The sequence below is a fragment of the Lemur catta genome, chromosome 1, assembly GCF_020740605.2.
Source record: "Lemur catta isolate mLemCat1 chromosome 1, mLemCat1.pri, whole genome shotgun sequence".
NCBI lineage: Eukaryota > Metazoa > Chordata > Mammalia > Primates > Lemuridae > Lemur > Lemur catta.
In genome coordinates, this window is record NC_059128.1 from 613540 (window position 1) to 716361 (window position 102822).

Genomic DNA, 102822 nt, shown 5'->3' on the forward strand with positions numbered 1-102822 from the left:
AAGTAAAGGCAACATGAAATAACAAAACATTAAGGAAAATCATAACCTAATGAAACAAGAAGCCGGATGTGAGTGGCTCCATCTTTGCCAATTTCAAAAGCTCATGCACCCAAGGAGCTTCTTGTCTCAGCGTTTCACACTGATATGCAGAAAACGTCCGCTTCATCCCCCAGACCCCTCTTGTGTGGATGGTGAGAGTGTTTTCAGGGTCACGCAGATAGGACAAGGGTGGAAGAGAGAGGACACCTTTCTGAACTTTCCCCTGAAGGATCAGCAAGGTCACAACAGAGAATCTCTCCTGCCTCCGTGACTAGAACTCTGTCACTCGCCCACATGCACATGAATTCCTGATGGGCATAAATGCTACAATGATGAGGCTGACCATTTTATCACACAAAATTACTGGAAACTGACATAAATATTTTCTTTTCCTTTTTCTGCGGGGAGTTAGCTACGCTCCCTGCAAAATTTCATGTCCCTCAGACAGGGGTTGTCTCAAAGGATAACATAATAGTAGGAAACAGAAATAAAAATAATACACAGAGCCAAAGATATAAAGTAAAGATTTATGGAGACAGATAAAGCAGAGTGCCCGGAAAGTTACATCTCTTCCCACAGAAATGCAACCCAGACTGAATTTTTACAGAGATACTTATAGGGCAGATACAGGTTGTCCTTCCAGTGAACCCCATGCTGAGTGTCTTTTACTGAGCAATGCAGCCCTTGGCCCCAGGAAATGTCAGGCTGCCACCATTAATTGAATTGGATGCACGGTAATCACACAGCTAGTGGTCCTGAGTGAGGACTTGGGTTTGGAAAGACACACACATGCGCTGGATCCAGTCAAGGTGAGTTGCTGCACCTTCCAGACTCAGAGTTCTTAAGGAATTTTGTCACCAAGTGACTCTGTGACTCAGTTCAGGAGCCATGTTGAGGTCACTGCTGGTCTCTTTTGCTCGCAGACCTCAGATCAGGCAGAGGACGATCTCAGTCTGCCTTGGTTGGTGAAAGCACATAAAGTTGGGTGATGCATGTCACCCAGCCTTGCCACTGTGGCCACTTAATTCATGGACCATTCGGGCGGCGCTGGAGTCGCTGGTTGCAGAGGATGACTGTTGTCCACTGGCTAATTCCAGGCGCGTGACTGTCAGTGTGACTGCACAGGGAGTGCACTCTGAAGATGCCGGGACGCAATGCAGAGGGCTTCTCACCAAGGCCCAGACAACACACTCATGAATAACCCACGTGGTGGTGACAGGTGCTGCCTGCAGGGAGAATGGACCAAGATGGTGAATTTTATTACCTGGTAACACACACCCAAATGTCACATGGCCCTTTAAGACTGAACAAGAAAGGTTCTACAGGTGGCCCAGGACCGAGCACAGGTGTCATCAGGACACTCTCAGTGGTGCCCACATGCAGGGCCCACCTCCCACGCAGGCTTCCGTCCAGTCCCTGCACCAGCCCTCACACAGGGGACTGGGGAACAGTCCTGTGTGAGTTCCTCTACCGTACTGGCTGCGGGAGACAAATTATGGTGTGGGCTAAGTCGGTTATCTGCCGTGAATTCACTTTTGTGAGTGGAGAGCAGAAGAATTATAGAAGAAAATGTTGGAAAACTCTTCTACATACAAGCTTATGCCACAAGTTATTAAGACCACAATGGTAATCACAGCAACAAGAAAAATTAATATGTTGGTCTTGATTAATCTACACCAAGGTCCCTTGCAGGGATTTCTTGGTCACAACAAATGCAGCATGTGCTGGGCACTACAGAGTGCTGTGGCACCTGGGTCTGCTAATTAGGGGTAGAGGTGAGATTAATCCCTATCCACACTCCATGGTGACAACTTGAGAAATCTTTCTTTTTATTGCCCCAATGTTAGGCTGTGATTGATTAGCAGTTCTGGTTCCCAGGAAGGATCACTCCTACTGGGTGCACAATGTGCTCCCCTGAACCTGAGACCTGGTCTGAGGCCCCTCAGTTGGGGTCCTCATGACTGTGGACCAGCCAACAATGAAAGGCCCTTTCCCACCGATAGACACTAACTCTGCGTTGGAGTCTAAGCTTGTGTGTTCCCATGGAGGCAGGGGCAGTTACTCGGGCCTAGGCAGTTTCTGTGGTTTCTCCACTGCATTCCACACTGGGGAGGTCAAGTGGATCAACCACCTGCCTAAGGGTGGCCAATGGCCCAAGGACAATGGCTCTGCAGGGCTCAGGCCTGAGTCACTCCATCAGGGAACAACACGCAGAAACCCTCACTACAAAGTGCTGCCGTGTGTTAGAAGAATGTGTTAGAAGGTTCCAGAGTTTAGGTGGGAGGGGACACTAGTGAATGTCAAGCATGACCACAGGGCCACATGCAGCCGTGGACAGTGGAGCCTGACCACTCACACTGACATTGTGACTTCCACAAAGATAAGGGCTGGCTACTGTCCCAAGCTTCTGTCAGCCCCATAGACTGAACCGGGGCCTGTGTGGACCTGCCTGGCAAGAGGGAAACGTAAGGACAAACTTCAGTGGATCTTTCTTGGTCCCACTCATGTGACCTGGGCCCAACACAGAGGAAGCACAGTTGCATTTGACAATTTGTGTGAACCTGAATCCCCTCTGCTAAGTAGACTCATGTCACAATTAATGCACAACAACGTCAAGGGCAGTGTGGGTTCCGTGGCCCACAGTTTGATGCAACCTTCAAGTTGTAAGACTAGAATGCAGCAAAATCCCATCACGTTCTCATTACAGAAAGAGGATGTCGCAACCCTATGAGGCAGGGTCACATTGATCCTGGAGTTGGTTCAGGGGAGCAGCAGGGTCTAGTGCTGGGGAGCAGAGGCCAGATACTGCAGGTGCCTCTTACCAGATATGTGCTTGCTCTTGCACACATTGTGCAACTCTTCTATGCTTCTCTTTTTACAATATCATCTTTGAAATATCATGACCCACAAACTCGCCCAGTACTCTCACATCTTCCCTGGCATGTGCCTTCTCTACCCCACCACTTGCTATATAGCAGGGGACATGCAAATGGGGCCCTCCCTCTGCTGATGAAAACCAGCCCAGCCCTCACCCTGCAGCTCTGGGACAGGAGCCCCAGCCCCGGCATTCCCAGGTGTCCCCATTCGGTGATCAGCACTGAACACAGACACTCACCATGGAATCTGTGCTGCACTGGGTTTTCCTTGTTGCTCTGTTACAAGGTAATTCATGGAGAACTAGAGATATTGGGTGTGGGAGTGGATGTGAGTGAGAGAAACAGGGGTGTGTGTGGCAGATTCTGACCAGGATGTGTCTGTGTTTGCAGGTGTCCAGTGTGAGGTGCAGCTGGTGGAGTCTGGGGGAGGCTTGGTCCAGCCTGGAGGGTCCCTGAGACTCTCCTGTGCAGCCTCCGGATTCACCTTCAGCAGTTATGGGATGCACTGGGTCCGCCAGGCTCCAGGGAAGGGGCTGGAGTGGGTGGCAGTTATATGGTATGATGGAAGTAAGCAATACTACGCAGACGCCGTGAAGGGCCGATTCACCATCTCCAGAGACAACGGCAAGAACACGCTGTCTCTGCAAATGAACAGTCTGAGAGCCGAGGACACGGCCCTGTACTACTGTGCGAGAGACACAGTGAGGGGACATCAGTGTGAGCCCAGACACAAACCTCCTGCGGGGCAGCGCGGGGCCGCCAGGGGGCGCCCAAGACACGGGAGCAGAGTCAGCCCAGGGCAGGTGCAAGTGACAATAATGGTTTATTTCCTGTCAGAGTTTGGGGCTTCCTCTCTAGAAGTTTCATCGTGGGAGCTTCCTTCCCTCATGGCTATGTGCTCGTCACTGTAGTGTCTGAATTAGTATCTTCTCGTAGTGAATGAACACATTCTCACCTGCACTAAGGCAGAACGTCACTCCCGTGTTCAGTGTACCCATGAGGTTGCTTTTGGCCCTTCCCCTCCTCTCCCTCCCATCTGCTTGATTTCCACTGAGTTTTACCTCCCTCTATGCACATTTGTGCTCATTGTTCAGTTCCAATTAATAGGAAGCACATGTGGTGGGTTTTTCCACTCTTGAGACACTTCACTTAGGAGAATGGTCTCCAGTTCCATCCAAATTGCTGTAACAGGCATTAATTCATCCCTTTCTGTGGCTGAGTGTTTATAGACCACACTTTGTCAATCCACTCATGAATTGATGGGCACGTAGGTTGATTCCACATCTTTTCGATTGTGAATAGTGCTCCAGTAAACATCCAAGTGCAGGAGTCTTTTTGGTAAAATGACTTCTCTCCCTGTGGGCAAATACCCAGCAGTAGGATTGCTGGATTGAATGGTAGGTCTACTTTCATTTCTTTGGAGATTCTCTATACTGTTTTCCACACGGATACTACTAATTTGCACTACCACCAACAGTGTATAAGTGCTCCTATCTCTCTGCATCCAGACCAGCATCTATTGGTGTTGGACTTTTTTAGAAAAACCCATTCTAACATGGTAAGGTGATATTGCATTGTGGTTTTAATTTGCATTTCCCTGATGATCAATGATGTTGAACATTTTTTCATATGTTGACTTGTCCTTTGCTTATCTTCTTTTGAAAATCTTCTGTTCATGTCTTTCTGAATAGAAATTTTTCAAAAGAAGATATAAGAATGGCTAACAAACATACGAAAGAATGCTCAACATCTCTAATCATCAGGGAAATGCAAATCAAAACCACAATGAGATATCACTTAACTCCAGTGAGAATGGCCTTTATCAAAAAGTCCCAAAACAATACATATTGGGGTGGATGAGGAGAGACAGGAACACTCATACACTGCTGGTGGGATTGCAAACTAGTGCAACTCCTGTGGAAAGCAATATGGAGATATCTTAAACAGATTCAAGTGGACTTACCATTCAATCCAGCAATCCCATTATTGGCCATCTACACAGAAGAACAAAAGTCATTCTATAAAAAGGACACCTGCACCCGAATGTTTATAGAAGCACAATTCACAATTGCAAAGATGTGGAAACAACCCAAATGCCCATCAATTCATGAATGGATTAATAAAATGTGGTATATGTATACCATGGAGTATTACTCAGCTATAAAAAATAATGGTGATATGGCATCTCTTTTGTTCTCCTGGAGAGAGTTGGAACCCATTCTATTAAGTGAAGTATCCGAAGAATGGAAAAATAAGCACCACATGTACTCACCATCAAATTGGTTTCCCTGATTATCACCTAAGTGCATTAGGGAATAACACCAATTGGGTATTGGACAGAGGTGTGGGAGGGGGGGAGGGGATGGGTGCATACCTACGTGATGAGTGTGATGTGCATTGTCTGGGGAATGGACACACTTGAAGCTCAGACTTGGGGGGATGGGGGGCATGGGCAATATATATAACCTGAACTATTGTACCGCCATAATAGGCTGAAATAAAAAAATAAAAAAATAAAATAAAATAAAATCTTCTGTTCATGTCTTTTGTCCACCTTTTAATGGGGTTGTTTTCGTTTTTCTTGCTGATTTGCTAGAGTTACTTGCAGACTCTGGTTCTTAGCTCTTTATCAGATGTACAGCTTGCAAATATTTCTCCCATCCTGTAGGATGTCTATTTGCTTTGTTGATTATTTTCTTAGCTGTATTGAAGCTCTTTAATTTAATCAAAACTCATTCATTTATTTTTGTTGTTGCTGTAATTGCCATTGGGTTTTTTTCAATAAAGTCTTTTCCTAGGTCAATACGTAGAAGAGTTTTTCTTATATTTCTTCTAGAATTATTATGGTTTCATACATTACATGAGACCCTATGTCCTCTATCCAACTTGAATTATCCATCTTGCATTATTTTTTTGTGAGTGGTGGGATATACGGATTTTGTTTCATTATTCTGCATGTGGCTATCTCATTTGCCCAGCACCATTTACTGAATAGGGATTCTTTTCCCAGCATATGCTGTTGTCTGCTACATCACAGATCATTTGCCTTATGTGAATGGTTACTTATGTGGGTCTCTGTACTGTTCCACTGGTCTAGGTCTGTATTTTTATGCCAGTACCATACTTTTTTGATGACTTTAGCCTTGTAGTAGTGTTTGAAATTGATGTGTGTGATATTATATGTGTGTCTATGTGGTGTGCTTCAGTATGTGCAGCTATGCATGTCTCTTTGTAAGGTTTTTAATATTATTTGTGCTGTTATAGCTTTATTAAGAATAAGGTCCTAGTGCCTGTCATCTAAGCTACTCTAGAGGCTGAGGTGGGAGGATTTATTGAGGCTACACTGGGCAACATTGTGAGACCACATCTCTAAAAATTAAAAAACAAAGAAGAAGAAAACAAGGCCTTAATTTTTCTTTACAGTATTTTCTAATTAAATAATTCTCCAATAAATCTGCCTCCTAAACTCTGTGGTTACAGCATTTTCCTCCATGTGTGTTTACTTCCACTGATAAATATCTAAATAGCGCAGGTTTGCTGCTGACTACTTTCAGGCACACGTGCATCTCTGTGTGCACCTTGCAGATCACTGCAGGGCTCCCCATCCACATTTGGTCCATTTGTCTCCTTCCTGTCCTTATTCCAGGATGCTCAGTGGGTCTTCCACCCCTGAAAATGGTGGTGGAGCTCAGGGCTGGGACCTCAGCCTGCCATCTCTGAGGGCCACTTGAACCTGCTGAGAACTGTCAGTCATTGCCCTGCTCCTGCCCTCTGGAGGAGCCTGGCCATCCTGGGGAAGCAGTCTGGCTCCACTGCTGGGGCACGTGGCTCTGAGTGCTGCGGTGTGTGTCCCCGAACCTCTCCTCCTCCTGCATTTGCTTCTGGACCAGCGGTTCTCAAGCTTCACTGGGCAAGACTCACTCCAGAGGGGCTGGGATGTAGGCACAGTCCACAGACACCAGCAGACTCCCTGAGACCTGATGTGGGGTCAGCGCCATGAGTGATCGTGGAGGTGAGACACGGTGTACACATTTGGACACATTTGCAAAATGTCTTCTAGAGTAAATAAATGCCTGCATTGTACAGCGTTAAATAAAATATTATTTTTAAATTCCTCAATAGACAATGATGAAATTTGCCACAGTGTTCACATATCTGCCAGTGTAAAGGGTGAGCAAGTTCCCGTGCTGTTCTTTTACGGCGAGGCAGCGCCCACACTCGCACGTAGTGAACCGTATGGGCCTCGTTGCTCTTGTGGTTGTGTTGTCAGGCCGGACTGGGAACCCCTTGACGACCCTGCTCCCACCTGTGCAGTGTCTTCATTCTCCATCACAGCCAGTGCTTATCCATGTTCCACAACACGCCTGTCACCAGGAGATAGTTTCATGCACAGATGATTTTAGGAGGAGAGGGTACATGCAGTTTGGGGGTGGATATTGCCCCATTTGGCAATTCTTGCTTTGGCTGCCTGTGCTCTTCATGTCATACCCATGAAATTATTGCCAAACCTAAAGCCTTGAAGATTCCCTGCTCTCTTGTTCTGCTGACTTACAGTTTGAGGCCTTATGTTTAGGTATTTTCCCCAACCCATTTGTTAAGGAGACTATCTTTAATTGCCAAGTGGTCAATCAAGTCAGGAAAAGCAATAAGCAAAATGCAATAACTCTTAATGATAGAACCACTCTCAACAAAAAACGAGGGGAAGAAGGAAACCACCTCAACATGATAACGACCGTGGATGATGAGCCCACAGCAAACAGCACAGAAATGGTGAAAGGCTCAACTTGTCTCCAAGACCTGGAACAAGAGTCGAGCTCTCATCCCTGCTCCTATTCAACATTGCGCTGCAAGTCCTGCTAGAGCAATTCTGCAAGAAAAGAAATAAAGTGTGTCCACGCTGGAAAGGAAGGGGTAAAAGAATTCCTATTCTCAGATCAATGAACAGAGACGTTTCCTGCCTGTGGATGCCCATTTGTCTCAGTAAATATATATTTTTTCCAATTTCCAGAAGAGCTGAAAATGTATGTTTGTAGGTTGTTGTTGTTGATGAGTCACTTGGATTTTCTTGGACAAAACATTTCAAAGCCAGATCTCGAAACATATATGTGTTTTCCTCTGCCTAAAAGGGTATGTGTGTGCATAACATTGTGTTGCTCTCTGCACAATTTTACATGGAAATGAGCACAATCAAGGATGGAGGAGTCTCCACAGCCCGATGAGCACGAACCATCCCCAGTGCAGGAGCAGAGTGAGGCTGGGTCAGAAGCTGCTGCCGGCTGTGCCCCTGAGAGTCCACTCCAGCTGCCCACAGTCTGCTCAGTCACGGGTGGATGAAGACGGACGTCAGAAGTGCCACCCTGTGTCCCGACAGGGCTGACGGTGCACAAGGACACAGTCTATTATCCGTGGACTGTTTCTACAGGAGTTCACACATGTGCACACTCACTGATGAGCATGCACTGATTACACAGTAAATGTAAATATATTTTACTTTAACAATTTTGTTCCTCTCACTGCTGATCGAAGACTCATTAGACCAGAGCTCTCCAGCATAGCACCTGCTCTTGCCAAACGCACACCTGTGTCTGGAAGGCAGGAGCCAGGGCACCTGCCTTGCTCTCTACTCCCCTCCTCCAGGACGAAGCCGCAAGGGTGAGGGGCTCCCGGATGAGTGTCCGAGGAGAAGACTGTCTGCAGGGATGGGGCCTCGCAGTCTTGGCGAGACCACAGGGCCCTCAGGGGACTTTGCGTCCTCATACTCCCAGGCCTGAAATGGGCAGGTGTCCCTGATGGAGGGCAGACACGAAAGCCCACACCTGAGGCCTCCTCCTCATCACAGACTCTCTCCTGTGGAGTCCTGAGACCTGAGTCCTCCCTAGAGGGTCAGGGCCCCGGTGAGGCCAATGCAAATCTCCACCAGCTCCACCCTCTCCTGGGTTGAAAAGCCCGGCACAGGGCCTCGGTGGGTGACTCCTGTGCCACGCCATGGATGTGCATTGCCCCACCCTCCTGCTGCTGCCCGTTCCCCCGGGAGTGCTCGGGTCAGGCCCTCAGACAGGGATGAAGTCTCCTCTTCTCTCCTGAACTGGCTACACCTTCCTCCTGGGCTTTCTCCACAGGGGTCCTGTCACAGGTGACCCCAAAGGAGGCTGGTCTGGGGCTGGGGACACCCACCCAGACCCTGAGGCTGACATGCACCTTCTCTGGGTTCTCACTGAGCCCCTCTGGCATGGTATGGGCTGGGTCCACCAGCCTGCAGGGATGGCCCTGGAGTGGCTTGCAGACATTTGGTGGGACAATGACAAGTACTGCAGCCCATCCCTGAAGAGCCAGCTCACAATCTCCAAGGACGCCTCCCAAAACCGGGTGGTCTTAACAATGACTGGCCTGTGCCCTGTGAGGTGTGCACACAAGTGACACGCTGTACCCTGTTTTACAAAGATTCAACGAGAACAGCTCCAGCTACATGTGCCAGATGAACAGTCCATGTAAGGCAGTCTGGTACTTGGACTTAGCGCCTGGTGGGGGAGGAACTGAGACACGTGACACACGCCGTGCCCAGGCTGAGGACGGCCGGGGTGGCATTCCATGCTTACAGATGGGCTCCCAGGGTTCCCAGTAAGAGTAATTCATAATTAAATAGTGGCATTAACAGTCTGGGAACTCCTTTCTTGCACACACACAAACCCTCGTGGTGTGAGCAGCTGGGTCACACAGCACCTTTGCACTAGGGGTGGCTCCTGCCAAAGACAGACAGAGAAGCAGCTGGTAGGAACACAAGCACACGAAGAGTCAGAAGATCCAGATCCAGGAAAGTTGAGGACAAAGGAATTAGCTGAAGGCTTTCATCTGGTTGACCAGAATTGGCTAAGCTTGAGGAGCAACATGGTAAGAGTGAGCAGTTTACAAAGGTTTGGTGTGAAGTTAGTGAGCCTGTCGGTGGCTACAAGGTCATTTGCGTTGGGAAAAAAAAAAAAGAAAAGAAAATGCCGTACAAACAACCCAGACAGATTCTTCAAGAAACTGGCTTCAGCGCCAAGCGCCCTCCTCCTGCAGGGGCGTGAGCGCTAAGGGGCTGCAGTCGGATCCCGGCCCAGGCGCGTGCGCTGGTGAGGAGACAGGACCAGACGCCACGGCTCGCGCTGACCAGGCCTGAGCCCCTGGAGACACAGCCCAGCCCCTCCACGCTGCTGGGTTCAGTTTTACATCTGACAGTGGAGGCAACTTGCACAACTACATCACATGACCCATGTCCATGGGTAAACATGAAATGAGAGGATACATGAGAAGTACTTATCAAAGCCTAATCTTATAATACTAAAAGACATTTCCTCTAAAACATTCATTGTCACCAACCTCCTCAGGAAACTCAGAGTATTCTGGGGACATTCCCTCTCCTTAGGTGTCCCCACCCAGGACTTGCTATATAGCAGGGGACATGCAAATAGGGCCCTCCCTCAGCTGATGAAAACCAGCCCAGCCCTCACCCTGCAGCTCTGGGACAGGAGCCCTAGCCCCGGCATTCCCAGGTGTCCCGGTTCGGTGATCAGGACTGAACACAGACACTCACCATGGAGTCTGGGCTCAGCTGGGTTTTCCTTGTTGCTCTGTTACAAGGTAATTCATGGAGAACTAGAGATATTGGGTATGAGAGGGGATGTGACCGAGAGAAACAGGGGTGTGTGTGGCAGTTTCTGACCAGGATGTGTCTGTGTTTGCAGGTGTCCAGTGTGAGGTGCAGCTGGTGGAGTCTGGGGGAGGCTTGGTCCAGCCTGGGGGGTCCCTGAGACTCTCCTGTGCAGCCTCCGGATTCACCTTTAGCAGCTACTGGATGTATTGGATCCGCCAGGCTCCAGGGAAGGGGCTGGAGTGGGTCTCATACATTAATGGTAACGGTGGTAGCACAAGCTACGCAGACGCTGTGAAGGGCCGATTCACCATCTCCAGAGACAACGCCAAGAACACGCTGTCTCTGCAAATGAACAGTCTGAGAGCCGAGGACACGGCCCTGTACTACTGTGCGAGAGACACAGTGAGGGGACATCAGTGTGAGCCCAGACACAAACCTCCTGCGGGGCAGCGCGGGGCCGCCAGGGGGCGCCCAAGACACGGGAGCAGAGTCAGCCCAGGGCAGGTGCAGGTGGAGGGTGAGGGCTAGTTTCCTCTCGGGGTCGTGGCTTCCTCTCCATAAAGCGGTTTCCTCTGGGGAACGTCTCTGAATTCACGATTTTGTGTTTCCCTCTGCAGTCTCTGCGTTAGATATGTTTGTGGTAATGAGAGAAAATATTGTCACCTGCACAAAAGGCAGACAGTGGCTTCCAGGGACTTTCTCTTTTCCCCAAATGGACATTAATTTTCAACACTTCTCAGTAAGTCCGAAAATCAGTAAAAGATTCTTTCCTGGACAGCACAATGCAGCAGAGCACACAGAGGGAAACGTCCCTTCCAGCCGGCAAGCAGGATAAAGCGCCTACGGGACGTCAGGGGCAGACGGAGTCAGCGTCCTAAGCAAGAGCAGGAGGACCCCGTGGGGCTCCGTGTCCCAGCACCAGGCTCCCAACATGGATTCTATCTGACAGGATTCAAGGGCAGAGGGACCCACCGACATGCAGTGCAGATGTTGGCTCTGATGGTGTTAGACACCTGAACACACAGGCAGGCACAGACACACACACACACACACACACAAACACACACTGAGTGGACACGGGAAGGGTTAGTCTCCCCACTACTGAGGTGTCTGCACAGCAGGGCGGGCCCCTCAACACAGTCCCAAGTGGCTTCATGGGACAGGAAGGGAGACGGGCTCAGGTTTTCACAACAGTTCCCTCGGGGGCAGGGAGGGTCTGGTGGGGTCTGGGCCTGTGACAGCCATCTCGTGAGAAAGCACCTGTGATTCCTCCCTGGGATTCCCATGAGTGGGACAAACAGGGAAGACGAAGGATGGGCCTTCAGATGGCGGGGGACAGACACCAGCTAGGAGAATCTGACTTTTTATTCCTCTCAACAACTAGGTTTAAAAAAGATTTTTAAAAAAAGATTAAATGATATTGTGTGTAGACAACAACCATGTTTGCAGAAAAATAGAAGATATTTTGTTAGTAAGAGATGATATTAATAATAATTAGGATGAGTAGGAGGAGTTAGACGAGGGTCTTGGTCACATTCCTTGGGTGGAATCTTTTCACTGTCCAATATGATGTGCTTACGGTAAAGGTGGTGCTGTGGGCTTCAAAATACCAGAAGGTTCACAGGTTCTATAGAAAGGCTCCCTCTGGCATCCTCCACTGCCATAGCCAGCAAGTACCCAGAGTTCTGCAGGGATACTGTAGTTGTGAAATATGAACCCAAAAATTGACTCCCTGTGATTTCAATACTGTATTTTTTTTTTTTTTTTTTTTTTGAGGCAGAGTCTCGCTCTGTTACCCGGGCTAGAGGGAGTGCTGTGGCGTCAGCCTAGCTCACAGCAACCTCAAACTCCTGGGCGTAAGTGATCCTACTGCCTCGGCTTCCCAAGTAGCTGGGACTACAGGCATGTGCCACCATGCCCGGCTAATATTTTTCGATATATATAATTTTAGTCCAAATCATTTCTTTCTATTTTTAGTAGAGACGGGGTCTTGCTCTTGCTCAGGCTGGTCTCAAACTCCTGACCTCAAGCGATCCTCCCACCTCGGCTTCCCAGAGTGCTAGGATTACAGGCATGAGCCACCGCACCCGGCCTCTATTTTCTTAAAACTCGTTAATGATATTAGTTCCAATATGGCCCAATTGCAGTGCTCTGATGTTTCTTCCAATACACACAATGTCCTGGTGAACTTCGTGGGAAACTTTTAAAAAGATGTAGTAAAAGACAGCCTGAATCTGTGGGTCAGAGGAGTGGCTATAACACATGAGTTACTTTCCAGGGTTTTTTTTTTTTTTTTTTTTTTTAATCCCAGCTGAACTGCCTTTATTTTTAACACTCACCACCACCTGGTAAGCAGATGACATTGTTTCTTTTTTTTTATTTCAGCATATTACGGGGGTACAAAAGTTTAGGATATGTATATTGCTCTTGTCCCCCTACCCCCCGGATCAGAGCTTCAAGAGTGTCCATCCCCTAGACAGTGCATATTGCACTCATCATATATGTATACACCCATGCCCTCCCCACCCACATCTGCCCAACACCCGATTAATGTTATTCCTAAATGTGCTCTTAGGTGACGATCAGTGAAACCAGTTTGATGGTGAGTACAGGTGGTGTCTATTTTTCCATTCTTGGGATACTTCACTTAGTAGGATGGGTTCCAGCTCAATCCAGGATAATACAACAGGTGCTATATCACCATTGCTTCTTATAGCTGAGTAGAACTCCATGGTATACATATACCACATTCTATTAATCCACTCATGTATTGATGGGCACTTGGGTTGTTTCTACAGCTTTGCAATTGTGAATTGTGCTGCTATAAACATGTGAGTGCAGATGTCTTTGCAGGAGGGAGAATGCTACTACCCGTGGTAAAATCAAAGTGTTTGATCTGTCCAGCTACCAAGCCATTGGGTAGTAACTGATGTGTCCTTGAGGGAGGGTCCGTAATGTCACAATGCTACTGGTAGAACCACTGGCCAAGGGAGTTCAAGAATCTCTTATAATTATGACATTGTGAACTTAATAATGTGAATTTGATCAACATTTTCAGAAGACTTTTAATGAATGGATGGTGTGTTTTATGAGTAGTGGAAATGCCTTACAATCTTAGGTGCCTTTATAAACGAGCTCTAGCTACTTTTTCTGTGTCATGTATTCTACAACACTTGTTTAGGTCTCATGCTACCATTTTTTTTTTTTTGCACTCTTCTTAGCTTCCAATGTGCTGCACTTCTCTGTCGATTAAGGCTTCTAATCCACACGATGGACAGGAACTGTGGTAGACCACACTTTCTGTATCGACCCATCTGTTGAGAGACATGTAGGCCTGTGGTGTTTCCAGGGCATGCAGGCACAGTGGGTGTGGAGGAGGAAAAAGGCCTGGGGAAATTCCTGGAGACTCTGTGGGGAGGGACCTGGCTGTGTCCGGATCTACATAAGAGAAGGAGGTTTCACGTGTGGGTTGGAAGCAGACGCCACTCAGCCCAGGTGGCCTCGTCGCCACGCAACATTCCCTGCAATGACCTCCTTTTGGATGGAGGGAAGGCAAGGTCAGCCTCTCACCTAACAGCGGTAACGTACCAGTCCCTCAGGGGAGACGGGAACCACAGTACATGGGAGGTTCAGGGAAGACAGCAGGAAGGACCAACACGAGCCAGATCTCAGTCCCTTCCCTGTGCGAGCACGAGGCTTTCCCAGGTGAAGGTTTCTCCTCAGTCTCTAGGACAGAGTAGATCTACTAATGGGCTGGGTACGGTCACAGCGCCCTGCTTAGACAGGGCCGGGGGTCTGGGGAAGGCGGCGCTGTGGTCGGGAAGAAAACGGGACTGCTGCGTCCCCTGCTTGGCTGCTGCCAGCTGCATGAGGCGTCTGGGAGGTCGGACGTGCACCCAGTGCGAGGCCTCTGCTGCACGTGGCTGGCGGAAACCCAGGTTTCGTGTCCTAAGGTGTCACTTCCAAGGTGCGGCCGCAGGAGTCGGGCTCAGGGCTGGTGACGCCATCTCAGACACTGTCCCTCCCCTGGGTCACCTCTGCACTGTCCATCCCACGCTGTGGGTACCGCTAGAGCTGCGTCTGCCAGCCCTGGGAACCAGGACGGGACCGCGTCAGGAACACACGCTCCGCAGGGAGCGCAAGTTACACCGTGTCCCGCAAGAGCTGAGCTGCCACGTCCTGATCACTGTCCAAGAACCAGCTGTCCCTGCAGCTGAGCTCTGTGCCCACGAAGGACAGGGCCGGATTCACCGTGGGACACACAGTGAGGGGACATCAGTGCGGGCCCAGACACAGACCTCCCTGCAGGGGCGCTCGTGGCCGCAAGGGGTCGCGCGGGACCCCCGAGCCCAGAGCTGGCCTGGGAGGGGCGGGGGGAGGGGAAGGGCCGGGTTCCCGTCGGGGTCGTGGCTTCCTCTCCATAGACCCGTCTCCTCTGGGGGCTTCGCCGACTTCCCTACCCTGAGCTTCCCGTGCAGTCTCAGATACGTTTGCGGTCACGAGAGAAAATACTCTCACCTGTTCAAAAGGCAGACAGTGGCTTCCAGGCACTTTCTCCTGTCCCCAAATGCACATTAACGACCAGCACTTTGGAATAAGTCTGTAAACGGATCAGAGACTTTCTCCTGGACGACACGATGCAGCACAGCACGCAGCAGCCGGCAGGCAGGACCCGGAGCCGGAGGGACATCAGGGGCAGACGGCTCCTCCCCCAGCTGGGGACCCCAGAGGGGCTCATTTCCCAGCTGAGGAGCAGGTGCGGAGGGAAACTAAGGTTTCCTTTCAGACACCGGAGTTTCCTGTCTCTGCCCGACACTCTTCTCCCTCAGAAGTCCAAGGTTTTCTCCTTGTAATGCCTTGGTCTCGTGCACCTGAAATGGGATGACTCGCGGCCTGAAGTCAGTGCAAATTTAAGCCTTAATTTTTTTCACTTTTCTGCTCTCCATAAACGTTCAGTACAATATTTGGAGTATGCAATCAGCCTCCCACAATCCACACCCTTGTGCCATGAAGGGTTTTCTGTGTCGTATGCTGTGTTGCTCACTCAGGAGCAAACACTTCTCTGCAGAGATGATTCTGTATGTGCTGGGGGTTTGTTTGGCCCCTGGAAAATTTAAACTGCAATCCCTTTAGCAAGTCCAGCTTCCAGCGATCCAGAGCCTACGTCCAGTGGAGTCTTGTCCCAGCCCACATGCCGCCTGGTGGGCTGTGCCTAATAAGCTAATGCTCTGGCCCTGTTTCTCCCGGCAAGTCCTGGTCTCTCCGCAGATATTAGGTTTGTTCTTGGTCAGATAACGTCTGCTATTTGAAATGTTAAATAAAATGTGCTACTCTAGAGCTTCTGCAGTCATGCTTTATAGATGACGATGATGCTGCTGTTGTTGTGGCTGATGTAAGAAGAAGAGCTTTTTCTCAGCTGTCTGCTTCTCCCAGGTAAGGATAAGCTTTATCGTTAATGTCAAGAAATTAGAAACAATCAAAATATTAACCAGTAGTTTAATACATAAGCATTTTGTACAAATGATGCATTAGGACGCTACATCATTAACAGCAATGACTCATGCACACTGCAGCGTGGCTGCGTCCACAGTCTGTGCTGTGAGTAAAATAAGAAAAACTCACCTGCTACGTGATTCCCCTATTATAAATTCTAGAGAGTGAAAACTGAAGTAATGTAAACTATATTAGCATCTGTCTGGGTAAAAGGAGGGAGAGGGAAGAGGAAAGAAGGAGGAATTTTAGAAGGATGAGTGTAAACAGTGAGATAAATTGATTTCCTCAATATTGCAGACAGGATGATGGTGATGTCAATACGTTTAATTAGTATAGTTAAAATACGTTAAGGAAACTGTACAACAATTATACATCATTAAATATGAACAATTAAATAGACTATTTGTTAGGGAAGGAGTGATGGACAAATAGGTAAAAACAAGTGAAACATTACATATTTGAAAGTGATTCTGCATTGACCCTGTGTGTTCCAAATATTTAACATATTACATAAGTAAAAACAGGAAGGAAAAAATTTGCTTTATAATTTTATTACAGAATCGAGGTTCCAGAAACCATCCTATGCATGTCCCAGTGGATTCCAGGGGTGGGATTATAGGCCGAGACACTGAGCCTAAATCTTCCAGGATATCTGTTCCTGGACATACCACACAACATTTATATGCATCTACGGTGACATTTACATCTGTAAAAAAATACATGAAACACTGACACCTACAGCATGTCGTTTGTGGGTGTTTATAAATTAGATAAGTGAAGAGGAGTTAATTATTTATCACAATACAGTCACACAGATTTTCTCTTGGCCCTGCCCTCCCTCAGCTGTGCCATGTAGGGCTTGCTATATAGCAGGGGACATGCAAATAGGGCCCTTCCTCTGCTGATGAAAACCAGCCCAGCCCTCACCCTGCAGCTCTGGGACAGGAGCCCCAGCCCCGGCATTCCCAAGTGTCCCCATTCGGTGCTCAGCACTGAACACAGACACTCACCATGGAGTCTGGGCTGCGCTGGCTTTTCCTTGTTGCTCTGTTACAAGGTTAATTCATGGAGAACTAGAGATATTGGGTGTGGGAGTGGATGTGAGTGAGAGAAACAGGGGTGTGTGTGGCAGTTTGTGACCAGGATGTGTCTGTGTTTGCAGGTGTCCAGTGTGAGGTGCAGCTGGTGGAGTCTGGGGGAGGCTTGGTCCAGCCTGGAGGGTCCCTGAGACTCTCCTGTGTAGCCTCCGGATTCTCCTTCAGTGACTACTGGATATACTGGGTCCGCCAGGCTCCAGGGAAGGGGCTGGAGTGGGTCTCAGGCATTTATAGTGATAGTTACAAATACTACGCAGACGCCGTGAAGGGCCGATTCACCATCTCCAGAGACAACGCCAAGAACACGGTGTCTCTGCAAATGAACAGTCTGAGAGCCGAGGACATGGCCCTGTACTACTGTGCAAGAGACACAGTGAGGGGACATCAGTGTGAGCCCAGACAAAAACCTCATGCAAGGGCGCTTGGGGGCTCCAGGGAGCACGTGGGACACAAGGAGCATAGTCAGCCCAGGGCAGGTGCAGGTGGAGGGTGAGGGCTGGTTTCCTCTCGGGGTCGTGGCTTCCTCTCCATAAAACGGTTTCCTCTGGGGAACTTCTCTGAATTCACGATTCTGTGCTTCCCTCTGCAGTCTCTGAGTTAGATATGTTTGTGGTAATGAGAGAAAATATTGTCACCTTCTCAAAAGGCAGAGGTTGGGTTCAAGTCACTTTCTCCTGTCCCCAAATTGACATTAATTGTCAACAATTCTGAATAGATCCACAAATACATAAAATATTTTGTCTTGGACAGCACAATGGGGCACAGCACACAGAACTGAACGTTCCTTCTAGCCAGCAAGCAGCATAAAGTGTCGTCAGGGGCAGAGGGAGTCAGCGTCCTAAGCAAGAGAAGGAAGACCTAACTCCTCAGTCACATGTCATGAGTGGAAGGTTTTCACTCTCCAAGATCATCAGCTTATCCTGAAGGTCGTGGGTCAAAATACCAGCAGCTTCACTGGTTCTATAAAAATTCTCACTTTGGCATCCTCCACTGCAGTAGCCAGCAAGTGCTCAGAGCTCTGAATTGATGCTGTAGTTGTGAAATATGAACCCAAGAATTGCCTCCCTGTAAATTCACTGCTGTATTTTCTTAAAAGCCCTTACTAATATTCGTTCCAATATGGCCCAAGTGCATTGCTCTGATATCTCTTCCAGTACCCACATTGTCCTGGTTGAACTGCATGAGGACTTTTACAAAGATGCAGTAAAAGGCAGCCTGAAGCTGTGAGTGACAGGAGTGGCTATAACACATGAATTACTTTCAAGAAGTTTTAACTCTTCCATGCAGTAGGGAGAATGCTAGTACTCATGGTATAATCTAAGCTTTTGATCTGTGCAGCTACCAAGCCATTGGGTAGTAACTGATGTGTCCTCCATGGAGGGGACCCTAATGCCACAGTGCTAATGGTAGAACCATTCGCCAAGGGAGTTCAGGAAACTTAACATTGTGTCATTTTGAACTTAATAATGTCAATTTGATCAACATTTTCAGAAGACTTTTAATGAATGGATGGTGTGTTTTATAAGTAGTGGTAATGCCTTACAAGCTTTGGTGCGTTTATAAATGAGCTCAAGGCTGCTTTTTCTGTGTAATGATATTCTACGAGACTTGTTTAACTCCCATGCTATTATTTTTTTTTGCATGATTTCCAGAGTTACATTTGTCAGATCTCTAGGGCTTAGAACTTTATCTAAAGTCCCATAGCTTGTTGTTCATTTTGATAGGGTCTCCAGAAGTTGTGAGAAACACTTTTCTTTGCAAAGTATCCCAATTTCATGCACTACTGCAAAAACATATGAATTTTATCCCAGTTTTGGCTAATCCACAAGCTCTAAAAAGTGCAATGACTTCTGTCATGAAAGCCAGTTTTACACCAGGCTGAGGACTATATTCTAATGAAAAGTTTACATTAGTAATATGAATTACTGGTTATCAACCTCCAGCTTTATTATTGACATGTGATTCATATTCCATAGAGGTTGCATTAATTTGCAGTCACACCAACAGCGTGTGAGTGTACCTTTCTCGCCACATTCATCCCAGCATATAATGGTTTGCGATTTCTTGGTAAAAGCCATTGGAGTTAGGTGATATCTCATTGTGGTTTTGATTTGCATTTCCCTGATGATTAGGGACATTGTGAATTTTTTCAAATATTTATGGGCCATTAGTTGTTGAGCGTAAGAAATATTGATTTATAGAAACACCCCCTATATTTTTAATAACAGAAACGATTTCAGGAGTGTTGCAAGGCTTTGCCCTAAAGGAAAATGTAAACATATTAGTTCGCATATCAAAAGCTGCCTGGCCTCAGGAGGGAGTCTCAATGGTCAGTAGCAGCTGCATTCCAAGGTGACCCTGCAGTCTCAAGCCTGTGGTTCTCACCTGCTTTGAAAGACAAAGCAGGTCTTGCATGGAGCCACAGGAAGCGGAGCTGATCAACAAAGACAGGCCCCAGGAGATGACAGCTGATCAGAGATAAAAGCTGATCAATAAGGTATGCTGCCCTAACAGGGCCCAGACTGAACCATGCAGGTAAAGTAAATAGCATAAGGGACAGCTCATGCTTGACTTCGAAAATCTCTCTTACACAATAACCAGAGCCAAGATGTCTCTGTTTTTCCTGAAGTAATAGCCTTATCATAAAACTTAGAGGTTTGCCCTAAGAAGATTTTATAACCCATTGTTCACCTAAACAGAGTTAGTTAAAAGATCTATAGAAGCCTTTTAGAAGACTTTGACCCTAAGCCAAACTACCTGTTACTATGTCAACCCTGCTACCCCTGGCAACCAAAACTCTGTACGTTATAAATATCTGTGTAAAACTTCAGTCTTGGTTGCATGTCTGCTGGGAGGGCAGGTAATCTTCTGGGCACCCTCCTTTGCCTATCTTCATAAATCTTTACTTTATAAACTATATCTTTGGCTCTGTGTCTTATTTTTATTTCTGATTCCTACTATTTTTTCATCCTTTGTGACGACCCCTGTCTGAGGGACCCCAACTTTTGCTGGGAGTGTAGCTAACGCCCCACAAACTGGCGTAGTCAGCAGGATGTTCAGATAGGGTCTTGAAGGCCAAAGGCTTTGCATCGAGCAAAGAACATTCCTGTATTTCATCACCAAGGACCAGGAAAAGGCTAAAAGTCGCACACGCATCTACCCAGAGAGAGGTAAGTTGGAAATCTCCAGGACATAAGTAAGAGTTAAGATTAACATTCTGCTCAGAGTAAAATAATGAGGAAGACTATCTCTTCCGAGTATCTGAAATTGTTCAGAGATTATTAAAGAGTACTAGAGTAGTTGCCAAAAAGAAAAATCTACAGGAATTGTTTCATTTAATTTCCAAACATTGTGATCGGTTCCCACCTCCAGATGATTTCAAGCTGCAGCACTAAAAACATTATGAAAAGCCTTCTCTAAAGGAATTGGACGCATGGTAATCACAGAGCTAGTGGTCCTGCGTGAGTCCTTGTGTTTGGAAAGACACACACATGTGCTGGATCCAGTCAGAGTTTCTGTACCTTCCAGAGTCAAAGGTCTTAGTGAATTTGCCATCAAGTGAATCCTTCACTCAGTTAAGGAGCCCTGTGACAACCATGGTAACAATCTCTGAAATCTTTTCTCTTACTGCAACAATAGTAGATGTGGTTGGTTAGAAATCGTTGTTCCCAGGTAGGATCATTCCTACTGGGGACACAATGTGCTCCCCTGAATCTGAGACCTGGTCTGGTGCCACTCAATTGGGGTCCTCATGACTGTGGACCAGCCAACAATGAAAGGCCCTTTCCCACCGATAGACACTAACTCTGTTTGGAGGCTAAGCTTGTGTGTTCCCATGGAGGCAGGGGCAGTCCCTTGGGCTGAGGCAGTTTCTGTGGTTTCTCCACTGCATTCCACACTGGGAAGCTCAATTGCATCAACCACATGGCTGCGGGTGGCCAAGGGACCGAGGACAATGGCTCTGCAGTGCTCAGGCCTGAGTCACTACATCAGGGAACAAGACACAGCAACCCTCACTGCAAAATGCTGCTGTGTGTTAGAAGGATCCATAGTTCAGGTGGGAGGGGACACTAGTGGATGTCAAGTATGACCACAGGGCCACCTGCAGCAGGGGAGAGTGGAGCCTGACCACTCACACTCACAGTGTGACTTCCACAGAGATCAGGGCTGGTTACTGTCCCAGGCACGTGGCAGCCCCATAGACTGAACCTGGGCCTGTGTGGACCTGCCTGGCAAGAGGGAAATGTAAGGACAAACTGCAGTGGATCCTTCTAGGCCCCACTCATGTGCCCTGGGCCCAACACAGAGGAAACCACAGTTGTATTAGACAGTTTGTGAAAACCTGAATCCCCTCAGCTGAGTGAGGCTCATGTCAAAGTTAATGCACAACAGTGTCAAGGGCAGTGTGGATTTAGGTGGCCCAAAGTTTGATACAGCCTTGAAGTTGTAACATTAGAATGTAGCAAACTGCCATCATGTTCTCATTACAGAAAGGGGATTTTGCAAAACCTATGAGGCATGTTCACATTGATCCTGGAGTTGGTTCAGGGCAGCAGTAGGATGTAGTGTTGGGGAGCTAAGGCAGATACTGCAGGTGCCTCTCACGAGATATGTGCTTCCCCTTGGGCACATTGCATAAGTCCTCTATGTTTCTGTTTGTACGGTTTCATCTATAAAATACCATGACCTATGAAGTCCCCCAGGATTGATTGTCACCTTACCTTTGGGCCCTGCACTCCCTCAGGTGTCACCACCCAGAGCTTGCTATATAGCAGCGGACATGCAAATAGGGTCCTCCCTCTGCTGATGAAAACCGGCCCAGCCCTCACCCTGCAGCTCTGGGACAGGAGCCCCAGCCCCGGCATTCCCAGGTGTCCCCATTCGGTGATCAGCACTGAACACAGACACTCACCATGGAGTCTGGGCTGCGCTGGCTTTTCCTTGTTGCTCTGCTACAAGGTAATTTATGGAGAACTAGAGACATTGGTTGTGGGAGTGGATGTGAGTGACAGAAACAGGGGTGTGTCTGGCAGTTTCTGACCAGGATGTGTCTGTGTTTGCAGGTGTCCACTGTGAGGTGCAGCTGGTGGAGTCTGGGGGAGGCTTGGTCCAGCATGGGGGGTCCCTGAGACTCTCCTGTGCAGCCTCCGGATTCACCTTCAGCAGCTATGGGATGCACTGGGTCCGCCAGGCTCCAGGGAAGGGGCTGGAGTGGGTCTCATACATTAATGGTAACGGTGGTAGCACAAGCTACGCAGACGCCGTGAAGGGCCGATTCACCATCTCCAGAGACAACGGCAAGAACACGCTGTCTCTGCAAATGAACAGTCTGAGAGCCGAGGACACGGCCCTGTACTACTGTGGGAGAGACACAGTGAGGGGACATCAGTGTGAGCCCAGACACAAACCTCCTGCGGGGACGCGCGGGGCCGCCAGGGGGCGCCCAAGACACAGGAGCAGAGTCAGCCCAGGGGACAACAATTGTTTCCTGTCAGAGTTTGTGGCCTCTTCTCTAGAAATTTCAACCTGAGACCTATATTCTTTTCTGGCTCTGTGCTCGTCCCTGTAGTGTGTGAATTAGAAGCGTCTTGCTGTAGTAAATGAACACGTTCTCACCTGCACACAAGGCAGAATGTCACTCACGTGGGTAGAAGTCACCCTGCGGTTGTCACAGGGGTCAGAGTCCTGAGGGAGCCCAGGGGAACCTGCTGCGCATTTTCCAACCAGACTCAGCACAGACCTCAGTGGGACTCCCTGAGTGGGACAGTCTTTGGGATTCAGATTGGGACATGCAGGGACCTGGGCAGGGTCAGTGTCTCATAAAACCTACTGTTTTCAACTTGTTCTCTCCTCCTTACAAGTAGTACATTCCTGGTGCAGAAATGATCCAGTTGTATCTGTTTCTGCAAGTCTATTTTACTTCTCTCTAGCTTCTATTTTCACATCTTCCTCTTCTCCTTCTTCCCCTAGAAAATGGAGGGTGTGGTCTCTGTGTCTAAATCCCGGGGCTCAGACCCTCTACTTGGAGCTCAGGTGTGGCCCAGGCTGTGGCTCCTGTGGGACCTGGGAAAGATTGATGGGACTGTGTCACCCACCACTGCTGGGACCCTCCTGCTGTCACCTGGGCCTGGACTCACGTTGGAAATGCAAGTGGCCATTAGTAGCTGAGAGAATGAGAGTGATTGGTCAGAGTGGGATGTGTCCACTGAGACTCTCACAGAGTCACCTTCAACACCTGTGGCATCCAGGTCCTTCTGAGTGGTGTCCTTGTGACCCCAGCATGATGACACAGCACCCTGCAGTCGAGTCCCTCCTGTGTCAGGTGCCTGCCCCAGATGGTCCTTTGTCCAGGAGCCTCCTCATCCTCCCCCCTCTGCTCCTCCTGACTGCCCTCTCCTGTGTCCCCCTCCTTCCTGTGGAGAGCAAACTCGTCCCCTGGTTTTACTCTCACACCCACCGTCATCAAGAGGGAACCAGGGTCATGTAGTGAACAAGGACTTGTGTCTAAACCACATGGGATTCACAAAAGATTTCTTCCATACATTAGTCTTCATCATGGGAGATACTTGTGGAAAATTATGCACAACATCCATCTTATGAAGAAATTCCATTTTTGAGTTATCACCATGTCTACCTTTAGACACAGATTTGTCCTCACTGTAAGTAGGAAACGGTTAACTCTGTGAGAGGCTTTGCCACCTTGTACAGTCCCTGCCTATGAAATGGCTATAGGGTCAGACAGGAAGGTGCTAACACCACACGGCACATCAGGGAGTGTGGAGGAAGGCACAGGACCAGCAGGACAGCTGTGACTACTGTCCTTTAGAGGTACTTTGTTGATTTTCGTTGTTTATATTATTTTTAAATCAAAATTCCTACAGCATAGAACATACTTGGTTTATGTAAAGTCCAAGAGAGCTGCAAGCTCGGGAGTTGGTGAGCACATATCATGGTGCAGGATGCTGTGGGTGGCCCTGAGGTGGCCACAGGAGAAGGGTCACTCGACATGAGGGTGAGGAACATGGACATTATGGCAAAGAAGGCTGGTGTCCTCCTGGGGAGAACAGGACACGGGGACTCTGTGGGCTGAGTCTGCAAGGGCTCGGGCAGGGGCCCCAGGGTCTGTCCTAGAGAAATGGCATCAGATGACAGGACCTGATGTTGAGCGATTCTGGAATAAAGTGAGGAGCAGGGAAATCAGCCTGGGGGGCTCCCCTGAGGCCTTGAGAGAGGTTGCTCTATGAATGTGACATCATGACATTTGGAGCAGAGGAGCAGAGAGCCGCAATGGAGCAGCCACCACCCCCGACCTGTTGGATGAGATCATGCGTGTGTGGAAGCAGCACAGCTGACGCACGGCAGGAACGGATGGCGTGGATGGGTGTGGCTGCACGTGTGTGTCGTGGGAAAGTGGGATCCGTGCAGGGCAACTCAGGTCAGAGCAGGATCCTCTCTTCACAGTATTGCAGCTTTGAATATTCATATCTAGAGTTAGCATCATGCTTATTTTCTTAGTTTATTTTCTGAAGGCTGTAGTATATGTTTCTAGTAATTCCTGATTATTTTATATTTACTGGTGTTTATGGATTCTTTTTTTCAAGAAATTTTCTAAACTGTAGCTGGTAGCCTGTTTAAATATGTCCCTATCAGAGCATAGCAATGAAATCCATAAGATAAAAACAGATTTACCAGTTGCTGATTGACAGGAATCAGCGATTTCAGTAAGATGCATGTGGTGACGGTGTGTAGAGCCACAAGATGACGTTTGCAGTCACCCTCCGTGAGATGCCTTCATTCTCTCCCAGTCAAACACAGCAAATGGGGACGGCTACAGCAGACACAGTTGGGATAATCACCTTTGCTCTAAACTGCTCTTGCATGATGGGTCTCTTCTTTGCAGGGTCTATTTTAACTCACATCAGCCTGTATTTACTATTTTAAGGAGATGATGCATGGGGTCTTGCTTTGTCATAACTAAGAGTAAGTCATAATGAAATAATTTAATTTTATCTTGCTACTCCGAGGCTCAGAGCATCCAAGCCCACAGTAGCATATTTTGGGACAATGTGGGCTATGACCATGGTGATTTAGGCAAGGAAATCCTTACAGTGTTTAAGGTGAGGTGTACCTCCTTGTACCTATTATATATGGCAAAACCCATAACAGTATAGGGATATTTTTCAAAAATTTTTTGTGGGATTCCTAGATACAATTGTGATCTGTGCTTCCGTGTTAAGGATATGCAATATTGTCAGTAGGTGAATATCTGCCGTGAGTAAAATACTTATAGCCTCTTTCAAAAGCACCAAAACCAGACGACACCCTGTTATGTTTTACCATATATTATTTTAGTATATTTTGGATTTCTAATTACATCAATCACAGACTGCTCTCTGTTCTATTGCACAGTATAAGTATAGTTAATAGTAATGTATTGCATATTTGAATATACCGGAAACTTAGGAATTTAACATTCTCACTACAAAGAAATAACCAATATTGGAGATGATGGACATGCTAATTATGTTGATTTTTTCATTCCAAAATGTATACATGTATTGACATCCTGTTGCATCCCTTCAATATATATAATTATTATTTGTAAATGAAAAATAAATAAAATTTTACCCAAGTGCCCAGCAATACCTGAGTGGGTTAATAAAATGTGGTATGTGTATCCCATGGAGTTCTACTCAGCCACAAAAAACAATGGTGATCTACCACCTCTTGTATTAACCTGGATAGAGCTGGAGCCCATTCTGCTAAGCGAGGTATCACAAGAATGGAAAAACAAGCACGGCATGTGGTCACCATCAAGTTGGTACTAACTGATCAACATTAAGGTGTTCACATGGCAGTGGGTGCCCAACAGGTGGGTGCACAGGGGGGTGAACTCACAACTAATGGATGGGGACCAAACTGTGCGGGGAAAGGGCACTCCTGGAGCCCTGGCTCAGGTGAGGCAAAGGCATATATGTAACCAAAATGTTTGTACCACCATAATATAGTGAAATAAAAAATAGAACTAAAAATGATTAATATTTTGGATGAGGAAAATGTGAGGTTTCTTAATTTGATCAATATGCAAGGTATACATATATGAAAACACATTTTATTTCTAACATTTATGCATTATTTGCCAATTAAAATAAAATAAAATTTTTAAATCTAGCAGTACAAAAAACCCACCCAGGTTTATTTCCTTTTATGCAAATTGTATAATTTTTTTATTTTTTATTTATTTTTTAATAAATCTTTTTTATTTCAGAATACTATGGGGCTACAAATGTTGAGGTTACAATAAAATATTGCCTTTGCCCCACCCATGTCAGAGCTACAAGCCTGTCCATCCTCCAGACCCCAAAGGCAATCACAGCAACAACAAAAATCAGTAAATGGGACCTGATCAAATTATAAACTTCTGCACAGCCACGGACACAATCAGGAGAGTCAACAGACAGCCTACGGAATGGGAGAGAATACTGGCATGCCACACATTTTATATTCTTTGTCTTTTCATCCGTGTCTATACGCAGATCATATGCAAACTGGTCCTTGCTGTGAAAATGTACAGAACTCTCTGGAAGCTCCATCTGATCTCTCATGGCCTCTGGGCACCTTCAATGTTCAGTCACAGGATAGTGTGAATATTTCAGTTCTTATTCTTTTTTTTAATTTTATTTCAGGATACTATGATGGTATCAATGTTTTGGTTACATTTTATGTCTTTGCCTCACCCGAGCGAGGATTAGAGGCATGCCCTTCCCGTCTACAATGCTCACCTCATCCATTAGTTGTGAGTTTACCCCCCTCACCACCTAATCCCTGGAAAATATTACTACCGTGTGAGCACCATAGTGTTGATCAGTTAGTGCCAATTTCATGGCGAGTACATGTGGAGGCTATTCCTTTGAACTTGTGATACCTCCTTGCAGATAATGGGCTCAAGCTCAATCCAGGAAAATATAAGAGGTGCTAGATCACTGTCGTTTCCTATAATTGAGTAATATTCCCCTGTATACATATACCAAAGTTGAATGATGCCCACATGAATTGAGAGACACTTGGGCTGTTTCCACATCCTTACAACACTGAATTGTGCTGCCATAAACATTCGGGTGCAGATGTCTTTATTATAGAATGTCTTTTGCTCTTTTGGGCAGATGCCTAATAGTGATATTGGTGGATCTAATGGTATTTCCATTTTCAGCTCTTTGAGGTATCTCCAAAATCTTTTCCACAGAGGTTGCATTAATTTGCAGTCCCACCAGCGGTATACGAGTCCTGCAAGTCCTGGTCTCTCTGCAGATTTCAAGTTTCTTCTTGGTCATATAACTTCCATTACCTGAAATATTAAATAAAATGTGCTAACGTATGGCTCGTGCAGGTGTGTTGACGTGAATGATGATGATGTTGCTGTTACTGTTGTTGATGTAAAAAGAAGAAGAGCTGTTTTCTCAGCTGCCTCCTTTTCCCACATAAAGAGAAGCTTTATCCACAATAGCAAGGAATTGGAAACAATGCCAACGTTAACCAGTAGGTTAATACGCAAGTGTATTTTGCAAATGATGCATTAGGACACTGCATCATTGACAGCAATGGCTGTGTCAGGCACACTGCAGCGTGGCTGGGTCCACAGTCTGTGCTGTGAGTAAAATAGGCAAAAAGCACCTGCTATGTGATTCCACTGTTACAAATTCGAGAGAGTGAAAACGGAAGTAACATAAACTATGTTAGCAGGTGCCTGGCTAAAGGGAGGGAGAGGAAAGGAGAAAGAAGGAGGAATTTTAGAAGGAGAAGTGGAAACATTGAGGGAAATCGATTTCCTCCATATGGCAGCCAGGGTGACGGTGCTGTCAGCATGTTTCACTTGTACACTTGAACTGTGTTGGGCCACTGTGTATGAACTATTCCTCATTAAAGTTAACACGAACAATTAATAGATGATTTGGTAGAGAAGGAGCAAATAGACAATAAGGGAAATTTTAGGGTCAGTTATCAGCATTAATCCTGTGTGCCAGGTTTTCTATATATTTTTAAGAAAAAAAAAGCACAGAGACAAGATATTGGCTTTATGTTATTATTACAGAATCAGCGCTCTAGAATCCACCCTAGGCATGTCCAGGTTTGGTCTCCAGTGGGTTCCAAGGACGGGATCATGGCCCAGACACTGAGATTCCCACATATGTGTTTCTGGACATATCACACAACTTCCATATGTGTCTAGGCTTACTTTTACCTCTGTAAAATACATGGAAACTTCACACCTACAGCACATGGTTTCTATGTGTCTATAAGTTAAATAAGTGAACATGAGCTATTAATCACAGTACAGTCACCCAGTTTTTTTCTGGTCTTGCCCTCCCTCAGCTGGCTACCCAGGGCTTGCTATATAGCAGGGGACATGCAAATAGGGCCCTCCCTCTGCTGATGAAAACCAGCCCAGCCCTCACCCTGCAGCTCTGGGACAGGAGCCCCAGCCCCGGCATTCCCAGGTGTCCCCATTCGGTGATCAGCACTGAACACAGACACTCACCATGGAGTCTGGGCTGTGCTGAGTTTTCCTTGTTGCTCTGCTACAAGGTAATTCATGGAGAACTAGAGATACTGGGTGTGGGAGGGGATGTGAGGGAGAGAAACAGGGGTGCGTGTGGCAGTTTGTGACCAGGATGTGTCTGTGTTTGCAGGTGTCCAGTGTGAGGTGCAGCTGGTGGAGTCTGGGGGAGGCTTGGTCCAGCCTGGGGGGTCCCTGCGACTCTCCTGTGCAGTCTCCGGATTCACCTTCAGTGACTACTACATGAGCTGGGTCCGCCAGGCTCCAGGGAAGGGGCTGGAGTGGGTTGCTCTTGTTAGAAACAAAGCTAATAGTTACACGACAGAATATGCTGCATCTGTGAAAGGCAGATTCACCATCTCAAGGGATGATTCCAAAAGCACTGTCTCTCTGCAAATGAACAGTCTGAGAGCCGAGGACACGGCCCTGTACTACTGTGCCAGAGACACAGTGAGGGGACATCAGTGTGAGCCCAGACACAAACCTCCTGCGGGGCAGCGCGGGGCCGCCAGGGGGCGCCCAAGACACGGGAGCAGAGTCAGCCCAGGGCAGGTGCAGGTGGAGGGTGAGGGCTGGTTTCCTCTCGGGGTCGTGGCTTCCTCTCCATAAATCGGTTTCCTCTGGGGAATTTCTCTGAATTCACGATTCTGTGCTTCCCTCTGCAGTCTCTGAGTTAGACATGTTTGTGGTAATGAGAGAAAATATTGTCACCTGCTCAAAAGGCAGAGGTTTGGTTCCAATCACTTTCTCCTGTCCCCAAATTGACATTAATTGTCAACACTTCTGAATAAATCCACAAATACATAAAATATTTTGTCTTGGACAGCACATGGAACACAGCACACAGAACTGAACGTTCCTTCTAGCCGGCAAGCAGCATAAAGTGTCGTCAGGGCCAGAGGGAGTCAGTGTCCTAAGCAAGAGAAGGAAGACCTAACTCCTCGGTCGCATGTCATGAGTGGAAGGTTTTCACTCTCCAAGATCATCAGCTTATCCTGAAGGTCGTGGGTCGCCCGTGAACTTCAAAATACCAGAAGCTTCACTGGTTCTATAAAAATGCTCACTTTGGCATCCTCCACTGCAGTAGCCAGCAAGTGCTCAGAGCTCTGATTTGATGCTGTAGTTGTGAAATATGAACCCAAGAATTGCCTCCCTGTAATTTCACTGCTGTATTTTCTTAAAAGTCCTTACTAATATTAGTTCCAATATGGCCCAAGTGCATTGCTCCAATATCTCTTCCAGTACCCACATTGTCCTGGTTGAACTTCATGAGGACTTTTACAAAGATGCAGTAAAAGGCAGCTGAAGCTGTGAGTGACAGGAGTGGCTATAACACATGAATTACTTTCAAGAATTTTTAACTCTTCCATGCAGTAGGGAGAATGCTCGTACTCACGGTATAATCTAAGTGTTTGAACTGTGCAGCTACCAAGCCATCGGGTAGTAACTGATGTGTCCTCCAGGGAGGGGACCCTAATGCCACAGTGCTCATGGTAGAACCATTGGCCAAGGGAGTTCAGGAAACTCTTAACATTGTGACATTTTGAACTTAATAATGTCAATTTGATCAACATTTTCAGAAGACTTTTAATGAATGGATGGTGTGTTTTATAAGTAGTGGTAATGCCTTACAAGCTTAGGTGCGTTTATAAACGAGCTCAAGGCTGCTTTTTCTGTGTAATGATATTCTATGAGACTTGTTTAACTCCCATGCTATTATTTTTTTTTGCATGATTTCCAAAGTTACATTTGTGAGATCTCTAGGGCTTAGAACTTTATCTAAATTGTCCCATAGCTTGTTGTTCATTTTGATAGGGTCTCCAGAAGTTGTGAGAAACACTTTTCTTTGCAAAGCATCCCAATTTCATGCACTACTGCAAAAACGTATGAATTTTATCCCAGTTTTGGCTAATCCACAAGCTCTAAAAAGTGCAATGACTTCTGTCATGAAAGCCAGTTTTACACCAGGCTGAGGACTATATTCTAACGAAAAGTTTACATTAGTAATATGAATTACTGGTTATCAACCTCCAGCTTTATTATTGAAATGTGATTCCTATTCCATAGAGGTTGCATTAATTTGCAGTCACACCAACAGCGTGTGAGTGTACCTTTCTCTCCACATTCATGCCAGCATATCATGGTTTGAGACTTCTTGGTAAAAGCCATTGGAGTTAGGTGATATCTCATTGTGGTTTTGATTTGCATTTCCCTGATGATTAGGGACATTGTGAATTTTTTCAAATATTTATTGGCCATTAGTTGTTCAGCGTAAGAAATATTGATTTATAGAAATGCCCCCTATATTTTTAATAACAGAAATGATTTCAGGAGTGTCGCAAGGCTTTGCCCTAAAGGAAAATGTAAACATATTAGTTCGCATATCAAAAGCTGCCTGGCCTCAGGAGGGAGTCTCAATGGTCAGTAGCAGCTGCATTCCAAGGTGACCCTGCAGTCTCAAGCCTGTGGTTCTCACCTGCTTTGAAAGACAAAGCAGGTCTTGCATGGAGCCACAGGAAGCGGAGCTGATCAACAAAGACAGGCCCCAGGAGATGACAGCTGATCAGAGATAAAAGCTGATCAATAAGATATGCTGCCCTAACAGGACCCAGACTGAACCATGCAGGTAAAGTAAATAGCATAAGGGACAGCTCATGCTTGACTTCAAAAATCTCTCTTACACAATAACCAGAGCCAAGATGTCTCTGTTTTTCTGAAGTAATAGCCTTATCATAAAACTTACAAGTTTGCCCTAAGAAGATTTTATAACCCATTGTTCACCTAAACAGAGTTAGTTAAAAGATCTATAGAAGCCTTTTAGAAGACTTTGACCCTAAGCCAAACTACCTGTTACTATGTCAAAACTCTGTACATTATAAATATCTGTGTAAAACTTCAGTCTTGGTTGCATGTCTGGCGGGAGGGCACGTAATCTTCCGGGCACCCTCCTTTGCCTATCTTCATAAATCTTTACTTTATAAACTATATCTTTGGCTCTGTGTCCTATTTTTATTTCTGATTCCTACTATTTTTTCATCCTTTGTGATTACCCTGTCTCAGGGACCCCAACTTTTGCTGGGAGTGTAGCTAACGCCCCACAAACTGGCGTAGTCAGCAGGATTTTCAGATAGGGTCTTGAAGGCCAAAGGCTTTGCATCGAGCAAAGAACATTCCTTTATTTCGTCACCAAGGACCTGGAGAATGCTAAAAGTCGCACACACATCTACCCAGAGAGAGGTAAGTTGGAAATCTCCAGGACATAAGTAAGAGTTAAGATTAACATTCTGCTCAGAGTAAAATAATGAGTAAGACTATCTGAGTATCTGAAATTGTTGAGAGCTTATTAAAGAGTACTAGAGTGGTTGCCAAAAAGAAATATCTATAGGAATTGTTTCATTTAATTTCCAAACATTGTGATTGGTTCCCACCTCCAGATGATTTCAAGCTGCAGCAACAGCAGTTGGCACTAAAAACATTATGAAAAGCCTTCTCTAAAGGAATTGGACGCATGCTAATCACAGAGCTAGTGGTCCTGAGTGAGTCCTTGTGTTTGGAAAGACATACTCATGTGCTGGATCCAGTCAAAGTGAGTTTCTGTACCTTCCAGAGTCAAAGGTCTTAGTGAATTTGCCATCAAGTGAATCCTTCACTCAGTTAAGGAGCCCTGTGACATCCATGGTAACAACCTCTGAAATCTTTCCTCTTACCGCCACAATGGTAGACTGTGGTTGGTTAGAAATCCTGGTTCCCAGGTAGGATCATTACTACTGGGGACAAAATGTGCTCCCCTGAATCTGAGAACTGTCTGGTGCCACTCAATTGGGGTCCTCATGACTGTGGACCAGCCAACAATGAAAGGCTCTTCCCCACCGATAGACACTAACTCTGCTTTGGAGGCTAAACTTGTGTGTTCCCATGGAGGCAGGGGCAGTCCCTTGGGCTGAGGCAGTTTCTGTGGTTTCTCCACTGCATTCCACACTGGGAAGGTCAATTGCATCAACCACATGGCTGCGGGTGGCCAAGGGACCAAGGACAATGGCTCTGCAGTGCTCAGGCCTGAGTCACTACATCAGGGAACAAGACACAGCAACCCTCACTGCAAAATGCTGCTGTGTGTTAGAAGGATCCATAGTTCAGGTGGGAGGGGACACTAGTGAATGTCAAGTATGACCACAGGGCCACCTGCAGCAGGGGAGAGTGGAGCCTGACCACTCACACTCACAGTGTGACTTCCACAGAGATCAGGGCTGGTTACTGTCCCAGGCACGTGGCAGCCCCATGGACTGAACCTGGGCCTGTGTGGACCTGCCTGGCAAGAGGGAAATGTAAGGACAAACTGCAGTGGATCCTTCTAGGCCCCACTCATGTGCCCTGGGCCCAACACAGAGGAAACCACAGTTGTATTAGACAGTTTGTGAAAACCTGAATCCCCTCAGCTGAGTGAGGCTCATGTCAAAGTTAATGCACAACAGTGTCAAGGGCAGTGTGGATTTAGGTGGCCCAAAGTTTGATACAGCCTTGAAGTTGTAACGTTAGAATATAGCAAACTGCCATCATGTTCTCATTACAGAAAGGGGATTTTGCAAAACCTATGAGGCATGTTCACATTGATCCTGGAGCTGGTTCAGGGCAGCAGTAGGATGCAGTGTTGGGGAGCTCAGGCCAGATACTGCAGGTGCCTCTCACCAGATATGTGCTTCGCCTTGAGCACATTGCATAACTCCTCTATGCTTCTGTTTGTACAATTTCATCTATAAAATATCATGACCTATGAAGTCCCCCTTATCTTTGGGTCCTGCACTCCCTCAGGTGTCCCCACCCAGGGCTCGCTATATAGCAGGGGACATGCAAATAGGGCCCTCCCTCTGCTGATGAAAACCAGCCCAGCCCTCACCCTGCAGCTCTGGGACAGGAGCCCCAGCCCCGGCATTCCCAGGTGTCCCCATTCGGTGATCAGCACTGAACACAGACACTCACCATGGACTCTGGGCTGCGCTGGCTTTTCCTTGTTGCTCTGTTACAAGGTAATTCATGGAGAACTAGAGACATTTGGTGTGTGAGGGGATGTGAGTGAGAGAAACAGGGGTGTGTGTGGCAGTTTCTGACCAGGATGTGTCTGTGTTTGCAGGTGTCCAGTGTGAGGTGCAGCTGGTGGAGTCTGGGGGAGGCTTGGTCCAGCCTGGGGGTTCCCTGAGACTCTCCTGTGCAGCCTCTGGATTCACCTTCAGCAGCTATGGGATGAACTGGGTCCGCCAGGCTCCAGGGAAGGGGCTGGAGTGGGTCTCATACATTAATGGTAACGGTGGTAGCACAGGCTACGCAGACGCCGTGAAGGGCCGATTCACCATCTCCAGAGACAACAGCAAGAACACGCTGTCTCTGCAAATGAACAGTCTGAGAGCCGAGGACACGGCCCTGTACTACTGTGCCAGTGACACAGTGAGGGGACATCAGTGTGAGCCCAGACACAAACCTCCTGCTGGTGCCCGTGGGGCCGCCAGGGGGCGCCCAAGGCACAGGAGCAGAGTCAGCCCGGGGCAGGTGCAGGTGGAGGAAAAAATAATAGTTCATTTCATGTCAGAGTTTGGGGCCTCCCCTCTAGAAATCTCATCCTGGGACCTATTTCATTTCGTGGCTGTGTGCTCGTCCCTGTAGTGTCTGAATTAGAAGCGTCTTGTTGTAGTAAATGAACACGTTGTCACCTGCACACAAGGCAGAACGTCACTCAGGTGGGCAGAAGTGACCCTGCGGTTGTCACAGGGGTCAGAGGCCTGAGGGAGCCCAGGTGAACCTGCTGCGCATTTTCCAACCAGACTCAGCACAGACCTCAGTGGGACCCCTGAGTGGGACAGTCTTTGGGATTCAGATTCGGACATGCAGGGACCTGGGCAGGGTCACTGTCTCATAAAACCTAATGGTTTTACATTTTTCTCTCCTCATTTAAAACTAAACATTCCTGATGCAGAACTAATTTAGTTCTATTTTTTTCTGCAAGTCTGTTTTCTTTCTCCCTAGGTTCTATTTTCCCATCTTCGTCTTCTCCTTCTTCTCCAAGAAAATGGAGGGTGTGGTCTCTGTGTCTAAATCCCAGGACTCAGGCCCTTTACCTGGAGCTCAGGTGTGGCTCCTGTGGGACTGGGGAAAGATTGATGGGACTGTGTCACCCACCACTGGTGGGACCCTCCTGCTGTCACTTGGGCCTGGACTCACGTTGGAAATGCAAGTGGCCATTAGTAGCTGAGAGAATGAGAGTGATTGGTCAAAGTGGGACGTGTCCACTGAGACTCTCACAGAGTCACCTTCAACACCTGTGGCATCGGGGAGACCTGCAGATGGAAACCTCAGTGTGCTGAGAGCTCTGTGGTGGCATCCAGGTCCTTGTGTGTGGTGTCCTTGTGGTACCACATGATGACACAGCACCCTGCAGTCGAGTCCCTCCTGTGTGAAGTGCCTGCCCCAGATGGTCCTTTGTCCAGGAGCCTCCTCATCCTCCCCCCTCTGCTCCTCCTGACTGCCCTCTCCTGTGTCCCCCTCCTTCCTGTGGAGAGCAAACTCGTCCCCTGGTTTTACTCTCACACCCACCGTCATCAAGAGGGAACCAGGGCCATGTAGTGAACTAGGATTTGTCTCTAGACAACATGGGCTTTGGAAAAGATTTCTTCCAAAATGTAGTTTGTCATCATGAGAGATTCTCATGGAAAATGAGGTGCACCATCCATCTTATGAGGAAATTTCCATTTTTGAGTTATTTCCATGTCTACCTGTACACACAGATATGTCGTCCTCATAAGTAGGAAACAGTTAACTGTGTGAGACGCTTTGCCACCTTGTACAGTCCCTGCCTATGAAATGGCTACAGTCACACAGGAAGGTGGTGACACCACGCTGCACATCAGGGAGTGTGGAGGAAGGGACAGAACCAGCAGGACAGATGTGACCACTGCTCCTTTAGAGTTATTCTGTTGAGTTTAGCTATTTATATAGTATTTCTAATTCTAAATTCCTATAGCATTAAAACACACTTGCTTTATGTAAAGTCCAAGAGAGCTGCAAGCTCGGGTGTTGCTGAGCACATATCGTGGTGCAGGACACTGTGGGTGGCCCCGAGGTGGCCACAGGTGAAGGGTCACAAAGCGTGTGGGTGAGGAACACGGACATTACGGCAAAGAAGGCTGGTGTCCTCCTGGGGAGAACAGGACACGGGGACTCTGTGGGCTGAGTCTGCAAGGGCTCGGGCAGGGGCCCCAGGGTCTGTCCTAGAGAAGTGGCATCAGATGACAGGACCTGATGTTGAGCGATTCTGGAATAAAGTGAGGAGCAGGGAAATCAGCCTCGGGGGCTCCCCTGAGGGCTTGAGAGAGGTTGCTCTATGAATGTGACATCATGACATTTGGAGCAGAGGAGCAGAGAGCCACAATGGAGCAGCCACCACCCCCGACCTGTTGGATGAGATCATGCGTGTGTGGAAGCAGCACAGCTGACGCACGGCAGGAACGGATGGCGTGGATGGGTGTGGCTGCACGTGTGTGTCGTGGGAAAGTGGGATCCGTGCAGGGCAACTCAGGTCAGCGCAGGATCCTCTCTTCACAGTATCGCAGCTCGGAATGTTCATATCTACAGTTGGCAACATGCTTATTTTCTTAGTTTATTTGCTCAAAGCAATGGTATATGTTTCAAGTAATTCATCATTATTTTATATTTTACTGATATTTATATTTATAGCTTATTTTTTTCAATAAATTTCCTAAACTGTGGCTGGGAGCCTGCGTAAATATGCCCCTATCAGAGCATAGCAACCGAATGTAAGAGAGAAAAATGTTTCCCAGTTGCTGATTGCCAGGAGTCAGCCATTTCAGTAAGGTGCATGTGGTGGCAGTGTCTGGAGCCACAACATGAGGTTTGCAGTAACCTGTCATGAGATGCCTTCATTCTCTCCCAGTCAAACACAGCAAATGGGGACGGCTACAGCAGACACAGCTGGGATAATCTCCTCTGCTCTAAACTGCTCTTGCATCATGGTTTTCACTTTTCAACAGTCTATCTTAACTCACATCAGCCTGTATTTTCTTTTTAAGGAGATGATACCTGGGGTCTTGTTTTCTCATACCTAAGAGTAAGTCATAATGAAATAATTTAATTTTAACTTACTACTCGGTGGGTCAGAGCATCCAAGCCCACAGTAGAGTATGTTTTATTGATGTGTTATGACCATGGTGATTTAGGCAAGGGAATCCTTACAGTGTCTAAGGTGAGGCGTACCTCTTTGTCCCTATTATATATGGCAAAAACCATAATGGTATAGGGATCCTTTTTAAATTTTTTATGGGATTCTTATGTATAATTGTAATCTGAGCTTCAGTGATAAGGATATGCAATATTGTCAATGGGTGAATTTCTGCAGTGAGTATGATACTTACACCCTTTGATGGGGAGGACCAAAAGGCAGGCAATATCCTTTCATATTTTACCATATACTATTTTCATATATTTTGGATTCTAATGGAGTCACTGACAGACTGTTCTCTGTTCTCTTGCACAGTATAAGTATAGTTAATAATAATGTATTGCATATTTTGAAATAGCTGAAACATAGGATTTTAAATATTCTCACTACAAAGAAAGAACAAATATTTGAGGTGATAGACATGCTAATTATGCTGATGTGATCATTCCACAGTTTATACAGGTATTGACATACCGTTGCATCCCTTGAACATATATTATTATTCTTTGTCAATCAAAAATAAATAAAATTTTACCCAAGTGCGCAGCAACACATGAGTGCATTAATAAAACGTGGTATCTGTAGACCATGGAGTTCTACTCAGCCACAGAAAACAATGGTGATCTAGCACCTGTTCCATTAACCTGGATGGAGCTGGAGCCCATTCTACTAAGCGAGGTATCACAAGAATGGAAAAACAAACACCACATGTGTTCACCATCAAGTTGGTCCTAACTGATCAACACCAAGGTGTTCAACGGTGGTACTATTCAGTGGGTGCCGGTCAGGTGGGTGCACAGGGGGGTGAACTGACAACTAATGGATTGGGAGTGAACTGTGTGGGGGAAGGGCACTCCTGGAGCCCTGGCTCAGGTGAGGCAAAGGCATATATGTAACCAAAATGCTTGTACCACCATAATATAGTGAAATGAAAAATAGAAATAAAAATGATTAATATTTTGGTTGAGGATAATGTTAGGTTTCTTAATTTGATCAGTGTGCATGGTACACATATATCAAAACACATGTTATGAGATTAAATATATGCATTATTTTTCAATTAAAATAAAATAAAATGTTTAAATGCAACGGTACAACAAAACCCACCCAGGTACATTTCCTTTTGTGCAAATTGTATAATTTTTTGTATTTTTATTTAATTTTTAACATATCTTTTTTTATTTCATAATATTACGGGGGTACAAATGTTTAGGCTACATATATTGCCTTCCTCCCACCCGAGTCAGAGCATCAACCATGTCCATCCTCCAGACCCGAAAGGCAATCACAGCAACAACAAAAATCAGTAAATGGGAGGTGATCAAATTATAAACTTCTGCACAACCAGGACACAATCAGGAGAGCGAGCAGACAGCCTACGGAATGGGAGAAAATACTGGCATGCCACACATTTTATATTCTTTGTCTTTTCATCCGTGTCTGTACGCAGATCCTATGCAAACTGGTCCTTGCTGTGAAAATGTACAGACCTCTGTGGAAGCTCCATCTGATTTCTCATGGCCTCTGGGCACCCTCAATGTTCAGTCACAGAAAGGACAGTGTGAATATTTCAGTTCTTTTTCTTTTTTTAAATTTTATTTCAGGATACTATGATGGTACAAATGTTTTGGTTACATTTTATGTCTTTGCCTCACCCAAGCGAGGATTAGAGGCATGCCCTTCCCGTCTACAATGCTCACCTCGTCCATTAGTTGTCAGTTTATCCCCCTCACCACCTAATCCCTGGAAAATATTACTACCGTGTGAGCACCATAGTGTTGATCAGTTAGTGCCAATTTCATGGCGAGTACATGTGGAGCCTATTCCTCCCATCTTGTGATACCTCGCTGCAGATAATGGGCTCAAGCTCAATCCAGGAAAACATAAGAGGTGCTAGATCACTGTCGTTTCCTATAATTGAGTAATATTCCCCTGTATACATATACCAAATCTGAACGATGCCCTCATGAATTGAGAGACATTTGGGTTGTTTCCACATCCTTGTAATACTGAATTGTGCTGCCATAAACATTCGGGTGCAGATGTCTTTGTTATAGAATGTCTTTTGCTCTTTTGGGTAGATGCCTAATAGTGCTACTGGTGGATCTAATGGTATTTCCATTTTTAGCTCTTTGAGGTATCTCTAAATTGTTTTCCACAGACGTTGCATCAATTTGCAGTCCCACCCGCGGGATAAGACTGCTGCAAGTCTTGGTCTCTCTGCAGATTTCAGGTTTGTTCTAGGTCATATAACTTCCATTTTCTGAAATATTAAACAAAATGTGCTAATGTATGGCCCGTGCAGGTGTGTTGATGTGAATGATGATGTTGCTGTTATTGTTGTTGACGTAAAAAGAAGAAGAGCTGTTTTCTCAGCTGCCTCCTTCTCCCAGGTGAAGAGAAGCTTTATCCATAATAGCCAGGAATTGGAAACAATCCCAACATTAATCAGTAGGTGAATAAACAAGTATTTTTTGCAAATAATGCATTAGAACACTACATCATTGACAGCAATGGCTGTGTCAGGCACACTGCAGCGTGGCTGCATCCACAGAATGTGCTGTGAGTAAAATAAGCAAAAAGCACCTGTTACGTGATTCCACTGTTACAAATTCTAGAGAGTGAAAACTGAAGTAACATAAACTATGTTAGCAGGTGCCTGGATAAAGGGAGGGAGACGGAAGAGGAAAGAAGGAGGAATTTTAGAAGGATAAGTATCAACAGTGAGATAAATCGATTTCCTTAATATTGCGGACAGGGTGGTGGTGACGACAATATGTTTAATTTGCACAGTTAAAATATGTTAAGGAAACTGTACATCACTTATACATCATTAAATATGAACAATTAAATAGACTATGTGTTAGGGAAGGAGTGATGGACAAATAGGTAAAAACAAGTGAAACATTAAGTACTTGAAAATGGTTTTGCATTGATCCTGTGTGTTCCAAATATTTTAATATATTATGTAAGTAAAAAGAGGAAGGAAAAATTTGCTTTATATTTTTATTACAGAATCGAGGTACCAGAAACTGTCCTACGCATCTCCCAGTGGATTGCAGGGGTGGGATTATAGGCCCAGACACTGAGCCTAAATCTTCCAGGATATCTGTTCCTGGAAATACCACACAACCTTTATATGCATCTAGGGTGACATTTACATCTGTAAAATACATGAAACACTGACACCTACAGCACGTGGTTTGTGGGTGTTTATAAATTAGATACTTGAAGAGGAGTTAATTATTTATCACAGTACAGTCACACAGATTTTCTCTCGGCTCTGGCCTCCCTCAGCTGTCCCACCCAGGGCTTGCTATATAGCAGGGGACATGCAAATAGGGCCCTCCCTCTGCTGATGAAAACCAGCCCAGCCCTCACCCTGCAGCTCTGGGACAGGAGCCCCAGCCCCGGCATTCCCAGGTGTCCCCATTCGGTGATCAGCACTGAACACAGACACTCACCATGGAGTCTGGGCTGCGCTGGGTTTTCCTTGTTGCTCTGTTACAAGGTAATTCATGGAGAACTAGAGATATTGGGTGTGGGAGTGGATGTGAGTGAGAGAAACAGGGGTGTGTGTGGCAGTTTCTGACCAGGATGTGTCTGTGTTTGCAGGTGTCCAGTGTGAGGTGCAGCTGGTGGAGTCTGGGGGAGGCTTGGTCCAGCCTGGGGCGTCCCTGAGACTCTCCTGTGCAGCCTCTGGATTCACCTTCAGCAGCTATGACATGAGCTGGGTCCGCCAGGCTCCAGGGAAGGGGCTCGAGTGGGTTGCATATATATGGAGTGATAGAAGTAACCAATACTATGCAGACGCCGTGAAGGGCCGATTCACCATCTCCAGAGACAACGCCAAGAACACGCTGTCTCTGCAAATGAACAGTCTGAGAGCCGAGGACACGGCCCTGTACTACTGTGCAAAAGACACAGTGAGGGGACATCAGTGTGAGCCCAGACACAAACCTCCTGCGGGGCAGCGCGGGGCCACCAGGGGGCGCCCAAGACACGGGAGCAGAGTCAGCCCAGGGCAGGTGCAGGTGGAGGGTGAGGGCTGGTTTCCTCTCGGGGTCGGGGCTTCCTCTCCATAAAGTGGTTTCCTCTGGGGAACGTCTCTGAATTCACGATTCTGTGTTTCCCTCTGCAGTCTCTGAGTTAGATATGTTTGTGGTAATGAGAGAAAATATTGTCACCTGCACAAAAGGCAGACAGTGGCTTCCAGTCACTTTCCTCTTTCCCCAAATGGACATTAATTATCAACACTTCTCAGTGAGTCCGAAAATTTATAAAAGACTTTTCCTGCACAGCACGATGCAGCACAGCACACAGAGGGAAACGTCCCTTCCAGCCGGCAAGCAGGATAAAGCGCCTACAGGACGTCAGGGTCAAACGGAGTCAGCGTCCTAAGCAAGAGCACGAGGACCCCGTGGGGCTCCGTGTCCCAGCACCAGGCTCCCAACATGGATTCTATCTGACAGGATTCGAGGGCAGCGCGACCCACCGACATGTAGTGCAGATGTTGGCTCTGATGGTGTTAGACACCTGCACACACAGGCAGGCACAGACACACACACACACACACACACACACACACACACACACATTGAGTGGACACGGGAAGGGTTAGTCTCTCCACTACTGAGGTGTCTGCAGAGCAGGGCAGGCCCCTCAACACAGTCCCAAGTGGCTTCCTAGGGCAGGAAGGGAGACAGGCTCAGGTTTCCACAACAGTTCCCTGGTGGGGCAGGGGGCTCTGGTGGGGTCTGGGCCTGTGACAGCCATCTGGTGAGAAAGCACCTGTGATTCCTCCCTGGGATTCCCATGAGTGGGGCAAACAGGGAAGACGAAGGATGGGCCTTCAGATGTCAGGGGACCGACACCAGCTAATAGATTTTGACTTTTTTTTCCACTCAACAACTAGGTTTAAAAACGATTAAAAAAAAAAAAGATTAAATGATATTGTGTGTAGACAACAACCAGGTTTCCAGAAAAATAGAAGATATTTTGTTAGGATGAGATGATATTAATAATAATTAGGATGAGTAGGAGGAGTTAGACTGGGGTCCTCGTCACATGTTTTGGAGGGAATCTCTTCACTGTCCAAGATCATGTGCACGGTGAAGGTGGTGCTGTGGGCTTCAAAATACCAGAAGGTTCACAGGTTCTATAAAAAAGCTCCCTCTGACATCCTCCACTGCCATAGCCAGCAAGTGCCCAGAGTTCTGCATGGATGCTGTAGTTGTGAAATATGAACCCAAAAATTGACTCCCTGTGATTTCAATACTGTATTATTATCATTATTATTTTTTTTTGAGGCAGAGTCTCGCTGTGTTGCCTGGGCTAGAGTGAGTGCCGTGGCGTCAGCCTAGCTCACAGCAACCTCAAACTCCTGGGCTTCAGCGATCCTACTGCCTCAGCCTCCCGAGTAGCTGGGACTACAGGCATGTGCCACCATGCCCGGCTAATTTTTTCTATATATATTTTTAGTTGGCCAGATAATTTATTTCTATTTTTAGTAGAGACAGGGTCTCACTCTGGCTGTTCTCGAACTCCTGACCTCGAGTGATCCACCTGCCTCGGCCTCCCAGAGGGCTAAGATTACAGGAGTGAGCCACCACGCCCGGCCTTCAGATATTCACCTATTGACAATATTGCATATCCTTAATACGGAAGCACAGATTACAATTATATCTAGGTATCCCATAAAAAAATTTTGAAAAGTATCCCTATATTGTTATGGGTTTTGCCATATATAATAGGGACAAGGAGGTCCACTTCACCTTAAACACTGAAAGGATTCGCTTGCCTAAATCACCATGGTATTAGCACACATTGTCCCAAAACACTATCCTGTGGGCTTGGATGCTCTGACTCACCGAGTAGTAAGTTAAAATTAAACTATTTCATTGTGAATTACTCTTAGGTATGACAAAACAAGACCCCAGGTATCATCTCCTTAAAATAGTAAATACAGGCTGACGTAAGTTAAATAGACTGTTCAAAAGTGAAACCCATTATGCAAGAGCAGTTTAGAACAGAGGAGATTATCCCAGCTGTGTCTGCTGTAGCCGTCCCCATTTGCTGTGTTTGCCTTGGAGAGAATGAAGGCATCTCACGGTAGGTGCCTGCAAACGTCATGTTGTGGCTCCACATGCTGTCACCAGATGCATCTTACTGAAATCGCTGACTTCTGTCAATCAGCAACTGGGAAACATTTTTCTCTTGTAGATTTGGTTGCTATGCTCTGATGGGGGCATATTTAAACAGGCTTCCAGCCACAGATTAGCAAATTTACTGAAAAAAAGAACCTATAAATAACAGGAAATATGAAATAATCATGAATTATTTGAAACATATACTACTGCCTTTAGCAAATAAACTGAGAAAATAAGCATGTTGCCAACTGTAGATATGAACATTCCGAGCTGCGCTACTGTGAAGAGAGGATCCTGCGCTGACCTGAGTTGCCCTGCACGGATCCCACTTTCCCACGATACACACGTGCAGCCACACCCATCCACGCCATCCGTTCCTGCCGTGCCTCAGCTGTGCTGCTTCCACACACACGTGATCTCATCCAACAGGTCCGGGGTGGCGGCTGCTCCATTGTGGCTCTCTGCTCCTCTGCTCCAAATGTCATGATGTCACATTCATAGAGCAACCTCTCTCAAGGCCTCAGGGGAGCCCCCCAGGCTGATTTCCCTGCTCCTCACTTTATTCCAGAATCGCTCAACATCAGGTCCTGTCATCTGATGCCACTTCTCTAGGACAGACCCTGGGGCCCCTGCCCGAGCCCTTGCAGACTCAGCCCACAGAGTCCCCGTGTCCTGTTCTCCCCAGGAGGACACCTGCCTTCTTTGCCATAAAGTATGTGTTTCTCACCCACACGCTTTGTGACCCTTCACCTGTGGCCACCTCAGGGCCACCCACAATGTCCTGCACCATGATATGTGCTCACCAAAACCTGAGCTTGCAGCTCTCTTGGGCTTTACATAAATCAAGTGTGTTTTAATGCTGTAGGAATTTAGAATTAAAAATACTATATAAATAGCTAAACTCAACAGAATAACTCTAAAGGAGCAGTTGGCACATTTGTCCTACTGGTCCTGTCCCTTCCTCCACACTCCCTGATGTGCAGTGTGGTGTTAGCACCTTCCTGTCTGATCCTGTGACCATTTCATAGGCAGGGACTGTACAAGGTGGCAAAGCCTCTCACACAGTCAACTGTTTCCTACTTATGAGGAAGACATATCTGTGTGTACAGGTAGACATGGAAATAACTCAAGAATGGAAATTTCTTCATAAGGTGGATGGTGCACCTCATTTTCCATGAGAATCTCTCATGACAAACTACATTTTGGAAGAAATCTTTTCCAAAGCCCTTGTTGTCTAGAAACAAATCCTTGTTGACTACATGACCCTGGTTCCCTCTTGATGACGGCGGGTGTGAGAGTAAAACCAGGGGACGAGTTTGCTCTCCACAGGAAGGAGGGGGACACAGGAGAGGGCAGTCAGGAGGAGCAGAGGGGGGAGGATGAGGAGGCTCCTGGACAAAGGACCATCTGGGGCAGGCACTTCACACAGGAGGGGTCGACTGCAGGCTGCTGTGTCATCATGTGGTACCACAAGGACACCACTCACAAGGACATGGATGTCACCACAGAGCACTCAGCACACTGAGGTTTCCACCTGCAGGTCTCCCCGATGCCACAGGTGTTGAAGGTGACTCTGTGAGAGTCTCAGTGGACACATCCCACTCTGACCAATCACTCTCATTCTCAGCTACTAATGGCCACTTGCATTTCCAACGTGAGTGCAGGCCCAGGTGACAGCAGGAGGGTCCCAGCAGTGGTGGGTGACACAGTCCCATGAATATTTCCCAGGTGCCACAGGAGCCACAGCCTGGGCCACACCTGAGCTGCAGGTAAAGGGCCTGAGCCCCGGGATTTAGACACAGAGACCACACCCTCCATTTTCTAGGGGGAAGAAGAAGAAGAGTAACTTTTTAAAAATATAACCTAGAGAGAAACAAAACAGACTTTCAGAAAAAATTGAATTCAATCAGTTCTGTATCAGGAATGTAGAGTTTTAAATGAGGAGAGGACAACTTGAAACCGTTAAGTTTTATGAGACACTGACCCTGCCCAGGTCCCTGCATGTCCCAATCTCAATCCCAAAGACTGTCCCACTCAGGGAGTCCCGCTGAGGTCTGTGCTGAGTCTGGTTGGAAAATGCGCAGCAGGGTCCCCTGGGCTCCCTCAGGCCTCTGACCCCTGTGACAACCGCAGGGTCACTTCTGCCCACGTGAGTGACGTGCTGCCTTGTGTGCAGGTGAGAACGTGTTCATTTACTACAACAAGATGCTTGTAATTCACACACTACAGGGACGAGCACAGAGCCACGAAAGAAAATAGGTCCCAAGATGAAATTTCTAGAGAGGAGGTCCCAAACCCTGACAGGAAATGAACCATTATTTTTTCCTCCACCTGCCCCTGCCCTGGGCTGACTCTGCTCCTTGTGTCCCCTCGCGCCCCCTGGCGGCCGCTCGGGCAACAGCAGGAGGTTTGTGTCTGGGCTCACACTGATGTCCCCTCACTGTGTCTCTCCCACAGTAGTACAGGGCCGTGTCCTCGGCTCTCAGACTGTTCATTTGCAGAGACAGCGTGTTCTTGCTGTTGTCTCTGGAGATGGTGAATCGGCCCTTCACGGCGTCTGCGTAGCTTGTGCTACCACCACTAGCATAAATGTATGAGACCCACTCCAGCCCCTTCCCTGGAGCCTGGCGGACCCAGCTTATGTCATAGCTGCTGAAGGTGAATCCGGAGGCTGCACAGGAGAGTCTCAGGGACCCCCCAGGCTGGACCAAGCCTCCCCCAGACTCCACCAGCTGCACCTCACACTGGACACCTGCAAACACAGACACATCCTGGTCAGAAACTGCCACACACACCCCTGTTTCTCTCACTCACATCCCCTCACACCCCCAATGTCTCTAGTTCTCCATGAATTACCTTGTAACAGATCAACAAGGAAAAGCCAGCGCAGCCCAGACTCCATGGTGAGTGTCTGTGTTCAGTGCTGATCACCGAATGGGGACACCTGGGAATGCTGTCTCTGCAAATGAACAGTCTGAGAGCCGAGGACACTGCCCTGTACTACTGTGTGAGAGACACAGTGAGGGGACATCAGTGTGAGCCCAGACACAAACCTCCTGCGTGGCGCGGGGGGCCGCCAGGGGGCGCCCAAGACGCGGGAGCACAGTCAGCCCAGGGGACAATAATGGTTCATTTCCTGTCAGAGTTTGGGGCCTCTTCTCTAGAAATTTCAACCTGAGACCTACATTCTTTTCTGGTTCAGTGCTCGTCCCTGTAGTGTGTGAATTAGAAGCGTCTTGTTGTAGTAAATGAACACGTTCTCACCTGCACACAAGGCAGAATGTCACTCACGTGGACAGAAGTGACCCTGCGGTTGTCACAGGGGTCAGAGGCCTGAGGAAGCCCAGGGGAACCTGCTGCGCATTTTCCAACCAGACTCAGCACAGACCTCAGTGGGACTCCCTGAGTGGGACAGTCTTTGGGCCTGAGATTGGGACATGCAGGGACCTGGGCAGGGTCAGCGTCTCGTAAAACCTAACGGTTTCCAATTTTACTCTACTCATTTAAAACTGTACATTCCTGATGCAGATACATTCCATTGTATCTGTTTGTGCAAGTCCGTTTTTTTCCTCCCTAGGTTCCATTTTCACATCTTCGTCTTCTCCTTCTTCCCCCTAGAAAACGGAGAGTGTGGTCTCCGTGTCTAAATCCCGGGGCTCAGGCCCTTTACCTGGAGCTCAGGTGTGGCCCAGGCTGTGGCTCCTCTGGGACCTGAGAAAATTGATGGGACTGTGTCACCCACCACTGCTGGGACCCTCCTGCTGTCACCTGGGCCTGCACTCACGTTGGAAATGCAAGTGGCCATTAGTAGCTGAGAGAATGAGAGTGATTGGTCAGAGTGGGATGTGTCCACTGAGACTCTCACAGAGTCACCTTCAACACCTGTGGCATCGGGGAGACCTGCAGGTGGAAACCTCAGTGTGCTGAGAGCTCTGCGGTGGCATCCAGGTCCTTGTGAGTGGTGTCCCTGTGACTCCACATGATGACACAGCACCCTGGATTGGAGTCCCTCCTGTGTGAAGTGCCTGCCCCAGATGGTCCTTTGTCCAGGAGCCTCCTCATCCTCCCCCCTCTGCTCCTCCTGAGTGCCCTCTCCTGTGTCCCCCTCCTTCCTGTGGAGAGCAAACTCGTCCCCTGGTTTTACTCTCACACCCACCGTCATCAAGAGGGAACCAGGGTCATGTAGTGAACAAGGATTTGTGTATAAACCACATTTGCTTTGGAAAAGATTTCTTCCAAAATGTAGTGTGTCTTCATGAGAGATCTTCGTGGAAAATGCGATGCTCTATCCTTCTAATGAAGAAATTTCCATTCTTGAGTTATCTCCATGCCTATCTCTAGACACAGTTGTGTCCTCATTGAAAGTAGGAAACGGTTAACTGTGTGAGAGGCTTTGCCACCTTGCACAGTCCCTGCCTGTGAAATGGCTACAGAGTCAGACAGGAAGGTGCTAACACCACACGGCACATCAGGGAGTGTGGAGGAAGGGACAGGACCAGCAGGACAGATGTGACTACTGCTCCCTTGGAGTAACTTTGTTGATTTTAGTCTTTCTGATTTCAGCATACTATGGGTGTACAAAACTTTAGCTAATGCATATTTCCCTTGCCCCACCTCCCCCTGTGTCAGAGCTTCAAGCGCGTCCATTCCCCAGACCCCAAAGGCAATCACAGCAACAACAAGAGTAAGTAAATGGGGCCTGATCAAATTAAAGAGCTTCTGCACAGCCACGGACACTGTCAGGAGAGCAAACAGAAAAACTGGGAGGAAAGACTCACATGCCACACATTTTATACACTTTACGTGTTTCCATCCATGTCTATATGCAGATCATATGCAAACTGGTCCTTGCTGTGAAAATGTACAGTCCTCTCCGGCAGCTCCAGCTGCTCTTTCATGGCTTCTGGGCATCTGCAACGTTCAGTGACAGAAAGTATGGTGTGAATGTTTTGGTTCTTTTTTCTTAACATCAGAAAGAGTAATAGAGGGTGGGCACCAGTATCCGTGTTTCCACTAAATCCACCTTAGAAGACATGCAACTGCCGGTCTCTTTCTCCAGGTGCATACTTTGTCCTCAGACCCTCATGCTCACCTACGTGGGGAAGATGAGAATGTCCACCCACTGACTGTCCCCCACTGCACACACATCCCAGTGTCTCCAGGCTATGGGAGGGTGGCATCTGTGTGTGGGAGCAAATGTCCTGGGGTGATGTCCTGTCTCTGCTTCCCCAGAATCCCACCATAGTGGGTGATGTGCTATGAAAATGCTGTTGGCCACCTGAGCAAAAGCTCATGTAGATGTGCAGAGGTGACATCTATTTTGAAATAAACTTTGGAATCTGGCTTGAAATGACAGATGATTGCAGCTTCCGATCATCTGGGAATGGGCTGGCGACAGGCAGAAGTGGGGCAACTGTGGCTTTCTCTAATAACAGCCTGGCGCACGGTCACTGCACTGAGTGCAGTGGGGACCCCAACACATACTCACATGTTGCAGCGACTGAGGTCCTATACTAATGCGTTTCATTATCATTGAGCCAATTATGCATTTAAGTTGCATCTGTGTACATGTTGTGAAAGCCTGGGAGTTCCAAAGAATACTCCAGTGGAATTACTGGGATCTAAACATATTCCTCCCTTACTCACTGTGTAAACGCAGCCACACCCTAATGCTATAGTCCCTGCCCTTGCAAAGACTGTGACTGTTTCCTGCCCTGCTAATCTTTTGTGTGAGAAGCTTAAATGTGTTGGGCAGCACCACGTGTTCCTCAGATGGGGCACTGGGAGTGAAGCCAGATAAAGTGCGGGGCTGGTGCTATGCCTACTCCTGCTCCTGTTATTCCCATGAAATGTCCATAGACTCGGATACAGCTGCATCCTGCTGGATTGCAGCCCTTCCCCGCAGTACAGGGAACTATGCACATGCATGCGGGAAGCCCCATTGCACTTGAGGCCCCAACACTTGTGCAACTGCAACAGCGAGAAGGGACGCTATTCGAGGTGCTTGGTAACCTCACCAAAATACCCCACTGGTTCCACTACGAGTTCCTGACGAGGCCGAAGGCAGTTCCCCTCGAGGCTTGGTTGGTGGAAGCAATCTTCGGCCAGGGCGGAGAGCATATTCCGGACATCGAGTGTGTGTCCCACGTCCTTCTTCACGTGAATCGGTGGGACCTGGAAGGCGAGGCTGAAATCTTGCTATTTGGGCGGCCCTATTACCAGAACGACACAGCCAAGTTGCTCATGAACTTGGCTGACCATTACCGCCAGCTCCGAGCGCAAGGCTCAGAGGAAGTCCCTAGTGAGGAAACCAAGGCTCAGCAGTTTCCGAAGGCCGTCCAGGAGGTCCGGACCCAGCGGTCTCCTGAAGCTAACGGGGAGGCTGGGACCCAGCGGTCTCCCGTCCAACCTGGGAAGTCGGGACCCAGCGGCCTCTGGTCTGGGTCCGGGAGGCGGGCACCCAGCAGTGTCTGGAGGCTGCGGGCGAGGCCGTGACACACAGGTCTCCCGAGGCCGCGGGGGACCCAGTTACCAGGTTATAAAGGCATCTCAGGTCCTGAGAACCCGATCCTTCTAGGCCCTATTTCTGCGTAGATGCTGGGGGGAGAATGGTGTGGATTGTCTTTGTTTTCCCCTTCTGTTAAATGTTTGCAAACACACACTTAGAGTTGTAATAAAGAATTGCATTGGGAAAAAAACATGAAAACGGTTTTCATGAAAATGAAAACCAAAATAAAGCAGGGGTAGTTAGACATATATGAAACACAATAGACTCCAAATCAGAAGTAGTAATTAGAGAAAAGAAGGACCTTCCATAATTATAACTTGTGAATTCATAAAAAGGATATCCCTTTTGTAAATAAATACCTCCTGTCGTCAGGGCACTGAAATATATAAAGCAATTATGTAAAAATCTGAAGGGATGAAAAGGCTGCAATATGATAGAGTAGGAGACTTCATTGCCCCATTTTCAGTAATGGGCAGGCAGATCATTAAAAGAGAAAAAAAAGAAAATATGAAGCTTCTTGATTTCAAACCAACCTCCCTGACAAATACATGTGGGGCACTCCATCCATCTATAGCACAGCAGGACGACTGTAGTTAACAAATTAATACGTACTATACATTTTCAAGTAGCTGAAAGACAGCACTTTGCATATTCCAAACACAAAGAAATGATAAATGTCTGAGGTTATAAATTTGCTATTTACCTGATTTGATCATTAGACATTTTATACACATGTAATACAAAAAATCTAAACTTATCAAGCAGAAATTAAAAATTTCAAAAGTCCTTTCTATTTAGATAGGATGCTATTGTCACACATTAAAAATAAACCAACACAGAGCTGAAAATGGATATTATTTTACCTTTTAATTGTACATTTCCTAAAAATGATACATGCATTCAGTTTTATCAAAATATATTTAATTGTATTTTATAATACTGGTTGAAATAGACACACTTTCACTTAGAAAAATATTATCTCCACTTTGGACAACTACTTCATGCCATGAACACAAATATTTTCAAATGAACCAAGTGGAAAGAGTAATATTGGGGCAGGGCACATGTGTGTGTGTGACGTGTGGGAGCCCTTGCAGGTGCACAGACCTACGTCCATGGTGGATGTGTTGTGTGTGTGTGTGTGTGTGTGTGTGTGTGTCTATGCGTGTTTATCCAGCTTCAAATTCTAGGAGATTCTTGTGTATGTTACTTCGGGTTTGTCATAATATTTGGAAAAGTGTTGCCTGTATAATTCTTCAAATATTTATTTTTTTTTGTCTCTTTGTTTTTAATTTTCCTTTTGTAATTTGAAACATATCCATATTACAATTTTCATAGGGATATTCTGTTTTCTTCACTCTTTTTGTCTTTGCAACTTATCTTGTGTAATTTCCAATGACACTTTTTTAAGTCCCTGGTTTCATTTTTGGGCTGAGCCCACTCTACTGACGAGTGCACCCAAGGCTTCTTCAATTCTCAAGCACATTGTTTGATTATTTCATGCTTTACATTTCATTATTGATGTTTCCATCTGTCAGTAGCAGGCACCTATCTGATCCTACAGTCTGCCTGTATTTTCCTGTAGAGATTTTTGTATAATAGTAATTGTGGTCATTTTAAATGTTCTATTGAATTAGATCTTTCTAACACTGTGTCATTTACAAATCACATTCTGATCATTTGTCAGTTATGACTTTGATCTTTGTCTTGAAAAAGTCTTACAACTTTTGTGGATAGCCAGACACATTGCATTGGACAGTTGTTGGGGCCTTCGTACCTATGCTGTATTTATGCATCTTCTGCCTGCAGTTTCTCATATCCTACCTTGACTAGGACTTCATTGTGGAGGTTTCTGACAACCTCCTCGGGGCCACATTTGGAATCAGTTTCTGCTGGGTCTACCACAGTTGAAGGCTGTTCCTTCTACATCCACCAGAGACTTCAGATTCCTCCAGTGACCCTGGTTTCTGTTTCCTGCTAGGCTTTATGTTTGCACCTTCTGCTGTCCTGCAGAGGTCTGTCTGTGTCAGCTCTGCCACACACAGTCCCCTGTGATATCCCCCTGACAATTGTCAATGGATGGGGGTTGGGCTGAGGTGGAATTCTCTGCCCTTCAGCAGAGCTGTACTTCTAGTGGGCTGGTGGCCCGGGGTCTGGGTGCTGCCTCCAGGTGTCTCCATCTCTGCTCCAGAGGAGCTGATGGTCCAGCATTCTTGCCCGTCCTCCTGGGGTACAGTGTCCCTGGTTGTCCCTCATTGTTCTCTCTCACAGCTGCAGGGGTTCTCCCTCGGTGTCCTTACCTTCCAGATGCGCTGCCCTTCCCTGCAGATCGAGGCTTTTCTTCCACAGGGAAGGGGGAGGTGGCTCTGGACATAACCTTGCTGGGGACGTCTGTTTCCCTCCCAGGTCCTACAGGGTCCATCTGTGCCCCCAGGATGCCAGTTTTGTGGGTTTTGCGGCAGATCAATTCTCAGTTGCACAGTGGTGATGGGGGTGGGTCTGGATGTACTTCCGAAGTGTGTGCATCCCTCTGTCCCAGAGAGAACCTTCCCAAAAGGGAGGTTTTGTGACTGTCCCTGTTATAGAGGACAGAGAGAAGAGGAGGGGAATCCCCTTAAACACGTGGCCCCTGAGAATTCCCCAGCAGGATGCCTTTGCCATGCTCAGCCTCCAGCAGTCCAGTGCACGCTGGTAGCTGCATCCTGCCGTAGCCTCCATTGCATATGGCAGCCCCTGCCCCGGAGCAGCTCGTTCCCTGGCTCAGTCACTTCCTGCAAAACTCATGTCTCCCCACCTCAGGTTAGTTTTTAGTCTTATAGTATCAGTTATACAAGGTATTAAATAATGTTTGCAAAATTGCAACTACTGCAGTTTATCTATTGTTGTCAAAGTTGTTCTAAGAATAAAATTTTAAAAAATATGTTTCTCACTTGTGTACACCTTCAAGCTGAGTAGCAGATTTAAAGACCCAGAAAATGTAAGTAATGTATATAGATCAACATCTTAACAGAAAAAATACTGTAACTTTGTTCATTGGAATACTACGCCTTGTTATCATCTATGAACGTATGATACACAACACAGCACCACTGTTACTCGCCTTTACACTGAGTTAATAAGAGTACAGGTTACATTATTCCATTTTTACTTATTCTAGAAAATGAAAGCTAAAGTAGTTTAACAAGATCAACATCTCTCCAGGGGATGGTGGAGGAAGGTTAGCAGACAGAAGGGAAGACAGAAGAAAAGATGAAAACATTACTGAGAACTGATTTGCTCACTGTCTTCATAACGATTATGGATGTATCAATATTTGTCAATTGCACACTTTAAATATATGAAGTTCTCCCCATGTCAATTATAACTCATTAAATTTATATCACATAAATAATAAAAATACTATTGGTAAGAAGTCTTACAAAGATAATACATTACGTGTCCAAACACCCAGAAAATTCACCAGCATCCACCTTGGCCTCTGCCTACGTTGGGGTAAAGTCCAGGTGTGGAAAATCACACATGTTCTCAGACAGAGTCCTTGAACCCGCACTAGGCGTGTTCACTCCGTGCGGGAGACGGTTCGTGGGTCAGGCGTGTGCAGTGCTGACGAGCACAGGCTCAGATCCGAGAGCTCACTCTCACCAGACGCGAGCTCCTGCCACATTACACAGGCCCTCGATGCCCGGGGGTGACTCTCACATTTGTAACATGGAACAGAGATGGACACTTACAGCACATGGTCCATGTCCATGTGCCAATAGGAAGTACGATGATGGATGCTCAGTATTTATCACATTACGATCTCATAGGAAGAATTTATAATGTATAATAAACTATTACAATTCTCATACAACTTCAACCAGACACTCACATCTAATCTGGACCCTGCCCTCCCTCAGCTGTCCCACCCTAGGGCTTGCTATATAGCAGGGGACATGCAAATAGGGCCCTCCCTCTGCTGATGAAAACCAGCCCAGCCCTCACCCTGCAGCTCTGGGACAGGAGCCCCAGCCCCGGCATTCCCAGGTGTCCCCATTCGGTGATCAGCACTGAACACAGACACTCACCATGGAGTCTGGGCTGCGCTGGGTTTTCCTTGTTGCTCTGTTACAAGGTAATTCATGGAGAACTAGAGATATTGGGTGTGGGAGTGGACGTGAGTGAGAGAAACAGGGGTGTGTGTGGCAGTTTCTGACCAGGATGTGTCTGTGTTTGCAGGTGTCCAGTGTGAGGTGCAGTTGGTGGAGTCTGGGGGAGGCTTGGTCCAGCCTGGGGGATCCCTGAGACTCTCCTGTGCAGCATCCGGATTCACCTTCAGCAGCTATGACATGAGCTGGGTCCGCCAGGCTCCAGGGAAGGGGCTGGAGTGGTTGGCAGACATTAATGGTAATGGTGGCAGCACAAGCTACGCAGACGCCGTGAAGGGCCGATTCACCATCTCCAGAGACAACGCCAAGAACACGTTGTCTCTGCAAATGCACAGCCTGAGAGCCGAGGACAGGGCCCTGTACTACTGTGCCAGTGACACAGTGAGGGGACATCAGTGTGAGCCCAGACACAAACCTCCTGCGGGGCAGCGCGGGGCCGCCAGGGGGCGCCCAAGACGCAGGAGCAGAGTCAGCCCAGGGCAGGTGCAGGTGGAGGGTGAGGGCTGGTTTCCTCTCGGGGTCGTGGCTTCCTCTCCATAAAGTGGTTTCCTCTGGGGAACTTCTCTGAATTCACGATTCTGTGCTTCCGTCTGCAGTCTCTGAGTTAGATATGTTCGTGGTAATGAGAGAAAATATTCTCACCTGCAAAAGGCAGAGGTTGGGTTCCAGTCACTTTTTCCTGTTCCTAAATGTGCATTAATTATCAATCCTTCTGAATACGTCTCAGGGACCTCAGGGGCAGACGGAGTCAGCGTCCTAAGCAAGAGCAGGAGGACCCCGTGGGGCTCCGTTTCCCAGCACCAGGCTCCCAACATGGATTCTATCTGACAGGATTCGAGGGCAGAGGGACCCACAGACATGTAGTGCAGATGTTGGCTCTGATGGTGTTAGACACCTGCACACACAGGCAGGCACAGACACACACACACACACACACACACACTGAGTGACACGGGAAGGGTTAGTCTCTCCACTACTGAGGTGTCTGCAGAGCAGGGCAGGCCCCTCAACACAGTCCCAAGTGGCTTCGTAGGGCAGGAAGGGAGACGGGCTCAGGTTTCCACAACAGTTCCCTGGTGGGGCAGGGGGGTCTGGTGGGGTCTGGGCCTGTGACAGCCATCTGGTGAGAAAGCACCTGTGATGCCTCCCTGGGATTCCCATGAGTGGCGCAAACAGGGAAGATGAAGGGTGGGCCTTCAGATGTCAGCGGACAGACAGCAGCTAGGAGAATCTGACTTCTTATTCCACTCAACAACTATTAAATGTTTTTAATTTTTCTTTGAAAAGCAGGCAAAGGCCATTATGGGTGGAAAACAATGAGGTCAGCAGGAAAAAAGAAGACATTTCATTAGTATGAACAAATCATAGTACTAATGAGGATGAGTAGGAGGAGGAGTTAGACAGGTCCAATGTCTTGGTCTTGGTCCAATGTCATGGGTGAAACCTTTTCACTGTCCAAGCTCATCAGCTTATCCTGAAGGCCCTGGGTCAGCTCTGGGTTTCAAAATACCAGAATGTTCACAGGTTCTACAGGGGTGCTCGGTTTGAAATTCTCTACCACAGTAGACTGCCAAGTGTCTAGAATTCTGAACGGATGGTGTCATTGTGAATTATGAACCCGAGGGTTTCCTCCCTGGAATGGCACTGCTGTGTTTCCCTTAAAGTCCTTCATAATATTTGTTCCAGTATGGCTCAAGGCCAGTATTTTCCTTATGTTTCCCCAACACACACTATGTCCTGGTGGAACATGATGAGAGACTGCTAAAAAGATGTAGTAAAAGGAGCCTGAATCTGTGGTGATAGGAGTGTCGATAATGCATGAACTGCTTTCAAAATTGTTTACTCTCGCAGGCAATAGGGAAAATGCTAGCAGGTGTCGTAAAATCTAAATGTTTGTTCAGTTGCTACCAAGTCATGGGGTAACAACTGATGTGTCCTTGAGGGACTGGACCACAATGCTGTAAGCTACTGCTAATGCTAGAGTGGTGAAAGAATTCAAGAATTGCTTAAAACTGTGACATTCAAATTTCATAATGCTAATTGGATCAACAATTTCAACATTATCTGAAGATTTCCCATGAGTGGACGGTGTGTTATGTGAGCAGTGGTGAAGCCTCACAAGCTTAGACGGCATCACAAACTAGGTTTAGGCTTCTTGGTCTCAGTAATGACACCCTACAACACTTGTTTAGCCCCCATGTTATTTTTTTGCATGATTCGTGTTTATTTTAGTTGGGGCTCTAGGATTTAGAAGTCTATCTCAAATTTTCTTACCTTTTGGTTAATTTTGATAGGTTTTCCAGAACTTTTGAGAAACCCTTTTGTTTGCAAAATATCCCAAGTTCATGTACTACTCTAAAAGCATACCAATTCAATCCAATTTTTTTTGATAATGGAGAAGCACTACAAAGGGAAATGACTTCTCCCAAATGGGCTGATTTTACCTCCAGTTGAGCACAACGTTGTAGTGAAAACTTTTCTTCCGTAATATGAATCTCTGTTTAATAACTTCCAGTTTTATTAGTGAGGTGTGATTGATGAACAAATAATATAGTCTCAAGGGTCTCCATGAGCATCTCATCCCAGGAATATACAGAACTTTTCGCTGATGCAGACAAAATAGCTCTGTGTCCACACTTAGCTTTCAGCCCCGTGTCCTAGCACACAGAGAACCGCACACCACTGTTCACCTCAGCTGGGGCTCCTGACTAGGAAATCAGGTACTTTTGGTTTTAATGCCTCTAGACCATCATATCTGGCTATTTTAGCAAAAAGTAAAGGCAACATGAAATAACCAAACAATAATGAAATTCATAACCGAATGAAACAAGAAGCCGGATGTGAGTGGCTCCATCTTTGCCAATTTCAAAAGCTCATGCTCCCAAGGAGCTTCTTGTCTCAACGTCTCACACTGATATGCAGAAAACGTCCGCTTCATCCCCCAGAACCCTCTTGTGTGGATGGTGAGAGTGTTTTCAGGGTCACGTAGATAGGACAAGGGTGGAAGAGAGAGGACACCTTTCTGAACTTTCCCCTGAAGGATCAGCAAGGTCACAACAGAGACTCTCTTCTGCCTCCCTGACTAGAACTCTGTCACCCGCCCACATGCACACGAATTCCTGATGGACATAAATGCTACAATGATGAGGCTGACCATTTTATCACATAAAATTACTGGAAACTGACATAAATATTTTCCTTTCTTTTTCTGTTTTCTTCTTCTTTGTTCTTTTGGAAAGAGGGTCATGTTATGCCACCTACCTACAAAACAGTGTCATCATCATTGCTCACTGCAACCTCAAAGTGATGGGCACAAGTGATCCCACTGCCTCAGCCACCCAAGTGTCTGGGACTACAGGTGCAGCCACAGTGGTCGGGTGAAATATAAAATATATATATATATGACATTGTCTCACTGCGCTGCCAGCCAGGCTGGCCTCAAACTCTCTGCCTGAAGTGACACTCCTACTGTGGCCTCCCAAAGTGATGCTTTACAGGCATGGGTCACAGCACATGATCGTATTCAATAACTAACCTTTCTTAACATAAGTTAAATAGTTTTTGATCATTACCTGAACAACCACATTCCTACTGTGATTGAGTTTCACCTCCATTTCCAATATTCAAAACTGGGCCTCCATGAGAGTCTAGTGCATAAAAACATCTCCCCCCAGACACTCACTTGTGATCTGGGCCCTGCCCTCCCTCAGCTGTCCCACCCTAGGGCTTGCTATATAGCAGGGGACATGCAAATAGGGCCCTCCCTGTGCTGATGAAAACCAGCCCAGCCCTCACCCTGCAGCTCTGGGACAGGAGCCCCAGCCCCGGCATTCCCAGGTGTCCCCATTCGGTGATCAGCACTGAACACAGACACTCACCATGGAGTCTGGGCTGCGCTGGGTTTTCCTTGTTGCTCTGTTACAAGGTAATTCATGGAGAACTAGAGATATCAGGTGTGGGAGTGGATGTGAGTGAGAGAAACAGGGGTGTGTGTGGCAGTTTCTGACCAGGATGTGTCTGTGTTTGCAGGTGTCCAGTGTGAGGTGCAGCTGGTGGAGTCTGGGGGAGGCTTGGTCCAGCCTGGGGGGTCCCTGAGACTCTCCTGTGCAGCCTCTGGATTCACCTTCAGCAGCTATGACATGAGCTGGGTCCGCCAGGCTCCAGGGAAGGGGCTGGAGTGGGTCTCAAGGATTACTAATGGTGGTAGCAACACATACTACGCAGACGCCGTGAAGGGCCGATTCACCATCTCCAGAGACAACGGCAAGAACACGCTGTCTCTGCAAATGAACAGTCTGAGAGCCGAGGACACGGCCCTGTACTACTGTGCCAGAGACACAGTGAGGGGACATCAGTGTGAGCCCAGACACAAACCTCCTGCGGGGCAGCGCGGGGCCGCCAGGGGGCGTCCAAGACAGGAGGAGCACAGTCATCCCAGGGGACAATAATGGTTCATTTCCTGTCAGAGTTTGGGGCCTCTTCTCTAGAAATTTTATCCTGGGACTTATCTTCTTTCGTGGCTCTGTTCTCGTCCCTGTAGTGTGTGAATTAGAAGCGTCTTGTTGTAGTAAATGAACACGTTCTCACCTGCACACAAGGCAGAATGTCACTCACGTGGGAAGAAGTGACCCTGCGGTTGTCACAGGGGTCAGAGTCCTGAGGGAGCCCAGGGGAACCTGCTGCGCATTTTCCAACCAGACTCAGCACAGACCTCAGTGGGACTCCCTGAGTGGGACAGTCTTTGGGATTGAGATTGGGACATGCAGGGACCTGGGCAGGGTCAGTGTCTCATAAAACCTAACGGTTTCAAGTTGTTCTCTCCTCATTTAAAACTCTACGTTCCTGATGCAGAACTGATTCAGTTCTATTTTTTTCTGCAAGTCTGTTTTCTTTCTCCCTAGGTTCTATTTTTGAAAAGTTACTCTTCTTTTTCTTCTCCCAGAAAATGGAGGGTGTGGTCTCTGTGTCTAAATCCCGGGGCTCAGACCCTATACCTGGAGCTCAGGTGTGGCCCAGGCTCTGGCTCCTGTGGGACCTGGGAAAGATAGATGGGACTGTGTCACCCACCACTGCTGGGACCCTCCTGCTGTCCCCTGGGCATGGACTCACGTTGGAAATGCAAGTGGCCATTAGTAGCTGAGAGAATGAGAATGATTGGTCAAAGTGGGATGTGTCCACTGAGACTCTCACAGAGTCACCTTCAACACCTGTGTCATCAGGGAGACCTGTAGGTGGAACCTGAATGTGCTGAGTGGCTGTGGTGGCATCCAGGTCTTTGTGAGTGGTGTCCTTGTGACTCCACATGATGACACAGCACCCTGCAGTACAGTCCCTCTTGTGTGAAGTGCCTGTCCCAGATGGTCCTTTGTCCAGGAGCCTCCTCATCCTCCCCCCTCTGCTCCTCCTGACTGCCCTCTCCTGTGTCCTCCTCCTTCCTATGGAGAGCAAACTCATCCCCTGGTTTTACTCTCACACCCACCGTCATCAAGAGGGAACCAGGGTCATGTATTGAACAAGGATTTGTGTCTAAACCACATGAGATTCACAAAAGATTTCTTGCATACATTAGTCTTCATCGTGGGAGATACTTGTGGAAAATTATGCACAACATCCATCTTATGAAGTAATTTCCATTCTTGAGTTATCTCCACGTCTACCTGTACACACAGATGTGTCCTCATCATAAGTAGGAAACAGTTAACTCTCCAAGAGGCTTTGCTACCTTGTACAGTCCCTGCCTATGAAATGGCTATAGGGTCAGAGAGGAAGGTGCTAACACCACACGGCACATCAGCGAGTGTGAAGGAAGGGACAGGACCAGCAGGACAGATGTGACTACTGCTCATTTAGAGTAACTTTGTTGATTTCACTTGTTTAGAGCATTTGTAATTCTAAATTCCTACAGCATTAAAACACACTTGGTTTATGTAAAGCCCAAGAGAGCTGCAAGCTCAGGTGTTGCTGAGCACATATCGTGGTGCAGGACGCTGTGGGTGGCCCTGAGGTGGCCACAGGAGAAGGGTCACTCAGCGTGAGGGTGAGGAACATGGACATTATGACAAAGAAGTCAGGTGTCCTCCTGGGGAGAACAGGACACGGGGACTCTGTGGGCTGAGTCTGCAAGGGCTCGGGCAGAGGCCCCAGGGTCTGTCCTAGAGAAGTGGCATCAGATGACAGGACCTGATGTTGAGCGATTCTGGAATAAAGTGAGGAGCAGGGAAATCAGCCTGGGGGGCTCCCCTGAGGCCTTGAGAGAGGTTGCTCTATGAATGTGACATCATGACATTTGGAGCAGAGGAGCAGAGAGCCAGAATGGAGCAGCCACCCCCGGACCTGTTGGATGAGATCATGTGTGTGTGGAAGCAGCACAGCTGACGCGCGGCAGGAACGGATGGCGTGGATGGGTGTGGCTGCACGTGTGTGTCGTCGGAAAGTGGGATCCGTGCAGGGCAACTCAAGTCGGCGCAGGATCCTCTCTTCACAGTATCGCAGCTCGGAATGTTCATATCTACAGTTAGCAACATGCTTATTTTCTTAGTTTATTTGCTAAAGGCAACAGTATATATTTCAAATAATTCATGATTATTTCATATTTCCTGATATGTATAGGGTTTTTTTTCTCAATAAATTTGGTAAACTGTCGCTGGCAGCCTGTTTAAATATGCCCCCATCAGAGCATAGCAACCAAATCTACAAGAGAAAAATGTTTCCCAGTTGCTGATTGAGAGGAGTCAGCGATTTCAGTAAGATGCATGTGGTGACAGCGTGTGGAGCCACAATATGACCTTTGCAGGCTCCTACCGTGAGATGCCTTCATTCTCTCCCAGGCAAACACAGCAAATGGGGACGGCTCCAGCAGACACAGCTGGGTTAATCTCCTCTGTTCTAAACTGCTCTTGCATAATGGGTTTCACCTTTGAACAGTCTATTTTACCTTACGTCAGCCTAAGGAGATGATACCTGGGGTCTTGTTTTGTGATACCTAAGAGTAAGTCATAATGAAATAATTTAATTTTAACTTACTCCTTGGTGGGTCAGAGCATCCAAGCCCACAGGATAGTGTTTTGGGACAATGTGTGCTATTTCCATGGTGATTTAGGCAAGCGAATCCTTTCAGTGTTTAAGGTGAAGTGGACCTCCTTGTCCCTATTATATATGGCGAAACCCATAACAATATAGGGATACTTTTCAAAATTTTTTTATGGGATACCTAGATATAATTGTAATCTGTGCTTCCGTATTAAGGATATGCAATATTCTCAGTAGGTGAATATCTGAAGGCCGGGCGCGGTGGCTCATGCCTGTAATGTTTGCCCTCTGGGAGGCTGAGGCAGGTGGATCGCTGGAGGTCAGGAGTTCAAGACCAGCCTGAGCGAGACCCTGTCTCTACTAAAAATAGAAATAAATTATCTGGCCAACTAAAAATATATATAGAAAAAATTAGCCGGGCACGGTGGCGCATCCCTGTAGTCCCAGCTACTCGGGAGGCTGAGGCAGGAGGATCGCTTAAGCCCAGGAGTTTGAGGTTGCTGTGAGCTAGGCAGATGCTAAGGCACTCACTCTAGCCCAGGCAACAAAGTGAGACTCTGTGTCAAAAAAAAAAAAAAATAGGTGAATATCTGCAGTGAGTAACATATTTACAGCCTTTGTCAAAGGGACTAAAAGCCAGACAACACCCTGTTATATTTTATCATACATTATTTTAATATATTTTGGATTTCTAATTGAGTCACTCACAGACTGCTCTCTGTTCTATTGCACAGTATAACCATGGTTAATAATAATGTATTGCATATTTAAAAATAGCTGAAACATTGGAATTTAATATTCTCACTACAAAGAAACAACAAACATTTGAGGTGATGAACATGCTATTTATGCTGATTTGATCCTTCCACAATGTATACATGTATGGTCATCCCGTCACATCCCTTCAATATATAGAATTATTGTCAATCAAAAATAAATAAAATTTTACCCATGTGCCCAACAATACATGAGTGGATTAATAAAACGTGGTATCTGTATCCCATGGAGTTCTACTCAGCCACAAAAAACAATGGTGACCTGGCACCTCTTGCACTACCCTGGATGAGCTGGAGCCCATTCTGCTAAGCGAGGTATCACAAGAATGGAAACACAAGCACAGCATGTGCTCACCAGGAAATCTGTGCTGACTGACCAACACTACGGTGTTCACAGGGTAGTAATACTCAGTGGGTGCCCGAGAGGTGGGGACGTGGGGGGTGAACTCACAACTAATGCACGTTGAGCGCACTGTGTGGGGGAAGGGCACTCCTATAGTCCTGCCTCGGGTGGGGCAAAGGCATTATATGCAACCAAAATATTTGTACCCCTTAATATTTTGAAATAAAGAAATGATAAAATGATAAATACTTTGGATGAGGAATACGATAATTTCATTAATTTGATCAGTATGTAAGGTATACATATATCAAAACACATGTTATGAGATTAAATATATGCATTATTTTTCAATTAAAATAAAATAAAATCTTTAAATGCAACGGTACAACAAAACCCACCCAGGTACATTTCCTTTTGTGCAAATTGTATAATTTTCTGTATTTTTTATTTAATTTTTAACATATCTTTTTTTATTTCATAATATTACGGGGGTACAAATGTTTAGGCTACATATATTGCCTTCCTCCCACCCGAGTCAGAGCATCAACTGTGTCCACCTCCAGACCCCAAAGGCAATCACAGCAACAACAAAAATCAGTAAATGGGACATGATCAAATTATAAACTTCTGCACAGCCACGGACACAATCAGGAGAGCGAGCAGACAGCCTACGGAATGGGAGACAATACTGGCATGCCGCACGTTTTATATTCTTTGTCTTTTCGTCCGTGTCTGTACGCAGATCGTAGGCAAACTGGTCCTTGCTGTGAAAATGTACAAACCTCTCTGGAAGCTCCATCTGATCTCTCATGGCCTCTGGGCACCTTCAATGTTCAGTGAAAGAGAGGATGGTGTGAATATTTCAGTTCTTTTTCTTTTTTTTTTTTTAATTTCAGGATACTATGACGGTACAAATGTTTTGGCTACATTTTATGTCTTTGCCTGACCCAAGTGAGGATTAGAGGCATGCCCTTCCCGTCTACAATGCTCACCTTGTCCATGAGTTGTGAGTTTACCCCCCTCACCACCTAATCCCTGGAAAATATTACTACCGTGTGAGCACCATAGTGTTGATCAGTTAGTGCCAATTTCATGGCGAGTACATGTGGAGGCTATTCCTTCAATCTTGTGATACCTCACTGCGGATAATGGGCTCAAGCTCAATCCAGGAAAATATAAGAGGTGCTAGATCACTGTCATTTCGTATAATTGAGTAATATTCCCCTGTATACATATACCAAATGTGAATGATGCCCTCATGAATTGAGAGACACGTGGGTTGTTTCCACATCCTTGCAATACTGAATGGTGCTGCCATAAACATTCGGGTGCAGATGTCTTTATTATAGAATGTCTTTTGCTCTTTTGGGTAGATGCCTAACAGTGCTATTGGTGGATCTAATGGTATTTCCATTTTTAGCTCTTTGAGGTATCTCCAAATTCTTTTCCACAGAGGTTGCATCAATTTGCAGTCCCACCCGCGGCATAAGAGTCCTGCAAGTCCTGGTCTCTCTGCAGATTTCAGGTTTGTTCTAGGTCATATAACTTCCATTATCTGAAACATTAAATAAAATGTGCTAATGTATGGCCCGTGCAGGTGTGTTGATGTGAATGAAGATGATGTTGCTGTTATTGTTGTTGATATAAAAAGAGGAGGAGCTGTTTTCTCAGCTGCCTCCTTCTCCCAGGTGAAGAGAAGCTTTATCCATAACAGCAAGGAATTGGAAACAATCCCAACATTAATCAGTAGGTTAATAAACAAGTATTTTTTGCAAACGATGCATTAGGGCACTACATCGACTGCAACGGCTGTGTCAGGCACACTGCAGCGTGGCTACGTCCACAGAATGTGCTGTGAGTAAAATAAGCAAAAAGCACCTGTTACGTGATTCCACTGTTACAAATTCTAGAGAGTGAAAACGGAAGTAACATAAACTATGTTAGCAGGTGCCTGGGTAAAGGGAGGGGGACGGAAGAGGAAAGAAGGAGCAATTTTAGAAGGATAGGTGTAAACAGTGAGATAAACCGATTTCCTTAATATTGCCGACAGGGTGGTGGTGACGACAATATGTTTAATTTGCACAGTTAAAATACGTTAAGGAAACTGTACATCAATTATACCTCATTAAATATGAACAATTAAATAGACTATTTGTTAGGGAAGGAGTGATGGACAAATAGGTAAAAACAAGTGAAACATTAAGTACTTGAAAATGGTTTTGCATTGACCCTGTGTGTTCCAAATATTTTAACGTATTATTTAAGTAAAAACAGGAAGACAAAAGTTTGCTTTATATTTTCATTACAGAATCGAGATTCCAGAAACAATAGCAGGCATGTCCAGATCTGCTCTGCAGTGCATTCCAGGGATGGGATTATAGACCGAGACACTGAGCCTAAATCTTCCAGGATATCTGTTCCTGGACATACCACACAACTTTTATATGCATCTAGGGTTACTTTTACATCCGTAAAATACATGACACATTGACACCTACAGCACATGGTTTTTGGGTGTTTATAAATTAGATAACTAAAGAGGAGTTAATTATTTATCACGGTAGAGTCACACAGTTTTTCTCTCAGCCCTGCCCTGCCTCAGGGGTCCCCACCCCAGGCATAGCTTTATAGCAGGGGACATGCAAATAGGGCCCTCCCTCTGCTGATGAAAACCAGCCCAGCCCTCACCCTGCAGCTCTGGGACAGGAGCCCCAGCCCCGGCATTCCCAGGTGTCCCCATTCGGTGATCAGCACTGAACACAGACACTCACCATGGAGTCTGGGCTGCGCTGGATTTTCCTTGTAGCTCTGTTACAAGGTAATTCATGGAGAACTAGAGACATTGGGTGTGGGGGTGGATGTGAGTGAGAGAAACAGGGGTGTGTGTGGCAGTTTCTGACCAGGATGTGTCTGTGTTTGCAGGTGTCCAGTGTGAGGTGCAGCTGGTGGAGTCTGGGGGAGGCTTGGTCCAGCCTGGGGCGTCCCTGAGACTCTCCTGTGCAGCCTCCGGATTCACCTTCAGTGATTACTACATGTATTGGGTTCGCCAGGCTCCAGGGAAGGGGCTGGAGTGGGTTGGTTTTATTAGAAACCAGGCTAATGGTGGGACAGCAGAATATGCTGCATCTGTGAAAGGCAGATTCACCATCTCACGGGATGATTCCAAAAGCACTGTCTCTGTGCAAATGAACAGTCTGAGAGCCGAGGACACGGCCCTGTACTACTGTGCCAGAGACACAGTGAGGGGACATCAGTGTGAGCCCAGACACAAACCTCCTGCGGGGCAGCGCGGGGCCGCCAGGGGGCGCCCAAGACACAGGAGCAGAGTCAGCCCAGGGCAGGTGCAGGTGGAGGGTGAGGGCTGGTTTCCTCTCGGGGTCGTGGCTTCCTCTCCAGAAAGCGGGTTCCTCTGGGGAACTTCTCTGAATTCACGGTTCTGTGCTTCCCTCTGCAGTCTCTGAGTTAGATATGTTTGTGGTAATGAGAGAAGATATTGTCACCTGCTCAAAAGGCAGACAGTGGCTTCCAGGGACTTTCTCTTTTCCCCAAATGGACATTAATGATCAACACTTCTCAATGAGTCAGAAAATCAATAAAAGATTCTTTCCTGGACAGCACGATGCAGCACAGCACACAGAGGGAAACGTCCCTTCCAGCCGGCAAGCAGGATAAAGTGCCTACGGTATGTCAGGGGCAGACGGAGTCACCGTCCTAAGCAAGAGCAGGAGGACCCCGTGGGGCTCCGTGTCCCAGCACCAGGCTCCCAACATGGATTCTATCTGACAGGATTCGAGGGCAGAGGGACCCACCGACATGTAGTGCAGATGTTGGCTCTGATGGTGTTAGACACCTGCACACACAGGCAGGCACAGACACACACACACACACACACACACACGCTGAGTGGACACGGGAAGGGTTAGTCTCTCCACTACTGAGGTGTCTGCAGAGCAGGGCAGGCCCCTCAACACAGTCCCAAGTGGCTTCGTAGGGCAGGAAGGGAGACGGGCTCAGTTTTCCACAACAGTTCCCTGGTGGGGCAGGGAGGGTCTTGTGGGGTGTGGGCCTGTGACAGCCATCTGGTGAGAAAGCACCTGTGATTCTTCCCTGGGATTCCCATGAGTGGAGCAAACAGGGAAGACGAAGGATGGGCCTTCAGATGTCAGCGGACAGACACCAGCTAAGAGACATTGACTTTATTCCACTCAACAATTATTAAATATTTTTAAATTTTTGTTTGAAAAGCAGGCAAAGGCCATTATGGGTGGAAAACAATGAGGTCTGCCAAAAACTAGAAGACATTTCATTAGTTTGAACAACTCAGAGTACTAATGGGGATGAGCAGGAGGAGGAGTTAGACAGGGTCTTGGTCCAACGTCATGGTGGAAGCTTTTCACTGTACAAGGTCATCAGCTTATCCTGAAGGCCTTGTGTCAGCTGTGGGCTGCAAATTACCAGAAGCTTCCCAGGTTCTACAGGGATGCTCAGTTTGACTTTCTCTACCACAGCAGCCTTCCAAGTGTCTGGAATTCTCAACTGATGCTGTCATTGTGAAATATGAACCCGATGGATTCCTCCCTGTAATTGCACTGCTGTGTTTCCCTTAAAGTCCTTAATAATATTTGGTCCAGTATGGCTCAAGGCCAGTATTTTCTTGATGTTTCTCCAACACACACTATGTCCTGGTTGAAGGTGCTGAGAGACTGCTAAAAAGATGTAGTAAAAGGACCCTGAATCTGTGGTGATAAGAGTGTCTATAATGCATGAACTGCTTTCAAAATTCTTTACTCTCACAGGCAATAGGGAAAATGCTAGTAGTTGTGGTAAAATCTAAATGTTTGTTAAGTTGCTACCAAGTCATAGGGTAACAACTGATGTGTCCTTGAGGGACTGGACCACAATGCTGTAAGCTAGTGCTCATGGTAGACTGGTGAAGGATTTCAAGAATTGCTTAAAACTGTGATATGCAAATTTCATAATGCTAATTGGATAAACATTTTCAACATTTACAAAATATTTCCAATGAGTGGATGGTGTGTTACGTGAGCAGTGGTGATGCCTCACAAGGTTAGACAGCATCACAGACTAAATTTAGGCTGCTTGTTCTCGGTAATGACCTCCTACAACACTTGTTTCACCCCCATGTTATTTTTTTGCATGATTTCTATTTACTTTAGTTGGATCTCTAGGATTTAGAATTCTATCTAGAAATTCCTTAGTTTTTTGTTCATTTTGATAGGTTTTCCAGAACTTTTGAGAAACCCTTTTGTTTGCAAAATATCCGAAGTTCATGTACTATTTTAAAAACATATGCTTTAAATCCCGGATTTTGGGTAATTGACAAGCACCAAGAAGGGCAACGACTTCTGCCACATGGGGTAATTTTACTTCCAGTTGAGCACAACATTGTAATGGAAACTTTTCCTACATAATATGAATCACTGCTTAATAACATCCAGGTTTATTACTGAAGTGTGATTGATGAACAAATAATATAGTCTCAAGGGTCTCCATGAGCATCTCATCCAAGGAATACACAGAACTTTTCGCTGATGCAGACAAAACAGCTCTGTGTCCACACTTAGCTTTCAGCCCCGTGTCCTAGCACACAGTGAACCGCACGCCACTGTTCACCTCAGCTGGGGCTCCTGACTAGGAAATCAGGTACTTTTGGTTTTAATGCCTCTAGACCATCATATCTGGCTATTTTAGCAAAAAGTAAAGGCAACATGAAATAACGAAACAATAAGGAAAATCATAACCTAATGAAACAAGAAGCGGGATGTGAGTGGCTCCATCGTTGCCGATTTCAAAAGCTCATGCACCCAAGGAGCTTCTTGTCTCAACGTTTCACACTGATATGCAGAAAACGTCCGCTTCATCCCCCAGGCCCCTCTTGTGTGGATGGTGAGAGTGTTTTGAGGGTCACGCAGACAGGACAAGGGTGGAAGAGAGAGGACACCTTTCTGAACTTTCCCCTGAAGGATCAGCAAGGTCACAACAGAGAATTTCTCCTGCCTCCGTGGCTAGAACTCTGTCACCCGCCCACATGCACACGAATTCCTGATGGGCATAAATGCTACAATGATGACGCTGACCATTTTATCACATAAAATTACTGGAAACTGACATAAATATTCTCTTTTCTTTTTCTGTTTTTTTCATTTTCTTTGTCCTTTTGGAAAGAGGGTCATGTTATGCCACGTACCTACAGAACAGTGTCATCATCATAGCTCACTTCAACCTCAAAGTAATGGGCACAAGTGATCCCACTGCCTCAGCCACCCAAGTGTCTGGGACTACAGGTGCACCCACAGTGGTTGGGTGAAATATATATAATACATATATATATATGACATTGTCTCACTGCGCTGCCAGCCAGGCTGGCCTCAAACTCTCTGCGTGAAGTGACACTCCTACTGTGGCCTCCCAAAGTGATGGGTTACAGGCATGGGTCACAGCACATGACCGTATTCAATAACTAACCTTTCTTAACCTAAAATTAATTAGTTTTCGATCATTACCTGAACTTTCACTGAAACATTCCTACTGTGATTGAGTTTCATTTCCATTTCCAATGTTCAAAACTGGGCCTCCATGAGAGTCTAGTGCATAAAAACACGTCCCCGCAAGACACTCACCACTTCTCTGTGCCCTGCCCTCCTTCAGCTGTCCCAACAAGAGCTTGCTATATAGCAGGGGACATGCAAATAGGGCCCTCCCTCTGCTGATGAAAACCAGCCCAGCCCTCACCCTGCAGCTCTGGGACAGGAGCCCCAGCCCCGGCATTCCCAGGTGTCCCCATTCAGTGATCAACATTGAACACAGACACTCACCATGGAGTCTGGGCTGCGCTGGGTTTTCCTTGTTGCTCTGTTACAAGGTAATTCATGGAGAACTAGAGATATTGGGTGTGTGAGTGGATGTGAGTGAGAGAAACAGGGGTGTGTGTGGCAGTTTGTGACCAGGATGTGTCTGTGTTTGCAGGTGTCCAGTGTGAGGTGCAGCTGGTGGAGTCTGGGGGAGGCTTGGTCCAGCCTGGGGGGTCCCTGAGACTCTCCTGTGCAGCCTCTGGATTCACCTTCAGCAGCTATGACATGAGCTGGGTCCGCCAGGCTCCAGGGAAGTGGCTGCAGTGGGTCTCATACATTAGTAGTCCTAGTGGTAGCAGCACAAGCTACGCAGACGCCGTGAAGGGCCGATTCACCATCTCCAGAGACAACGGCAAGAACACGCTGTCTCTGCAAATGAACAGTCTGAGAGCCGAGGACACGGCCCTGTACTACTGTGCCAGAGACACAGTGAGGGGACATCAGTGTGAGCCCAGACACAAACCTCCTGCGGGGCAGCGCGGGGCCGCCAGGGGGCGCCCAAGACACGGGAGCAGAGTCAGCCCAGGGCAGGTGCAGGTGGAGGGTGAGGGCTGGTTTCCTCTCGGGGTCGTGGCTTCCTCTCCATAAAGCGGTTTCCTCTGGGGAACGTCTCTGAATTCACGGTTCTGTGTTTCCCTCTGCAGTCTCTGAGTTAGATGTGTTTGTGGTAATGAGAGAAAATATTCTCACCTGCACAAAAGGCAGACAGTGGCTTCCAGGGACTTTCTCTTTTCCCCAATGTACATTAATTATCAACACTTCTCATTAAGTCCGAAAATTAATAAAAGATTCTTTCCTGGACAGCGCGATGCAGCACAGCACACAGAGGGAAACGTCCCTTCCAGCCGGCAAGCAGGATAAAGCGCCTACGGGACGTCAGGGGCAGACGGAGTCAGCGTCCTAAGCAAGAGCACGAGGACCCCGTGGGGCTCCGTGTCCCAGCACCAGGCTCCCAACATGGATTCTATCTGACAGGATTCGAGGGCAGAGGGACCCACCGACATGTAGTGCCGATGTTGGCTCTGATGGTGTTAGACACCTGCACACACAGGCAGGCACAGACACACACACTCACACACACACACACACACACACACTGAGGGGACACGGGAAGGGTTAGTCTCTCCACTACTGAGGTGTCTGCAGAGCAGGGCAGGCCCCTCAACACAGTCCCAAGTGGCTTCGTAGGGCAGGAAGGGAGACGGGCTCACGTTTCCACAACAGTTCCCTGGTTGGGCAGGGAGGTCTGCTGGGGTCTGGGCCTGTGACAGCCATCTGGTGAGAAAGCACCTGTGATTCCTCCCTGGGATTCCCATGAGTGGGGCAAACAGGGAAGACGAAGGATGGGCCTTCAGTTGTCAGCGGACAGACACCAGCTAGGAGAATCTGACTTCTTATTCCACTCTACAACTATTAAATATTTTTAAATTTTTTTTGAAAAGCAGTCAAAAGTCATTATGGGTGGAAAACAATGAGGTCAGCAGGAAAAAAGAAGACATTTCATTAGTATGAACAAATCATAGTACTAATGAGTATGAGTAGGAGGAGGAGTTAGACAGGTCCGATCTCTTGGTCTTGGTCCAGTATCATGGGTGAAATCTTTTCACTGTCCAAGCTCATCGGCTTATCCTGAAGGCCCTGGGTCAGCTCTGGGTTTCAAAATACCAGAATGTTCACAGGTTCTATAGGGATGCTCGGTTTGAAATTCTCTACCACAGTAGACTGCCAAGTGTCTAGAATTCTGAACTGATGGAGTCATTGTGAATTATTAACCTGAGGGTTGCCTCCCTGGAATGGTACTGCTGTGTTTCCGTTAAAGTCCTTAATAATATTTGTTCCAGTATGGCTCAAGGCCAGTATTTTCCTGATGTTTCTCCAACACACACTATGTCCTGGTGGAACATGATGAGAGACTGCTAAAAAGATGCAGTAAAAGGAGCCTGAATCTGTGGTGATAGGAGTGTCTATAATGCATGAACTGCTTTCAAAATTGTTTACTCTCACATGCAATAGGGAAAATGCTAGTAGTTGTGGGAAAATCTAAATGTTTGTTAAGTTGCTACCAAGTCATAGGGTAACAACTGATGTGTCCTTGAGGGACTGGACCACAATGCTGTAAGCAAGTGCTCATGGTAGAATGGCGAAGGAGTTCAAGAATTGCTTGAAACTGTGACATTCAAATTTCATAATGTTAATTGGATAAACATTTTCAAAATATTTCCAATGAGTGGACAGTGTGTTACATGAGCAGTGGTGATCCCTCACAAGCTTAGATGGCATCACAAACTTGGTTTAGTCTGCTTGTTCTGGGTAATGGCATCCTACAACACTTGTTTAACCCCGCATTCTGTTTTTTTTTGCATGATTCCTGTTTACTTTAGTTGGTTCTCTAGGATTTAGAAGTCTATCTAGAAGTTCCTTAGCTTTTTGTTCATTTTGATAGGTTTTCCAGAACTTTTGAGAAACCCTTTTGTTTGCAAAATATCCCAAGTTCATGTACTACTCTAAAAGCATTCCAATTCAATCCAAGTTTGTTTGCCAATTGGCAAGCACTAAAAAGAGAAATGTCTTCTCCCACATGGGCTGATTTTACCTCCAGTTGAGCACAACATTGTAATGGAAACTTTGCTTCCATGATATGAAACTCTGTTTAATAATTTCCAGTTTTATTACTGAAGTGTGATTGATCAACAAATAATATTCTCTCAAGGGTCTCCATGAACATCTCATCCAGGGAATACACAGAACTTTTCGCTGATGCAGACAAAACAGCTCTGTGCGCACTCTTAGCTTTCAGCCCCGTGTCCTAGCACACGGTGAACCGCACGCCACTGTTCACCTCAGCTGGGGCTCCTGACTAGGAAATCAGGTACTTTGGGTTTTAATGCCTCTAGACCATCATATCTGGCTATTTTAGCAAAAAGTAAAGGCAACACGAAATAACAAAACAATAATGAAAATCATAACCTAATGAAACAAGAAGCGGGATGTGAGTGGCTCCATCTTTGCCAATTTCAAAAGCTCATGCACCCAAGGAGCTTCTTGTCTCAACGTTTCACACTGATATGCAGAAAACGTCCGCTTCATCCCCCGGGCCCGTCTTGTGTGGATGGTGACAGTGTTTTCAGGGTCACGCAGATAGGACAAGGGTGGAAGAGAGAGGACACCTTTCTGAACTTTCCCCTGAAGGATCAGCAAGGTCACAACAGAGACTCTCTCCTGCCTCCGTGACTAGAACTCTGTCACCCACCCACATGCACACGAATTCCTGATGGGCATAAATGCTACAATGATGAGACTGACCATTATATCGCATAAAATTACTGGAAACTGACATAAATATTTTCCTTTCTTTTTCTGTTTTTTTCTTCTTCTTTGTTCTTTTGGAAAGAGGGTCATGTTATCCCACCTAGGCTACAGAACACCGTCATCATCATAGCTCACTGCAACCTCAAAGTAATGGGCACAAGTGATCCCACTGCCTCAGCCACCCAAGTGTCTGGGACTACAGGTGCAGCCACAGTGGTCGGGTGAGGAATATATACGTATAAAACATTGTCTCACTGGGCTGACAGCCAGGTTGGCCTCAAACACTCGCCCTAAAGTGACTCTCCTACTGTGGCCTCCCAAAGTGATGTGTTACAGGCATGGGTCACAGCATAGGATCAGCATATTCAATGACTAACTTTTCTTTGTATAAAGTTAATTAATTTTCGATCATTACATGAACTTTCACTGAAACATTCCTACTGTGAGTGACTTTCACTTCCATTTCCAGTGTTCACACCTGGGCCACCATGAAAGTCTAGTGCATAAAAACACATCCCCCCAGACACTCACTTGTGATCTGGGCACTGCCTCCCTCAGCTGTCCCACCCAGGGCTTGCTATATAGCAGGGGACATGCAAATAGGGCCCTCCTGTGCTAATGAAAACCAGCCCAGCCCTAACCCTGCAGCTCTGGGACAGGAGCCCCAGCCCCGGCATTCCCAGGTGTCCCCATTCAGTGATCAGCACTGAACACAGACACTCACTATGGTCTCTGGGCTGTGCTGGGTTTTCCTTGTTGCTCTGTTACAAGGTAATTCATGGAGAACTAGAGATATTGGGTGTGTGAGTGGATGTGAGTGAGAGAAACAGGGGTGTGTGTGGCAGTTTCTGACCAGGATGTGTCTGTGTTTGCAGGTGTCCAGTGTGAGGTGCAGCTGGTGGAGTCTGGGGGAGGCTTGGTCCAGCCTGGGGGGTCCCTGAGACTCTCCTGTGCAGCCTCCGGATTCACCTTCAGCAGCTATGCCATGAGCTGGGTCCGCCAGGCTCCAGGGAAGGGGCTGGAGTGGGTGGCAGTTATATGGTATGATGGAAGTAAGCAATACTACGCAGACGCCGTGAAGGGCCGATTCACCATCTCCAGAGACAACGGCAAGAACACGCTGTCTCTGCAAATGAACAGTCTGAGAGCCGAGGACACGGCCCTGTACTACTGTGCGAGAGACACAGTGAGGGGACATCAGTGTGAGCCCAGACACAAACCTCCTGCGGGGACGCGCGGGGCCGCCAGGGGGCGCCCAAGACACGGGAGCAGAGTCAGCCCAGAGGACAATAATGGTTCATTTCCTGTCAGAGTTTGTGGCCTCTTCTCTAGAAATTTTATCCTGGGACTTATCTTCTTTCGTGCCTGTGTGCTCGTCCCTGTAGTGTCTGAATTAGAAGCGTCTTGTTGTAGTAAATGAACACATTGTCACCTGCACACAAGGCAGAACGTCACTCATGTGGGCAGAAGTGACCCTGCGGTTGTCACAGGGGTCAGAGGCCTCAGGGAGCCCAGGGGAACCTGCTGCGCATTTTCCAACCAGACTCAGCACAGACGTCAGTGGGACTCCCTGAGTGGGACAGTCTTTGGGATTCAGATTGGGACATGCAGGGACCTGGGCAGGGTCAGTGTCTCATAAAACCTAACGGTTTCGAATTTTAATCTACTCATTTAAAACTAAACATTCCTGATGCAGAACTAATTCGGTTCTATTTTTTTCTGCAAGTCTGTTTTGTTTCTCCCTAGGTTCTATTTTTCACATCTTCGTCTTCTCCTTCTTCTCCAAGAAAATGGAGGGTGTGGTCTCCGTGCCTAAATCCCGGGGCTCAGGCCCTTTACCTGGAGCTCGGGTGTGGCCCAGGCTGTGGCTCCTGTGGGACCGGGGAAACATTGATGGGACTGTGTCACCCACCACTGCTGGGACCCTCCTGCTGTCACCTGGGCCTGGACTCACGTTGGAAATGCAAGTGGCCATTAGTAGCTGAGAGAATGAGAGTGATTGGTCAGAGTGGGACGTGTCCACTGAGACTCTCACAGAGTCACCTTCAACAGCTGTGGCATCGGGGAGACCTGCAGGTGGAACCTGAATGTGCTGAGCTCTCTGTGGTGGCATCCAGGTCCTTGTGACTGCTATCTTCATGGCTCCACATGATGACACAGCACCCTGCAGTTGAATCCTCCTGTGTGAAGTGCCTGCCCCAGGTGGTCCTTTGTCCAGGAGCCTCCTCATCCTCCCCCCTCTGCTCCTCCTGACTGCCCTCTCCTGTGTCCCCCTCCTTCCTGTGGAGAGCAAACTCGTCCCCTGGTTTTACTCTCACACCCACCGTCATCAAGAGGGAACCAGGGTCATGTATTGAACAAGGATTTCTGTCCAAGTCACATGGGATTCACAAAAGGTTTCTTGCATACATTACTCTTCATCATGGGAGATACTTGTCAAAAATTATGCACAACATCCATCTTATGAAGAAATTTCCATTCTTGAGTTATCTCCACATCTACCTGTACACACAGATGTGTCATCATTGTAAGTAGGAAACAGTTAAAGAGGCTTTGCCACCTTGTCCAGTCCCTGCCTATGAAATGGCTATAGGGTCAGACAGGAAGGTGCTAACGCCACACGGCACATCAGGGAGTGTGGAGGAAGGGACAGGACCAGCAGGAGAGATGTGACTACTGGTCATTTAGAGTAACTTTGTTGATTTCACTTCTTTAGAGCATTTTTAATTCTAAATTCCTACAGCGCTAAAACACACTTGATTTATATAAAGCCCAAGAGAGCTGCAAGCTCAGGTGTTGCTGAGCACATATCGTGGTGCAGGACACTGTGGGTGGCCCTGAGGTGGCCACAGGAGAAGGGTCACTCAGCGTGAGGGTGAGGAACATGGACATTATGGCAAAGAAGGCTGGTGTCCTCCTGGGGAGAACAGGACACGGGGACTCTGTTGGCTGAGTCTGCAAGGGCTCGGGCAGGGGCCCCAGGGTCTGTCCCAGAGAAGTTGCATCGGATGACAGGACTTGATGTTGAGCGATTCTGGAATAAAGTGAGGAGCACGGAAATCAGCCTGGGGGGCTCCCCTGAGGCCTTGACAGAGGTTGCTCTATGAATGTGACATCATGACATTTGGAGCAGAGGAGCAGAGAGCCACAATGGAGCAGCCACCACCCCGGACCTGTTGGATGAGATCACGTGTGTGTGGAAGCAGCACAGCTGACGCACGGCAGGAATGGATGGCGTGGATGGGTGTGGCTGCACGTGTGTGTCGTGGGAAAGTGGGATCCGTGCAGGGCAACTCAGGTCAGCGCAGGATCCTCTCTTCACGGTATCGCAGCTTTGAATGTTCATATCTACAGTTGGCAACGTGCTTATTTTCTTAGTTTATTTGCTAAAGGCAACAGTATATATTTCAAATAATTCATGATTATTTCATATTTCCGGGTATGTATAGGGTTTTTTTTTCTCAATAAATTTGGTAAACTGTCCCTGGCAGCCTGTTTAAATATGCCCTCATCAGAGCATAGCAACCAAATCTAGAAGAGAAAAATGTTTCCCAGTTGCTGATTGAGAGGAGTCAGCGATTTCAGTAAGATGCATGTGGTGACAGCGTGTGGAGCCACAATATGACCTTTGCAGGCTCCTACCGTGAGATGCCTTCATTCTCTCCCAGGCAAACACAGCAAATGGGGACGGCTCCAGCAGACACAGCTGGGTTAATCTCCTCTGTTCTAAACTGCTCTTGCATAATGGGTTTCACCTTTAAACAGTCTATTCTACCTTACGTCAGCCTAAGGAGATGATACCTGGGGTCTTGTTTTCTCATACCTAAGAGTAAGTCATAATGAAATAATTTAATTTTAACTTACTCCTCGGTGGGTCAGAGCATCCAAGCCCACAGGATAGTGTTTTGGGACAATGTGTGCTATTACCATGGTGATTTAGGCAAGCGAATCCTTTCAGTGTTTAAGGTGAAGTGGACCTCCTTGTCCCTATTATATATGGCCAAACCCATAACAATATAGGGATACTTTTCAAAAATTTTTTATGGGATACCTAGATATAATTGTAATCTGTGCTTCCGTATTAAGGATATGCAATATTGTCAATAGGTGAATATCTGAAGGCCGGGCACGGTGGCTCACTCCTGTAATCTTAGACCTCTGGGAGGCTGAGGCAGGTGGATCGCTGGAGGTCAGAAGTTCGAGACCAGCCTGAGCGAGACCCTGTCTCTACTAAAAATAGAAATAAATTATCTGGCCAACTAAAAATATATATAGAAAAAATTAGCCGGGCATGGTGGTACATCCCTGTAGTCCCAGCTACTCGGGAGGCTGAGGCAGTAGGATCGCGTAAGCCCAGGAGTTTGAGGTTGCTGTGAGCTAGGCAGATGCCACAGCACTCACTCTAGCCCGGGCAACAAAGTGAGACTCTGTCTCAAAAAAAAAAAAAAAAAATAGGTCAATATCTGCAGTGAGTAGGACATTTACAGCCTTTGTCAAAGGGACTAAAAGCCAGACAACACCCTGGTATATTTTATCATACATTATTTTAGTATATTTTGGATTTCTAATTGAGTCACTCACAGACTGCTCTGTGTTCTATTGCACAGTATAACCATGGTTAATAATAATGTGTTGCATATTTAAAAATAGCTGAAACATTGGAATTTAATATTCTCACTACAAAGAAACAACAAACATTTGAGGTGATGGACATGCTATTTATGCTGATTCGATCATTCCACAGTGTATACATGTATGGTCATCCCATCACATCCCTTCAATATATAGAATTATTGTCAATCAAAAATAAATAAAATTTTACCCATGTGCGCAACAATACATGAGTGGATTAATAAAACGTGGTATCCGTATCCCATGGAGTTCTACTCAGCCACAAAAAACAATGGTGATCTGGCACCTCTTGCACTACCCTGGATGAGCTGGAGCCCATCCTGCTAAGCGAGGTATCACAAGAATGGAAACACAAGCACAGCATGTGCTCACCAGCAAATCTGTGCTGACTGATCATCACTACGGTGTTCACAGGGTAGTAATACTCAGTGGGTGCCCGACAGGTGGGGACGTGGGGGGTGAACTGACAACTAATGCACGTTGAGCGCACTGTGTGGGGGAAGGGCACTCCTATAGTCCTGCCTCGGGTGGGGCAAAGGCATTATATGCAACCAAAATATTTGTACCCCATAATATTGTGAAATAAAAAAGAAATAATAAATATTTTGGATGAGGAATACGATAATTTCATTAATTTTATCAATATGTAAGGTATACATATACCAAAACACATGTTATGAGATTAAGCATATGCATTATTTTTCAATTAAAATAAAATAAAATGTTTAAATGCAACGGTACAACAAAACCCACCCAGGTACATTTCCTTTTGTGCAAATTGTATAATTTTCTGTATTTTTCATTTAATTTTTAACATATCTTTTTTTTATTTCATAATATTACGGGGGTACAAATGTTTAGGCTACATATATTGCCTTCCTCCCACCCGAGTCAGAGCATCAGCCGTGTCCACCTCCAGACCCCAAAGGCAATCACAGCAACAACAAAAATCAGTAAATGGGACATGATCAAATTATAAACTTCTGCACAGCCACGGACACAATCAGGAGAGCGAGCAGACAGCCTACGGAATGGGAGACAATACTGGCATGCCGCACGTTTTATATTCTTTGTCTTTTCGTCCGTGTCTGTACGCAGATCGTAGGCAAACTGGTCCTTGCTGTGAAAATGTACAAACCTCTCTGGAAGCTCCATCTGATCTCTCATGGCCTCTGGGCACCTTCAATGTTCAGTGAAAGAGAGGATGGTGTGAATATTTCAGTTCTTTTTCTTTTTTTTTTTTTAATTTCAGGATACTATGACGGTACAAATGTTTTGGCTACGTTTTATGTCTTTGCCTGACCCAAGTGAGGATTAGAGGCATGCCCTTCCCGTCTACAATGCTCACCTTGTCCATGAGTTGTGAGTTTACCCCCCTCACCACCTAATCCCTGGAAAATATTACTACCGTGTGAGCACCATAGTGTTGATCAGTTAGTGCCAATTTCATGGCGAGTACATGTGGAGGCTATTCCTTCAATCTTGTGATACCTCACTGCGGATAATGGGCTCAAGCTCAATCCAGGAAAATATAAGAGGTGCTAGATCACTGTCATTTCGTATAATTGAGTAATATTCCCCTGTATACATATACCAAATGTGAATGATGCCCTCATGAATTGAGAGACACGTGGGTTGTTTCCACATCCTTGCAATACTGAATGGTGCTGCCATAAACATTCGGGTGCAGATGTCTTTATTATAGAATGTCTTTTGCTCTTTTGGGTAGATGCCTAACAGTGCTATTGGTGGATCTAATGGTATTTCCATTTTTAGCTCTTTGAGGTATCTCCAAATTCTTTTCCACAGAGGTTGCATCAATTTGCAGTCCCACCCGCGGCATAAGAGTCCTGCAAGTCCTGGTCTCTCTGCAGATTTCAGGTTTGTTCTAGGTCATATAACTTCCATTATCTGAAACATTAAATAAAATGTGCTAATCTATGGCCCGTGCAGGTGTGTTGATGTGAATGAAGATGATGTTGCTGTTATTGTTGTTGATATAAAAAGAGGAGGAGCTGTTTTCTCAGCTGCCTCCTTCTCCCAGGTGAAGAGAAGCTTTATCCATAACAGCAAGGAATTGGAAACAATCCCAACATTAATCAGTAGGTTAATAAACAAGTATTTTTTGCAAACGATGCATTAGGGCACTACATCGACTGCAATGGCTGTGTCAGGCACACTGCAGCGTGGCTACGTCCACAGAATGTGCTGTGAGTGAAATAAGCAAAAAGCACCTGTTACGTGATTCCACTGTTACAAATTCTAGAGAGTGAAAACGGAAGTAACATAAACTATGTTAGCAGGTGCCTGGGTAAAGGGAGGGAGACGGAAGAGGAAAGAAGGAGCAATTTTAGAAGGATAGGTGTAAACAGTGAGATAAACCGATTTCCTTAATATTGCCGACAGGGTGGTGGTGACGACAATATGTTTAATTTGCACAGTTAAAATACGTTAAGGAAACTGTACATCAATTATACCTCATTAAATATGAACAATTAAATAGACTATTTGTTAGGGAAGGAGTGATGGACAAATAGGTAAAAACAAGTGAAACATTAAGTACTTGAAAATGGTTTTGCATTGACCCTGTGTGTTCCAAATATTTTAACGTATTATTTAAGTAAAAACAGGAAGACAAAAGTTTGCTTTATATTTTCATTACAGAATCGAGATTCCAGAAACAATAGTAGGCATGTCCAGATCTGCTCTGCAGTGCATTCCAGGGATGGGATTATAGACCGAGACACTGAGCCTAAATCTTCCAGGATATCTGTTCCTGGACATACCACACAACTTTTATATGCATCTAGGGTTACTTTTACATCCGTAAAATACATGACACATTGACACCTACAGCACATGGTTTTTGGGTGTTTATAAATTAGATAACTAAAGAGGAGTTAATTATTTATCACGGTAGAGTCACACAGTTTTTCTCTCAGCCCTGCCCTGCCTCAGGGGTCCCCACCCCAGGCATAGCTTTATAGCAGGGGACATGCAAATAGGGCCCTCCCTCTGCTGATGAAAACCAGACCAGCCCTCACCCTGCAGCTCTGGGACAGGAGCCCCAGCCCCGGCATTCCCAGGTGTCCCCATTCGGTGATCAGCACTGAACACAGACACTCACCATGGAGTCTGGGCTGCGCTGGATTTTCCTTGTTGCTCTGTTACAAGGTAATTCATGGAGAACTAGAGACATTGGGTGTGGGGGTGGATGTGAGTGAGAGAAACAGGGGTGTGTGTGGCAGTTTCTGACCAGGATGTGTCTGTGTTTGCAGGTGTCCAGTGTGAGGTGCAGCTGGTGGAGTCTGGGGGAGGCTTGGTCCAGCCTGGGGCGTCCCTGAGACTCTCCTGTGCAGCCTCCGGATTCACCTTCAGTGATTACTACATGTATTGGGTCCGCCAGGCTCCAGGGAAGGGGCTGGAGTGGGTTGGTTTTCTTAGAAACCAGGCTAATGGTGGGACAGCAGAATATGCTGCATCTGTGAAAGGCAGATTCACCATCTCACGGGATGATTCCAAAAGAACTGTCTCTCTGCAAATGAACAGTCTGAGAGCCGAGGACACGGCCCTGTACTACTGTGCGAGAGACACAGTGAGGGGACATCAGTGTGAGCCCAGACACAAACCTCCTGCGGGGCAGCGCGGGGCCGCCAGGGGGCGCCCAAGACACAGGAGCAGAGTCAGCCCAGGGCAGGTGCAGGTGGAGGGGGAGGGCTGGTTTCCTCTCGGGGTCGTGGCTTCCTCTCCATAAAACGGTTTCCTCTGGAGAACTTCTCTGAATTCACGATTCTGTGCTTCCCTCTGCAGTCTCTGAGTTAGATATGTTTGTGGTAATTTGTCACCTGCACAAAAGGCAGACAGTGGCTTCCAGTCACTTTCTCTTTTCCCCAAATGGACATTAATTTTCAACACTTCTCAGTAAGTCCCAAAATCAATAAAAGATTCTTTGCTGGACAGCACGGTGCAGCAGAGCACACAGAGGGAAACGTCCCTTCCAGCCGGCAAGCAGGATAAAGCGCCTACGGGACGTCAGGGGCAGACGGAGTCAGCGTCCTAAGCAAGAGCAGGAGGACCCCGTGGGGCTCAGTGTCCCAGCACCAGGCTCCCAACATCGATTCTATCTGACAGGATTCCAGGGCAGAGGGACCCACCGACATGTAGTGCAGATGTTGGCTCTGATGGTGTCAGACACCTGCACACACAGGCAGGCACAGACACACACACACACACACACACACACTGAGTGACACGGGAAGGGTTAGTCTCTCCACTACTGAGGTGTCTGCAGAGCAGGGCAGGCCCCTCAACACAGTCCCAAGTGGCTTCGTAGGGCAGGAAGGGAGACGGGCTCAGTTTTCCACAACAGTTCCCTGGTGGGGCAGGGAGGGTCTGGTGGGGTCTGGGCCTGTGACAGCCACCTGGTGAGAAAGCACCTGTGATTCCTCCCTGGGATTCCCACGAGTGGGGCAAACAGGGAAGATGAAGGATGGGCCTTCAGATGTCAGCGGACAGACACCAGCTAAAAGACTTTGACTTTTTATTCCACTCAGCAACTAGGTTTAAAAATGATTAAAAAAAAAAAAGATTAAATGATATTGTCTGTAGACAACAAGCACGTTTGCAGAAAAATAGAAGATATTTTGTTAGTATGAGATGATATTAATAATAATTAGGAGGAGTTAGACAGGGGTCTTGGTCGCATGTCTTGGGTGGAATCTTTTCACTATCCAAGATCTTGTGCTTATGGTAAAGGTGGTGCTGTGGGCTTCAAAATACCAGAAAGTTCACAGGTTCTATAAGAAGGCTCCCTCTGGCATCCTCCACTGCCGTAGCCAGCAAGTGCCCAGAGTTCTGCATGGATGCGGTAGTTGTGAAACATGAACCCCAAAATTGACTCACTGTGATTTCACTACTGTATTATTATTATTTTTTTTTTTTTGAGGCAGAGTCTCGCTCTGTTGCCGAGGCCACAGTGAGTGCCGTGGCGTCAGCCTAGCTCACAGAAACCTCAAACTCCTGGGCTTAATCGATCCTACTGCCTCAGCCTCCTGAGTAGCTGGGACTACAGGCATGTGCCACCATGCTCGGCTAATTTTTTTTCTATACATATGATTTTAGCTGTCCAGATCATTTCTTTCTAGTTTTAGTAGAGACGGGGTCTTGCTTTTGCTCAGGCTGGTCTCAAACTCCTGACCTCAAGCGATCCTCCCGCCTCGGCCTCCCAGAGTGCTAGGATTACAGGCATGAGCCACCGCGCCCGGCCTCTATTTTCTAAAAAGTCCTTAATGATATTAGTTCCAATACGGCCCAATTTCAGTGCTCTGATGTTTTTTCCAATACACACAACGTCCTGGTGAACTTCATGGGAGACTTTTTAAAAGATGTAGTAAAAGACAGCCTGATCTCTGAGTGAGAGGAGGGGCTATAACACACGAATTACTTTCCAGTGGTTTTTTTTTCTTTTTTTTTTTTAATCCCAGTTAAACTGCCTTTATTTTTAACACTCACCACCACCTGGTAAGCAGATGACATTGTTTCTTTTTTTTTATTTCAGCATATTATGGGGGTACAAAAGTTTAGGTTACGTATATTGCTCTTGTCCCCCTGCCCACCCCAATCAGAGCTTCAAGAGTGTCCATCCCCTAGACAGTGTGCATCACACTCATTATGTATGTATACACCCATGCCCTTCCCACCTACATCTGCCCAACACCCGATTAACGTTATTCCTAAATGTGGTCTTAGGTGATGATCAGTGAAACCAGTTTGACGGTGAGTACATGTGGTGCCTATTTTTCCATTCTTGGGATACTTCACTTAGTAGGATGGGTTCCAGCTCTATCCAGGAAAATACAAGAGGTGCTATATTACCATTGTTTCTTATAGCTGAGTAGAACTCCATGGTATACATATACCACATTCTATTAATCCACTCATGTATTGATGGGCACTTGGGTCGTTTCCACATCTTTGCAATTGTGAACTGTGCTGCTATAAACATTCGAGTGCAGACGTCTTTGCAGGAGGTAGAAAGCTAGTACTCGTGGTAAAATGTAAGTGTTTGTTCTGTCCAGCTACCAAGCCATAGGGTAGTAACTGAGGTGTCCTCGAGGGAGGGTCCGTAATGCCACAGTGCTAATGGTAGAACCATTGGTGAAGGGGGTTGAAGAATCTATTAAAATTATGACATTGTAAACTTAATAATGTGAATTTGATCAACATTTTCAGAAGACTTTTAATGAATGGATGGTGTGTTTTATGAGTAGTGGAAACGCCTTAAACCTGAGATGTGTTTATAAATGAGCTCTAGCGCTTTTTCTGTGTCATGTATTCTACAACACATGTTTAGTTCCATGCTACTATTTTTTTTTTCACTCTTCTTAGCTTCCAATGTGCTGCACCTCTCTGTAGATTAAGGCTTCTAATCCACACGATGGACAGGAACTGTGGTAGACCACACTTTCTGTATCGACCCATCTGTTGACAGACATGTAGGCCTGGGGTGTTTCCAGGGCATGCAGGCACAGTGGGTGTGGAGGAGGAAAAAGGCCTGGGGAAATTCCTGGAGACTCTGTGGGGAGGGACCTGGCTGTGTCCGGATCTACATAAGAGAAGGAGGTTTCAGGTGTGGGTTGGAAGCAGACGCCATTCAGCCCAGCTGGGCTCGTCACCATGCAACATCCCCTGCAATGACCTCCTTTTGGATGGAGGGAAGGGCAGGTCAGGCTCTCACCTAACAGCAGTAACGTACCAGTCTCTCAGGGGAGACGGGAACCCCAGTACATGGGAGGTTCAGGGGAAGACGGCAGGAAGGACCAACACGAGCTAGATCTCAGCCCCTTCCCTGTGTGAGGACAAGGCTTCCCCAGGTGAAGGTTTCTCCTCAGTCTCTAGGACAGAGTAGATCTACTAATGGGCTGGGTACGGTCACAGCGCCCTCCTTAGACAGGGCCGGGGGTCTGGGGAAGGCGGCGCTGTGGTCTGGAAGAAAACGGGACTGCTGCGTCCCCTGCTTGGCTGCTGCCAGCTGCATGAGGCGTCTGGGAGGTCGGACGTGCACCGGGTGCGAGGCCGCTGCTGCACGTGGCTGGCGGGGACCGAGGCTCCGTGTCCTAAGGTGTCGCTTCAAAGGTGCGGCTGCAGGAGTAGGGCTCAGGGCTGGTGACGCCATTGCAGACACTGTCCCTCCCCTGTGTCACCTCTGCACTTTCCATCCCACCCTGTGGGTACTGCTAGAGCTGCGTCTGCCAGCCCTGGGGCCCAGGACGGGACCGCGTCAGGAACACATGCTCCGCAGGGAGCGCAAGTTACACCGTGTCCCGCAAGAGCTGAGCTGCCACGTCCTGATCACTGTCCAAGAACCAGCTGTCCCTGCAGCTGAGCTCTGTGCCCAAGAAGGACAGGGCCGGATTCACCGTGGGACACACAGTGAGGGGACATCAGTGCGGGCCCAGACACAGACCTCCATGCAGGGGCGCTCGTGGCCTCCAGGGGGCGCCCGGGACCGCCGAGCCCAGAGCAGGCCTGGGCAGGTGCGGGGGGAGGGGAAGGGCCGGGTTCCTGTCGGGGTCCTGGCTTCCTCTCCATAGACCCGTCTCCTCTGGGGGCTTCGCTGAGTTCCCCACCCTGTGCTTCCCCTGCAGTCTCAGATACGTCTGTGGTCACGAGAGAAAATACTCTCACCTGCTCAAAAGGCAGACAGTGGCTTCCAGGCACTTTCTCCTGTCCCCAAATGCACATTAGCGACCAGCACTTTGGAATAAGTCTGTAAACGGATCAGAGACTTTCTCCTGGACGACACGATGCAGCTCAGCACGCAGCAGCCGGCAGGCAGGACCCAGAGCCCGCGGGACATCAGGGGCAGACGGCTCCTCCCCCAGCTGGGGACCCCACAGGGGCTCATTTCCCGGCTCAGGAGCAGGTGCGGAGGGAAACTGAGGTTTCCTTTCAGACCCTGGAGTTTCCTCTCTCTGCCTGTCACTCTTCTCCCTCAGGAGTCCAGGGTTTTCTCCTTGTAATGCCCTGGTCTCCTGCACCTCAAATCGGATGACTCAGGGCCTGAATTCAGTGCAAATTTAAGCCTTGATTTTTTTCACTTTTCTGCTCTCCATAAACGTTCAGTACAATATTTGCAGTATGCAGTCAGCCTCCCGCATTCCACACCCTTGTGCCATGAAAGGCTTTTCTGTTTCGTATGCTGTGTTGGTCACTCAGGAGCAAACACTTCTCTGCAGAGATGATTCTGCATGTGCTGGGGGTTTGTTTGGCCCCTGGAAAATTTAAACTGCAATCCCTTTAGCAAGTCCAGCTTCCAGCGATCCAGTGCCTACGTCCAGTGTAGTCTTGTCCCAGCCCAGGTGCCACCTGGTGGGCTGTGCCTAATAAGCTAATGCTCTGGCCCTGTTTCTCCCGGCAAGTCCTGGTCTCTCCACAGATATTAGGTTTGTTCTTGGTCAGATAACTTCTGGTATTTGAAATATTAAATAAAATGTGCTCCTCTAGACCTTTTGCAGTCAGGCTTTATAGATGAGGATGATGTTGCTATTGTTGTGGCTGATGTAAGAAGAGCTTTCTCAGCTGTTCACTTCTCCCAGGTAAGGATAAGCTTTATCCTTAATGTCAAGAAATTAGAAACAATCAAAATATTAACCAGTAGTTTAATACATAAGCATTTTGTACAAATGATGCATTAGGACGCTACATCATTAACAGCAATGACTCATGCACACTGCAGTGTGGCTGCGTGCACAGTCTGTGCTGTGAGTAAAATAAGAAAAACTCACCTGATAGGTGATTCCACTATTATAAATTCTAGAGAGTGAAAACTGAAGTAATGTAAACTATGTTATCACTTCCGTTGGTAAAGGGAGGGAGAGGGAAGGAGAAAGGAGGAGGAATTTTAGAAGGACAAGTGTAAACATTGAGGCCAGGCATGGTGGTTCTTGCCTGTAATCCTCGCACTCTGGGAGGCCGAGTCGGGAGGATCACTGAAGGTTAGGAGTTTGAGACCAGCCTGCGCAAGAGGTAGACCCTGTCTCTACTAAAAAAAAAAAAAAAAAAAATAGAAAGAAATTAGCTGGACAACTAGAAAATTATATACACAAAAAACGTTAGCTGGGAATGGTGGCGCATGCCTGTAGTCCCAGCTACTCGGGAGGCTGAGGCAGGAGGATTGCTTAAGCCCAGGAGAATGAGGTTGCTGTGAGCTAGGCTGACAGCATGGCACTCTAACCCGGCAACAGAGCGAGACTCTGTGTCCAAAAACAAAAAAGGTGTAAATATTGACGGAAATCAATTTCCTCAATATCTCAGACAGGATGATGGTGACTTCAACACTTTTAACTTGCACAGTTAAAATATGTTAATAAAACTGAACATCAATTATACATCACTAAATATGAACAATTTAAATAGATGCTTTGTTTGGGAAGGAGTGATGGACAAATAGGTGAAAATAAGTGAAACATTAAGTACATGACAATGCTTCTGCATTTACCCTGTCTGTTCCCAATATTTTGCACATATTATTTAAGTAAAAACAGGACAGCATAAATTTGCTTTATATTCTCATTACAGAGTCAAGGGTCCAGAAAGCATCCTAGGCTTGTCCAGCTCTGGTCTGCAGTGGGGTCCAGGGAAGGAATTATAGACCCATACACTGAGCCTAAATCATCCCGCGTATGAGCTCCTGGACATAACCAGACAACCTTTATATGCATCTAAGGTTACATTCATGTTTATAAAATACATGAAACACTGATACCTACAGCACATAGTTTATGTGTGTTTGTAAATCAGATAAGTGAAGAGGAGTTAATTATTTATCACAGTACAGTCACGGAGTTTTTCTCTGGGTCTTGCCTTCCCTCAGCTGTCCCACCCAGGGCTTGCTATATAGCAGGGGACATGCAAATAGGGCCCTCCCTCTGCTGATGAAAACCAGCCCAGCCCTCACCCTGCAGCTCTGGGACAGGAGCCCCAGCCCCGGCATTCCCAGGTGTCCCCATTCGGTGATCAGCACTGAACACACACACTCACCATGGAGTCTGGGCTGAGCTGGGTTTTCCTTGTTGCTCTGTTACAAGGTAATTCATGGAGAACTAGAGATATTGGGTGTGGGAGTGGATGTGAGTGAGAGAAACAGGGGTGTGTGTGGCAGTTTCTGACCAGGATGTGTCTGTGTTTGCAGGTGTCCAGTGTGAGGTGCAGCTGGTGGAGTCTGGGGGAGGCTTGGTCCAGCCTGGGGGATCCCTGAGACTCTCCTGTGCAGCCTCCGGATTCACCTTCAGTGACTACTACATGAGCTGGGTCCGCCAGGCTCCAGGGAAGGGGCTGGAGTGGTTGGCAGACATTAATGGTAATGGTGGCAGCACATACTACGCAGACGCCGTGAAGGGCCGATTCACCATCTCCAGAGACAACGCCAAGAACACGCTGTCTCTGCAAATGAACAGTCTGAGAGCCGAGGACACGGCCCTGTACTACTGTGCGAGAGACACAGTGAGGGGACATCAGTGTGAGCCCAGACACAAACCTCCTGCGGGGCAGCGCGGGGCCGCCAGGGGGCGCCCAAGACACAGGAGCAGAGTCAGCCCAGGGCAGGTGCAGGTGGAGGGTGAGGGCTGGTTTCCTCTCGGGGTCGGGGCTTCCTCTCCATAAAGTGGTTTCCTCTGGGGAACTTCTCTGAATCCACGATTCTGTGCTTCCCTCTGCAGTCTCTGAGTTAGACATGTTTGTGGTAATGAGAGAAAATATTCTCACCTGCAAAAGGCAGATGTTGGGTTCCAGTCACTTTTTCCTGTTCCTAAATGTACATTAATTAGCAATCCTTCTGAATACGTCTCGGGGACCTCAGGGGCAGACGGAGTCAGCGTCCTAAGCAAGAGCAGGAGGACCCCGTGGGGCTCCGTGTCCCAGCACCAGGCTCCCAACATGGATTCTATCTGACAGGATTCCAGGGCAGAGGGACCCACCGACATGTAGTGCAGATGTTGGCTCTGATGGTGTTAGACACCTGCACACACAGGCAGGCACAGACACACACACACACACACACACACACACTGAGTGGACACGGGAAGGGTTAGTCTCTCCACTACTGAGGTGTCTGCAGAGCAGGGCAGGCCCCTCAACACAGTCCCAAGTGGCTTCGTAGGGCAGGAAGGGAGACGGGCTCAGGTTTCCACAACAGTTCCCTGGTTGGGCAGGGGGGTCTGGTGGGGTCTGGGCCTGTGACAGCCATCTGGTGAGAAAGCACCTGTGATTCCTCCCTGGGATTCCCATGAGTGGGGCAAACAGGGAAGATGAAGGATGGGCCTTCAGATGTCAGTGGACAGACAGCAGCTAGGAGAATCTGACTTCTTATTCCACTCAACAACTATTAAATGTTTTTAATTTTTCTTTGAAAAGCAGGCAAAGACCATTATGGGTGGAAAACAATGAGGTCAGCAGGAAAAAAGAAGACATTTCATTAGTATGAACAAATCATAGTACTAATGAGGATGAGTAGGAGGAGGAGTTAGATAGGTCCAATGTCTTGGTCTTGGTCCAATGTCATGGGTGAAAACTTTTCACTGTCCAACCTCATCAGCTTATCCTGAAGGCCCTGGGTCAGCTCTGGGTTTCAAAATACCAGAATGTTCACAGGTTCTACAGGGGTGCTCGGTTTGAAATTCTCTACCACAGTAGACTGCCAAGTGTCTAGAATTCTGAACGGATGGTGTCATTGTGAATTATGAACCCGAGGGTTTCCTCCCTGGAATGGCACTGCTGTGTTTCCCTTAAAGTCCTTCATAATATTTGTTCCAGTATGGCTCAAGGCCAGTATTTTCCTGATGTTTCCCCAACACACACTATGTCCTGGTGGAACATGATGAGAGACTGCTAAAAAGATGTAGTAAAAGGAGCCTCAATCTGTGGTGATAGGAGTGTCTATAATGCATGAACTGCTTTCAAAATTGTTTACTCTCGCAGGCAATAGGGAAAATGCTAGTAGGTGTCGTAAAATCTAAATGTTTGTTCAGTTGCTACCAAGTCATGGGGTAACAACTGATGTGTCCTTGAGGGACTGGACCACAATGCTGTAAGCAACTGTTAATGCTAGAGTGGTGAAAGCATTCAAGAATTGCTTAAAACTATGACATTCAAATTTCATAATGCTAATTGGATCAACAATTTCAACATTATCTGAAGATTTCCCGTGAGTGGACGGTGTGTTATGTGAGCAGTGGTGAAGCCTCACAAGCTTAGACGGCATCACAAACTAGGTTTAGGCTTCTTGGTCTCAGTAATGACAAACTACAACACTTGTTTAGCCCCCATGTTATTTTTTTGCATGATTCCTGTTTATTTTAGTTGGGGCTCTAGGATTTAGAAGTCTATCTCAAATTTTCTTACCTTTTGGTTAATTTTGATAGGTTTTCCAGAACTTTTGAGAAACCCTTTTGTTTGCAAAATATCCCAAGTTCATGTACTACTCTAAAAGCATACCAATTCAATCCAAGTTTTTTTGCTAATGGAGAAGCACTACAAAGGGAAATGACTTCTCCCACATGGGCTGATTTTACCTCCAGTTGAGCACAACGTTGTAGTGAAAACTTTTATTCCGTAATATGAATCTCTGTTTAATAACTTCCAGTTTTATTAGTGAGGTGTGATTGATGAACAAATAATATAGTCTCAAGGGTCTCCATGAGCATCTCATCCAAGGAATATACAGAACTTTTCGCTGATGCAGACAAAATAGCTCTGTGTCCACACTTAGCTTTCAGCCCCGTGTCCTAGCACACAGAGAACCGCACACCACTGTTCACCTCAGCTGGGGCTCCTGACTAGGAAATCAGGTACTTTTGGTTTTAATGCTTCTAGACCATCATATCTGGCTTTTTTTTAGCAAAAAGTAAAGGCAACATGAAATAACGAAACAATAAGGAAAATCATAACCTAATGAAACAAGAAGCCGGGATGTGATTGGCTCCATCGTTGCCAATTTCAAAAGCTCATGCACCCAAGGAGCTTCTTGTCTCAACGTTTCACACTGATATGCAGAAAACGTCCGCCTCATCCCCCAGGCCCCTCTTGTGTGGATGGTGACAGTGTTTTCAGGGTCATGCAGATAGGACAAGGGTGGAAGAGAGAGGACACCTTTCTGAACTTTCCCCTGAAGGATCAGCAAGGTCACAACAGAGAATCTCTCCTGCCTCCGTGACTAGAACTCTGTCACCCGCCCACATGCACACGAATTCCTGATGGGCATAAATGCTACAATGATGAGGCTGACCATTTTATCACACAAAATTACTGGAAACTGACATAAATATTCTCTTTTCCTTTTTCTGTTTTTTTCTTCTTCTTTGTTCTTTTGGAAAGAAGGTCATGTTATGCCACCTACCTACAGAACAGCGTCATCATCATAGCTCACTGCAACCTCAAAGTAATGGGCACAAGTGATCCCACTGCCTCAGCCACCCAAGTGTCTGGGACTACAGGTGCAGCCACAGTGGCCGGGTCAGATATATATACGTATATATAAATATATATAAACAAATAAATAATAATATACATATATATATATGTGTGTATATAAATACATGTAAACATTGTCTCACTGCGCTGCCAGCCAGGCTGGCCTCAAAATCTCAGCCTGAAGTGACACTCCTATGGTGGCCTCCCAAAGAGATGGGTTTACAGGCATGGGTCACAGAACATGATCATATTCAGTAACTAAGCTTTCTTAACCTAAAGTTAATTAGTTTCCGATCATTACCTGAATTCACTGAAACATTCCTACTGTGATTGAGTTTCATTTCCATTTCTAGTGTGCAAAACTGAGCCTCCATGAGAGTCTAGTGCATAAAAACATCTCCCCCGAGACACTCACCACTTCTGTGTGCCCTGCCCTCCCTCAGCTGTCCCACCAAGAGCTTGCTATATAGCAGGGGACATGCAAATAGGGCCCTCCCTCGGCTGATGAAAACCAGCCCAGCCCTCACCCTGCAGCTCTGGGACAGGAGCCCCAGCCCCGGCATTCCCAGGTGTCCCCATTCGGTGATCAGCACTGAACACAGACACTCACCATGGAGTCTGGGCTGCGCTGGGTTTTCCTTGTTGCTCTGTTACAAGGTAATTCATAGAGAACTAGAGATATTGGGTGTGGAAGGGGATGTGAGTGAGAGAAACAGGGGTGTGTGTGGCAGTTTCTGACCAGGATGTGTCTGTGTTTGCAGGTGTCCAGTGTGAGGTGCAGCTGGTGGAGTCTGGGGGAGGCTTGGTCCAGCCTGGGGGGTCCCTGAGACTCTCCTGTGCAGCCTCCGGATTCACCTTCAGCAGCTACTGGATGCACTGGGTCCGCCAGGCTCCAGGGAAGGGGCTGGAGTGGGTGGGAGAGATTAATGGTAATGGTGGTAGCACATACTACGCAGACGCCGTGAAGGGCCGATTCACCATCTCCAGAGACAACGGCAAGAACACGCTGTCTCTGCAAATGAACAGTCTGAGAGCCGAGGACACGGCCCTGTACTACTGTGCGAGAGACACAGTGAGGGGACATCAGTGTGAGCCCAGACACAAACCTCCTGCGGGGCAGCGCGGGGCCGCCAGGGGGCGCCCAACACACGGGAGCAGAGTCAGCCCAGGGCAGGTGCAGGTGGAGGGTGAGGGCTGGTTTCCTCTCGAGGTCGTGGCTTCCTCTCCATAAGACGGTTTCCTCTGGGGAACTTCTCTGAATTCACAATTCTGTGCTTCCCTCTGCAGTCTCTGAGTTGGATATGTTTGTGGTAATGAGAGAAAATATTGTCACCTGCTGGAAAGGCAGAGGTTGGGTTCCAATCACTTTCTCCTGTCCCCAGATTGACATTAATTATCAATACTTCTGAATAAATCCACAAATACATAAAATATTTTGTCTTGGACAACACAATGGAGCAGAGAACACAGAACTGAACGTTCCTTCTAGCCGGCAAGCAGCATAAAGTGTCGTCAGGGCCAGAGGGAGTCAGCGTCCTAAGCAAGAGAAAGAAGACCTAACTCCTTGGTCCCCTGTCATGGGTGGAAGGTTTTCATTCTCCAAGATCATCAGCTTATCCTGAAGGTCGTGGCTCAACCGTGGCCTTCAAAATACAAGAAGCTTCACAGGTTCTATAAAAATGCTCACTTTGGCATCCTCCACTGCAGTAGCCAGCAAGTGCTCAGAGCTCTGATTTGATGCTGTAGTTGTGAAATATGAACCCAAGAATTGCCTGCCTGTAATTTCACTGCTGTATTTTCTTAAAAGTTCTTACTAATATTAGTTCCAATATGGCCCAAGTGCATTGCTCTGATATCTCTTCCTGTACACACAACATCCTGGTGAACTTCATGAGAGACTTTTACAAAGATGCAGTAACAGTCAGCCTGAAGCTGTGGGTGACAGCAGTGGTATAACACATGAGTTACTTTCCAGTGTTCTTTTTTTTTTTTTTAATCCCAGCTGAACTGCCTTTGTTTTTAACACTCACCACCACCTAGTAAGCAGATGACATTGTTTCTTTGTTTTTATTTCAGCATATTACGGGGGTACAAAAGTTAAGGTTACATATATTGCTCTTGTCCCCCTGCCCGCCCAATCAGAGCTTCAAGAGTGTCCATCCCCTAGACAGTGCGCATCACACTCATTATGTATGTATACACCCATGCCCTCCCCACCCACATCTGCCCGACACCTGGTTACTGTTATTCCTAAATGCAGTCTTAGGTGATGATCAGTGAAATGAGTTTGATGGTGAGTACATGTGGTGCCTATTTTTCCATTCTTGGGATACTTCAGTTAGTAGGATGGGTTCCAGCTCTATCCAGGAAAATACAAGAGGTGCTATATCACCATTGTTTCTTATAGCTGAGTAGAACTCCATGGTATACATATACCACATTCTATTAATCCACTCATGTATTGATGGGCACTTGGGTTGTTTCCACATGTTTGCAATTGTGAATTGTGCTGCTATAAACATTCGAGTGCAGATGTCTTTGCAGGAGGGAGAATGCTAGTACTCGTGGTAAAATCTAAGTGTTTGATCTGTCCAGCTACCAAACCATTGGGTAGTAACTAATGTGTCCTTGAGGAAGGGTCCATAATGCCACAGTGCTAATGGTAGAACCATTGGCCAAGGGAGTTCAAGAATCTCTTAAAATTATGACATTGTGAACTTAATAATGTGAATTTGATCAACATTTTCAGAAGACTTTTAATGAATGGATGGTGTATTTTATGAATAGTGGAAATGCCCTACAAACTTAGGTGCATTTATAAACGAGCTCTAGCTGCTTTTTCTGTGTCATTTATTCTACAACACTTGTTTAGTTCTCATGCTACTATTTTTTTTTTTTTGCGCTCGTCTTAGCTTCCAATTTGTTGCACTTCTCTGTCGATTAAGGCTTCTAATCCACACGATGGACAGGAACTGTGGTAGACCACACTTTCTGTACCGACCCATCCGTTGACAGACATGTAGGCGTGTGGTGTTTCCAGGGCATGCAGGCACAGTGGGTGTGGAAGAGGAAAAAGGCCTGGGGAAATTCCTGGAGACTCTGTGGGGAGGGACCTGGCTGTGTCCGGACCTACATAAGAGAAGGAGGTTTCAGGTGTGGGTTGGAAGCAGACGCCACTAAGCCCAGCTGGCCTGGTCACCACGCAACATCCCCTGCAATGACCTCCTTTTGGATGGAGGGAAGGGCAGGTCAGGCTCTCACCTAACAGCGGTAACGTGCCAGTCTCTCAGGGGAGACGGGAACCACAGTACATGGGAGGTTCAGGGGAGACAGCAAGAAGGACCAACACGAGCCAGATCTCAGTCCCTTCCCTGTGCGAGCACGAGGCTTCCCCAGGTGAAGGTTTCTCCTCAGTCTCTAGGACAGAGTAGATCTACTAATGGGCTGGGCACGGTCACAGCGCCCTCCTTAGACAGGGCCGGGGGTCTGGGGAAGGCGGCGCTGTGGTCCGGAAGAAAACGAGACTGCTGAGTCCCCTGCTTGGCTGCTGCCAGCTGCATGAGGCCTCTCGGAGGTCGGACGTGCACCGGGTGCGAGGCCGCTGCTGCACGTGGCTGGCGGGGACCGAGGCTCCGTGTCCTAAGGTGTCGCTTCCAAGGTGCGGCTGAAGGAGTCGGGATCAGGGCTGGTGACGCCATCTCAGACACTGTCCCTCCCCTGTGTCACCTCTGGACTGCTCATCCCACGCTGTGGGTACCACTAGAGCTGCGTCTGCCAGCCCTGGGGCCCAGGACGGGACCGCGTCAGGAACACACGTGCTCCGCAGGGAGCGCAAGTTACACCGTGTCCCGCAAGAGCTGAGCTGCCACGTCCTGACCACTGTCCAAGAACCAGCTGTCCCTGGAGCTGAGCTCTGTGCCCAGGAAGGACAGGGCCGGATTCCCTGGGGGACACACAGTGAGGGGACATCAGTGCGGGCCCAGACGCAGACCCCCCTGCAGGGGCGCTCGTGGCCTCCAGGGGGGCACGGGACCCCCGAGCCCAGGGCCGGCCTGGGCAGGTGCGGGGGGAGGGGAAGGGCCGGGTTCCTGTTGGGGTCGTGGCTGCCTCTCCATAGACCCGTCTCCTCTGGGGGCTTCGCGGAGTTCCCGACCCCGTGCTTCCCCTGCAGTCTCAGATACGTTTGTGGGAACGAGAAAAAATACTCTCACCTGCTCAAAAGGCAGACAGTGGCTTCCAGGCGCTTTCTCCTGTCCCCAAATGCACATTAGCGACCAGCACTTTGGAATAAGTCTGTAAACCGATCAGAGACTTTCTCCTGGACGACACGATGCAGCTCAGCACGCAGCAGCCGGCAGGCAGGACCCAGACCTGCGGGACATCAGGGGCAGACGGCTCCTCCCCCAGCTGGGGACCCCAGAGGGGCTCATTTCCCAGCCCAGGAGCAGATGCGGAGGGAAACTGAGGTTTCCTTTCAGACCCCGGAATTTCCTGTCTCTGCCCGTCACTCTTCTCCCTCAGGAGTCCAGGGTTTTCTCCTTGTAATGCCCTGGTCTCGTGCACCTGAAATGGGATGACTCGGGGCCTGAAGTCAATGCAAATTTAAGCCTTAATTTTTTTCACTTTTCTGCTCTCCATAAACGTTCAGTACAATATTTGGAGTCTGCAATCAGCCTCCCACAATCCACACCCTTGTGCCATGAAGGGTTTTCTGTTTCGTATGATGTGTTGGTCACTCAGGAGCAAACACTTCTCTGTAGATATGATTCTGTATGTGCTGGGGGTTTGTTTAGCCCCTGGAAAATTTAAACTGCAATCCGTTTCCAAGCCCAGCTTCCAGCGATCCAGTGCCTACGTCCAGTGGAGTCTTGTCCCAGCCCACATGCCGCCTGGTGGGCTGTGCCTAATAAGCTAATGCTCTGGCCCTGTTTCTCTTGGCAAGTGCTGGTCTCTCCACAGATATTAGGTTTGTTCTTGGTCAGATAACTTCTGCTATTTGAAATGTTAAATAAAATGTGCTACACTAGAGCTTCTGCAGTCACGCTTTATAGATGACGATGATGTTGCTGTTGCTGTGGCTGATGTAAGAAGAGCTTTTTCTCAGCTGTCCTCTTCTCCCAGGTAAGGATAAGCTTTATCCTTAATGTCAAGAAATAGGAAACAATCAAAATATTAACCAGTAGTTTAATAAATAAGCATTTTGTGCAAATGATGCATTAGGACACTGCATAATTGACAGCAATGACTCATGCACACTGCAGCGTGGCTGCATCCACAGTCTGTCCTGTGAGTAAAATAAGAAAAACTCACCTGCTACGTGATTCCACTATTATAAATTCTAGAGAGTGAAAACTGAAGTAATGTAAACTATATTAGCATTTGTCTGGGTAAAAGGTGGGAGAGGGAAGAGGAAAGAAGGAGGAATTTTAGAAGGATGAGTGTAAACAGTGAGATAAATTGATTTCCTCAATATCGCAGACAGGGTGATGGTGATGTCAATATGTTTAATTAGTACAGTTAAAATATGTTAAGGAAACTGTACAACAATTATACATCATTAAATATGAACAATTAAATAGACTATTTGCTAGTGAAGGAGTGATGGACAAATAGGTAAAAACTAGTGAAACATTACATATTTGAAAGTGATTCTGCATTGACCCTGTGTGTTACAAATATTTAACATATTACGTAAGTAAAAAGAGGAAGGAAAAAATTTGCTTTATAATTTTATTACAGAATCGAGGTTCCAGAAGCCATCCTATGCATGTCCCAGTGGATTCCAGGGGTGGGATTATAGGCCCAGACACTGAACCTGAATCTTCCAGGATATCTGTTCCTGGACATACCACACAACATTTATCTGCATCTAGGGTGACATGTACATCTGTAAAAAAATACATGAAACACTGACACCTACAGCTCGTGGTTTGTGGGTGTCTATCAATTAGATAAGTGAAGAGGCGTTAATTATTTATCACAATACAGTCACACAGATTTTCTCTTGGCCCTGCCCTCCCTCAGCTGTGCCATCTAGGGCTTGCTTTATAGCAGGGAACATGCAAATAGGTCCCTCCCTCTGCTGATGAAAACCAGCCCAGCCCTCACCCTGCAGCTCTGGGACAGGAGCCCCAGCCCCGGCATTCCCAGGTGTCCCCATTCGGTGATCAGCACTGAACACAGACACTCACCATGGAGTCTGGGCTGCGCTGGGTTTTCCTTGTTGCTCTGTTACAAGGTAATTCATGGAGAACTAGAGATATTGGGTGTGTGAGTGGATGTGAGTGAGAGAAACAGGGGTGTGTGTGTGGCAGTTTCTGACCAGGATGTGTCTGTGTTTGCAGGTGTCCAGTGTGAGGTGCAGCTGGTGGAGTCTGGGGGAGGCTTGGTCCAACCTGGAGGGTCCCTGAGACTCTCCTGTGCAGCCTCCGGATTCACTGTCAGCAACTATGTGATGCACTGGGTCCGCCAGGCTCCAGGGAAGGGGCTGGAGTGGGTCTCATACATTTATGCTAGTGGTGGTAGCACATACTACGCAGACGCCGTGAAGGGCCGATTCACCATGTCCAGAGACAATGGCAGGAACACGCTGTCTCTGCAAATGAACAGTCTGAGAGCCGAGGACACGGCCCTGTACTACTGTGCCAGAGACACAGTGAGGGGACATCAGTGTGAGCCCAGACACAAACCTCCTGCGGGGCATCCTGGGCCACTAGGTGGCGCTCAGGGCACAAGGAGCAGAGTCAGCCCAGGGCAGGTGCACAGGAGGTTAAAGTCAGCTTTCCAGGAAAAGTTTACGTCTCCCTCTGCATCTTACAGTTTCCCCTGAGATCCTGTCCATGTTCAGAATTCTGTGCCTACCGATGATGTCTTTATACGTGAAAAGTGTCTTATATTAGGAGAAACCATTCTCATATGCCACCAAAATATTTACCTGTCATGGAGGCAGGAAAATGCACAGGGGTCTCAGTGAGGCTGTGGAAACTGTCTGCCCAGGAGCAGTGTGACATTCAGGGATGGAGAAAGGGGGGACATTAGTGGAACTTCCTAACTGCACTGCCGTCCAAGCAAAGGGTAACAGAAGCATCCGGGCCTCTCTGAGCCTCAGTTTCTCTTAAAAGGAGCACAGGGTCTCCCAGCCGTGACTGCTATTTAGGGTCCTGCCAGGATGTGTCATCACCTGGACGTGGCCCCCACAGGATGTGGGTCTTTGCACAAACCAGGGGGGATGGCGGTAGTGGCCGCAGGGTGCCCGGTCCAGGACGACCCGTAGGTGGGGGCAGAAAGGTAAATCCCCGGGGTGCACACAGTGCTCATAGAGTTTCATAAAAGATAATACGGTTTTACATGAGCCTCTCAGGTGATCTATAAAGGCAAGCATGTAGTCCGAAAACAATTATAATTTCGATATTTGCCACATTTTTCCTTAAATTTCTCCTGGCTCAGTGTGTCCATTCACACGAGGAACTGTTCTCTGCAGTGTGACCCACTGGTTCCCACAGCCCGTGGTTTCTGTCCAAGTGCAGAGATCTCGAGTAATTTGGCCGTTTCCAGACACACGCCCTCCCCTCGCCCGGAGACAGAGCAGCGATCTCGGTGACTGCCGAGTCTGAGCAGGAGCCGGCCCCGCACCCCAGAGTCTGCGGGGACCCCAGTACAGTTTGTGGAGTCAGACGCTTCCCCGTGCGGCAGCGCGACAGCCGCACTCCCGGGGGAGTGGCTCAGGTCTGATTGTGGGGGTCAGAATTAGGATAACTGCATTTTATTCTGAATATTTCCCTCACTCATGCTAGGGTGATAATTCAATCCTTCTCCCCCTGGCATTCCTTTTTCTTTCTTATATGGTCACATGTCTGGGGAGCGTCAACTCTTGCCATATGTTTGCATGAATCTAGGCTCAGAATCTACTGAATTATTCTAGGAAACTCAGAGATTGAACAAAAGTGGATTTTTCATTCTTACCAAAATGTGTGTCTGGAAATGTCAACGTGTTGCCCAGACCCCTGTGGACAGCAACAACTTCACTTCTCAGTGCCCATCCTCGGGGCTGCGACCAGGAACCTACCTGGGACCTGGGAAGACTGAGACGACCTTGACCAAGGTCAGAGCCGTCATCTCTCATTTCTGGTGTATTCTGGTGGGGTCAGTCGTAATGTTTGCTCTTTCCTTTCTGATACTATTTATTTGACCACTTTCTCCTTCCCTCCTAGTTAGTCTAGCTGAGTGTTTGTCATTTTTCGTGTTTCAAAAGGAGGAAAAATCAGTGACTTCTGGGTATTTCTAGCGTTTTAGTTCTTATTTCATTTATTTCTCCCATTGTCCTTAAAGGCTCATGAATACATTAATGAGAACTAGATCGAGCCACTGCTTTTTTTTTTTTCTTGAGACAGAGTCTCGCCCTGTTGCCCGGGCTAGAGTGAGTGCCGTGGCGTCAGCCCAGCTCACAGCAACCTCTTGTGCGCCGTGTGACTGAGGTGGCATCTCTGTGGCCCGTGGACTGACATCGCACAATAGGGCCCGCGTGGGTGGGTGCAGGGGACCCCAGCACATGACACACTGTTCCTGGCGGGGTAACTAACCCAGCGCAGGAGACAACAGACTGTTGGCCTGTAAGGTGAGTTCCTTCCTTTGCAGAACAAAGCGGACTCCAGATGAAGAACTGAGTCTATATACCCAAGTCCTGCTGCTGTGGCCCTAGGGCCTTGGGGATGTGCACACATGTCACCCACCCTGCCCAGGCCACGGGAGAAGGCGGGGACAAAGGGAGGCCCTTCTGCTTCTCACTCCAGTTGCCCCTGCTGTGCAAGATCAGGGAAATACCTTGGAAGCTGCATAGGTTTCTGTTAGAGTCTGAGTTTCGTGCCGAAAAATCATTAATCTGCCGTTCTGCTTCCGTAAACCTGCTGGCTCCTGCTTGCTACCCCAACACAGAAATTCCTAAGTGACTACACACACATGTTCTGTGTAAAATGCTTACAGCCCCCACATTTTCCATAAACAAAACATGGCCCAGAGCCCAAACTGCCCAGATCCTGTTACTCCAAAGATAAGAAAACGATACAATGCTTACTCAAGGCTTTGTGTACACGTGCTTGCTCTGTCTTAGTAATTATCCACCCACAAACTTACAATATAAGAACCTTCTGTTTCAAAGGCTGGCTGCTGCTCTCTGTGCCACCTTCGGGCGGGGCAGAGGGCAGTCGCTGGCCGGCTAGTGAAGACTCCCGATTTGGCTCAATTCGGTCTTTAGGTGGTTATTTCTCGCGTCTCAGACCATAGCAGTTTTCTTCCCCCTCAGAGAACCCTTTGGACCTCAGAGACACTAAGGAACAGGGTGGATACAAAGGAGAAGGGAACAGACGCAGGGGAGAAGGAAGGGACTCGTCCCAGCAAGGTGGGCGTCTTTACCTGGTTACTAGGGAAAGAGGCGGCTGAGGAGGACAGCGACGGGGCGACACAAACGTATAAAGCAGCACCACGAGATGTTGGGTGGAGCCATGGTTGTCCCCCCAAGTCTGTGGACATTCGGAAACCTGAGCACATATTCCCTGTTGTTGCTTGTTTGCAGGAATGTGGAAATGCGGGATACAAAAGGACTTCAGCGACTTGCCCTGAATGCCATTGGTGCCCGTCTGGCAAATCAGCAAGGTGAGGATGCCTGGAAGCTGGAACAACTGTCCTCACCCCCAGCCGGGTGCCCAGGCCCCGATCACGCTCCTGTGCAAAGTGCCAGCTGCTGAAGGAGAGTGATAGTTCTTGTGATGTGGCATCGATGCATGAACTCCTCACCCCATAGTCTTTCCAGGCTGCATTCTATAGATCGGTCTTTTTCTCTTTTTCCCATATGTGACTCTATTTAGATTCTGACAACCTCCTCTACAGGGTCACAGAGAGGGGTGGGCGAGATGGAGGCCCGGTCAGTCCTGCGGGAGCCTGGACCAGAGTGCGTGGGGACGATGGGGGTTATCGGGACCTTTTCCTGCCCCTCCCAGGAGGTTCAGTTCAGCCCCTGCTGCCCTAGTGGAGCTGGGCTGTGCTCCCTGGGGAGTCTCCCCTGCGGGGCAGGGCAGGACAGGTGCAAACTCAAGAGGGGAACATCCCGTTTAAACCCACTGCACAGTGGGTCTCCCTCAGCACCCAGCTGGGGTCTTCAGGACCACCCTTTCTGTCCTCCAGGATGGGGTCTGCCCCCTCCTGGCTGTGCCTGAAGGTCATTCCGAGCCCAGGGATGGGGTCCCACAGGGAGAGGGCTTGACAGAGCCCCCGATCCGAGTCCTGCATCTCCCACACAGCTGCAGCTGGTGCAGTCTGGGCAGAGGGGAAAAGCCTGGGGAGTCTCTGACGGTCTCCGGCAGGGCGTCTGGACACAGCGTTGTCAGACACCGCCTCAGCCGCGTGTGCCAGATGCCCGGGAGGGACCTGGCCTGGGTGGGCATGACCTATTCTAGAGGTTCAGATGCCCACTGCAGCCCGTCCTTCCAAGGCCACGTCACCATCACCACGGACAACCCCATCGGCACTGCCGAGCTGCCCTGGAGTAGCCTGAAGGCCTTGGGTGTGGCCGTGTCCTCCTGGGTGAGACACAGCCAGGGGACATCCATGGAGCTCAGGGGCAAGTGTCCCCTCAGGGGTTCCCACAGGCAGCCCTGGGCAGGTGCGGGGGGAGGGGAAGGGCCGGGTTCCTGTCGGGGTCGTGGCTTCCTCTCCATAGACCCGTCTCCTCTGGGGGCTTCGCGGAGTTCCCGACCCTGAGCTTCCCCTGCAGTCTCAGATACGTTTGTGGTCACGAGAGAAAATGCTCTCACCTGCTCTAAAGGCAGACAGTGGCTTCCAGGCACTTTCTCCTGTCCCCAAATGCACATTAGCGACCAGCACTTTGGAATAAGTCTGTAAACGGATCAGAGACTTTCTCCTGGACGACACGATGCAGCTGAGCACGAAGCAGCCGGCAGGCAGGACCCAGACCCGCGGGACATCAGGGGCAGACGGCTCCTCCCCCAGCTGGGGACCCCAGAGGGGCTCATTTCCCAGCCCAGGAGCAGGTGCGGAGGGAAACAGAGGTTTCCTTTCAGACCCCGGAGTTTCCTGTCTCTGCCCGTCACTCTTCTCCCTCAGGAGTCCAGGGTTTTCTCCTTGTAATGCCCTGGTCTCGTGCACCTGAAATGGGATGACTCAGGGCCTGAATTCAGTGCAAATTTAAGCCTTAATTTTTTTCACTTTTCTGCTCTCCATAAACGTTCAGTACAATATTTGGAGTATGCAATCAGCCTCCTGCATTCCACACCCTTTTGCCATGAAGGCTTATCTGTTTCATATGCTGTGTTTGTCACTCAGGAGCAAACTCTTCTCTGCAGAGCTGATTCTGTATGTGCTGGGGGTTTGTTTGGCCCTGGAAAATTTAAACTGCAATCCCTTTAGCAAGTCCAGCTTCCAGCGATCCAGTGCCTACGTCCAGTGGAGTCTTGTCCCAGCCCACATGCCGCCTGGTGGGCTGTGCCTAATAAGCTAATGCTCTGGCCCTGTTTCTCCGGCAAGTGCTGGTCTCTCCGCAGATATTAGGTTTGTTCTTGGTCAGACAACTTCTGCTATTTGAAATATTAAATAAAATGTGCTACTCTAGAGCTTCTGCAGTCACGCTTTATAGATGACTATGATGTTGCTGTTGTTGTGGCTGATGTAAGAAGAGCTTTCTCAGCTGTCCACTTCTCCCAGGTAAGGATAAGCTTTATCATTAATGTCAAGAAATTAGAAACAATCAAAATATTAACCAGTAGTTTAATAAATAAGCATTTTGTGCAAATGATGCATTAGGACACTGCATCATTGACAACAATGACTGTGTCAGGCACACTGCAGCGTGGCTGCATCCACAGTCTGTGCTGTGAGGAAAATAGGCAAAAAGCACCTGCTACGTGATTCCACTGTTACAAATTCTAGAGAGTGAAAACTGAAGTAACATAAACTAGCACTTGCCTGGGTAAAGGGAGGGAGATGGAAGGAGAAAGGAGGAGGAATTTTAGAAGGACAAGTGTAAACATTGAATCCAGGCGAGATGGCTCACGCCTGTAATCGTCGCACTCTGGGAGGCTGAGGCAGGAGGGTCACTCAAGGTCAGGAGTTCCAGACCAGTCTGAGCAAGAGCGAGACCCTGTCTCTACTAAAAAAAAAAATAGAAAGAAATTAGCTGGAGAATTAAAAAATTTTACATATACATATATATATAAATTAGCTGGCCTTGGTGGCACATGCCTGTACTCCCAGATACGAGGGAGGCTGAGACAGGAGGATCGCTTAAGCTCAGGAGTCTGAGGTTGCTGTGAGCTAGGCTGATGTCATGGCACTCTAACCCGGGCAAGAGAGGAAGACTGTGCCTCCAAAAAAAGAAAAAAAATGTGTAAATATTGAGTGAAATCAATTTCCTCAATATCTCAGACAGGGTACCGATGACTTCCATAATTTTAATTTGCACAGTTAAAATATGTTAATGAACCTGTACATCAATTATACATTACTAAATATCAACAATAGATGATTTGTTACGGAAAGAGTTATGGGCAAATAGGTAAAAATAAGTGAAACATTAAGTACACGAAAATGCTTCTGCAGTGACCCTGTGTGTTCCCAGTATTTTGAACATATTATTTAAGTAAAAACAGGAATGTATAAATTTGCTTTC

At 47.3% G+C, this 102822-nt stretch overlaps 4 protein-coding genes and 3 gene segments (V, D, J or C); all 7 read left to right on the top strand.

The window, feature by feature from the left end:
- Window positions 1–3076: 3076 nt before the first annotated feature.
- Window positions 3077–7296, top strand: LOC123643434. The segment is given in 3 exon segments: window positions 3077–3201; window positions 3306–3627; window positions 7230–7296. Coding segments are annotated over 3 exon segments (435 nt in total).
- Window positions 7297–10415: 3119 nt separating this feature from the next.
- Window positions 10416–10980, top strand: LOC123621743 (the record flags this gene model as incomplete). The annotated part of the segment is given in 2 exon segments: window positions 10416–10532; window positions 10637–10980. Coding segments are annotated over 2 exon segments (390 nt in total), but the record flags the coding sequence as incomplete, so codon positions are not given.
- A 5961-nt stretch (window positions 10981–16941) lies between these two features.
- On the top strand, window positions 16942–17511 carry LOC123621902 (the record flags this gene model as incomplete). The annotated part of the segment is given in 2 exon segments: window positions 16942–17095; window positions 17201–17511. Coding segments are annotated over 2 exon segments (357 nt in total), but the record flags the coding sequence as incomplete, so codon positions are not given.
- A 4522-nt stretch (window positions 17512–22033) lies between these two features.
- Window positions 22034–29145, top strand: LOC123643441 (immunoglobulin gamma-1 heavy chain-like; the record flags this gene model as incomplete). The annotated part of the gene is made up of 4 exons (XM_045558989.1): window positions 22034–22094; window positions 22199–22506; window positions 23106–23168; window positions 28828–29145. Coding segments are annotated over exons 1-4 (735 nt in total), but the record flags the coding sequence as incomplete, so codon positions are not given.
- A 4457-nt stretch (window positions 29146–33602) lies between these two features.
- On the top strand, window positions 33603–58858 carry LOC123643449 (immunoglobulin delta heavy chain-like). Its single transcript, XM_045558993.1, has 4 exons — window positions 33603–33713; window positions 53789–54153; window positions 57711–58062; window positions 58704–58858. The coding sequence occupies exons 1-4, from the start codon at window positions 33668–33670 to the stop codon at window positions 58856–58858; spliced, it is 918 nt and encodes a 305-aa protein (XP_045414949.1). The 5' UTR covers window positions 33603–33667.
- Window positions 58859–64781: 5923 nt separating this feature from the next.
- On the top strand, window positions 64782–69746 carry LOC123643456 (immunoglobulin epsilon heavy chain-like; the record flags this gene model as incomplete). Its single annotated transcript, XM_045559002.1, has 5 exons — window positions 64782–65091; window positions 65626–65681; window positions 68817–69171; window positions 69383–69405; window positions 69714–69746. Coding segments are annotated over 5 exons (777 nt in total), but the record flags the coding sequence as incomplete, so codon positions are not given.
- A 3139-nt stretch (window positions 69747–72885) lies between these two features.
- On the top strand, window positions 72886–74032 carry LOC123643464 (the record flags this gene model as incomplete). Its single annotated transcript, XM_045559015.1, has 2 exons — window positions 72886–73342; window positions 73794–74032. Coding segments are annotated over 2 exons (696 nt in total), but the record flags the coding sequence as incomplete, so codon positions are not given.
- Window positions 74033–102822: the final 28790 nt, after the last annotated feature.

What these genes read in the sequence shown, in the direction of transcription:
- LOC123643449 (XM_045558993.1), top strand. Translation starts at nt 33,668, where the DNA reads ATGGACTCTGGGCTGCGCTGGCTTTTCCTTGTTGCTCTGTTACAAG. An exon ending in CCTTGTTGCTCTGTTACAAG is followed by an intron (nt 33,714 to 53,788) that starts GTAATTCATGGA and finishes CTGTGTTTGCAG; the next exon opens with GTGTCCAGTGTGAGGTGCAG. An exon ending in CTGTGCCAGAGACACAGTGA is followed by an intron (nt 58,063 to 58,703) that starts GGGGACATCAGT and finishes CCCGGGGCTCAG; the next exon opens with ACCCTATACCTGGAGCTCAG.